Below are 140,520 nucleotides of genomic sequence, written 5' to 3'. Positions count from 1 at the left end.
CTGAATTTCTAGTTAAAATCGAGTATACATCTTCTATTAATTTCTGTCCATGTAAATAAGAATTAAATCCAAAGATGTACGTTAAATCACCACTTGTTTTTTTAACTACTGGAGAAATTGTTGCTAAATCGACATAAGGTTGTGATGTACACATAAATAGATCTACACTTATATATGCTCTTACTAATGCATGAACAAGATTTGCATAGTTATCATTTTCCGGCTTTAAAAGTTCCACTTCGCGGTCTGAAGTTGAATTTTTAGAATCTTTACCAGATGATCTTGAATTTACAGTAGTTTGTTCTCTATTTAACTTTATTGTGTTGTCACCAACAGTAGGAGCATTTGATGCAAATAACAAAACCTTTCCACCAATATGTCTAATTGCCATATAAGCTACTTTTATAGCAGAACCCATACAATTCTCTGAATTTCTATTATTTCTCCACAAATTTGGTAGATTATCCAAAAGTGTTATTATTTGCTATAATGGTAATAATAAGTAAATCGGTAAAGTTAGTAAATTTTACATGTAATAATAAATCAGACTTACCTCTGTTGAGTCAGCAACATTAACTAAAACCCCTTCTGATAAGGGAAGAAATAGATCATTAAGATCAGTTACAACAAACATATGGGGTTGAGAAAGATTGCTATTTAAGTCATAAAAGTGTATATGAACATCATATGTTATAATTCCAATCATGGCTCTTCCGCCTCCCGGGATGTTATCTGAAAGTATTGCTGTTTTAATTGCAGTACACACTGTCTCTACAAGTCCAGAGGAAACTGAAGGCATTGAAACATCTAATACAATAAAATAAACAGGTGGTTGTGGAGGTCTAACCATATATTCACCTGAAGCAATAAATTCAACACTCCCCACTGAGAGTTCTGGCCTTTCAAATCTATCTGTTCTTCTTCCTTGTTCATCTAGCCCACAATAATAAAAAGAACATGTTTCGTTTGAATAACCACACATATTACAAATCCAGCGTCTTCCACCTGCCTCCCACTTAACAAAAGGATTCATGTATGTTCTGCATGGTTTACAACGCACCAACACACCACTTGAACCAAAAGAAACAGTTGGTACTTCTGGATAACCTGGAGGGGGACTTGCCAGCGGTTGAAATACCAATCCTATAGGTATATGAGCCTTTTGCTTTAAGCTTGCTGAACTTGGTACTTTTGAAACAGATGGACGAACAAAGTATGAGGGAGCGTTTATTTGTTGTATTTCAGAAATACTTAAACCTCCCGGATGCACTGTTTGTTGCTGCTGATGAAATTGGGTAGATAATGACGAAACAGGATTAGATCCATAGTAATCCCCAGGAGCCACACTTTGATTCTGATTTTGGTATGAAGATACTGATAGAGGAGGTGGAGGTGTTATTCCAGTTCCCATTGAGACCCCTCCATTACTTTGCATTCCAAATGGGGATGTCATTGGCCTTCCATCTGTTCCAATACCACCAACATTTCCAGGAACCTGTTGAAATGGCGATGGAATCATACCTACAGCCTGTCTTTGCTGCATTTGTGGAGGATATTGTTGCATTCCAACACTTCCAGTATCCATACCACTATTCACTTGGTTATGATAATTAGACATACTGGTGCAAATATATTTACTTTGTTTTATTTTTATGTATTATTGTTCTTGATTTATAACTGATTAATGCTTATTCACCAATAATATTGAATATTTATCCTTGTTATACACAGAAACAGTATCTATTATTTATACTCTAACGATTACTTTAATTTATCAACTATATTAAAAGAAATGAAAAAAAAATCACAGCTTTATCAAATATTCACTATCCACTCTCCAGTAAGTGTAATATACTAATTGTTATTGAACTTTAGTTGTACATACAAATATATATATGCATTCATATAAATACAAATGCCTATCTACAAACATATATAGATAAATAAATACATGAAATACATATATTTATATATTGTATGCGTACATATATAACCTATTAAAGTCTTATCTATATTTATAATTGCGCCTTTACTCCTCTTTAACTTAAAATTTTCATATTAAAAAAAAAGTTAAAATTTACTTTTCTTCTTCGATCTAATTCGTTTTTAATAGTTCCCCCAACATAACAACAATTTACTGTACCGCCAAGAGGAGCTTTTATAACCGCCCTTTTGTGCATAATTATGCTGTTGTATGTCGGAATATTACAGTTGAATATTAACATCAACAAATTAAAACGAGCTTTATCAAACCCAATAATTTAGTTTTCAAATTCAAATGAGATATATCATATTTAAACAACATATATTTATATAACAATGACACAATATTTGCTTTGAACGAAATGGTGCAAACATTCATTATTGAATGTTATATAGTCACCTTCATGAGAAAAATTGATTCATTAAGCTTATTTCACTAAATATCCAACCAATTTTCATTAATAATAAATTAAATCAAAGTAACAGCATTGATTTAAAGACTATAAAGAACGAATAAAACTAAAGGTAAAATAATTAAATAATAATATAGTGACCATCTATTTTTAGTTATGGATATAAATTATTAATATATATATGAAAAAAACCCTTTTATTAGGAATTCAAAACAAAATATAAATAGTAGATGTAAACATTGTTTAAATTTGCAATACATAGAAATAAATATTGGTAAATAATATTTAGAATAAATTCCCTTTGTGTAGATTCTGACCCATCATTAGTTTACTATTGGTTGTTATTTTTTATTTCTTTTTATATATCTTACATATACAAGATATAAATCTAACAAATATTTGCATATAATTGGTGTAACCATTTTGTAGTTACAACATCGTCGTGAAAAATCAATTTAAAGTTGGATGTAAGAATAATCGGTGGAATCGTTTGTTTAAGTGGCTCCCTTACTTTTTGGTTTTCTGATAATCTAAGATAACAACGAATAATATGTTTTAACAACCTTGGAGAGGGAGCTTCATTATGTTGCGTAATAACATTTCCAAGTACCTGACAAACAGTAAAGAATCTTTCTGGAGTAGCACAGATATAAGAAAGACCCATATCATCCAATAAAATTTTTTGAATAATAAATGTCGAAACTGTTTTACTCAATTCACTTCCTGTTTCCATCACACGTAAACATAATGGAATGATTTCAGTTTGTAGCAGAAAACTAACAATTTCTGGGTCGTCAACCTTAACCAACGCTCCTATAACTCCAAGTGAAGTTAAGCGTAAATATTCAAATGGACGCGACTTTGTAACTGTATTTAAGAACGGATATAGGTATAATGGAATTTGAGCCGATAAAAAATGCCCTCTCGTTTCTGGATGACTAGCTATACATTGCAATAATGCCAAACAATTGCAGGTTCTGTTGCTGGCCTGATTAGACAAACTAGGAGGAGATAACAATGGATAAATTGATATTATTTCCTGCAATAATGCAGCTATGCAACCAAAACTATGCCACATTAATGGAGCTAGATCTGGAAATGTTTCTCTATATTTTGATAACTTAGATAGTGCCATCTCCCTTTTCGAAGAATTAGTTAAATCAACTAAGTACTGATACACTTTTTCTTTTTGTGCCATCATTTCACTCATTTTATCATTGTTATTAATAATTACATTTCCACCTGTTCCTGCCACAATACCTGTTCCTTCTACCGATCCAATTACATTTGATCCACTTCCCTGTATTGTTATTGGTACAGATATAGGTACTGCTCCTTGCATTTGTCCTTGTATCAATCCTTGTATTTGTCCTTGCATCGGTCCTTGTATTGATCCTTGTGTTTGCCCTTGTATTGACCCTTGCATTGGCTCTTGTATTGATCCTTGAATAGGTCCTTGCATAGTTCCTTGTATTGATCCATGCAATGCTCCTTGCATAGGTCCTTGTATCGAACCTTGTATTGTTCCTGGATTCACTATTTCAACAGTCCCAGTCCTAGCTGCCACCGAAGTCGCACTTTCTCCAATAACAATTCCAGCTCCTGCTTCGTTTATTCCAACAGCACTAGTTACCATTCCTATTGCACCGCCAACTCCAGTTAAATTTATATTCCCACCATTTCCTTCACCAATTACATTAACGTAATCTTCAGAGCTACCAATTGCTATTTCACTCTGAATATTGTTTCCATTAGAGGAAGATGATGAAGATGATACAGAAGAACCCGGTATAGGATGCTCAGTTAATGATGAGCTGGGTACTTCTGAAACACCATTACCCACCTCTCCCTGTGACATAATTCAATATTACTTTATAGTTAAATTATTAGTGTTTTTCTCTTTATATTATTTTAAAAAGGAGAAAAAATGCTCAAATTTTATCAATACTCAATATATATTCCTCAACAATTCAGAAATATAGGAAGTAATACTAATAAAAAGTAAAGAATAATGACTAATGATAGTAAATTAACAATAATTGCTGTTATGAAATATAAATTAAAATGTTACTTCATTATATTTCCCATACTTCTCATTTATACACAAAGATCGTAATTATTAATTATTCACCTTTTTGGTTATTTATCGCACTCAATATAATTGAATTAACTCCAAAAAATACAAATATAACTAAATCTTTCTATAAGCAAATAGTCACAATATTTAATTATTCACAAAATAAAAGTTAATTTTTTCATCATACTAAACAAGCCGCTTTAAATTACAACATAAGCAACGGCGCCTTTTACTCTCGTCTACTGTGTGGGTCATATTTGGAAGTAATGCAGATTTACCATAAAACTAAGAATTCATTGTTGTGTTACACTTATTTACACATTTAACAATTTTATAAGGCTTACTGTAAATTGTTCTTTTCACACTAATTGTTCCTGCTCTATCTTTGTCAAAAAATATCTGCAATTAACCATTATAAGTTCATTGTGACAACCTTACCGCCAATTTAATGCATTTGCTAGCTATTAACTATAATTTGGCCGGAGAAAAAAAAGTCATTTGAGTTAAAAGCAAATATAATAACATGGTTCTAAATGTGTTACACACAATATAAAAAAACAGGAGTTTTAGCCCATGCACAACATAAATTAGTTTATTTTAGATTCGTAACTTTTTCTCTTATTCCACCGAACTAATAGGTAATTTAATTTATTTAGTTCTTGTTAACACAATATTGAGTAAATATTACAAAGCCGCTTATAATTGTTATATAAATTGAATTTCACTCGAACAAATATAATACATTAGTTGCTCTTTGTATTTCTAGTTTAACACTGTAGAAATGCCTCTATTGATACTTAAAGTACAGTTTATAAGATAAAAAGGAACGTGTTAATGTATTGTTATATAATTAATTAAAATTCAAGATAAACATAATTAAAACATTTGGTAACGCATTCTTGATTTCGTATTAAATGCTTATTTTAGTTAAAGCATATTCATTAAATGAAGTAAATTTCAAGTTAAGTTATTAAAAAACAAGGTAATACCAATAATTATGGAAGCTTGATAATAATTTATTTAGTAAATACAGTAAGGAGAATAACACATCAAAAGGACAAATTATAACTATTCAAGTCGCGGCATGGCGCCATGTGGGGAACAACAATGCAAATAATTGATGTAAAAGATTACAAACGGCACAAACACTTTGAAACCTGGAAAACATTTGTCTTATTTATTTGTTTGTTTATTTATTTGAAAAATATTGACAAATTATAAAGTATATGTAAAGGTGTTTGTTTGTTTTTTATATAACATTTTTTTTGTATAAGGACATAATCAAACAAAATTTTTTTTAAATAAAATATTTGAAGAACTCGGAAATAGTAGTTTTTTATTCATAAAAAAGAAAACATAATTAAATATCATTGACATTATGTTTTTAGATTGAACTTCAGATTATTTCACTTATTAAATATAATTTATTGTTAATGCGTGAGACCGCATACTTACATGCATACATGCAAAAATTTTATTTTTCGGTGCCACAAATAAATGATAGAAAAGAGGAAGAGCGGTACATTTGGGTGTATATAAAAAAATAAGAGGACAGTAGAATAATAAAATAATAAAAAAAAGGTAGTAGGGAAATAGGTAAATTGAATAAGAAAGAAAAAGGATCGTAGTTTTACAAATAGACTTTTGATGGAGAATAGTCTAAATCTGAAGACGGAAAGGAAAAATGTGGGTGATAAACGTAATTGCAATCGTTTAAATTATTTAGATTGGCTAAAGGCCTTGGCAGTATGGTTAGTAGTATTTGTACATGTAATATATTACACAAATTTACTGGATATAGGTATAACTAAGAATGAGAAAGCAATGATTAAGAGGATGATCATATTTTTTTCAGAATTTGGGATGCCTATTTTCTTTTTTGTTTCAGGTAAAGCAAGTTTTCTATCAAGTACATCGAGTTTTCGCATATTTATAAAAAAGAAGATGTTAAGATTATTCGTACCCCTCATTTCTGGTTACTTTGTTCTACTTCCAATTACGCATTTTTTATCAAGTGGTAGAAGACCTTGTACATATGTTTCAGAAAATGGTGATTCACTGGATTTTTTCAGGTACTACTTTAAATATATAGAAGACTTTTCATGTCATGGATTTGAATGGCTTTGGTTTCTTGCCCTATTAATAGTTATATCAACGTTAATATTTCCATTTTTTAGACTGCTGAAAAGCTTTAATCTAAATAATGAAATGAGTAACACATCTGGAAACGAGAATTCAAACAGTAGTAATAGGGTAGATGAGAATAAATTACCGTATATAATCGGATGCATATTAGTTATGGTTTTAATTGGACCGTTTGTAATATATAGTTATGATTTTCATCCCATGGCATTTTTTGGTCTCTCATTTCCATTATTGATTATGTTTTTAACTTCATTTTCAATTAAAAATAACAATAAATATATTAGCAAAAGAACTAAAATTTTAAATGTTACAATGATATATCTTTCAGCAATTTCTTTTATACTAGCAAATGTGATATTAGCATATTACAGCAATATTGATAATTTGCCTTATTCAGAAGTAACTGGTCCTTTATTTAAAAAAAATAATGGAGTTACTAATGGAAATAATAATAGTGCTTTGAGAGCAAATCAGAATAAAAAATCTGTTGTGATGAATGATGGTATTATTAGTGTACAGGAAAATAACGATGGGAAAGTAATGTTCCCAAGTAGAGGGTTTTTAAAGCCAATAGACAATAGAAGAATGTTATTGGCTATACTATTTTACATATCATTTTATGCAGTTGGATTTATAGATCAACTTTTATCTCATTATATGTCCAGATACAACTCTATTTTAAAAGACAATCATGATTCTAACCAAACTCGAACACTCATATATAATAACACAGGCGTTGCTTCAAATACAAGTTTAATTCAAAATGAAAGCCAAATAAATGATATACAAAACTTAAGTGGAGATTATAAACAAGCTGAAAAATACGGTATTTTATACAATATACCAGGTTTAATGAAACCTGTAATTGTATTTGTATCTTTAATTTTTTTCTCCATAAGTTTCTCACTTAATAATAATGGTATAGGTTATATGTGGGCTTTTCCTATGTACAGAATTCCGTCTAGTTCAGTGTTTTATGTAATTGGGTCATGGATTATTGTTCTTATAATAGATAATATATGCCACTCACTTTTAAACAGTATGTTTCAGCCGCATATTTACTTTCATTTTACAGCTTCCTCAATCATATTCTATATTTTTCACATGCTTTGGTTGGAGATTGCAAGCACATATATTATCATTCCTCATCAAATACCATATTACCAATCGGTAGCTATTTCATTCTTGTTTACTGTTGTATTAAGTGCTATATGTTACATACTCGCCTTAAAGGTTAAATTTATTGGTTTCTTAACAGGAATGTCTACAAGCCTTGCTTTTACTAATATGAAGAAAAGTACAGGAAAACTTAAATCCAGGCCAGTCCAAGAACCACAAGAGCCATGAACATTATATTTGAATAATGTATTTGGCACTATAGAGTAATTATTTACTATTCAAAAACTAAATCTAAATTCATTTATATAAATAAAGATGAATTTATCAAAAAAGAAGCGAAATACGATGTTAAAATAGCATCTGCTTCTTTTTACTATATATTACCACCATTATACCATTTTTACTTATTTTATTAAGCTACAATAAATATCATTATATATACATATGATATGCAGCTTTAATTTTAGAGGCAGGTTTTACTAGTACCTTTTCACTCTAATAATCTAATTAAGTAGATGTCGCACTTATCCTTTATCTGATATATCTTATTTTCATTCCTACACTAACGTTTGTTCTGTTAGTTTGCAAAGAAGTCAACCCATCGGGGGGGGGGGGTTCTCCGTTAGCTTCAAAAAAAGTGGAGAACACCGGCATCGATCCGATCACCTCTCGCATGCTAAGCGAGCGCTCTACCATCTGAGCTAGTTCCCCTTTACAGCCGGGCCACGGTGCGTGTGTAGTGATAACATTTTAGTCACGGCTGGATAAAATTAGAGTAATCGGCCAGTAAATTATTGTAAATTTCAGTAAAATGAGTAACTTATTTCTTGAATTATAAAAAAGCAAACATTTGATCAATATTTATTAAATTAATTATGGAGAAGATGAATTAAGCGGAAATTTATCATTATTTTCGCGATTTTAATAAATCTATACGTTATATAACTTTAGGAGAAAAAATTGTTAAAATATTTAAAAATTAAAGGTTGAAATTGGTAATTCCAAATAAGAACAAAATCTAAATTAACAATTTCTGATCAACTTATTTAATTATTTTCTGTTTAAAATGTAGAAAATCTTCAACATGTTTAGAATAAGTTTTGGCGGGAATATTTGTTAGAATTTAAATTGTCTCCTTAAAAAATTGCGAGAAAAAGGCGATAAAAGAAAAAGCCTGCGAAGTTTAAAGGGTAGTAATAAAGGATACTGAGAAATGTCAGAGAAGGAATTAGTGGAGGGCGTCCAGAAAATGGACATTGGTTATGATTTTGGTGAGAAAAAGAAGAAGAAGAAGAGCAAGGAACAAAAGGCAGGTATTAGCGAAGTTGAAACAAGTTACATAGATGGTTCAGGAAATTTATTTGTTAAGGGTGCAATTTATCCATATGAAGAGCTGCTTGAAAGAGTAAGAAGATTGATATTAGAACACAATCCAGATCTTTGGGGGGCAAAGAGATACACGCTTAAGCCTCCGCAGGTTGTTAGGGTCGGAAGCAAAAAAGTTGCATGGATAAACTTCCAAGAGATTTGCAATATTATGCAGAGAAACGCTGACCATGTATTTCAATTTGTTCTCAGCGAGCTAGGAACTGATGGTTCTATTGCTGGAGATGGTCAGCTTGTTTTAAAAGGTAAATATGGTCCTAAGCATATTGAAGTTTTATTGAGAAAATATATCATGGAATATGTTGCCTGTTCTATGTGCAAATCACCAAATACGAGACTTGAAAGAGATAGCAGAACAAGACTTTATACTATTGTTTGTGCTGCATGTGGTGCAAATAGAAGTGTACAGAACATAAAAACCGGTTTCCATGCTGTTTCTAGGGCGGACAGGAAAAAGGCAAAAGCTATATAAATTCAGCAAACCGGAGGTTCTATTGTTATTTATTCTTTTTATTATTGGATGTCTACTGGAATATTAAATATAGCTTAGTTTGATGCAAAAAGTAAATTAATATGATCTACTCTAGTAATTATTATGTCATTTAAATTTAAGTAATATTTCAAATGACCTTATTTCACTTACAAATTATTAATTTAGTTACATTTATCAAATATTAACCGTTAAATTTAAATCCACTTTTTTAGTGTATAAATTAAAAGGAAAAACAATGTTACTAAGTATAAATTTATTTTCTTCATGTTCGCTATAGTTTTAAAGCTAATTGTCTATTTGAAATTGATCTATAAGGTCCCGTTACATCTACAATTACAATTAGGCATTGGGCAATGGGATCCCATTGTTTCAAACCAATTTTTAATATGTTTTATGTGTCCACCATGTTTACATATTGAACAAGATGTATAGAGTCCATAAACATATTGGTAACACACATAACAAATTAAAAATGAACCATTACTTTGTGGATTATGTTGTTTTTTATTACATTTATTTACTTCAAATTCGTTAATCGCATATTCTGTATTTGATGCAGAAAAGTCACATTTTTTATAATTTTTCAAATAACTTAGTAATTTCTTAATTGAAACAACCATAATTCTAGAATTATAGTTATTTTCAATTTCTAAATAAAGTTTTTTTAAAATTGATATTAGATACTGCTTATCAATTTTGTTGTTTTTAAATAATGTATCTGAGTAAATTATACTGTTGTTTTCACTGTCTGAATAACTTTTAGTTACTTTTGAATGAATATCCCGATTTCTGTTTACTAGAGATATAAATTTATCATTCAGCAGGGAATGAATAAGCGTAGGACCTAACAAAAGTAATTCAGATGAAATCGTTTTCTTTTTCACAAATTTTCCATTCAAAATGTTATTATTTTTATGGAAAATCAACTTCTCATCTAAACAAAAGCCTTTTTTAGATTGATTCTTCTCACTATTACTTATATCTAAACAATGAGTCTGAATATTAATAACCTGTCTATTCTTATTTTCATTATATATAGCCTTAGTTAACCAATTAAAAAGTATATAAGCACAACCAAAGTAGCTATCATCTTTACTTTTTAATACACTACTCATCCTACAGTCCATTCCAATTTGACCAGTTAACACTTGATCTATTTCATAAATAAGATTTTTAACAATATCATTTCCACCTTTTTTAAGTTTATTATCACTTAATCTAAGAAAAAATAATTTTTTATCTTTAACTATAAACATTCTATCAACATTTTTAAATACAAAAGAGAATTTTGTACTTAATTTTGGGGAATCATTTATTGTAACACTACCTGAATGAAAATAACTGTCTATTAATTTACTTTTAACAGATAAAAAGTCCAAATCACCTACATTGGTGTTGTTATCCACTTTCCAAATTATGTCTTCGAATCTTTCACTTATGTCTTCATCAACACAACTATCATCTATAGTCAATATGTCAGGCCAATTTGAAAAAATTGCTGTCCAATCAAGCAAACAATCACTACTTGCCGATAACTTTTCTTCATTTATTTTTATTTCAAAAAATCCGTATAAATACCCTAATTCTTTTTTTTCAAAAAATGTTCCATCTATGAATATTCTCATTGGTATTACATTCATGCATGCATGCATGTCTTCTTGTGGAAAAATATCCGACACAGAATTACATGAATAAATAGAAATTGTGTGTGCTAACATATTTATTAGTTGAACCGTGTTTTCTGTAATATAGTATTTTACAGTCACAAAACTGTTTTTAACTCTTGATATATTTAATGAAATACTAAATTCAAATGAGTTAATATCATCAATTAAACCTGGAATATGGGTATTATCTTCAAAAACAAATTTACCTTGTGAAATTAAATGTCTTGATATTTTCATTATAATCTTTTCATTCGATTCAATGATTATATGCGAAATATTATTTGTAATTACATAATTATTTTTAATTTTATCATGAATAAAATTTACATCTTTCACAAACCATTCCAAAAGTATATTTTTTAAATTAAAAAATTGTCTTTTTGCACTATCTTGCTTTGGGAACTTTATGTTTGTTTTAAACCATAGGTCAACTTGACTTGTATCGCTCTCTAGTTCATCATTATATTGAAGTTCTCTATTGTGACCTGTAAAGGCTAATAAATTATTCTCTCTAACAAATATCTTAAATGTATTATTTGGTACCTTTATATCGGTTTTTTCAAATTTAAATCTATTGTTGTCACTATTTCCTGTTGTTATATCCTTTAAATCGCAATAATAAAGTTCGTTATTAAATTCATTATGTGCCATTAAACTTGTTGTTTCGGGTATAAAATTAAATGTGTTGATTCTAATTTTATCCCTTTTGAAATTTTCTGAATTTAATTTTTCATCAGTGGTTTTTTTCCCACAATCTGATATATCATTCATATTATTATTCTTATAGTATGTATATGGCAATTTACTATCAGATTCAACAAAACTAATAGTTTGACATAAATTATTGCTCAAACAATTCTCTACCATTTTAAAGTTACCTAATGAAGAAGATATGTCTATAACACTCAGAAATTCTATCTGATTTATAATTATTTTATTTGAAGTAAAAGGAAGCCATTCAAAATCAATTATATTTGTATCATTTTTTGTATAAGTGTTATCGTTATTCCAAGCTGTTTTTGGTATTATTCCTATTGACCTTAAAGTTCTTAAATCATAAATACTCATAAAATTACAGTTCTCATGTAATGTTGCGATCATACAAGAATTTAAACTGCTCCACTTAACATGCGTTGTATTGTAAAATGATAAAAATGAATAGTCAATATCTTTTGTTCTCAAATCTGATATTCTTATTAGTGCATCTTCACTACTAGTTACAAACGTCCCTGTAGAAAAATGGGGGCTCCAGTCAAAAGAAGTTATGTTCACCATCTGATTAGATATATACTCTATTCCAATACCTTCTATATGACCATAAAGTACTGTTCCTCCTCTTGTGCAAATAAAATTGTCGCAGATTCGTGGATGTACCCCAAATTTTGCAATATTTAGACCGTCAAAAGAACATTCGTCAATTTCGCCCATAAATACTGCATTTAAACGACTATTGTCCCCCAGACTTGCTTTCCCACTCATAGTTGTCCTGTTTGATGTCCCTACATATTCGCCACCACCTTCAAAACAAGACACCACTCTGCCTTTATCCCTTCCTAAATTAAATATTGTCACATCACTGTTAAATAAGATACCATGAGCTCCATATTTGTCAACATCAACTGAGTTTATCATCATACACAAACAAATACTTATAATCCTCCTTCTCGCCAACTTTCTTAAATTGCATCCCTGTTTTTAAAATAGATTGTTCCCGCCAACTCAATAAACAAATATTCACTTTTGTTACATAGTTTTCGCATATATTCCAGATAATCAGCAAATTCAATGAGAAACTTAAACAAGTGGTTTAGCCAAAGAATCGGTTTTCCCTTATAACATCTTATAATATTGTGTTTTATTTTATTGAAATGATTATTTTTCACTTACATGGTAAAAAACTGTCAAAATAATTGTGGTGCCTCCACAATAATTGGCGGCGTTTTTTAGTTAGTTAAACAATTACAAAAAAAATACAAAAAAGGTAAATAAAAGGTGGTTTTTTAGGATATTAGTCTTATGTGGTGTTTTGAATAGTGCCTGAACACGTCCTCGTAAATTAGTTCGGGTTTTTAATTGGTTGAAATACATGTGAAACTATGACTTTTCAGTCGTGAGTAATTTATAAATAATTGTGCTCATTATTTATATAACATAAATAAGTACAAGAAGAGAGATTTGCTGTGTGGGATATATCAACTAATGGCTTTTTTTAATACAAACAAGCGATTTTCCTGTTAATCTTTATCTGTCTTTTTTAATTTATTGTATTAAAACTTCAATTACATTAAAAATGAACTCAATTACCAAATTATTGACAGGCATTCGTGATTTTGTATTGCCAGGTACTTTCGGAAAAGGAAAAAGGGCCTCCTTTACGGGAGTTGTTGCAACAATTTATCAATTAATTATATACGGGATTGTAACTGCAAGTATATATAACTCTTTTATGTTATATCTTCGTTATGGGAGAATAAACAGTTTTCTTACTATATATTCTGATTTAAATGGGATAGAAACTCCCTCACTAATATATTGCAAAAATAGATTAAGTTCCGGAAAAAAATCGAGCGTGGCTAATTTGAAAGTACTCATGAGAATTCAACATAGGAACAAATACTACTACAGTGATAGCAGAAATATAAGAGTATGTAATTATGAGGACGCGAATTGTTTGTGCATTGACACCTGGAAGCAAACATATTATAATTTTGACAAAACAACAAACAATAGAAGGTTTTCCTCTAATTCTACTCCAACACCCAGGGATTTTAAAAAGACACTGAATGAAATAAGAAACATCAACTTAGACAACATATCCATCTTTCCTCCTGGAGAATTTCCTATTCACAGCTTCATGAAGAACGAATTGGATTACAGTTTAGGTTCTACTATTTCTATGGGAGTTGGTGAGAATGAGAATATAAAGTATAAACCACATTTAATTAATTGGTGCGATCTCAATTTACCTGATGTTGATCCTAACACAGATAATACAACTAAGGTTATCTACAGTCCATATGATTCAAATTCTACCGGAAAGAGAAACTTAAAGACTAAGAGCAATTACTCAATTAAATATATAAATAGTAAAGATCAATCGAAATTACATCCAAATAACAATATATACTGCGAGAAAAAGGATATGGTAGAGTTTCTCCTTATTTCTGAAAATGAATTAGACCAAGGAATAATTGGATTTTATACTTCTAGACAGGATATGTCTACAGAACCTATGTGGGTTAAAACCAGTTTCCCTGGTGTGATATTTGCATTTCTTCAGCTTGAAAAGAATTGGATTATCGATTTTTATATATTTAAACTATTTTTTTACCATAAATTAAATCCGTTTAATTATTTAATAAAGTTCTTTAGCAGAAAAAATAGTAACATTAATATTAGTAATAACAATAAAAATAACAATGAAAGTGCTAGTATTTATAACTATAATGATAATGATATTAGTGGAAATAAATATCCATCTCCACCCGCAAATAATAAAACAAACGTTAATAGTAGAATTGAATCGAAACAAAATGCATACTTTGTTTCTGAATCGCATCAACTTGTTGCAGATATCGCCCAAATTCACAATAAAGTCTTACCAGAGAACTGGTTAGAGTGGATGTTTCTACACAACATATTGCCATCATTAAATGGCAATGTCACCAGTTCAGAATCAATATCTCAATTTACGGAAAACTATCTAAAAAACACTGATTACATAAATAATGTTGAAAATAACTACTCCACTCTTTGGGTAAGAGCTGAGTACCAATTATTCTTTACTCCAAATACCGTTAGAGTTGCAAATAAACACTTCCTACTAAAAACATTTGGACTTATTATGTCAATCATTTTCTCGCTCAACTACTTAAATCTTTTCTACTCAGTCTTTCCATTTTACAGAGGTGAAACTCCAAAGTTGACAGTATCACCTTTAATGAAATTTTTATCTTGCAATCTTTTAAATTCATATCATGAATAGGACACTGAGACAGCAATGCAAACTTTTAATAGCTTTAATCACAAAGTACCTTCTACTACTATATTTTGTTAGATATTAGCACAGATTTCCAGTTTTAGGTATTAAATAAATTTAATTAAATAACAAATCTTTTTTCCTTAATGTACAGGCTTTTACTCTTCCTGTATAATTTTATATAAGCAAATATATATACTTCGTTTAAATAGATTATGAATATTCAAGTATTTTGATTTCGCATTCACATTTAATGCTGACCTTTTTCACGGAATATATTGTGGGTTTCTAGGTAAATTTAAAATCAACAAATATTCAGTTTGTCTAATCTAAGAAATAATTATACAAAAAAGATTGACTGATTTTAAAACCTCCAGCGATTGTTGCAATTTAAGCATCGTACGAATGTTGTCATGGGTTCGTCTGCAGACCTAGTCTGCATTTGATAATAAGTCGTTTTATTAGTCTTACATTTTCCACATGTAAATTGTCCCTCTTTTTGTACTAAATTCCTTAAATCCCAATCTGATTGGCACGCTTCTAAACTTTCCTTTTTGTGTTTTTCCCTTTCTTTTTGTTTAGCATCAGAAGCCATATCTTTACTTTCCATTCTTGCTATTTCCTCTGGTGTAATTTTACCAACATATAATTTTGAATTCAATTCAGGATTTTTTAAGTCACTCAAATTCCATTTAATTGTTTTCAATTGCAAATTGTAATCTCTTACAGAATTTTCACCTTTAATGATATATTCATTATATAATACAGTTTCTATTTCTGCCGCTAATTCACAAACTTGATCTTCCTTCATAAGTCTTGCTTGGGAAGATGGAACGCCTGTGACAATTGCTTTCCACAAGAATGTTCTTGCTTTATCTCTATGTGTGTCTCCTGTAAATGGTCCCTTGTATTCCTTATGTATATTTTCCAGTTTAATGTTATCATCAGTTTCATCGCTCTCTGATTTTCTTTTCATAGATTTAACTGTCGATCCTTGATTACTAGAATTCACTTCATTTGAAATGGATTCTGATTCATCTTTTTTTTTTCCAGATATTGCTAATCCCTGTTTCCACTTTTTAATTAATTCATCTGCTCTTGTCACTACCGCTATATTATTTACCTTACAAAAACACTTTTTTATCGATGTCATTACTACACCTATTTTAGTTGATTTTAATATTTCTCTATCTATATTAAACTCGTCTAAATCGTTCAAAAGTTTTAATACATCTTCAGAAGTAGATTCACATTCTGTTTTAGATGATAAATTTTCCAACTGTTGCCTAATTAACCTTATTTTTTCGATTACAACATTATGTTCATCCATACTCGCTTTAATCATCTCCAAACTGTGTAATTATCGTACAAGTGTTTGATCTTTTGCTACAATTATTTTGGTAAAGTTTTAAAGAATATACATATAATAGTATAGGCGTATACATATACTTTTATTTACTTTCCAACTCTCCTCTTTAAGTTACATAATGCCACTTCTGTGGCATTAATAATAAATCGCCTAAAATATGAAAATACCGAAATACATATATGTTTCACTGACTTATTTCTTCCCTCATATGAACACCACTCTTTAAAATAAGCCTAACATTTTCTTTACCAGTTTCTATGTATAAATTGATAAAAGAAAAAATGAATATATATATATATATATATATGTATATATATATATACATATATATATATATACATATACCGCCAAACTTGTCTTGAATCACCATAACATTAAATCAAAAAACGGTACGGACAATTTTTTTCATAGTCAAAGGTTTACTTTGCCATCAAAATTTCAATTTATGAGTCAATTACACAACAAAACTAATATTTTTATATTTTTTGTCAGCTTATTAAGCTGTTCCTACTGATGGTTTACTTGAATAGCAAAACAATCAATAATAAATTATACTTAAAACCACACATTAATTTCCGTTAATAACATATAATATTCATTAATTTAAACTTAAGAATAACATATACTTTAAAATTTTGTTTTTAATCCTTAGCTTTTTAAATAAAGTTTGATTTCAAACAAACAGTAACACACTAATAATTTTTAGGAAAACCACAAGTTATTAAAAATTAAATTTCTATAACCCTTCTAATATTTTTGACATTAATCATGAATTCATACTTACTACTTTAACTACATTTGAGTCATCGGCCATTTCAGTTTTAAAATATTATGTTTATTATCACCTTTTTCCCCCCCTTTTTTTAATAAGTAACTACTGCCATGATTTGTTACTCTTTTTACTCCTTTATTCACATTGAAATAAGTAATTGTACTTGATTTTATTAATGGCCACATGCGAATTGTCAAAAAGATAATATTTGGCATGCATGCATACATGCATGCACAAGGAAAGTACAATCCACATTAAATTAATGCAAAAAAGCAAAAAATGGTGCAAGAAAAACACAAAATGAAAGTGAGTGAATATAAAATCGCATGCAAAACATTTTAAAAAAATTTTAACATCGATTTGAATGTTTATTATTTCAGTCAACTTCAATTTAAAAGCAAATAACCAAATTAATATTAATTAAAACAAATAGAATATTTTTAATTAAAAAAATATTCCATAGGTTGAGACAAATATATAAGTAGTTGAATATATTTACCTATTTAATAAAAACATTATATAAAACATAAAGAATAATTTCAGATTATAGAAATTAATAAACAAGAAAAAATGACATACGCAGAAACAATCAAAGCTCAAAGTGAATCGTTATTATCGTCAGCCCAACAAGGAATTGATAAGGCACGTGAATATGCGGACTATGAAAAGGCATCTGGCTTTTTATTTCCGCATCCTTTGGGAAAAGTCGGCCCTCTTTCACTAAGAAGAGTTGTAACAATAATAGCATCTGCCTCATTATTATTTTCTATATTCCAAATATTCACAGCAATGAGTTTTGTAGGATTGGTTGTAGCTATCTCAAGATTTGGTGTAGGTGTTACTGGTCTTCTTGCAGCATACCAAAAACAAGAGTCTATATCAAAGATATTTGCCTATTTACAAGCTCTTTTATTGATTATTAGTTCCTTATTATTGGTATCTGCAGGATTCTTTGCAATAATTCGCATTGGTTTTTCAATTTTTTCCTTCGTGGTCTTCGTTATATCGGCAATAACCGTTGGATTCGATTACTTTGCTGCCTGGGTTGCAAGCTCATACTATGAAGCATTGAGAAGGGGTGTTAGTGTTGAATCACAAGCTTAAATGAAGATATATATATATATATATATATATATATATAATACGTACACAGTATGCGATTTTCACATCATTATATGTAAACTATAGTTTAAAACAAGGGTACTCTGTTGAAGCAATACATAAAATAGGAAAAAATACAGAATGATAATACAAATTAAAAGATTAGTCTTTAAATAGCGGATGTATTCTTTATGAAATAATATATTTATATATATGTATATGTTATATTCCAAATTCATAACAGATTAAACAAATTGTGTAATAATATTCGCTACTGCTCTTATTGTTTTAATTATGAATTATTCCTTTTATTATTTGTTTTGCTTTCATTGCTTACAGAATCAATCAATCTATCCAAACCAAATGGATCGTCTTCATCCTTTTCAAATAGAACAGGTCTGGAACGTCCTTGATTGTTTGAAGATGGTAACCCTTGAGCCCCCGAGAATGAGGGAACATGCACTCTTCCACCAATATTACCTTCAACTCTACTTTCTTCAAATGTATACAAACCACTTGGTTTTTTCACTCTATTAAACAAAGGCCTATCATATTCATCCAAAGTCTCATTTCCAAAACCCGAGTCTAATCCTGAAGTTTTGTTGAAAAGCCTTGCATCATATTCTACTTCATTTGATACATATGGATTAGATTGTCCCAAAGCAATATGTTCTGATATATCCCTATCTTCATCCCTCAATGTTTTCGATTTTTTACCTGCTCTCTCTTTTCTAAACTCCCTCTCTATTTCCCTTCTCTTATCAATTTCAATTTTTTTTATATAATCAATATTATCCACTATATTGCCATCTATTATATCATCATCTTTCCTAGATGATGATTTCGTACCAATAATGTTATTCCTCTCATATCTAGATGCTTCCGCTAATTTTCTAAGTTTTTCCTCCCTTTCAATCTCCTCCCTGATTTTCTTCTGTTTAAGTAACTCATTTCTTAGTTTAATTTGTTCTCTTGCATTACATTCCGCCAAATATAATGTTTCACTTAAAGATGAAAAGCGTTCATTCACAGTATAGTTAATTAAATCACGTGTATCTGCTTGAACTCTCATATTGATAGGAATTGTATACCCCATTGGATTCTTCCAGTTAGAAACACTCGGTGGGATATTCCATTCTTTTATCTCTTCCTGTGTGAGCTTCTTTGGAGCCGATCTTAATATAGGTACCATTTCCGTTTTTTTTACACTTGCTAAATTTCTATTTTTAAATTTTGGCAGTTCCAGTGGATCCTTGGGTTTTTCTACTATTTTAATTATTCTCTCTGAAAACCTCGGATCGTAGCCTATTGTATCTTCTTTTGATTTATATCTTATATATTCTGTTTTCCCTCCATTAGATATCTCTTTAAAAGGCAAAAGACTATTTTGTTTTCTATTTAATTCAGTATCTAAGGCTTTTTTTGTTTTCTCATATATATTAAATTCTTCCTCTTTACTTGGTCTCAATAGTTGTTTCTCACCATTTTTCGTAACAAGCGACCTTTCAGAACATATTAGATTTGTATCTCTGTTGTTATTTAAAAAAACTATACTGTCACTTTTGTCACTTTTCCCAATCTCATTATTTCTCTCTTTATAAAGTTCTAACGATGACATTATATTCCACAAGCCCCTAACCTACTAGTTTTATCCTCAAATTTTATACTTCTTTTATATTGATGCTAAATTAATAATATAATTAGTAAACATTTTTTTTAAATTGCGATCTCTTGTGTATATTCCAGCGTTATCAAGACCATGTACCACAGTAAAATGGAGTTAATGCTCGTCTAAAAGACTAGATAGAAAACAATATTTTACCTTCTTCTAATTCATAATCTATATCTACAAGTTTAAATGAAAAAAAATTATTCACGAAACTATTTTAAATGCCGGTAAAAAAGCAAAAAAAATCGGTACCTTCTTTTATATCTATATACCGGTGCTTTTTTTAATATATTTTCAGAAAAAAAACTAGGCAAATATGTATACATTTATAGCCTCATCACGCTAAAATTTGATTTGAAAATAAACATACTAATAAAAAAGGTGTAAATTATAAAATGTTAACAATGTATTAGGAAAGCATACAGCTAATGCACCATTCCGGTTTCTGTTTTATTGCCACCCATTCTTCTATTTTCCTTCTTTTTCTTTTTGTTAGACCTGTAAGACTCGACTGAAGTGTCCATAGTACCTCCAGTTGTTTTCATTCTTTTGTACTCTGCTTGATCGTCTTGCAACATTTTCATGAAAGAATTATATTTAGCATCTCTAATTGTCGTCTTTGCTAATTTATTCTCTCTAGAGATGGAAGCCAAAACTTGGGAATCTCTTCTAATTTGCCTATTAGCTTGTCTTCTTGCAGTGTTAACCTCCTTCTTTAACTTAGATAGATACAATCTCTTTTCAAAGTCATACTGAGATTCCTTAGGATTGTGTTTTGATTTTAACATTGCTTTGGCAGCAAAAGGAACAGATGGGTCATCCAGTTTTGGGGTTAGAGATCTAATCGTCGGTGTTTGTCTTGGACATAAAGCTACTGGTTTAAGCCGTTTATTAGAAATACAAATAGAGACATTTAAAATATTTGAAATAAGTGATGTTACCTCATTATAGTGTTTATCACCTAATTTTTTCTTAATGTCCGGATTGCAATGTATAAAATTTTTAATCTCACTAACGTTTGGAATAACCAAATGTATTAAGGGAACATGAAATCCTTGAATATCTTTAAATCTATCTATTACTGTATTAAGAGAGTTCAATATACCAATAGAAACACAAACATTTCTTAAATTAAGATCTTTTTCACTAGTAATAATCCACTTTAAACAACTTAATGAAAGCGAGAAATAACCTATGCTAAACCTTTCCAGATTATCCGAAGTATTAGCATTCACTTTATTATAGTATCCAATACTTGCTATTTCAAGTAAATTGATTAAGCCAATCATACAGTCTAAATTTGGTTTATTCACAAGTCTTATTTGATCGTACTTCGAATGATTATTGTCAAGCTCAACCGGATTTAAGAATGATTTGCCTATTTGACTCCATCTATATGCCCACTGCTCTAAACAAGATATAACAGGTGTTAATATAGGATGTTGAGCATCTGTAATAGGGAATATTAAAAACATCATTCTACATATCAAAATTTGCTCTAGGTTAGGCTCATATATGTCATTGCTATCTTCATATAAGGAGTGGCAATCTTCTAGAATTTCAGTATAATAATTCTCACTATTTACATCTAAAAGCTGCTCATTCAAAAACTTTTCAACTCTTCGTGATTTTTTTATATCTGGAAAAGTTGTACAACAAATGTCTAGCGTAAAATAAGTAAAAACAATCAAACACTCTTTGGGATCTGCTTCTGTCATAAATAATAAATGTCCTGTCATAAGTTTTAGGTATTTTATGATGAATTTGAATATAATCCTATCTGTACCACTATTATCTGGATTATTCTGTGTATAATTTATACATTTAAGTGGATATTTTATTAAAAAACCAAAAAGCAGCTTTAAATCGTTTAGCATTCCAGTTTCACTACTACTAAAACAAGCTCTAAATCTACTTATGAATTTCCATTGAGAAATTGGAGAAAAATTTCCAAGAAAGCTAATTAATTCGTTCAGATTGTAGTTTCTTAGTATCTTCCTCAAATTACAGCTAAAAGGAAGATCGTCCTCATTATCTTCATTTTTTAGCCAATTTATTGGAATATTATCATCAAATTCCAAAAACTCCGTTATATATTTTGGATTTATGCCCTTAAATTGATACTCCAAATGAAGTTCTTTCTCTGTTTCATCATTTTCGCTATCATTTCTTTCAATATGTTCTTCGTTTTCACTTAAATCCTCATTTATGTAGATCTTATCTTCACTACAATCACTTGACTCACTTTCATTTGATGTAGTTTCAGATTGATAATTGGTTGTGCACTCTTCTTCACTTTCTAATTCAAAGTTTGTGTTCATATTCATCCTATTCCTTCTATCTATTTCTAGTTTCTCAAGTTTCTCCAAATTAATTTTAGCTATTTCCTCTTTCGTTTTGATTCTATCAGAGACACCTGACCTAGTATCAAATTTTAATTCGCTGCGAATTCTTTCGTAATCATCATTCTCTTGGCTATCATTTGTATTTTCTTTTAGAATTTCTTTTTCTGATCCATTAACGTTACCGTCTTTATTCAAAATTTCTGATGCTAATGACTTTATTCTCTCTTTTTTAGATTGTTTAAATGTTAGTAGTGATTGAACGTCCTTAAATGAATTATCTAAATCTAGAAGCTCTTCTTCCAATGCTTCCTTATTACGTTTCATCTCAATCTTTGAAAGCTTGCTTTTATGCATAATTTCTCTAAAAACTTCCTGCCTTGACTTCGGAGCAACATCTATATCCGAAGCAGAAATACCTGAATCATTTCCCTGTCCAAAAAAAAATCCTGGAATTGCTTTATCATCCAAAATACCATCAAATTTACCCTTAGAAGTATAGTCGCCACCAAATTCATCGTCATTATCGTCAAAATCAGAGTAATTTCTAATTTCTGCATCGTTTATAGAAAATAATGACGTGCCTTTATGGGTAAAATCCAAACCATCGTTATTATAATCTACCTCATTCTCCTCTTCTAAATTAAAATTTGACTTCCTCTTTTTATTTTTTGAGCTGTATAATTTCTTTAGCAGTTTGGTAGCTATTATGCTTTTTACACTTTGATCAGAAGGTAACTCTTTATTCGTGCTAAACCTCTCTCTTTCATCATTAAACTCCCCACAACGACCTTCCTTGTAGAGTTCTTTGAGTAAGAGTCTTTTTCTCTCGCCAAAGTCTCGCTTATTATTTAAATCAAAAGTGGAAAAAACATCCTTTCTCTTATTACCTTTTATTACCTTTATGCGAGAATTTTTTTTTTGGTGTCTAACTGAATCAAAAAACGAACTCAAATCAACTTCTTTTTCACCTTTAAGCTTCATTTTACCTGTTTCACGTAGGTCTACCTTTATTCATCGACTCATGCAAGTGAGATCTCTATGCAACATTTAAGGGAGGTAGTTTGAAATTATAAAATATATTTACTATAAATATTTAGTTCGATACTCAACTTATTTACATCAATTTAATTCAAAATAAATCATGCCAAGTATTCCATATATCAATACCACCAAAAAAACAACAAGATGTGAGACTATAGTCTTTGTTTATTAACAAACAAACTCTATGTCATACAATACACAAATATATTCATCAGCCGCAATTTTTGACTATTATTCTCCTTGGCGCTAATAATACCTTATAATACAAAATCTGTTGATACTCGTTACCTATTTATAGATTAGGGCGGGTCGGCGGCGGGCTATCTGAGTGACTTTTGGGCGACGGCGTCTCTAAAGTAATTATTTACAAAAGGACACCTAAAAATAGTTAAAGCAAAAAGGCTATATTAAGTTATTTGTAAATAAGTAGTATTCGTGATTATATTTTTTTTAATGAGTTAAAAATGATAATTAAGACATTAACTAATAATAATTAATCAGTAAAATAAAAAGGTCGAGGCGGGGTCAATTTTACTATATTTAAATAAAGACAATTAACAGATAAGTTTAAGGAATAGTTTGTTTGAGAAAAAAATATATTAAACGAGAAAGCTACAAAAAAATATTTTTCTCCCATTCGTTGAAATAAACCGTGAAAATATACATATATATATATACATATATATATATAAATTTAAGGGAATATATATATTTAAGTATATAAATTTGCAATATATTCCATTTAGAGTGGTTGTTTCATTTAATAGGCGATAATTACCAAATAAACTGCCTATCAGAAATAGAGAAAGTGACTGCGAAGTAACTGAAAATTTAAGAAATTATTTGCACTTTGGTATTAAATAAAATTAAGGATGGTTCGCGTTTCAGTTTTAAGTGATTGTTTAAAGGCTATTTTAAATGCAGAGAAGATGGGACGTCGTCAAGTATTGATTCGTCCATCATCGAAAGTTATCATAAAGTTTTTACAATGTATGCAAAGACGTGGTTATATCGGTGAATTTGAAGTTATTGACGACCATAGATCAGGTAAAATTTGCATTGAATTGCTTGGACGTCTAAATAAATGTGGTGTCATTTCACCACGTTACGACGTTCCTCTTTCTGATATTGAGCAGATCAGTACAAACTTACTTCCATCTAGACAATTTGGTTACATTGTACTTTCAACTTCATACGGAATTATGGATCAGGAAGAGGCAAGAAGGAAACACACAGGTGGAAAGATTTTAGGATTTTTTTTTTAAAAATCTAGACAATTGCAATTGGAATGAAAAAAACAAGCATAAATGGAAAAAAAGTGTTCTTTTCTTCTGGGATTCCCGAGAGAAATAGATTGACAATCGGTTGATTTCATTGTTTATTTTTTTCCCATTTTAAATATATGATAATCCTGTTATTGTTAATTATCATCATAAATAAATGATAATCAAACTCCTTTTACGGATAAACAGTTCCACTGATATTATTTGGTAGGATGATCTACTTATAGAGAAGGATAAATGGTACCTATTTAAAGTCTTATTTCTTTTTAATTTCATTGTTTTTTAGTTCCGGATGTTCTTAATCTAAAATAGAGGCTCATGTACATCTTCACTGCTTGTTTGCGGTCTATTCTAAAACGTTATGTATATTCACGCTGTTTTCACATGTAACCCTGCAGATATTCGTTGTCCACCTAGTTCCCATCGGCGTGGGTCATAGAGGAGCGATTTTAGTCGGGTTAGTTTGGAGAAAATAGGAGATTCACATTAGTAAACGGGACATGTAAGACCCAATGTATCGATACACACTTTCCCGCTCGTATTTATTTTTTCATAGGCTTGGTTGCTTTCACATCAATGAGACAAAAAATATATTCCCGCCTATTTGAGACAATCATTTAATATACCGATATATACATTAATAATGCCAGAAAAAATAAAATAATATATTATTTAAGGTAATAATGGTAAATTAATGTTGAAAAATGCCTAATTAATACTTGAATGTATTTATATACAAATAATAGTATAAACAGTGTCTAATATAATAGTACTATTTAAATATCAATTTAACATATAAAGTATCAATATAATTAATAGTAAAAAGTCGCAAAAGAGGAAAAAACAGAAAGGAATAATAACAAGCCTAAATTTGGGACGGTAAGAGCTGAAGGTAATCAAGCGAGAAAAATCCGAATAAAGTAGTTATTTTATTCCTAACTTTATAATAAGGAATATTTTTAGGGATAAAATAATCCACAACTAATCATTTTGTTTCGAATAGATCCAAGTGTAAATACAGACCGATTGAAAACAAAAAATGTCTTCAAGATTTGTAGTTAAGAAAGTTCCTCCAAGCGAGTCTAAAAAACTTAAGGAGGAACGCAACAAGGAGATGATGAGTAAATTTATTTCTGAAATGAAAACAAAACGCACTGAAATGCGTAGACTTCGTAAAGAAGCAAAGGTTGAATCTTTAAAGTTACAAAAACAATATAAAGAACATGTACGTTCAATTATTGACTTGAAAAGACAAGCAAAGCAAAATAGAGGTCTTTATCGCGACCCAGAGGCTAAGGTCGTCTTTGTTATACGTCTAAAAGGTATAAATAAACTTTGCCCAAAAGTAAGGAAAATTTTGCAGCTATTTAGATTGAGACAGATAAATAATGGTGTATTTTTACCAGTAAACAAAGCAACAACGGAAATGCTTAAAGTTATTGATCCGTATGTAGCTTATGGTTACCCTTCTATCTCAATGATTAGAAAATTGTTGTATAAAAGAGGCTACTTCAAGGTTGGAAAAAAGGGATGTTACCAGAGAATTAAAATCCAAGACAATAGAATGATCCAAGAAAAACTCTCGTCAAAGGGTGTTTTTGGAATTGAAGGAATGGTTCGTGAATTGTTTTTTTGTGGTGAACAATTTAAAGCTGTCTCATCTTCACTTTGGCCATTTAAGCTCTCCTCTCCAAGAGGTGGTTTTGTTCACAAAACAACTAGATTCACAGAAGCAAGAGGTGGTGACTGTGGCAACAGAGAACATCTTATCAATAAATTGATTGATAGAATGTGCTAAGTTTCCAATTTTTGACTGTTATCTCCCCTTGCTACTATAGATTTATTATATACAGTATGTAATGTTGCTGCAATATTTACCACAGACAACGAACATACTTGTCCTTTGTAAATTGTTAATATAGGTTAGAAGCGAGGGAGTCGCAGATGAATTGGAGTTAACATCAATACTGGTGATGTTAATGTCGGTATTTTAATTTATTCTCTTATTTTTCAAATTCATCCAAATGAATCACTTAAGTTTTAAAATTGCCCCTTTCTGATTGTGAGTTATCCGGGAAATCCAAATTCTTACATTGAACTTGTATCTTAATGTTTATTGGGATTGCATACTGTTTATTCTCTTACAGTTCTTTTTACGCTCGAATTTGCCTACTCCGGTACTGCTTCATACGTCCGTGCATGTATATGCGACAATCAGGTTTAGACGGGTCACACACCAGCAAGATTTCTCTATGGAACACTTCAACCAAAGAACAGTAATAATGGCAAATAAATAGGAAGGTTGTAACAACAAAAGGAAATTAATAAGTCAAATATAATCTATGAACGATAAAACTGAAGAGATTGTGAGAATAAATATTTGCGAATAAGCAACTATTGTCGTTCCGTCTCATGTTTGATACTTAACTACACACAATAATACTCTTAAATATTATTCTAATATATCTACTAAGCCCAAACTTAAACTTTTACCTTAATAAATTTTTTTTTATTTATATTTTTAAGGGGTCCTGAGCTGTGACGACTTTTGTTTTTTTGAACAAGATCAAATAACTCTCTATTAGTAATATCGCTTTTCGAATCATTTGTGCTTTTATCATTGACTTGTCTTAAAACTTGTCTAAGGGGTTTTTTTACTTTTCCTTTGTCATATTCCCTGTCATAGTCAGATCTGATATTAGTTTTCGGAAGAATGGATTTTCGAGCAGCTTCTATCATGTTCTCATCATTTAGTGTAAGTTCTAAGTCATCCCACTTTTCAACAATATTTTTCTGTAATGATTCTGATTTTATTGAGTTTACATCACCACATAAAACGCTCGATTTGCCACACTCATTGTTTAAAATAGGATATTTTGAGAATACTGATGAATCTGTTCCATTTTGTTTTTCTTGACAAAGAAGATCCATGAACTTCTTAAAACAAATAATATTTTTCAAATTTCTCCTAGTTTTTGAAATAATACTCAAGTCACCAAAAAGTAATACCTTCAATTTATTCAGCATTCTCTTATTTTTAAGTCTAAGCCTTTGAGACCTACAGCTTGATGTTTGTGACTTTGGAGACGCAAATTGAGAATCATTTTCTCTGTTGTTATTTGGAGTTACTAATAAATTATCAATAGAAGAAGTGGAAGTCGGAGCAGTGGAAATGGATGATGAACTTGAATATAATGAATTATGTGTTAATACAAGTCTCAATCCATCTTCAGTATTCATAAAGGCTTCATCATCATTAACATTAGTAATTTCATCATTCAATAATTTATTCTCAGCACATTTGCTTTTTTGTTGTCTTTCAAGTTTATCTAGAAAATCGGATAAATTTTCATCTTTCTCTGCATCTTTTGTTTTGAATACATTGTTATTATTATCATAACTACCATTAATATTTTTCTTATCTCTAGTCGCGATTTTCTTCTCAAAATTAATAAAAGAAACCTCTGGGGCAAGGTAGTAGTTATTTGAGTTGAATGTTGAGTTATATCTATATTCATAATCGTTAAAAATGCTTGTTTTATAGTAAAAAAGGAGATAAGCCCTATTATTCTCAGAAAGAACATTCTCCAATGTTGTTGGCCTTACTTGCTCATCATTTAAGCAATACCATTTATCATCAATACTCTTGGCATGGGTATAATAGTGTCCACAAGAAAGAGTATTTCCTGCATGACAAACTACTGCCCATAATTTATATTTAAAAGATGGTTCATCAAAATTATTAAAATTCTGGTCAACAAATGAAGAATTGCAATGTTTATATGCCATAAAAGGTTTCATGTCAATGGTTTCAGAGAAATGAATAGGTTTTGTTGGCTTTTTACTTCCAAAACCAAAAAAACTAAACCTTTTAAGTTGTATTGTTAATAATGGAGGTGATCTTTCTATTAAAAGTTGTTTAGAAGCATCAGATTTTACCTTACAATTAGGACACATATACCTATTTTCCCCTTTTAAATACTCAGTTTTAGTAAATAATTTAAGAGCATTTTCCAAAGTTGATACTCCCATAATATCCAAGGGAACATCCATAAAAGGATCATAAGTATTTGAAATATAATCGCAATTGGAACATATTATTCTTGATCTAAAGAAACCACAGAACAACTGACCGACATAAGTAGTTGAAGCAGTAATTGGATTTAATTTTCTAAAAACTTGATCATCTTGAAGATTTTTCGGTAAGCATGCCTTATGAAGGGCTTCTAAAAAGAATCTTAAAAATTCCTGAGCATCCTGCATAATTCCAATCCTAAATTTTTTCCATATTAATCTCTGAGCACATTTAATGAATTGAGGAACTACTGCTTTATCCTTTAGTTCGCTCTTAAATGAACCAGAGGAAGAAAAGTTTCCAGTATTACCAAACATTTGGTTAACGTGATCTTCAAATATGCACATCAAACATACAAGACCATCTGATTTGTGTTTACAAATACTTTGATGATTTCTTCTCAAACAATCTGATGATAAATAAGGGGCGTAGGTAAGGGCTTGCAATATTGAATTAAAGTAACAAGTATTCCATCCAGGATTTGAGAGTCCCCTTCCTACATTCCCAAATCTCTCAATCTCATCTTTGGTAAGTTTAAAAGAGTATCTTTCACCAAAAATAAGCTCTGGAGGAAAGTAGTAGTATTCAGGTTTTCCCAAAGGAGCGTCATTTTCCAATTTTTCTTTATTATCTTTTTCACGTCTCTCTGTACTTTCTAATGGATGTATATTAATATTCATCTCACAATCACGCATCTGATCTAGATAACCGTCTGGAATGTACTTTACAACGCGATTTAAAAGTTGCAGCGTCTCACTAGTTTTACTTATATGTTTAATCTCAATTTCAGTCTCCTCTAGAGACATAATTTCTTTATTATTTATAATTAATAAATTACCAAATATTTCTGTTTATGCTCAAAAAATTCTAATATTTTCTACACAAAGAAACATCTTTCACTTTTCTCAGTTTCAAATCACAACCATTTATCTATTTTTCCTCTTACTGTATTATGACCATAAAATCTAAATTTACTCCTACAATAATCATCATAGATTCACTATTTACCGCCTAAACAACAGTATCTTATGTAATACAGAAACTCCAATGAGAGGGAAAAAATATTATGAAAATGATCTATGACAATTTTTCACTTAACGAATCTACAGACTCCCCTTATTGAGCTTTTTTTACAGAAAAAGCCATACATAAAACAAAAGAAACTTTGGGGCACGTAATTCAATACTTTATTTAAAACGGCTTCTTTTCGACAGGCGCCAACTAAAATCTTAAAAGTGACAGTCACGAGAATAAATTATAGAACAAAAAAGGAGTAATCAGAAAAGGAGTGAGAAACAGTGAGAACAGATCTTATTTTCTTGAATTCCACTTAAAAGGAAACATTTTTAGTTTGGATTGTCTATTAATCTGCTATTACTTAAGAGACTGTTAATAATATAATACACGGAGACAGCCATATACCGCCAAACCGAAGTCTGTTGCCGCTTATTTGTGGTCAATAAATATAATAAAGGGTTCGTGAAGTCAGGACTTGACAGAGTAATAGAATAAATAAGAAAAAAGTGACAGAAAGGGGTATATTATTTTGTGAAATTAGCTCTTTTTGAGAACTAAGAAAAAGAGTAATATAAATAACTATGAGCTCTAGAGGAAGTCCGTTTGGAGGTAGAGGAAGAGGAGGTGGAGGAAGGAGCCCAGGTGGAGGTGGAAGGAGCCCAGGTGGAGGTAGAGGTGGAGGAAGGAGCCCAGGAGGAAGAGGTGGAAGAGGAGGAAGAGGAGGTAAAGGAGGTAAAGGAGTAGGGATGAAGGGTGGTTCCAAGGTAGTAATAGTTCCTCATAGACACGAGGGCGTATTTATGGCAAAAGGAAAGAGCGATGCTCTTGTAACAAAAAATATGGTGCCTGGGGTTTCTGTCTATGGTGAAAAAAGAATAGAATCGGTTAACTCAGAGACTAATGAAAAGATAGAGTATAGAGTATGGAATCCTTTTAGATCAAAATTAGGAGCTACTATTATTGGTGGTGTTGCTAATATGCCGATTAAACCTGGTGCTAAAGTCTTATATTTGGGAGCTGCCAATGGCACCACAGTTTCCCATGTCTCTGATATGGTTGGCCCAGAAGGAAGTGTTTATGCAGTAGAATTTAGTCACAGATCTGGTAGAGACTTAACAGATATGGCAAAAAGACGACAAAATATTGTTCCTATCGTTGAGGACGCTAGGACGCCTCAAAAATATAGAATGCTTGTTCCCATGGTAGATGTCATCTTCTCTGACGTTGCTCAACCAGATCAAGCTCGTATTGTTGCCTTGAATGCAGGCCTTTTCTTAAAGAATAATGGCTATTTTATTATATCAATTAAGGCTAGTTGCGTAGATTCAACTGCTAAGCCTGAAGCTGTATTTGCTTCTGAAGTTGATAAATTGAGAGCTGAAAAATGTAAACCTAAAGAGCAACTAACTTTAGAGCCTTATCACAGAGACCATGCTGTTGTAATTGGCGTTTACCGTCCGATTAAAAAGAAAGAGTAATATTATATCCACTATAATGAAACAGTTATAACAATATAACAAATAAATAGATTATATAAAGTTATACAAAACAAAGATGGACAAGTGTAAAAAAAAAAAACTAAATAGACAATACCAAATTGACAAGTTAACACGTTCATTTATTCTTATGAGACTGCTGTAAATTTGACTGGAGTCAAAATGAGAAATTAAATTTATAAAGTTTATATAGAAAAGTAAAAATAAATGTACATAGTGACAGTGGGACAATAAAATACATTTTATTATTTTATTTTCAGTTTTTCATGTAAAAGTACGTACCACATCACAAATTTTCAAGTGATTAAAAGTCAAATAATAGTTATTTTGGCTCATTGATAGTCAATGTCGCAATAGGAAATAGAAAAGCCAAGCATTTCAGCGAGTTACTGAAATATTAATAATCATATCTCGATAATTTTTTGAATGAGCACGAATATTGACTTTTTTTCAAGGTATTAAGCGGCTTCTTTTCTCCTTGACCTTTTCTATTTAAAAGACGTGCATTTAGAATTAGGCGCCTTGCTTGTTGCTCTGTTTTGTTTGTCAGCGGTACCTGCTATGCGTATTGTGGTTATTTGAGAACCATCATAGAAATGTGTTAAGTTACCTAGTTGTAATTCCGGTTGGTTAGACACGCCGTCGACTGTACTCGAACGGGATCATTTCTATAGTGAATCCGAAACGTATTGGGCTACAGCTCTTGACAACACCTCTGTCCGTGAAGATGAGTTATCCATCTCACCGGAAACGGGAAGCTTGGCCTGTCACACCCAGTCTTATGTGCAGTTGTAGATTCGCGTCCTCGGGCTGCGTGTCTCTCTGTCATAACGATTATGTGTTGTTTCACGGTATTGATGACCCTACAGAGATCCTCGGGTTGGACTCTGATCGGTGTGGATGATTCTGAACGGCTATCTTAACCCCTTTTGGTTTTGTTGTTTGATTTTGTACTGTCTTGGCGCGTTTGTTGTAGATATCTGGTGCGGGCGCCGGCGCCGCTTGGGATACCGAAATGACTTGTGCTGGTACCCTGGCTACCTGTGGCGCGGTGTTCGGTCGGATTCGAGGCTTTTGATAGTGATTCGATTACTGAAGGTGTTGCGTGTGAGCACGGTATTATTGAAGTGCGACAGCTCAGAGGTGGTGTTTTGCTGCTAATCACTGTTTCTTGAACAAAGAAAAGGTTAAGTGGCAAGTGAAAATCCGTGAAGCTGTTGAATGCATTGAAAGGCAGAAATACTGTACTGAATTCGTCACTTTTTTTTCTACATGTTTTTGAATAAGTGATTTGTAGATACAGTTAAAAGTTAGTTTGTATTAATTGTGTAATAATAGATATAAATCAACGTAAATGAATAATGGTAAAGATGTACCTTTAGAGGAGAGTAGATTTGTAAACGATTCCTCTAGAACGGCTTCTCTTTCTTCTGGTGATGAATTATCGGAAAAATTGGCACCTTTTAAAGCCAACATTGAATTCGATGAATCAGAACTTCCTGAGGAAACAAGACAAATAATCCACCAAAACACAGGATCGTTGCTTAGATCTTTGACATTTAGTAATTCGGGTGGTTTAAAAGGGGCAATAGAGCGTTCTTATTTAATTAGACAACAATCACTATCACACTCGAAGGAAGAAGTTGTTGATGCTTACAAACAAAGAGCTCGTTTAGCTGCTATGGTATCTAGAAGGAGAGTTACGCTGCAACATATAAGAGCTCAGCTTTCTGCCGTATCCAAATTTAGGAAGGGAGTTAAACAGGAAAATGATTTAACGAGTTATGATGAAAGTGGAAGTATAACACTTGAAAGGAAATCTAAAACAGATATTACTAATCATAGAGGTAACCCCGAAACAAGTTACGATTTTTCTGATTCATATAGAAGGCAAGGATCTAGTTCAATAACTCCTGTGAGATTTGGCAGTATGTCCATTTCGGATGCGATTGCTTTACAACAATTAGCAAATATGAAAATAGGAACTGATGAAAGTGAATAGTATATATTTTATAATAATTATGCAGTGAAACTGTTATATTTATATTTTGGTAGTAGCAATTCAGGTATTGTAAATGATACATACATATTATTTGTATTCACATATACATTTATAATTAAAACACAATGAAAGTAAATTGGCACATTATTCTGTTTAACCTTTATATTAGCCTTAATTGATGACTCGTATGCAAAAAAATCGATAATATTGTTGCACTCTTTGTTTAAATTATACGAGAATTTAACTACAATTAAATAGTGATTATTATATTTCCTTAAAAATTCTCTATTTTATAATCATCATCACTACATTTACTTCAAAATTTTTCATTGTGATTATACGAATCACAATTATTTAAGGTAAAATATTGTCTAAAGTACTTAATTCTGTGTTATTTTTGGTTTGCCATCCTCCAACTCGACAGTAAAGGTTTTTACTGATGATCTCGTATATCTTGTTGGTTTTTTATTTTCTGTACTCTTCGCTTCTTTCTTCTCATCCTCACTATTCTCATTTTCCTCGTCTTCATTATCATCATCCTCTTCATCATCCCCTTCCTTATTTTCTTCGGTTTTTTCTTTATCTACAAAATCAATTAAAAATTTGATTACTCGCACCTATTTTTTAATCGATAGACTTACCTTGAGACTTATTAGTAGTTGGTAATGTTCCTGCAAGACCTAAATTTCTACAAAACCATGCTTCAGTAATTGCATTGATCCAGGCAGATTGACTGTCCTTTCCTGATGCACAAATCACCTGTTCAGTACCATGATACTTGAATGCGAAACACCCCGGAGCTGCATCTACATTGTAAACTGGCATTTCAATGCTTTCTAATGAAAATGACTCTTTTGGAATCTGAAATAATGGTTATTTGAAACGTTCATATTAAAATAACAAACTTACTGAATTGTAGTAAATAGATAACATATTTCCGTTTAATAAACCTAAAGAACCGTCCATTATATCTGTTATCTCTTCACTATTTGGTGCGAAAGCAAGAGGACCAATTTTAAGAATATCACATTTAAAACTTTCATTGTTTCCACTCCTTTCTGCGGCCAATTGCATTCTTTTGGCTTCCTCTAAAATGATTCAATTTAAAGATTTGTTTGTAATTGTTTGAAAAAAGAGGTATATTCATATATGTGATACTTACCTTCTAGTATATACGCCTGAGCCAATAGAACTTTCGCTCTTTTCATATTTGTTATAGCAGCTTCCTTTTCAGGACTCTTATTTGCATCAACTTCAACTTTTGTAAGCTCACTCTCAGTCATTCCACTTTGCTCTTGTAAATACTTGGCTACTTTTCTTTTATTTTCAGCTTGGGAGAAAAGAGTGTTACTTTGCAATTTAAATGCCTCTTGTGAAAGGGGGGTAGTCTTGAAGTTAACACCGGTAACTGAACTTAGGCCATCTATTGCTTCACTAGCACTATTTTTTTTTGAAGAATATCCCTTCACTTTTTTTTGAATAAATGCTAAAGTTCTATGAGAAACAGGTTTTCCTTTTAAATCCAAATTCTCATGACTTAAGCCTTGCAACATGTCATAAGGGTTAGTTAAGTGAAATACAGTCAAGGCGTTGCTTAGACCTATGCAGCCAATAACAAATAGTGCTTTTTTCATATTTAACATTTTAACCATATTTATTGATTTTTATTCTGATTTTCTTTATAAATAGTAATAAAAATTAAATGATAGACGAAAATAAAAAAGATATTTATTTAATTTAAAAAAGAGGAAAATCACGATTTAATGAGTTAATTTAAACCAATTTTAAAATTAAAAAGCAATTCACATGCACATACATGTATTTCCATATTAAAAGTAATCTATACCGGTATTTATTGTGCATGCAAATTGTTTTATTTATGTGGGCATGTATCAGAAAAATGCATGCATAAACATCCGTATTTGATATTTTTGTCATAAAAGTGCATGTAAATTATAAAATAGGAATAAAAAGAAGGAATAACATAGATAAAAGGGGAAGTAAACTGTTATTCTCTATTTGTAAGAAATAATTTGAGAGTATAATAACATTCTATTTTGGATTAGCAGCTAATATTTAAAAAATGAGAAAACTAATATTTCTTAAATTATTGTCTTTGATAGCAACAAGTGGATTGGTTTATGGAAGATTAACCAGATCTACATCAGGTCTTGCATTGGTTGAACCCCAATTTCTCCCAGGAACAATATCAACATTAATACAAACTGCAAGAAAAATTATAGGTTCAAATGTAGAACCAGAATCAGTAATAGGTGAAGGAATATCACAAATAAATGCGAGTGACTCTGAAAAGTTATACGAGGAAGCGGTTTCATCAGCAATGTCAGTTTATCAAAAGGGAATGAATGATGCTGCTCATAACAGACTTAAGCAAAAAGAAGCAGTTAGTAGTATGCCTGTTGTAGCGAATACAAGAGAACCTGCATGCTCAGTTATGATTTCTGGAGAATTATCATTGGCATTAGATCCAAAGAACATTTTCGATGTTGATTTATTAGGCTTTAAAATAACGAAGAATGATTTATTATTTATGACAGACATTAAAAATCCAGAAACTCTCATTAGAAATTATTCTTTAGATAAAATTGAGGCACCACTGGAGTCTGTTCAAAATAGCAGAAAGTGTTTCAGAATGTATTATGAAGGTAATCCCATTGTAATGTGTGCTAAATCGGACGAAAGTAGGAACGAAATGATGAATAAAATAACTGAAGCTGTAAGTTTGATATTTAATTATATATATCAGTTTGATTCTCTCAACTCAAATTTAAACAAAATAGGTATTTTGCAAGAATAGTGGTATTTCATTCTCAAAGTTGACAAAAGACATTGAAAATACTGGCATGACTGATTCTTCTTTGGGCATTCCAGCCTTGACCACAAAAGACCTAAGGTAAGTTTAAGATTGAATTAAGTGGTGTGCAAAAGAGAAACGAAAGATAAAGAGAGAAACAAATATTACCACAAATATGATGTGCCTGAACTTTTTTTTACTAACTCTTAATTTAGATGGGTTGAGCAAATAGCAAAAAGGCAACTGCAAATGTCCAATAAGGTCCAGTCTAACGTGATTAACTGGTTACAGTCAAGAGGAACACAACATGTTGTTGTTAAGGATTCACTTGGTTTTAATCCAAAAATTACAGTTAATGGTGAAAACGTTATTTAATTAAAATGGCAATATTTAGATAACACTAATAATGACATTAATTAAACAAGAGTAGATAAATACAACAAATTTGAATCAAGTGTGACCCTCATCAATGTAAAATTATATAGTAAAACAATACAGTGATAATAGGAAATGTAATATTAATACACATTTAAAATTATGGAGCAAAGAAAAAAGAACATTAACAATACTAATAATAACGGTAACAATAAAAATTATATAGTAACAATAATGAATTATAGTACGAGTAATATAATAGAATTAATAGTAAGCCTCGAGACGATGCTTGTTTATTTGATCTCCAGAATTTTGTTTATCGCTTTTTCTCTTGCTATTTTTATTTAGTATTTTTGAAAAACTCTTATTTTTATTTAAACTTCTATTTCTTATATATTTTAATTTTACCTTATCGGTTCTATATGGTGCTAATTTCTTCAAGGATACGTGTTGATTTAATTCTTTATCATCCATTGAAAGAATGTCTTCGACTTTAAGACCGTAGTCCTCTTTATCTACATTTGTATACTTGAATCTAACCTGAAGTTTACCACTATCAAGTATATCCTCAAAATCTAGACCGTAATATTCATCCAACAATTTGTTTATATCCTCGTTATTACCATATTTAAAATTAAATGCACCATTATTTACATTATTATTACATGCTCTCTCGGGGACCCTACCTTTAGCTAAAGGATGCTCATGCTCAACATTTCTACAACAAGATTTACAAAGAGTATAGTTTTCACATACAGTACAATCAAATTTTTTCTTATTTGGTTGTATTTCTTTTAAACATACATCACACTGCCACCATTCTTCGTGATCTTCATGAGTATCTTCTTCAAGCTTTCCACTGCATAAAGAATCCAGTTCATCCTTTGTTTCATCAAGTATTTCATTTAAAGTAAGATTCTCACTATCGTTATTATATTCATCGTTAAATATATTTTCCATATATTTATCGTGTTTTTCAGAGTCAAATTCTCCTTCCAAATCAATACTCTCACTTGTGATTTTATTATTACCGGATATTTTCTGGATTTTAGCAAGTTTTTCCATTATTTCCTTCTTTTTTAAACTCTTTAACATTTTTACTTCCTCTTTTAATCTAAGCTTTTCTTCCGCTTTCCTTTCTTTTTTCTCTTTTCTTTTCAGTTTTCTACGGTCATCTTGTCTTCTTAATGATGATATGTTTCTGGAGTAACCCTGAATCTGTTGACCTATATTCGGTTCTTCATATCTAAAATTGTATATACTCTCAAATTCATTTGAAAGTTCCAAATGCTGTTCGTCTTCCTCCTCATTTATTTCATCTAAATCTAATTGAACACTAAGTGAATCACCTTCGGCATCATTAATCCTCGTATGGATTTTATTTTCCTTCCACTCTTGATTTAGTATATAGTTTCTTAAAAATTTTTCATTCTCATCCAATTCCTCCTCCGGGCCCCAATATCTATTTAATGATTCCATTGGATTTTCATTTGTATTATTTAACAAGAACGTTCTGAAACTTTTCTCTTCTTCCTCTAATTCCTCCTTTGTTTTGTCCTTTTTAACAAATGTTTCCGAACCATCGTCATCATTATCATCATATTTGTTTGATGCTTCTATAAATGCTCTTCTTAATTCTTCTTGTTCCTTGTCATAGCCTATTTTTTTTGATCTACCATTTTTACTACCCTTTAGTTCGTTTTCTTTCTCACTTTCACTCATTTTATCATCGTTCATCTGTGAATCTAACAGCACTTTTCTCTCATAATCTCTGTATGTCATTGGTTTTATTTTCTTGCTCTTTTCTTCGCTCTCATCTTCTTCATTATCTTCATCAGATTCTGGGAAAATTATATGAGATTTATCGTATATAGATGGGTTTTTCTCCTTGATCAAACTGAGAGTATTGAGTATCTTGCTTTGTGTTTTAAAATCAAGTAACTCAGCGTCTGAATCTTCATCTTCAGATGAACTACTGCTTGTATTGTCTGATGAAACATCTAGATTTTCATTATTCTTTAAGAGCTCTTTTGCCCTTGAAAGAGCCTCCTTCCTCTTTCTTTCATCGTACTTCCTCTTGTATTCTTGATTTATTGTTAATGAATCTTTATTGCAGTCATCAACATAATCCGACTCATCTTCAGAATTTAATAAATCCTTCATCCTCCGAAAAAACAAACAATTTCTTGCTTATTTCCTATTTATTTTATAAATATGCGCTTATTCCTGTTTCTTTTCCCTTTATTATCCTTACTTTACTCTCAATTTGATTTATTGTTTTTACTGTTTATATTTTCTTAATAAAAATTCCTGATTTGACATGGCGCCAAAACTACTAATTATTCTTTCATGGCCTTTAAAGATTAATTATATAAAGTGAAAATAACGAATGTATGAGAGAGTGATCTGCATTTAGATGAGTTAATTAAACCATCCCAGGACTTTAATAGAATATAAGCAAAGTTAAATAGGAAGTCAACCTGAGTTACACGGTGTAAAAGTTTTTTAAAGTAATTGATCCATTATACTCTTTTTGGATTAATTAGACATTCAGAGTATTACGTCATTTTATTGATATTAAGAAAACAATTTAATTTTTAATCAATTTAAATACCCAAAATAGGGGGATTTAATACCTGATATAAATTGGTAACGAGTTTCCCAACCTATCTTTGGCTTTAGAATTGCGTAAATATGGAGGAAAAGGAAATTATTAAAGATGAGAACCAAAAATTTTATGACAGTGATGTTGGTGAGTGCACCTACTTATCTTACAAATTAATCGTTAATATTTCATTTGTAAATAATTTTAGCTAAAAAATTTGAATTAACAAAAGAAATGATACAGGAATCACAGAAGATCGTAGATTCTGACAAAGACACAATCCCAAAATTTTGGAAAGGTATGTTTATCGTTTTTAGCGGACTTATTTCTTCTGAACTCTAATTAATATATTAAATATTAACTAACTAATTGATTGATAATCATCTTCATTATCTAAATACCAAATTAACATAGAAAAGTACATAAACGAATCCGTTAAAAATTGGGATAAATTTTATAAGAGAAATAACATAAACTTCTTTTTAGATAGACACTGGATAGAAAAAGAGTTTGAGGAATTACTTCATTCTGGAAATAGAGCAAACAATAACGAACTTCTAATAGAATTTGGATGTGGAGTTGGCAATTCTATATTGCCTTTGCTTCAGATATCAGGTTCATTGCATTTTATAGGATTTGACTGTTCTGTTAGAGCAGTTAACCTTTTTGAAGAAAGATGGAACAAATTACTATTAAGTTTGGGCGAAAATGGAACTCAAGTACCAGAAATGTGCGAAAATTATAGTTTTTGTTTAGGTAATGAAAAATTAAACTGTCAATATTTAACTGGTTCATTATGTCCCTTTAACTACTGTTTTAACACAATTAATAACAAATTTGATAAAAACCCCATTAATTGTGAGAACACCAATGATGAGAGTAAAAACACATTAATATGTAAGAACAACACAAAATGCAATAGACTGAGAACATTTGTATTCGATATCGTTCAAGCGGACATTCCAGACTATATATGTTATCCTAATATGGCAAATTACGGCTTACTTATTTTTGTTTTATCAGCAATACACCCAAAATATCATCAAGACGTTGTAAATAGATGCTCTAAGGTACTAAAACCCGGCGCACTTTTACTTTTTAGAGACTACGGAAGATATGACTTGGCTCAACTTAGATTTGCGAAGTCCAGCAAATCTAAAATTACAGATAATTTCTACGTTAGAAACGATGGAACATTTGCCTACTATTTCACCACAGATGAGATTAAAACTCTTTTTGAAAATGCAGGATTCAAAGTTATTTCTAATAATTATTGTTTAAGAGAAGTTACTAACAGGAAAACCAATGTTTCTATGAAAAGGGTGTGGATACAATCTAAATTCTCCAAACTCTAAAGCTGTTTATTATAAGCTGAGAAAGCTAGAATATTCACAAAAATAAGAAGATCAAAAACTTCTCACTCTATCTTATCAGTATGATCGTTTAAGTAATTTATGTGTACACTTAATTCTATTCTTTTCTTTCCCCAAATACTCACCACTTGTTTTATTTGCTCCTATGAGTGCATAGGCGCCAGTGCCGGCGCTAAAAGGCCAAATTATTGTTTAACTATTCAAGATGAGAAAAAAAGGGTAAATACAATTTAGGAATATCTTTTAGCCAAAATTAAATAAGACATAAGTACATTGTTGTATAATACAAATTTTCCTGCTGTTTAATTCGGTAATCAACAAAATGGAGTTTAGGGACACAGATAATCATGGATTTGAGGGCAGAAACAACGAGAATCAAATAGCAGAACAGAAACCAGTAATAGATCAACAAGAAGGAGCTCCTGATGAGAATCAGTATGTTACAGTTAAAGTTAGAAGCCCGGATGGAGAACAGGTTTTGTATAGAATTAAGAAGAAAACGAAGTTGCAAAAATTGATGAATTCATATTGTCAGAGGACGGGCCAAAATGAAAATTCAATCCGTTTCTTGTTTGAAGGAGAGCGTCTTAGACCTGAAATGACTGCTGAAGAAGCTGAGTTGCAAGAAGGAGATCTTATTGATGCTATGATCTCCCAGGTTGGTGGAACTTATGTATTCATATAGTACGTAATATATAGAATGAGAGGTTAAATTAGCTTTGAGAACTAATTATTATATCGTTAAAATAAATCTAATAGACATTTAGTTTCATTTCATTTACCATTAAATATTTCAATTCGCTTTTTATGTCGTTTTTATTTCAAATTTTTAATAATAATGTGAAAAGCAATGATAGTAGCTAAAACCACTATGACCTTTATTTCATGAGCATAACACTGGTGTATTACCATCAATAATGGGAATATATAGCATTACTTGGCCTTTTTGATTGTTAAATCTAAATTTTTCGTATTCTATTGCGGAGGGTATATAAGATGATATGATAATTCCCCAATTTGGTTTTATGCTGAGAGTCAATTTACCATTTTCACTATTGAAGGAGTTTTCGGGATCTAGAATATCCCTCCATCTGCCGTTTGGGCCGTTCCAATTTATAGTAATGTCATTAATATATTCAGAGTCAATATTAATACCAACTAGAATGAATTCTTCCTTTAATTGTCTTTTATAAATGAAAAGTTTATTTGTATTAAATACATGATTATATTCACCGAAATTCAGTATTTCACCTATTAGAGGATATATTCTTATGCAGGATAAAAATCTAATAAGATTATACAATCCATCACATTTGCACTTGTTTTTGTATCTTATTAAATCGTCTATTGATATTTTTGGTCTTAATGGAAAATCTGCTTCCTTTCCACAACCTTTAATGCCTTTAAAATTAAACTCGCTTCCATAGTATATCGAGGGTGAACCTTGAATTGTAAATAGTATCATATATATAGTATAAAGATATTCTTCCCTGTCTACTTGACTTGATATTCTGCTTACATCATGATTGTCGACAAAATTGTACATCCAACCATAATTCAGCAATTCGTTTTGTTGAATTATTGCATCAACTATAATCTCTACATTCATATTGTTGTGACTTGTCCATATTGCACTCCATAATTGGTAATTTGTTATTCCATCGAATGGCTGATTCGCGTCTATATAACTTTTTATGTTTGAATATATGCTTGGTTTTACCCACAATTTACCATCTCCATGCACAATCTCACCAATGAGAACAAATTTTTCACCAAAATTGTTCTTGCAATACTGTCTAAATTGTTTCCAAAAATCAATACTTAAACAATCTGCGGCGTCTAACCTAAGACCATCAATGTTGAATTCATTATACCAATATTTCACAGCATCGTATAAATACTTTTTAACATTATAGTTATCGTGATCTAATGTTACCAATTCATAGTAACCATGCCATGGCGTATAGTTAAAATTGTCCCCTTTCGGTGAACTTTCATTGAAATCTATATTTTTAAACCAAGTATAGTATTCAGAGATTTCACCTTTAATTTGTAGATCCTTGAAGGCAAAAAAATTCCTTCCTACGTGATTAAACACTGTATCAATTACTACTTTTATACCAAATGAATGATAAACCCTCACTAATTTCTTAAAATGATCATTGCTACCTAATCTTTTATCTATTTTATATAGGTCACTTGTATCATAACCATGGGAATACGACTCAAATACAGGCCCGATGTAAACCCCTCCTATCTTTAAACTCTTTAAATGATATACCCATTCTAAACTATACAACTCCTCAATTCTATTTTCAACATGCCCATCTTCCAAGTTATATCTTGGTGCCCCACACAATCCTATTGGATAAATGTGATACCAATTACAATATTTGTACCATTCATTTTCTAAATTTATTTTTGCCATTTTAACTAGTATTTATTCGCACTGTTTGTTATACTATTTCTCATTATTCCATTAATAAATATTTTTGATTTTTGTTCTACATTAGTTATATTTAAGTTTAATACGTACAATATGGAATTCAATAATAAAAGGAAGGCCATTATTAACCGGTGTAACACTAAATTTGTGCATGCATACATGCATCTGCTAATATTAATGTTGATAGGCAAATATAAAGGAAAAAACGCAATATAGTAAAATAGATAATAAATAAAATTAATTATGAGGTTCTAATTATTCTTTTGAGATTCAGAACCTGCATCACTGTATTTAAATGGAATAAATTTAACGCCATTTAAGTATGGCTGCAGTACCTCTGGTACTATTAAACCATCGGTAGTTTGATAATTCTCAACAATGCAACACAGAGTCCTTTGAACAGCACATAGCGTACCATTAAGGAAATGACAATACTTTTTCTCTCTTTCTCCTTTACTGAATCCAAGACGACATTCTAGAGCTCTGGATTGGTAGTCCGTACAATTTGAACAAGATACAAGCTCCCTATAGGCATTATATCCTGGGAACCATGCTTCTAGGTCGTATTTTTTAGAAGCAGCATCATTAAGTGCGGAAGAAACTATGGAAACCACTCTGTATGGTAATTTCAATGATTGATAAAATTCCTCAGATAAGTTTATCATCTCTTCGTGTATTTCATTAGATTTCTCAGGTACAGTTACACAGAATTGTTCAACCTTTTCAAATTGGTGAACTCTAAAAATACCCCATGTGTCTTTGCCATGAGCTCCTGCCTCTTTCCTGAAACATGTTGAAATACCAGCATATTTTATTGGTAAATCCTTCTCTTCTAAAGTAACATTGTAGTGCATTGCTGCAATTGGCTGTTCAGAAGTAGCAATCAAAAACAGACTATTTGAATCAACTTCGCCCTTACTGTTATTCGGGATGTGATAAAGAGTTTCCTCAAAATCCTGTAATTCCGCTGACCTACTCATTAAATCTCTTTTCATAAAATAAGGTGGTTGAATTGCTTGGTATCCCCTACTAACCAAAAAGTTGATTCCATAATTAACAAGAGCCATGCTCATTAACACACCATATTCTTTCAAAAAGTAGCCTCTATGTCCTGCTAACTCTGCTCCTTTATTTAAATCAAAAAAACCAAGTCTAGCCATAACCTCATTATGATGCATTTTACCAGGAGTTCCATCCACCTTAATATCTGGGATATTTCCCCAGGTTCTTAATACCAAATTGTCATCTTCTGTACTTGATATAGGTACGTCCGGTTGTAATACATTACCTATTTTGCTCCAAAATTCATTCCTCAAATCCTCCGTTGTAGCTGCTTCCCTCTCAATGCTCGGGATGCTTTTTTTAAGTTCCGCACTCTTCTCCATAAGGTCCTTACAATCAGCTTTTGGATCTTTCTTTTTTATAAGTGCTACTTCTTTAGATATAGAATTTAACTCCTTTTTAGCCTGTTCAAGTTTGAAAACGTCCTCACGCCATTTTTTGTCTAACTTAACTAATTCCTCCAAATTTTCTAAACTTCTAAATCTACTAGTTTCAGACTCAGCTATTTTGCAGTAGTCACCTCCTTTTTCTACTCTAATTCTATTTATATCAATTGGCATCTTTCTAACTGTTTGTCAACTCTAAATGGTTATTAATAATACAAAATAACACACCGTTCTCTTATTTAAATAATGACTTTAATAAATATCTTAAAAACAAGAATTCGCTATACCTTTAACAACTGTTATTCAACTAACAATGAAATATAACTTTGCTAATATTATTTATTTAATTGTTATTGCACCTAAATTGACGACTGCATCTTATATGTCATAATTACAGAAAATTATATGAAAAAAATAGTTTAGTTAATATTAGTCTAATTAATATATTTGAGCGCCTGATGTATGTATATTTATACACCACTATTAATGATAAATTACATATCTAGGTTTTGTTTTCCTTGTTTTACAATAAAAATGGAACTTAAATAAGGTGTGACCTTTATACATCACAAACCATAAGTATATATATGTAAATAGAAAGATACAACGAAAAATAAAATTCCCTCACAACCGCTTTAGACTAGAGCTTGGCGGTATGAGAGAAACAAAGTGGCATAAAACTATGTTTATATAAAAATTGTTAAATCAAATTATAGTGAATATAAAGAACACAATATACATGATTCATAGCCGATCCACTGTAATTTGTATATTTTTAGTAATAGGTTTATCAAAAATTTAAAGTAATGCAAAATTAAAGTGTAATTAATAAAATTGGTATCGTAAATATAGCGCCAAATACTTAATAGATGTTAGGGATTTATAAGTTAATGCACAAAAGCATAAAATAAGAGAAAACTGATATTCGAGTTAGAGTGAATTCATAGTTGGCAAGATTCACAGATGCATTTAAAAAAATATTGTTTACTGTATAGCAAGACAAATAATAATTTTTAATACTATGAATAGGGATAGAAATGACAGAAAGAGAACAATGAATAATAGTAAACATTATAACAATTCGGGAACAAAAACAAGCAGAAACCTCAACAACAATGATCTTAATAGTAGAATTTGGAAGTCTAGAGGAGGATCCAGACACAAACGTTATTATCATGTGAATTCTAATGATGAAAGGGACCACTATACAAGCAATCATTGGGCAAGGAGAGGAGCTGGATTTAGGGGTAGATATAGTAAGAGAGGTGGTAACGCGTGTCATAGGAGAAACTACTCAGATCATAGTTGGATGAAGTCTTATGAAGATATGATTTGGGATAACTACGATAATGAAGATGTTGCAATTGATTTGCCTAAAGTACTTCAAAAATTAAGGGCAGATAGTTTGAATACAAGGTATTTTAGCAATCCGTTATCTATACGCGGAAGTTTTGGAGTGAGAAAGCATTTGAATGATAATGAGAAACGTCCAAGTTGCATTTCAGAAGACAAGCTATGTTCGAGGTGCTTTAGAGTTCATCCATATCACTATTGCATATTAAGAAGGTGTTTTATTTGTTCAAGTAGATACCATTCTCCATTTGTTTGTCCATGGAGACCTATAGAAGGCGAACCAGTGAAGTCTTGTAAATATTGTGATGGTATATCTTACAATTTAAATAACTCATTCGATTACTCTATTTCAGGAAAACATGTTTGCAATAACTTTAATAATGAGTCAATAGATGGGGACTTCGATGATATTTATAATGACGATAGTCTTAACATCATAGATGTGAATGATTGCATAGAATATAATGAGAGAATGTATAATAGTATTGGAGATTATTCGCACAATGGTGCGGATAAAAGTGTAAGATACAATAAGAATAGTAGAGTTAATAATAGTGACAGAACTAATGCTAACAATAGCAACATCGTTAATAGTTACATTCAAACTAGGAATATTTTAAATAGTGTAAATACTAGACCCGCAACTGATAGTGGTATTGTTAGTAGTACTAGTACTAGTAATAATGTTACAGGTGACACTGCTAGAATCGCTAGTATTCATAACAATAGTGATAATGATAGTAATAAGAGCAAGGGAAAAACTCCTTTTACTATAAACTTTAGAGGTAGAACAGATGTTCCGGAAGACTTTAACTCTTGTATTAGGAAGGGATATGAAGAGAGCATACTTTTTATGGCAGATGAGAGTACCGTTGATATTAGAGAAGAGCTTGAAATTGTGTGTTATTCCTGTTCAAAAAGGGGTCACATCATATGCAACAGTGTCCCTCCATTTCAAAACAGTATTAAAAAGGCATATTGTGCATTATGTGGTGAAGTCGGGCATAACTATGAATTATGTAATAAATATAAAAGAAGGGACCATGAGTATTATTTTGAAGAGGAATTTGAGTATTTATTGTCATTAGAGGAGAGGAGATACAAGAGGGAGCAACTTAAAATTGAAAATGAAAGATTGGAGCAAATCAGGAGAAACAACAGAACAAAACTCAAAATTTATGATAATTCTAATTTAGATAGCGAAGCAAATGTAAGAGAAAGTAATCATAATGACAAATGTCCTGAAAACAAAGATCTTGAAAAAGATAATAATGTGTGTGATAATGAATACGAATATGGAACTTATGATGAAAGTCGTGAAAGTGATAGTGATAGCAATAGCAATAATGATGACAATAATAAGGGTAATAATAATAATTGGAGTTATAGTTATTACCATAATATAAAAGATAGTAATGATGTAATATGTGATGCAGATGAAGATTGTTACAGAGAAGAAGGAAGTGATCAAAAAAAGGTGAAAAAGGAGAATGAATTCCAACCAAGTTGCAATAAAAATCCCTCAATTAATGAGAACTTATTAGATGATTCTAATTCCAATAATAAGCTGATAAGAAGAAGTAAAAATGGTATGAAGTGGTTATCTGGGATGAAATCTTTTAGCAGAAGTGAATTAATATCAATAAATAGCATATCTACAATAGAAACAAGTGAATACAATAAATATAAGATTAAAAGAGATAACTCAATGAGAGATTGCAACGGAGACAGAATGAACTATTTTGACGTACCTGACGAATCATCTGAAATCTCAGAGAAAGGGTATAATTCTTTAGATATGAAATTTAATGTTAATGAGGAATCAATTAACAATAAATCGGATTCTCCAGAATGTACTTCGAAGGGGAAAATTTACAAGAAAAACACTCACATATAGGAGAAATCAAAGATAGCATGTAACTTTGTTAGTAAATTTACTCCCGTTTTACTCTTTGTTTACAATAAAAGTTAAGGCTATAGAAATACAAATGTTCATTTAGTGTCCCAATATTAGACGATAAACTGGCGCTGAAGGCCCTTTTTCCATTGTACTTGTAAATTTCATATTTGTTATTTTTTACACTTATTTCCCGTATATATTGTCTATTTTTAAATAACTCGACTGCGGTATGTCATGGTTGTTTGTGTATATTTTCTCCAGCCCCAACTATCATGGATGCATTTGTAAAGAAATACTATAATAGCGAGAAAGAAGTTACAGGAATTGAAATAAATAGAGATATATGTAAATTGCTGTTTCAAGGTGCAGAAGCTGTAAGTCTGAATATTGAACCAAATTAAGCATTACATCATATGACTATTTTGTCCATATTTGTTGTTTTAGAAAATATTTGAAGCTAATTTATTAGGGAAGAGAATAATAATCAAGCACAGGTTTGAGAAAAAATACAGACAAGTACATTTAGATAGGAACTTAAGAAATAGCCGAATAACGAAAGAGTCAAGAAACCTTGTAAAGTGTTTTATTAATGGAATAAACTGTCCAAATGTTCACTTTGTTGATGTTAATAACGGAATTATTATTATGGATTATATTCATGGCGTTACACTAAATAATTATTTAAACAAAATTTGTTGCGAATCTGAGAAAATTGACCATAATCTAAGAGGTAAGTTATTGAAAAGCAAGAATAGTGAATTTTTAGGTTAAATAATCTCAATTATACATGTATTTGTATGCGTAACTAGAAATATCATATGAAATAGGCCGTGCAATCTCAAACTTGCATAATTATGTAATACATGGGGATTTAACAGCTTCAAATATAATTATAAACGAAGAAAAAGATGAATATGGATATTATAAAAACTTAATTAACTTCATTGACTTTGGTCTTAGCTACTGTGACTCTCTTACTATTGAGGATAAAGCAGTTGATCTTTATGTTTTAGAAAGATCCTTAGAAGTCACTCATCCAAATATTAACATTGTAAGTCAACTATTGTTATCTTTAAGTCACAAATAATTAATACATTCATATTTAAAAGATGTGTTTAATTTTGGAAAAATATTCGGAAACCCAGATAAACAGTAAACAAATAATTAATAAATATAAGCAAGGTGAGTTAACTCCCTGATTTTACTCGTTGTATTAATTCACGTTTTTTATGCCAAATATCACTCATTGTTTTTATAGTTAAATCAAGAGGAAGAAAAAAAGACTAGTTATTAATAAGTACTATGTTTAAATATATTAATTGTAGGCATTATTCTTCTATTTTATTAAATACTCAAATGAGTTTAATTAATAGTCATTTATGTTTCTATTTTGTTTCGTAAATCAATTATTATTTTCCACATGTGATATTGCATGCATTTAAATTAAATAGTTACGGTATAATTAGAGAAAGACGTTAGTCCATTTCTTTATTTTCCACAAATCTATGATTTACAGATTAGCTATATGAATTTAAGAGTAAATAGGGAACGAAATTAATGTTTCTATCAAATACTAAATTGTAATAAGTCAGTTTTATTCATTAAATTTGTTTGCTTAAAAGAATCAGATTGTGGGGATGGGAATTGTAATAGTAGGTAATCATTGTAGACATTACGGGCAAATTCATGTGTGAGTGTCTGTAAAAAGCCTTCAAATTGTCAAAATTTGATTTAAAATAAAAATAATTAAAAGTGAATATTTTAACAAATAATATAATATTATGAATAGTTACCTTTAGAAAAAGTGAGAAAAAAGTATAAATATTCAGTGATATTTTAAAGGGAGGTACACCAAAAATAGATGAATTAAAGAGTAATGGTGAAAATACTTGGGTTGCTACTATTGCTTGTGGTTATATTAAAAACAACTAAATCCTATACAACAATAGAAACCAGTTTAGTGGATGAATATATAAATGGGTACTATAATAATATCTATATAGATGAAGAACTATTGGTACATCTTAAAAATAATGAAAATGATGAATATATTAAAAATTTACTAGTTAATAGTCACCGCAAAGACGTAATAAATGAACTTGGAGGAAGTGAAAAAATATTAGAGTTAATAAAACTACTTAAAGATAGCAAAAATGAAGAGGAGGAGGAGGAGGAAAAAGTTGGATCAATTTACGGTTACAGTTATGAGCTGAGAGATAATCTTGATAAGATAATATTAACATCAAGATTAGATGGCAATTACCATAATTATTTAAATAGTAAAGGTGAAATAAATCGTAACAGCAAAGAAATTCAAGTAACAAGTATAAAAATAAAGTTTAAAATTGATTTAAGAAATATTTTTGATATTAAAAACCAGAGAAAGTACGAATTTGAAGCAATAGTAAGTAAATTATTAAAAGACCCCAGTGATGGTTTAATACAAGAAAGAGTGAATGTTAAGGACAAAATTGTAGAGTTTTCAAATGGTTTTTATATAAATAATGGTGTTGAAAACCTGTTGAAAATTGAGTCGCCAATGGAGATGATAACTTTTAAAGAATTAGTGTTAATAGATAAAATAAATATGCTAATTGATAGTACAAATATAAAAAAGTCAAATAATGATTTATTAAAAGGCTATCCTGTATGTGAAATAAAGTGTGTAATAAAGGAATTACAAAATAAGATACAGTGGAGTGAGAGTATAAGCAGACTAAGTAGTGAAAATATCAGTTATATTAAAAGTTATAACTGGTGCAATAAATTAATATTTCATAATTGTGTTGATTTGGGAATAAAATCGTTTGAATTAAGTATAATAAGTGATAAGATGAAAAAAGAGATAGAACAAATAAGAACTAGTATAGATCATAAAATAAAAAGTCAAATAGAGAATTATTTTTTAAGTAATCTAGAAATGTTATCCATACCGTTTGATTTTAATATAATTATTGAGAGCATTATATTAAATGTTTTACTTGAAAAGAATAGTTTTGTAATAAAAAAAAACATGAACAATGATTTGATAATTAAATATGAAAAAATATCAGAGCATTCAAAGAGTATTGTTTGTCTAGAACAAATTTTAAATAATGTCGATTTAAAGTTGGAATTAGGCAACAAAAAAAATAATTATTCTAGTTATGAAAACAGACAACATAGAGTACTGTCTTCAAACGAATATATAGACAGTAATCATGAAATTTCAAGATTAAGTCCAGTAAAAAAGAGTAAATTAATTTTAAATATAGAACACGTGACTATTTTTATACAGAATATATTGCTAATACTAAAAACCAAGAGTAAAGCTAATTATTACTTACCATGGTATGTAAATAGATCGGGTATAATAAATATTAAAAGGAAGCAAGACGAGTTTGTCGGTCTTCTCTTTAGAGAATATGAGTTGTTGTTAAGACTATTTATGAAAAATAAATATATTGGTAAAGACATGTTCTACAGAATGGGTTTATTTAACATTTATTCACTGATATCTCACTTTAAATCTTATAATACTAATAACACAAATAATAGTGTAGATAATATATATAATCGCAAAAAAAGTCATGATATTAATGAAAATGGGTATATTATTGTAAATACAAGACTAAATTATGAAGATCAAATATTTATAACTAATATATATTCTCAAAATCTAATGTTTCACAAATTCAATATTAATAATAAAGGAAATATTAGATTAGAAAAATATAAAAAAATAGAATACTTCAAACCGATAAATGAATATTATACGCAGAATTCAGAGAATGATTTTTCAATTAATTTTAACGATGTTGAAGAATACTTTGATGGTATTGATTATTTATTAGATATCAATTATTACGAGCGTAATTTAATTAATAAAACTATAGAGGTATCAAGACCAATAAAAATAGTTGATTATATAAAAGGTAATTTAGACTTTTATTCAGAAAATACATTATTCCAAAATAATATAGGTAATTACGGGTTTAACATCGCATTTTTGAATTATATGTACTATTATACATTGAATTTGGATGATAATGTAATAGATTCAACACCATGGTGGATGGCATGGCAATCACAATTCTACCCACCCGTGTACTTTGGATTAGACAGTAAAATTGTGGACGAATTAGGTTTAAATGAAAAATACACAGAGGAAGATGGATATGATTACAATGAAGGAAATGAAAAGAGTTATTTTTCAAATTTAAGTAAGAAGATATTTAACTCAACATTAATTGAAATACCGATTAATTCGGACTTTCCTATTTCATTTTTTGATTTAGGTTCATATTTACCAAAAGACATAATATCAAAAGGAATGTTAGAATCAATAATAATGGAGGAAGTTGAGTTTATAAATCCAACTTTTAAGGGAATAGACTCACTACTAGATGGAAAGAATCGAAAATTTGACCTAATTCAGTTAACTAAAGAAAGACAACAAATATTAATCAATTCATGGAAAAGGTCAGACTTAATAAATGATCCAAATAATATGTTGTTTTATAATCATAATAAGTTGAGTCCAAAGACAGAATTCACCTTCAATCCCTGTATGCTAAATACTTTTTTTGATAATGATAGCTCTGAGTGGTTTTCAGCATGTGTAAAAAAATGGGAAATATATACCACCTTATTCGACCACTTTTCCTTAAAATCAAATCGCCATTTTAAGATATCCACTTTTTTTGATGTGATAAAAGAAGTTAAAATGATATTATATATTCAAAAGGAAATATACAAATAATATATTCGTTAATTGTATATATTTAAGTAAATATATTTATTTGTATCACACTTAAACTAACAAATCGTACATAAAAAGAAGGTAAACTAGAATTAGCATGATAAAAATAGAAAAAAGTAGTCAACAAAAGTTTTGATTAAGTAAATTGTGCAAGTATATTTCAATATAAAATTTACAAGGCCGATTAAATGCCATAAATATGATTAGGCGGGCCTATATATTACAGATAACTAAAAGTTTATATTTGACAATATGAGAAGTAAATAAATAGAACCATAGAGATAAAAGAAAATTTAACGAGTAAATAGAGTAAAATAATTCATAATTAATGGAGTTTTGTTTATTAGTTTCGAAAATATAAGATTACGTGAAGCGAGAAAGGTTTCCCTTTTTCTTTGGATCTACAAAGAGTAATTATTCAAATACATTCTGGCAAGTTACACTGTTGCTCGTTGATTGGAAATAGGATATAATACTTGAAAGCAATATTGGTTATTTGCTTCAGGGGTACCCAGGGTAAATTCATTTCTATTTTTTTCAAAGCAAAATCAACCATATAGTAATTATAATTGATAGTAATGAGTAGAAATACTAATAATTCAGGTAAAATAAAAGGTTCAAAAAAGAATAAGGTAATAAAAAGAGAAAGCAACGTAAATGAGGAAACAAAAAGGAGATTGATAATAAAAGGATCTAAATGTAAAGAGAATATACAACTGCTATTAAAAGATCTAGTTAAACTATTTCCAAAAACATATACAAAAATAGTAACAGGTATTTCAAAAGGTGAATTAATAGTAACACCATGGGAAGACCAAATAAAAATGGAAAGATTAGCTTATAAACATGGTGCTGCAATTAGTGTTTTCGCAAATAGTTCAAAAAAGCATCCATTTAGACTAATATTTACTAGATATTATGATAGTAATATAATGGAGATGTACGAGTTTAACGTATTAAGCTATAGGGGTATATTTACAAATATTGATTTACCAAACTATGGTTCAAAGCCAATTGTTATATGTCAAGGATCCCCCTTTGAATCTAATGAGGTCTATAAAAGTTTGAGAAATGTGTTTTTAGATTTATTTTCAGGTCCAATATTAAGAGGATCTAAAGTATCTTTAAAAGGATTTGATCATTTAGTACTTATAACAGCTTACGAATTAAATGAAGAGAAAAGAAAAAGTGATAGTATTGTTTCAAATAGAAATGAATCAAATATAGTAATAGACATAAGAAATTATGTCATTAATCTTGGTAAGAAAGAAAGTAGTGATTTAACTTACTTTTATTCCGATGAAAAATTAATACAAAATGGTTCACCTAGAGCATCAATAACACAAATAGGACTTAAAATAAAAATGGAATTAATTAGACACAAAACTCCAGAAAAATCAATGCTGAAATCAGCATTAGCAATTCCAAATGAAATTAAGGTAAAGAAAATAAAAAATATTAAAACAAATGTAATGGGTGAAACAGTTGGAAAGATTCATATTGGGAAACAAGATTTGTCAATGTTAAATACTCCTCATGCAAATGTACTTTCGAGAATAAACAAGGGTAATAACGGGCAACATTAAAATGAAAAAAGTTATATAGTGAGTTTTAGCTAATTAGAGTTATCAATAATATAGTTAAAACTAGCATTACCATGTAATTTTAACTTATTAAATCCAACAATACTTGTCTCTTTGTTTCTTTGCTCTTATGTCAAGTACATCCTCTCTTGACAAATTAAGATCTATTGATTTTACAACGGTCTTGTACTTGAACAGCCCTTGTTTCTCTCTGTATGAAATTGTATTGTTCTTGTCTTTATATTCATTCACGCTGTTTCCTGAAACTATATAATATTCTGTCGTAGAAACAAAATCTGAAGAGAATTCCCTATCTATAATTAGAGTTCTATCGCTTGCAATATTAATTACTTTTCTTCTCTCAGTAATTAAGGTATTTGGATGTTCAACTTCAATCATATCGCCTATATTTAACTCTTGTTGAAACTTTGTATGAAACCCCTTTACAGTTGTGTTTGAAGATATAATTCTACCTTGCCCCTTTTTAATAATTAATTTGTTATTATCAAATTCAGTTTGTTTTTCAGTAGAAACTGAGTCGTCTAAACCTAACTTATTTTCTTCTATGTTTATGCTATTTGAACTCGTTTTTTTTGTCTCTAGATCAGTTACATTTGTTATTTCCCTATTTGGTTTCTTAATAATGTTCTTATATTTCAATTTCCTTACTCTACTATATGGATCATTTTCTGCCATAATATGTGAGGAAAATTTTGACAAAAATATGGAAGTAAAGAGGATTATTACAGAGTTGAATAATAATTTGACAGTTTTGCTAAGTACTTATGTCTGGGAACTAAAGTAAATTGAACCAGTCGAGAAAATTATTTTAAGTAATAATCAGGTGTGAAAAATATGTCCTCTTTTCCTAAATAAATAAACCAAACAATACTTAACAGCTTGGATGTTTCCTTTTCACCCTTTTCAAGTTTTTAATTTTAATAAAATTAATCTAAAAAAAGTGGCGCCATATTTGTCGCGATACCGGGGTTATTATTGGAAATTGCATGTTTAAATATGAAAATCATATAAAATAGAGAATACAATCAGGATTTAAAACATATGTAAAGTTAAGGAAAGTGTTATATACTAGGCACATATTTTGAAGTTGATTTAACTTAATCCTATTATTTGATTGTTATTTTCCTCATAATCTTTTTATTTACATTTTAAAGTTTTATAATATATTTTAAATACTGGATCTTTTAAAAAAGGAATAAAAATATAAAAAATCTTGAGATAAACATTAAATTAACATTTTCTTTTATTCCTTCAAAAAGGAACTATTTACGTTTATTGAAGTCTCACTCTTTAATTCTGTCTGCATAGAAACTAGTTAAATATACTATATTTGAGATAAGTTATTTAAAAAGAAGCAATTAAATATTATAAAAAAATAAACAAAAAAATCAATACAACAATTAATAAAATAAAAGCAAATCAAAAAGAGTCTTAAATTTTTTTTATTATAAATAAATAATAATGAGTAAAGGTAAGAATTTGGGATTTAAGTTGTCTATTTGTTCAATATTTATTTTAGTTGCTAGTTTGGTCAATTCAATTATATTCGACCAGGCCAAAATGGAATGGATTTTTAGCAGGCAAGCAGACTCATGGATTTCTAAAGTAAGATCATATACTACCTTGTATGAATATTATCCAATTAGCTCGAATTCAATATCTATAAATTCATTGATTCTTGGGTCAGATTCAGTTGTTTCAAATTTGTATATGAACTATAAAGAGGCAACAGGTGAATCAATTAATATATTTAAAGAGAATGCAGATGCTATATTTGACTATTTTTTTTATGGTTTTGGTGTTGAAATAAAAGAATTTTCTACAAACAGTAATAATACAATAGATGATAATGAATATAAACATAAAAGAATAAATAGAAAAAAGATAATGGACAAATTAAGGCAAAAAACACAGCCTAGAAGTAATGTCAGAACATTAAAAGAAGAATACGATATTGAATTCCCAAATGGGACTTTTTATTGGCCAAATGATGTAGAAAAATGGGCTAAAATAAGATTTTTAGAATCGGGTTCTTTAGTAAATACGAATATTACAATGAGTACATATAATGTAAATAATAGTATGTTTAATAATACAAAAGAAATAGCACTTGTTTTCGAGGTGTTAGAGGATAACTTGTTTAGATGGGGAGGTAATTATATATGTGATGAACTTGTTCAAGAGCAACTTTCAAAAGAGAGTGCTACTGCAGGAAATTTTGTCTCCTCCCACGTACCAAATGAATTACAAAAAGCAAATCTTTTAGCCAAAAAAGGGCAAACTCTTTGGTATGGTTATCTAATTGGGTATCCAGATGGTAAATTAACAAAAATTGGTACTTTTGCTAGTTATATACCAGAAAAAGCTGATGATAGATTATTAATGCATATGTTTTCTAGACCATTTGCTTTTAATGAACCATTTTTGAAATTAGGAAAATATCCTGATTTAGGTCAGTATGATGCAGTATTATCAATTATAAATACTGAAGGTGAAAATGAAACTCCTTTTTATTTAAAAACTGGAACAATATCTTCACCTGGTAATCCTGGATTAGTTATTCCACCAAAGATGACCGGAAACTATGAAAGATATCCTTCAAAACATGATCCATATGATTACCAAGACCCTCTTGGTCCTTTATTTGTTCCTGGAAAGCATTGCAGTGAATTTCTTTTGAAACATTAATATAAATCACGTATTTTATACAACTTTTAGATAAAAAAAACTTATCAAGTTTATTATTTAGTATAAAAGTCGGCAAAAAGAAGACAAAAAAGCAATGAAAGATAATAGTAAAGAAAAAAAGATAACATGAAAACAATATTTTTGTTCTCAATACTACTGTTAAAATAGATATTTACGAGTTATTAATATATATCATATATTTTTTAAGAGTATTAATTTATACATACATACTTGAAGAATATAAATAATCCACTACTATTTTTAATTACTGTTAGTATTTGATTTTATTAGTGTATAAGATTTTCTTTATTAACTTTGCTAAAAAATTACACTATTTTTTCGAGTAGTAAATGAAATGAGAGAGAATTAGGTGCAACTTACTTATTTAATTTCCTGTTTTTTTGTTTTATTCTTATCATTATCATTGCAATTATTATTTATATAAATTGATGATAAAGTACTTAGAGAATTTATTTTTATCTTCTTTCTTCTATAAGTAACCTATATTTTTGTTAGCAGGGAGAGGATGGAAGTAAAAGTAATATCTTATTTTTCCTTTAGAGATTTAATATTAAGTTAGAGTATAAGGCGATTTTTTATTCAAATGAAAAAGTTAATTATATTATAATTGTGTGTATGTGTGCAAACAAAATGAAATGCATTTTAAATATTGAGATTTACTTATGCATCAAAAAAACTAGTGTTTACATATAAACCTACGCTATTTACTTAAAAATGAACGTAGGTGCTGGTAAAAGCAAAAAGAGACAGCGAGGTAAATCTGGGAATACTGATGATATTGATAATCAGGGAATATTAGAGGGATTTAAATTATCATATACCAAGGTTTCAAGAAATTTATCAGACAAACACAAAAATAAGCTACAAAAAGAAAATAATAATATAACCATCAATGATATCTCATCTGAATTAGATAAAAATGCTACTATTGAACCAAATATCCTAACTCGATTTGATTTAGATTACGCCTTTGGTCCATGTAGCGAGATTTCCAGAAAAGAGAGATTAGAAAGAGCAAAATTGTTTGGAGTCAAGATAAATAAAGATCTAGAAAATATAATAATAAGTGGAAAATTTGGATCCGAATCCATAATTGATAAACTTATGAACAACAGATCATCTTGAGATAATTAAGGAAATTATCTAGCAAATAACATAATATGATACTTTACACGCACATCTTCTAGATAAGGAATTAAAAGTAATAGGCAATTAATTAACAAAATATAGTCACATGAAAGAAATATTTCATTCCGAAATTTCTTCATTTAATTCCCTATATAAAATAGCTCAAGCCCCACATCAATTAATGGCGCCGAAAACTCGAATATTATAGCAATTAGTGGGCGGTTATTTAAATTAATTTGAGTATTTGCTTTAAATAATAATACATGTGAAATTAGATTAAAGAAATAAAAGGCAGTTAATTTTGATGTAGAACTAATATATTATTAGGTACAACACCAGCGTTAGAAACGATACTGAGAAATATATTGAGAGTAGTGTGTTATTATTACTGTGTAAATTTGTTTAATCCGTAGAATATATTTTTAGTATCCAAATATTTATTTTAGATAGTATATCTGTCTTATGAGTTTGCTAAAGATTTAGGAGTTTAGGAGTTCAGTAGTTTGCTTATTGCAGATAATTTTTGTTCCTTTAATAATTAATAACTAGTACTTGGTTATTGTGTATTATAAAGCAGAATAGATTTATTTGCCAAAAAAGGGTAAACATGGCGGTAAAGCAATTATTTAGGTAAAATAGGTTTTTTAAAGACAAAAAGATTATTAGTGCACAAACTAATTAGGTGAGAGTAAATAAACAATTAAATAATTTGTTTGAATGAATAATCAATCAGGTTAACAGGTTATACATGGAATGAACGAATAAGTGCTTTTTTTTTTCTTTACTATGATGTTGGTGAACGTTTTAAAGAATAGAATATCAGCACCAGAGACTTCATTGCCTATTTTTAATAGAAGTCATTCGTATTTACACAACTGTTTGGGTCATCAATCTGTAATAAAAATAGCAAGACAGCATGACATGGAAAGAAGGGACAAAATATGTGGCATAGATTGGACATGTGATGGCGATAAGTTAGTTTACTGTACAAGAAGTGAAATATATGTAATAGATCCAAATAAATTCATACCATTTACAACATTACCTGGAAAGTGGCTTAAGGGAATACCATCAAAAGTAAATAACTATCAATTGATATGTGCATCACTGAACAAGCCTGCAATAGAATTTTATGATACAAGAGCATCACTAACTAAATTTGAAATAGATATACCTTGTGAAATGTTATTAAACGTAGCATGGTCCAGTGACAATAGAAGAATAATAACAGGGGACAAAACAGATAATTTATTTTTAATAGATTTAAGATTTCCAAGGCCCTTTAATCTTCACTTACCACTTGAAAAAAAGAAGGAAGACTATAGTATTAACAAAAGTAGTGAATATAAGCAGAGTTTATTTATACAAGAGGGACTTGAAAATGATAACAGTAGCAATGATAAAGAATACATTGATATTGATGCAAATAAACAGGACAAAGGGATAAATATTGTAGATATATTATTTGAGGATATACTTAAAGAATCCCCATATTCAATAGTCGGCAATAAAAAATCAACGGAGGAAATAAATGATATAATTATAAGTAGTGACAATAAAAATATAATAATGGCTAGACACGATGGTAAGATAGAAGTGATAAGTATGGACATAAATAATAGCAACATAATAAATAATGATTTCATTAGTACATATAATACCAATGATAATGATCAATTTTATAGCAGAAACAACGCTAGTTCAAATATAAATTCATGTCTAGTGGATGATGTGAGTGGTTCAAAATCATGTATTGGTGGAGTTGATCCTTTAAACGACAATAATAGTAATATATTGAACGATAAAATAAACTCGAATTTGACTGGTACATTATTTAGCATGCATTTATATGGTTCAACATCAGTAGTAGAATCTTCTAATATTATTGCTAGTTTTGGATATGACCAAACGATTTCCTTATTCAACTTGGACAGAAAAACTGTAACTTCAACATTAAATAACATAGATGGTTGCATATCTACAATGAAATTTAACAATAAGAATAATGAATTATTTTCTGTTGGAATAACATCAGAGAAAAGAAGAAATAATGATGATCCAAATGACACATTAATGCTTTGCAATAGTGAGTTAAAAGCACTCGGTAGATTTGATATTCCAGGAAGGATTACCTCTTCTTCATGGCATCCAAATAGAAATATTCTTACCTTTTCATGCAATTCATTAGATAATAATAGTACTAATAATACAAGTAGTTCTAATAGTGGTGTCAATACATCATCTATACATTATAATAAGATTATATCTAGTGGACTTAACGGTCCAAATATACCTTTCGTTGGTTTTTTAACTATAGAATAATGAAACTTAGTGATTAAATGTAAGTTAAAGACTTCTTACAGGTTATTTATGTTTGCTTTTTTTCAACTGTAAATTTTTTTTCACTTCCTGTTAAATAAGAATTTAATTAAATTTTAAAGGCATTTTTGAATATAACACATTATGGCAGGGCTTAGGCAATACTAGTGAGAGGCAAAAAGAAAAGGTCGTTTATTGAGATCCAAGTTGTGTCTTTAAAGTGAAACAAATAGATATTTGGGGGGTTAATTGAAATAAAGTTAGCAGTCATGCGAACAGTAATATATATACAAAATGCAAAGTTTGTATGACAAAAATAACATTAATGTCTAGAAATTAGTGCAGAATATCGCAACAGTAGTAAGCATAAAAATAAACATTTTATTAATTAGTGGCATAAAACATTATTGATTTTTCTTTACCGATTTAGATTTACCACTATTATTGCCACCAGATGAAATCCATTGCGCAATAGGAACACCTTTGGTTAGATATCTTTTTATAAAGAAATCGAAAAACAAAGCAAAGTAAGAAATGTACATAAGGCACGCAAATACACCATTTGTTCTAATAAAATGACACCCAACTTGCAGTGGTTGTTGAACATATTCAACTGGGAATACATTAGAAAAAGGATGTTTGAATGAGAAATACATTCCGAATATAGTAAGTAAAGTGCCAATGATCATTTGAGTAATTTGAAGAATTGTGATAATAATTCCCCATTTTGGTTTAATACCACAACTGCTTAAATAATAATAAAAATACATAATTGAATGTACAAAATAATTAATGGCACAAAAGTAAGTTCCAATAGTTTGACAAGATACATAGGCATCCCATGTGTAAAGCAATACAGTTAAATGGTGAAACCAGTGTAAAAATGAAAGTGGTTTTTTTCTTGCAACAATAAAAAATGTATCAATCAATTCAAAATATTTAGAGTAAATAAATAAAGACAACCAAAGAGAGGCAGGACCCTTTGTAAGTGGTACAATTGGTGGAGAACAAACCGACGATATAAATCCATATTTAACTACATTTGTAATTATATATGGAAATAACCTAGATGTTCCAATTAGTGAAAAAATCGCTAAAAACAAATTCCAGTATTTAAGTGATTTATCTAACTTCATTGGTTTTCTTTTTTCCATTATTTTGGGTCCAAAATATACAAACAGAGCGTACAATATACATATGATATGTGCCAAATAATAGTTCTCATTTGTCCATATAAATAAACTTATCCCATTCCATCTTTCCTCTATAGGTAATATAAAATATCTAAACCAGGGTATTTCCTTAAGTAAATTCATAAATTCGTTATCCATTGGGATCTCCCATACTCCTGTTTTATTGTTTATTATATATTTACTATCATTATTTTTAATTATCATCTTTATTTATCTTGATATATTATTTATTTAATTAATTCACCGAACTTGTTTACTTGAGTATGTACAGTAAAAGCGATAAAATTACAATTAAAATGTAAATTCAATTTCTATTTATGATGTATATATTTTAATATACAATTATCTATATTAATGCAAATTATAATGACCACTAAAGATTAAATGACTTTATACATAAGATTGAAATGTTAACTTATGATAGGTTTTGCAAGTGCCACATAAATCAGCCTTAAACATGTAGTTAATTAAAGTATTATTGTTACTTACAATTTTCTTGTTTCCAGTTAATTAAATTAACACTATATACTACCTTAATTCATATAATGAATATTTATTAGTGAGAAATATACAATTGATTATTACCTTGTTTTACTGCAGATATTACTATAATTCAAAAGTATCCTCAAGTTAAAACAAATATAAATGCTTACTCTTTTATTAAATTGTGATATTTAAAAAGAAAAATATGAAATTTAAGTCTGTCTTTACTGATTCTATTTTGGAATTAAAACATTACTTGAAAAAAAATTGTCACTGGTTTTTTTTACTTGTAATTTTGTTTTGGCACCACACGAATTTTTATAATGGAACCGGGTTAATGAATATAATATATTTTTTAAAGGTCTGAATTAAATTAAAATACAACAATTAACGTTAATCACAACTTTTGCTTTCAATTTATACTAAATTGTTATCTTAAATTTCTCTGTTTTGCATATGTCAGATTATTTAATGTAACTTGTTGCATTACTGTTCTCAATTGAATACCAATCAAAGACAGGAAAAAAAAGATTCCCCACATATGTTTGCCATTAATAGTTTTGCATACCGGGAATCTGCCTAGTTCCCAACTTTTATTCCCACTTTCAAAAATTGCATTGATCCTATAAAACAAAACCATTACTTGGAGTTTTCATGAAGTCGTTTTATTATCTTTCTCAACGCAAGAGAAGCAGGTACACATAAAATATTATAGGATATAGTAATTTACTTATATATTAATTCCTTGCTATTTGCTTTACCTATATTTTTCTACTCTATTTGTATATTGTTTGCGGGTTTACAATTTAGAAGGCGCCAATACTTGTTTTATTCTAAACATGAAACAGTGGTAATAGATCAAGCCAGAAAAAAATAAAAACATGATTTTGTAGTTCATTAAGGACTTATCACACTTTTTGTCGGTTTCTTCATAATTCACATAATCATGGATTGAAGTCGTAAAATTACTACTTACTATAGTTATATTTGAAAAAGTTTGTTTACCTCCAAGGTCTTTTAGTTTAACTTTAATCATTTTATTTAATGTTAAACCATGTATTTGCTCGTTGTTCTCGCCTTTTAGTTTTGTTGTGAATTTGACATATACAGGTCTCGCTTCTTAATATAAATAACACGAGAATTCTAATTATGAGAATAAAATATTTCGACCTTTAATAACTTAAAGGTGCTCTATGAAAGAAAAATCAGTCAAGTTTATGTATACTGTGTAAATAGGTGGTAAGCCTATTTGTTTATGAATATAGTGGCACATAAACTTACTTATTAGCGATCTTTATGATACAAGTGTACATTTGTGTTAGTACATGTTGACCCCGAATTTTTAGAGATAAATTCCCGATCATGTATATAAATCACAGTCAAGTTGTGTCACTATTTCTATGCATACACCTGCATTTAATGCAATTTGTATTTCGAGAGAAGCGACAGGGAGAATAAACACGATCTACGAGGACAATAAATATAAACTAGAGAAAGGAAAGTAGTATATTTCGATTCTCAGTTCGACTTCTTTCTCTAGAATTGTATATAAAAAGAAGGTAGGGGACCACTGTAAATATCCAGTCAGCAAAAATACCACTAAATTGTTAGATACAAATATATAGCTTATTAAGTGAAGTTTTCTTGTACAAATAGATGGACTAAATCACTAGCTTTCGGTGTGACACAATCATCAAATAAGTGTCTTTTCCATTACTGTTTCTATTGAGTAGTGAATAGCAAGTAAGCAAGGGGATACAATTCAAATAAAGAAATGCAACTATATGTGTTAAATTAAACATTAATAAGTATTTTCACCTTTATATTTCTGTCAAGCTATATTTCCTGTATTACTCAACATCAATTCTGTAATAACAGGAAAAAACCAAGTAATTTTTTTAATTTTTTACAAAGTTAATTATGTGTCTCAATAATAAATACGTAATAAATAAATATATTTTAAATCGACTTGATTTATATATTTGGCGTTAAATTAAATAAACCAATTCTATAATATATTTATATCAAGTCAATAAAAAGTAGTTTGTTAAATTAAAATTAGTTATAATTTATATATTAACAAAAGGAAAAAAAAAGAAAATACTATATAAATGGTATCACATAGCTACATTATATATATTAGTAAATAGGCATTTTTAGAAAAGCATATAGAGGATAAGGTGCAGACAGCCGCGTGATTAATAGCAAGTAACTACACATAATTATTGGACTGATAATACGTATGTACGTCTGTATGTCTGCTATATAAGTAGATAGTGTTTGCACAAGAAAATTATTTAAATTTTTTTTCAAAAATAATAATTTAAAATTGAAAATGCTGGTTTGGTTTTTTTCCTTGCAAAAAATATAATAGAACTCCAGTGAAAATCAAGGAACATAAATACAGCATAATAGGGAAAAAAAGCAGATCAAGACTTTATATAGTTACAAAGGGTTTATAGAGGAAGGACTCGCTCTTCCTGCGGGACTTTCCTCAATAAGTATATTAATTAAAGATTAAAGCTTGAGTAAATAAAGGTTAAACAAGTATCGTATATAAGTTACCATATATAATAATCGTTGCCTTGTTACTGTAATACTTTACTCATAGTATTTAGATCTACAGTATAATCAATTTTCCATACTTATTGCATCATATATAAATTCCAAGCAATTAACTTAAAAGAGAAAAAGCGAATTTTTTTCCAAAACTGTCTATTTATTTACACCAAATTTTTGGATATAGGGAAGTGGCTTTAATTTTTATAAGTGAATACCTTAATTACTCATATTCCACCACACAATTTAAATAAAGCATAATACAAGCAGTTTTTCAGTTTGATATATGAAAATATAACATTAATAAGCGGAATTTTATTTTTGCAGTACATTCAAGGAGACAATTCCACTAGAGCCATTCTTAGAATACGCATTAAAGTTGATACTTTGTTGCACCATTCAATAAGAAACGGTTTATTTATATAGTGATTGTATTATGATTTTGTTTTATACATTGGAGAGAAAAATTGAATTAAACTGAAGTGAAGAGGAACAAACTAATAAAAGTTTTGAATATATATACAAATAACGCCTTTATAAACAATAATTAAAATTTTAAAAAAGGTACTGTATAATAATAATATTAGTGTATTAAATTAAATGTGTTGATATTAGTAATAAGTTAGATAAACACATATAAATAATAGTTTGTATATTTAGTTTAATATAATTAAGTCGATTTACTATTATTTATATGAAAAATATGGCAAGACAAGGTAAAAATTTGAGAAAATATTGCGATATATGTCGTGATGGTGATACAGATTTAAGATGTAGTCAGTGTAATAAAGTCTTTCACATCGATTGTCTAAGAAACTGTAACTTGCTTGAAGGGAATACAAGTTTGGAAAGCATAATAAACAGTAATGATGAGAACAATTTTTGTTGTCCAGATTGCAAAAATAATGAAGACTTTTGTTTTATATGCAGAGAAAATGAGACGGGAGATACAATGCTTTACTGTGACGGATGCCCTAAGTCGGCACATTTAGGTTGTTTGGGGTTAAATGAAGAACCAGACACACCTACTTGGTATTGCCCTAATTGTGATAATGATGAAACAGGGAATTGCAAGAATAAGAATAAACAAATAGGCGATGTTAGGACATTAGGTGGTACCAAAAAGATTAATGATGAGACAGATATAAATAGTGATACATGTTATGTTTGTCAGAAAAGTGGTAAACTGTTAGGTTGCGACTTCTGTACATATTCCTACCATCCAAAATGCATTGAAACAGAAGTTTTTGCTTTTGATGGGGATAAGTGGAGATGCCCTGTATGCAGGGGCGAAGATCCACTAAAAAATATGAGGCACAAAAGAATGAATAAAACTGAGAGACTTAAATTATCGCAACAGTGGCAGGCTTGTATCAAAAAACAAATTAAACAGTCAAGCATAAACAGAGACTTATTTTTATGGGAGAACAGGGAGGCAATTGCTCCATTTGTTTCTAGAAAAGTTTTGGAAAGACTCAAAAGAAATGCTGAAAGCTATAGAAAAAATAATGCATTTTCTCTGCCATCTTCTTCATCATCATCCAGTAAAAACATGTCCAAGAGAGGGAGGAAACAAAAAAAATCAAGAATAAGAAAGATCCAAGACGATAATTCAGAGATTGATTCTGAATCAGAGTCAAACCCCTATGGTAGAAAAATGAAAAGAATGTGTTTTTCAGAAAGTTCTAGTTCTGAGTCTGGTGGAGAATCGGATTCCATTAGAAACAAATCAAACAAAATGAGGGGAAAATGTAAAACAAAGTATTATGATAATGAAAAAGAAGACGATGATGAAAATAACTATAATGACGATGATAGCAATGAAAATGAAAGTGAGGAGGGTGATATTGAATATAAAGAGTTTGTAGATGCACCTAAATATAGAGAAGCTCACATTAAAGCCAAAGAACAATCAATGCAAATATTGAATGAGGGAATTGAGCTAAAGGACTATCAAAGATATGGTGTGCATTGGTTATTAACTGCTTTTTCGATAAAAGGAGGTGCAATACTAGCAGATGAGATGGGATTGGGAAAAACGATACAGACACTCACATTTTTAGCGTGTTTGAAGGCACTTGGAATAACTGGACCGCATTTAATCGTAGTTCCTTTGTCAACAGTAGGTAACTGGGCCAGAGAAGCAAGAAGATTTACATCTAGTTTAACGCTAACTAAAATATGTGGAAGTAGATGGGAGAGAGAGCATGCAATGATGGATCCTGTTGCTTCTGATGGACTCTATGATTTATACGTGACTACATATGAAACTGTTGTTACAGAGGAATCTTTTTTCGTTGACAATTTTAGATGGCAATGCATTATCCTGGATGAAGCTCATCGAATAAAGAATGAAGGTGGGAGAATAAGACATTCAATGGATAGAGTAAGTGGTTCAATGCGTGTATTATTGACAGGAACTCCTTTGCAAAATTCACTTAAGGAATTATTTACGTTACTAAACTTTTTATATCCTGATATTCTTCAAGATTCTGAGATATTTGAGAAAATATTTCAGATGAAAGACATAACAAAGAGTGCATCTGGAGGTGGTAGCGGCAATGCTACATCAGAAGGTTGCAACAACTCCGATATGGAAGAAAATATAGATGATCTTGATTCATTGGGAATTAAAGTCGATTCTAAACGCATAAAACTCTTTCACTGTTTACTTCAAAAACTTTTATTAAGAAGAACTAAAGATCTTGTAATTAAATTGCCCGACAAAATCATAAAGGACATTTGGCTTCCTTTATCTCCCTCAAGTTGGCTGTGGTACAAAAGATTACTTGATGTTGGTAATATCCACGGTGATGTTTCATTCAGAAAATTACTTGGACTTGTTATTAAAATGAGAATATGTTGCTCTCATCCTAGAGGTCTTGTTGCCAGATCTTCTCAATTAGACAAATTATTCAGTGTATTTGCAGAAGCATCTCCTGAATTGCTTAATGAGGTTACTGACGATGCTCACAAATTAAAAGGTTCATTTGGATGGGAGCATGTTAAGGGATCATCAAAGTTGTTCTTTCTAGACAAACTTTTAATGCAACTTCACAGAGAAAATTGTAAATACATACCTAATTACAAAGAAAGTCACGAGAAATATACTAGAGAGCAGATAAGATCAATTAAATCCAGAATAAATGAACTTAGAAACAAGGGAGGAGCAGTTTCTTCTAGTAGCACAAACACAAATTCCAATAATACATATTCAAGTGGCTCTGGAGGTGGAAGGAGCAAAGATAAGGAAAATGGCAACAATAGTGATGTAAATGATGAGATACTTTCCTTTGAAGATAAGTACCAAGTTAGTGATGAGCACGAGGAGAGTTTTAAGAAATCGGAGTTTAAAGACATATACTCCCAGTATATGTACGATAAGTGCCCTAAAAAAATGCAGGAAAAGATTAAGATAGAAATTGAAACTGATGATAATGGTGGTGATATTGACTTACTAAAAAATCAAAACGGCGATCACTCTGCTATTAAAAAGGAGGTTAAAAAAGAAAAGGTTAATGGTGATAATTTAAAATTAGTTTCTGATGCCAGTTCCACATCTGAATTTTTATCAGCTAAAATAGACAAAAAATGTAGAATGCACAAAATACTTATATTCACACAATTTCAGCTTATTTTGGATGAATTGGAAAACTACTGTTTATGGAGAGGATGGCAGTACATGAGACTAGATGGAAGTACGAACAAACTCATTAGGGAATTAGATATTAGGGAATTTGGACTGCCAGACAACTATGTATTGGTATATTTAATATGTACAAGGGCAGGTGGACTGGGAATCAATTTAGTAAGTGCTAATCACGTAGTTATGTACGATGAAGACTGGAATCCTTTCGTTGATTTACAGGCTGTAGACAGAGCTCACAGAATAGGTCAAACAAGAGATGTCTGTATATGGAAACTTGTTACTGAATGGAGCGTTGAGGAAAGAATGGTTTTTGGGCGTGAACAAAAACTTAAATTGGACAAGATGATTATAAAAGGTTCTTCTAGGGATAATGATGATTCTAATGATATTGTAGATAACAACCAAAACAAAGTGTTTGAAAATGACCACTTTGTTGCTGAAGAAAAATTATCCGCTGAAGAAGTTACCAAATTAATTAGATATGGCAGAAGAGCACTATTACATTTGGGCGACACATCTGATATTTTTAAACTGAATTTAGAAGAACTTATGGAAAGAAAACGCGTGCCTATTCCTGATGAGGATGTTTTAATGCAAAAAGAAGAAGAAAAGTGTGGCGAGCAGCAACATGTCGTTATTGAAGGAGCTACTGATACCAAAGCAGACGAAGAAGTTGACATTACAGACATACTTTGTGATGAAATCGGTGAAACTACTGATGGTGTAAATGTTTCAAGTGGAAAAACACAACCACTAAGTAGTAATGTATCTACTATTAACACCTCTCCTTGCGAAGATGCTTCAGATACTACTACTGGCGCTGCTATTGTTTCTGCTGGATCTTCATCAAACACCTCATCTCAAACAACTGGCAATAATAATAATGTTACTGGTACTGTTGGTGATGACGATATTTTGTGGAGATCTAAAAGAACTAGGAAGCCACCACCTCCTGTTTACAATCCTCACCATTGGGATATCAAAACGAAAAGCAATGATGACAAAAAGCCAACCTTAAAGCATGAGAGAAGTTGCTTCCGTTGTGGCCAAAGCAAGATTGACACTGTAAGTAAGGAAAGCAATACTAATCAGACATCTAACAATGAAGGTGATTATAACAATAACACGGGTGGTACCACTAATAGCAATACTGGAGGAAACAGTGGTGTGACAGCTAGTACTAATGACAACTCCTCTTCAACTAATAGTGCTGCAAGTGGTGGCAATAATATTAATAACAGCAAACCTAGTGGTTCAGTAGCACAGATGGACGAGTATATGAGGAAAATGGGGCTTATAAATTGCAATCGTTGCCCTAAATCATATCACTGGTCTCAATGTCTTGGTTTAGACAAAGTTCCACCGAGGACATGGATATGTCCATGGCATGAATGCTGTCTTTGTTTCAGGAGAGCAACACAAGCTGGAGGACTCTTAATACATTGCAGTGAGTGCCCAACAACTTTTTGCATTGATTGCTTTCCACCGGAATATCAAAGACATCAAGTATTAGATAGCTTTTTCGAGAATTTGAACAAAAGAGGTTGGAATGTATCTAGGGATTCTATGATTTTGTTTTTATGCTCAAAATGCAAAGCTTTGCAACAACAAGAAGTTAGAAAGAAGTTGTCTAGACAACAGCTATTAGAAGAGCAGCAAAGAAGAAGAAAAATGAATGAACAACTTAAGTCTGATGTCCTTAAATCAGGACAAAAATCTTTTGACCAATTTTCTGCACTTGGTTCAGGTACTAGTGGTAAGAATAGTCTATATATCTCAGGTAGAAGAAGAAATATAGAGGCTGCTTGGAAACACACAGAATCCTCAATTAGAAAAGGATTTGAGCGTTTATTTCCACCATTATTGTACAAACTTCAACAAGAATATATAAAGGAGAATGCAAAACACGAGGCTGCTATATTAGCTGCTGCAAGTAATAATGGGAGTACTGCGGATAATGATACTGATCTGGAGAAACAAATTGGTGGACTCAGAAAGAGTCCATGGATGAGACCTCCTGGAGAATGGCTTAGACTTTGTGATAACTGCATTCTTCCCTTTCATGATGTTTCTGGATGTCCGTATCCTTTGGAGGTTGTTAAAGTTTCGGTCCCTTCTGGTGTCACTCAGATAGATGTGCAAACAGGACAACCATTGCAATTGGCGGATGGGACTAAGATTAAATCAATGGAAGAGTTTTCAATCCTCACAAAAAATGGTGGAGTTGACTCAAAGTTTCAAACGCGTTCGTACTGTTCCCTTTGTGGCCTTTCTGGAAGAATGCACACTAGAAGAAGTTGTCCACTTCTACCGGATGAAGCCGAACAGGAGTATGAACAAAGGCAGCTAGTGTTAGAAAATTTTATCAAAGTTTTAAATTCTTATCCTGTAGAATACCCACTAGAACTCATTGATGAAGACAAAGTTGTTGGTGGTTGGGAAAGTTATAGGAAAACGGCACAAAAAATTGCTGAAGAGTTTCTAAAAGACTGTTTTCTTGCATGTAATCTTCATCATATAATTACTCCATCTGGTACTGCCTATATTGGGCGTCAAAACGTTGCTAGAAATACTAATAATCAAAATACTACAATTATAACAGGTATTGGAAATTCTGTGACGGGTATTTCTGGCAGTAACTCATCATCAAATCAAATAATTATGCAAGGTGAACATGGTCTGGGGGGAATGCCAGCCATGTCTGGCATTAATTCGGAAATTGGTGGTGTATCTGTTTCTGGACATCTTTCCAGGACTTCTTGTGGAGGATTTAAAAAACCGGGCTCACGTGAGCAGGGAATTCCTTTTTCCGGATGTACGATACCAACATCGTCCTCCATGAGCTCAGCAGCTGCAGCAATTCAGCAAAGGATGAACGATGCTGCCATATCACTTGCAAGAGCAAGATATGCTGCAGCTGCAGCTGCCGCAACTGTTGTTGGGTTTAGGCATCCACAACCTATACTCCCATTTCCAATTGTTCAAACCCATCCCTATGGAATGATTGCTTCTGCAAATCCGCTATTTTTTGGTGTTCCTAATCCAACAATTGCTGCTGCTGCTTCAGCAGCTGCTGTTGCAGCAGCAACAGCTACTGCAAGAGCAAGGACCAATATTGTTTCAGGAAATAATATTTTTTCTAATAATGACATAAATCAATTAAGTGGTGATGAAATTGCAAGAAAAAGAAGAGTCATCGATTCATTTATTACTGAGAATATCGATTCAAACTACGATTTGTCCTCATCTCATATTAAATCGCCTCCTGGCAAAATTAAAATTATTGACAATACAAGTAATTTAAATTTGATGCAAAATTCTACAGTGCCATCTGCGAATGTCGAAAATATTAAAAGTGAAGATAATTTTGGTGAAGCAACTGCTAATTTAGATAAATTAATTAAAAACATTAAACGCCAGAGTAATTAAAGTTTTATCTATATTTCATTGCTATTCACTTTTTTATAAATTTACTTGGTAAACAGTCATTAATTAAACCATTATAATTTAATTAATCTGGTGTTTATATTGAGTAATGGTAAATCGAGTGTATATATTTTCTTTCAATTAGAGTAAATAGTTAATATATTAGTAAATTCTATTCATTTGTTTATTCTCATGTATTATTTGATGTTTCATTTTATTTGTATTTGTTATCTAACAGTCCCTGTATATTTTTTTATTTCTGTTCATCATTACTCATATTTCTCTCGGCCTTTTCCTTGCCTTATTTCTTTCCCCGTGGATCTGTCAGTCCTTGCGATGGTGGAGGACTGAAGTTCATCCTTACTATTATTAATATATGACAAATAACATTCAAAAGCTTTTGAGCAAATTCCTTTGCTGTGATTTTTGATCATTACGGGTATTTTTTCGTACTTATTCTCAAATAAGAAAGATTTGTGTTCATTTGATAGCTTTAGGTAAAATTCTACATCTCCTGAACATTTGGCTAATACTCCCGTCATTAAAAAAATATAATTATAAACTTTGATATAACAATTATTATATATTCTGTTAATTAAATTCCAGTCCCATTTATAATTGTAGTTTGAGCAAGTGTCTAACAACAAATTATCTTGGTTAGATATTTTTAATAAAAAAAAATTAAATTTAGCCGAATAATTGAAATTTAATCTTTCAAATTTATCTAGTTTTCTTCTGTAGTCTAGTCCTGTTTCCTCATATAATTCTCTAGCTGCACATGATTTAAATACTATTTCTTCTATATTAATTAAATTTGTACTAGGTAAATTCGATTTTTTAAGTGATTCATTAATAATATTAAAATCTGATATGTCAAGTCTTCCACCTGGCAATTGATAATGTTCACCTTTTTTTAATTTATTTTCGTGTTTATTTGACTCCAACAACAAAAATCCGTATTCAACATGGAGCACTAATGCAAATGATCTATATTTCCTTATATTTTCCGCTGAAATATAAATATTCATCGTTATTTTCAATTTTAAATAATAATCCCGGATTTAATTCAAGACACTTATTCACATCGATGTAAAAATCCCTATAGTCAAAAGAAATCTTAAATTCAATAAACAATTACAGTTTCAGTTTCAATCCTTGTAGTTACAACTGCTATTACTGAAATATATAAAAAATGGCACGAAACAAATCCATAATCCTGTTTGGTATTTTAAATGTTAATTTAAACAATGCTCAAAATCTGACATGATATAAATATTTACTACCGCGTTACAAAAAAAGAGTAATATGTTTTCTACAGAGTAATTAAAGGAAATAAGTAAATTCCAATCTGAAAATATATTAATTTTTACATGCATGCGGATCCAAGTAAAAACAAATAAAAAAGTAAATTTAAAATACAACAGATTATATTGCAGCGAATTACATAGTAAATTTACATCACACTGATTAATTTGTACATAGTGTTCGAAATAATCATAAAAAACAAATTGTCATACTTTCGCTCCTTTTTGTTCTTCCATAGAATATTTAGCCTCTGATACAATTAATTATTAGTACATAATTTTCTCTTGTATTTTATTTGTTGTTTACTGATATTCGTATTACATTGAGTTCGCATTACAAACACGAGCAAAATTGTCACGAAATTAGAGTCTGGTTTAGATACATTTGCTCTTTTATTGCAGTCAATTCTGGTTTTCCATTATCCATTTTTATAACAAAACATTATAAATAGGGAAATTAAATTTGAAGGGTCATAAAAAATACATGCAATGTAACGACTCAGAATTTAATGCCGGCAATAAAAAACCTAGTGGGTAAAAATGAACAAAAAAAAGGCATAAAATTATTTAATTAAATATCAAATGAGATAGATGAATGAAAAAAGGTGTAAATAAAAATACTATCTATTTATGTAAATTTATATGTGTTCATATTTGGGTGGAATCGCCTATATAATAAATAGGAATGAGCATATCTTCATTTAAGATAAAAAGAAGGAAGAAGGAACACGAATTGGAAAATGAGGAACAAAGTACGTGCATATCGGAATGCATTCTGGAAGGAATTTCTCCAATACAAAAGTACAAAAGCAAACCTGCAATAGGTGTAACCACCTTTTCAAGACAAATGTGGTGTGAACAGAGCCTAGAAATATGTCTTGAGAGGAACATTAAAATTACGAGCAAAGCAATAGAAGAGGGTTTGAAACATCACGAAGAATTAGAACTTGAAGATCACAATGTATTAGATGTACTTGTAGAAAATGAATATGAAGGAATAGCCGTCGATATGTTAAGCACAGTCAATCTTTTGAATGCAGTATTAGAAAGAGGATACGTTAGAGAACTTCCAATAACAGGTTTTTTTAACGGAATAATGTTGAGAGGAATAATAGACTCAATAAAGTTAAAACCAAAATTTGGCAACGACTTGATTAGATATAATTATGAAAATGTAGATAAATACAAAATACTAATAACCGACACAAAAACAAGGAGAAACAATACACTTCCAAGCAATTTACAACAAAAAACAACAGTAATACAATTAGGTTTATATAAGAAGATACTTGGTGAGATGATAAATTTTGGAAGAGATTGGGCTGAGAATCATAGTGATATTACAAATTATGACTTAATGATAGATAAATGCCATTTATATAGCAAGGATACACATAATTTAGAAAACTGTTGTTTGGGTTGCAATTACCTACATAAAATATTTAATATTTATGGCATAGATCCATACATTAAATTTAAAGAATATAGAGAAATAAATGAAAAGAATTTGGAATTAGAAATGAACAGTGATAAAAAAGAGGTTGTTCTTGAATCTGTTCAAAATAGTGAAAATAATGATAATTTAAATGGTGAATCGGATGATAAAATAGACAGGGCCGAAGTAGGTATTGACGGTTTGGAGGCTCTTGGATCATATGAGAACGCTCTTCAGATTGGATTTCATATGTTGTACAATCTCTCTAAACTTCCTGAGATACAAACAGAAATGAAAGTCGAGTATGACTGTCAGGGAAAAACATTTGCAACTAAATGGTACAGATCACCAGATGAGACTATTGATACAGAATTAGAGTACTTATTAAACTGGTGGCTGGGCTATAGAGACACTGAAACCATTAGAGTTTCAGAGTCCTGGAAATGTAAATTTTGCAATGTAATAGAATACTGCAATTCCTGCCCTTTACCGGAGGATGAGAAGGAAAAATACATACAACAGAACAGACAAAACGAGCTTGATTTAATTTTGCTTAAAGGTTTGGAGGCTGAAACGTGAAAATAATAATATATTATTGAATTGTGTTTTTATTAGTGTGTGTACAGGGGGCTTTTTTTTGTTTTATACACACAAGGTTGAATTATTATTTGAAATAATTAAAGTAATAACATTAGATTAACAAGTTGTATTATAAATGAAAACAACTTTAAAAATAATGTTTTTCTAGGAGAAAAAGGGTAAAACTAGAAGAAAAGAAAATGGATAAAAGAAGCAGCTTGATATTGTCCAAAAAATGCAGTGAAATAATAAGTGAATACGAAATCCAAATAAATAGTAAAATAAAGGATTTAAATATTGATGGTAATGGCAAAAAAAATTGTATAATTGAATCTAGTTCTCCCTATAGACGTGATTCAAGTTTAATATGGCCTTCAAACAATGAGACAGACAAAAGTGGGATAATTAACTCATTAAGACCTTTTATAGACGACAATAACATTAATATAATTCCAAATCTATGTGAAAAATATGTTTTGGTTGATTCATATACAAATGTTTTGGCATCGGATAGACCACAATTGTGTTATATTTCACTATTAAATCCATTACCACAAGATACCGTAGTTGGGGTGAAATTTGGTGATCAACTTTGTATGGGAAAATTAAATGACACGATAATAGAATATGTTTCACCTTGTCTTAAAGTCGGAAGAAGATATGCAAGACTTTACCTAAACAGTATTAAAGTTGGTGTTAAGTTTGGAAATGGCAGTACTAAATCAGAAGTAAGGGATTACATTCCAATAGATGTAATAGTTCAGGATAATAAGACGAGGAAAAGTGAAATTAAGATAAACAAATCGTCTGTTCCAGTTGGTGTCATGGGTAGAGATCCAGTTCCAGAAGTTGATATAGAAAATGAGATTGAGGATTTGTTGGTTTTGCATAAACCTAGATCAACAATATCTTATATATCCAGAAAACATGCTTTGGAAAGGTATTTTAAAAACACACACTCTAAAGTCGTGAATGCTCCTAGAAGAGAGACAGGCGACTTTAACAACTTAGATCCTGCATTTAAAGCTGCTGTAAATCGTGACTTTATAAGAAGATTATCAAATATTAACCTAGAACCCGATTGCAAAAGAGTTATTAAAATGTTGGAAGAATTTATCTCAAAATTAGATGTTGGTGCTATTAATTCTGTTATCCCTTTTCACGTTAAGTTATCTTACTGGAATTCTGTTCTATCTGATGGAACTCAAGAAGTGGTTGACCATTATCACAGTTATATTCAACAAGAAAAAACTAATGAAAAGTCTGTATACATTTTTACAAAAAACTCACCTGAATCTATACATCCATATCATATATTTATGTTCTCATGCATACTGGAAGAAAATGGCGACCAAATAGTGCCCTTATTGAGAAGGTTTTCATGTATGCCCAAAATGATAGGTGATTCTAGACTTTGGTATTGCGTTGGAGATTGCGAACTTGAGAAAAATGAAATGGCGAATCAGTTTAGAAAAATTCAGCTTCCTTGCCCCATACCTTTAGCAATGAGATCAAACAATTCGTCTTTCATTAGAAATAATAAAGAAAAACTTAAAAATAAAACCAGCACTAAAGAAAATGAGGCTGATGATGTTGGAATTTACAATAATGATAAATGCATACAAATATCGGATAATGTTTCATTATTTTTCGAAATGTGGCCGTCAAGACTACTACCTGCTACGGGAAACACCTCTGATTCATACTCCTTAACAATATGCATTAATGATTATAAGTATCACTCTGTTACAGGAGTCTCTCAACCTGTTCTAAACTTTATCATTCAAAGGTGGCTTGTTAAGGTCCCACTTGGAATGAAAAAAAAGTAATCTGTATTTAGAAGCCTTTGTTCTCGGTTCAAAAACGATAAGACCACCCCCTACTCTGCCATTTAGGAGCGAGACACACTTATTCCCAGTACAAAATCAACTTACCATCACCACCTAGTCTCTAGAAACATGGAGGAATAACTACCGTAGAAGGACTAGGAGATTAAACGGAAAAGTATAGCTAGACTAAAAAAGAGAATTAAACGGTTGAAGCTAAATTTAACCTAACGTCTTTTTACCTATTGCTAAAAGAAAGGTATACTCTTTTCTTTAGAATCTCTATTTAATCTAATCTATAATAGATAAAAGTCTTACTACTAATTCAACAATAATTTATACTTAAATGTATGATGCACATAATTGTCCACTTGGTTTAGTTGTGCCCATAATGATACCAATAATGACACCATAAATAGCCAAAGCTTCGCCAAAAACAAGAATTAAAATCATACCGGTAAGTAACCTCGGTTGTTGAGCTGCAGCTCTTACACCTGCATCACCAACAATACCAATTGAGAGACCGGCAGCTAAACTGCTAAGACCAATTACCAAACCGGCACTCATTTGAGCATAAGCAACGTAAGCGGAGTAAAGGTTTGGCTCACCCATTTGGAAGAAAATAACTAGAGAACCTATTAAACCGTAAATACCCAAAATACCTGCCATAACTGCTGGAATAATAGATCTCATAATTAAATCTGGTCTCATAACAGCCATTGATGAAATACCAACACCTGACTTAGCAATCCCATAGGCTGCTCCTAAATTTGCGAATATTAAGCATCCTGCAATTCCCATAAAGCCAAAAAACAAACTATTTGGGTCACAAGTAATCATCTTCTCCTGTAAATTATAATAAACACTTATGTCTAACTACAATATTAAATACAATTGTCCAATGCAATTTATAAACGATTCAAATATAGATGGAAGTGAAATCTCCCTCTATCGAAAAGTTACAAAAAAAATAAAATAATTTATCTCAATTTAGTAAACACAATATATATATTTGTCTCTTTGGGGAACAGAATAGATAATATTACCGCCAATGATTGGCGGTATTAATAATATTTTTTGAGCATATTGTAAACATACATGGGGCGGATAATTTTGGTGCAAGAGGCAAATTTCATTAGTAATGATAACAATAGTAACTTGGACAAAAAAAAAGAAACACGAAAAATGATATTCTAATTGAAAATTATTTTGCTGTACATTCTGCATCATCTTTGCACATAGCATCTCTACCCATTTTAATATTATAACACTGCATTTTTATCTCTAGAAGATATTAAGCCCTAACTTTAGAAGTAGTTTATCCATGTATTGAAAAAAAACAAAAGATATGATCACAAAGTTAAGAAAAATTAACAGAAAATAATACAGAGTAAAAACGATAATATCAAAACTTTTGGGGGTTATTGTCCCCTTTTTATTTAAATCTTTTATTTCCCTTGAAAATGGCCTTTACTAGAATGTTTAAAGTATCTAGAGGCGCCAATATTGTCTTTAATTCGGCGGTATATTCTTTTTTGTGTAGAAACAATTTGTAAGAAAAAATTAAATCGAGAGTAAATAAAGAATTCAAATATATTAGTTTCAGGTAGCTATGTTGCTACGTTATTATAAGAACGAAAAAGGTGAGAGAGTTTATACGTTATCTGTAAGTTTATTTGATATCATATATATGTTTTTTCTCCTCTTTTCAGGGACTAGACAAATTACTAGTAAACCTGGAAATGTACAATAACTCATGCCACAATTGCGGATTATTTAAACTGGGTGTTTCATTTTTTAAATATTAGGGTACTAATAATGAAGGTGAAGCAACATTATCTGCTCATCCTGCGAAGTTCTCACCAGATGATCTTTACTCTTCTCAAAGAATAGCATGCAAGAAGAGATTTGGTTTGTTACCTACTCAGCGAAAAAATAACTGAAGCAATGTCAAATTATGGAGAATAAATCATTTTACTTGATGTAAGGTATTAAATAAAGATAAAAAGGTCTAAATTTAACTGTACATTAACTTTTTAACATTACGTCGTTCAATGGGATAAATATGCAAACGAAAATATCCATAATAAGTTTGATATTAATAGATAGGGTACAGGTAGGAATCTTCAATTAGGTTTCGTAATTATTATAAATTAAGCGTTAGTTTCTCCTTTTCTTCGTGATTACTGAAATACATTGGTTTAACGACCGTACAATCAAAGACAATCTTCATACATAAATGTTTGAGGTAGTCAATGTAAGTGGAACAAAATTTAAAGAGAAAAGACTAATGTAAAATTATATTATCTATCCTAATATTAATAACAATGATTCATTTAATATTATTATTGAATAGGAATGCAAAGATTTGCACCGTTTGGACTTGAAATAAGAACTAAAGAAACAATAATACCATAAATGGCAAGAGCCTCGCCAAAAATTAACACGAGCATGGATGCAACAAATAACTTGGATTGTTGAGCAGTACCACGAATTCCTGCATCACCTGCAACTCCTATAGTAAATCCACTTGCAGCACAGCTGAATCCAGAAATAATACCTGCCGCGAGATGGCAATAACCTTGATATAGTGAGTAATCAGTCCTTAGTTGAGAACATATTATTACACCAACTATCAAACCATATACACCCAATATACCTGCCATAACAGCTGGGATGATAGATCTCATAACTAAATCTGGCCTCATTACACCACTAGAGGCAATAGCTAAACCTGATTTTGCCGTTCCGTAAGCTGCACCTAAATTAGCTAGTGCTGTGGCAAGTGTTGAACCCAACATTCCAAATAAAGTTGCCGTTGGAGTGCATAATGGTGCCATTTTTATTAGAATATAAACTTAATGTATATTTCAATTTTTTCAAAACTTATGGTTACCTTTTCTCAAAAATAAGAAGTTGTTTTGCCTTCGAATGACTAATACGTATATATTATGATAGTAAAATCGTATTGTTTTATCTTCTATTCTCTTCAGATAAAAATCCCTAAATTATTTTTTTCTATTTTACGTTTTCTCTCACTTTCCACCTTATTTTTGCAGGAAAAAAATACCAACATACAATTTATTATCTTTATCCGCCATGAGACAATCTTTTTACCGCCAAGACTTCTTTTAGCCTTGAGGATGAACAGGTGAAATTAAAATAAACATTTATGAAAGGACTTGGGATGGTGTAGTGGCAGTACTTTTGTACAACATTCAAATATTATTTGTTTCGATAAAGAAAGGGTATCTGTGTTTTGTTTCAAATGGCCCTCCACACTTTTTGGTTGCAATATCTTTTCTATTTTTGACTTTATCACGCGTTTATTTTCATTGTTTAGTTTATATAATCATTAAATAATTGCTAACCACATCAAACGCAATCAAATGTCCGAATATAGACATTCTTTGATTCTTTTTTGATTCGTTGCATAAATACATTTAGTTTTTTTTAAATTGCATTCAAACCCAATACCAGTGAATTAAAACAATAGAATTGAGCAATACGTTACGAGCATTAAACATTTATTTTATGCCTCCTTGTTATTTTATGTGATAGAATCATAGTTTAGTATAGGAATTAGAATTAAAAGTGACACAAGGTTTAGAAAGTAAACGAAAATATAAATTAAAAAATATACTGGGTAAAATGTGTTTATATTTTAACTAAAAAGACAAATGTACTAGCTTTTAATTAATACGTACATAATATTTTAAGATATTTATTATATAATGTAATGTATATACATTAAAAATTAGAAATAGTTTGATACTCCTTTTCGAATTGGCATATTTATCTAATTTTGAAACTTATGCAATTCACATTGTCATTTCTGCTGCCAACATTGCATGGTTCTCAGTCCAAGCCTCCTCAGTCTTAATTCTGTTCAGGCTTTAGATTTGAAAAAATAGCATTAATTATAGTATGTGAATTTAACTGAAAACTTACAGCCTTTTATGATCTTTACTCTTGTTATGTGAAAGCAGTGACGAGGAATTTATGAAGTATCTTGCACAAGTAATACAGTAAAATTGTCCTAAAAGGGTGTAAATAACAATAAATTTGCGGAATAAGAATGAGCGGATAAAAATTCCACTTACCATTTCCAGGCAAATCAGGATCAAATGGCAATTCAACACCTTTATAGTAGTCTTTTTGAACTAAGTAGTGTATAATTTAAAAAGTCTTAAAAAATATCTACAAACGCACCTGTTTCGAAATCTTTTGTCCTTCTTTTTGTTTTAACGTATTTACCCAAAGCCTTTTTACTTGACTTTCCAGTTTTTCTTGATCTCCTCTGTCCAAGACCCATTGTTTAGGTATTTTTTTATATCAAGAAATATTATCAACAGTTTAGAATCAAGTCTTTTGTGACATTACCGCCAATACCAGCGCGCCAGGAATATGCTCTTCCTGAAAGGCCTTTAAAGGTACTGAGTGGAAAAAAAGTGTATTAAATAAACATCTTAAAAGTTGTGTGAAATACATGTGTGGTATATAGCATTATGGAAGTTTGATGTTCTATATATATATACCAAAAAATAAACACTGGATGAACGACAATCTTTTAAAATAAGTAAGAATAATGAATGTAATAAAATTTTTAATTACAATTTTATTATTAATATGTTCAATTATATTTATTTTGGGTGTATTAATAAACAAGGCACTAAAGAAAAAAGGTTTGAATGTGTTGTTTTCAGCCTCTGGTCTTTTCTCGCTTAAATATTTAAAAATAAATATAGACAATAGATATTTGCAGAACTACAGCATTAGTGACTTAGAGATACTTCTTACAGATGTTTCATTAAAAATTAGATCATGGAAGCTTAAATTAGTTCTCAGTAGCTGCAAATTGAAATTTTATATAAATAACAATGAGTTTGGAAATAATATTGGTGTTAATGTAAAAAATATTGGGAATCAAAAATCAAGTAATTATGTTGAGGATAAAAACGATATCATAAACAATGACATTGGAATAATTAGAAATTTAATATTAATTGTAATAATACAAATAATATCAAGAACATTTCAAATCGAATTTCACAATATTGAATTTAATTCAATGCTCACAGATTGCAGTTGCAATGATCAACAGAAAATAAGTGATAATATATGTAGACGTTGTGAAAGAAGCATAAGGTATGGTGTCGTACTTAAATTAGTTATTAATTCACTTTTTATGAGTGCTAAAACACATATTGGCGGAGTGATGTTTAATTTAAAATTAAATAACGCCTATTTTATTGTATATCCAACCGAAAATACTATTTCATATAAAAGGTGTTACGCAGATTACATGAACTCTAAAGGGGAAATTGATTATAATGAAGTAAAAAGCAATGATAGCGTATTAAAGTACATAATTAATCAATTTAAATCAGGTATCTGCGATGATATTCCTAACACTAGTTTTGGATTCCCACCTTTACTATACATTAAAGATGAATTAAATGTGGATATAAAATTAATGCACTCAATTTATTGTTCTAATATAAACATTTTTAAGCTTGAGAATCTGAATATTCACACAAACAGGCTTTGGTTTACACTAGTTGTAGAAGTAATTTGTGAGCTTATATATATATATCACATATATATTAAAAATAACAGGAATCGCACTAAAATTCATAAAAGAGAAGAAAATTCAATGAATATTAATGATTTTTCTCCAGATACTCAAATAACGAATTCAAATAGATTTGATGTCAATAGTGATAATAATTATAACTATAATTTTCATGAGCAAATAAAGGTTAACTGTAATATACTGAACCCAGTTATAATATTTTGTGATAATACAAAAACAAGCTCTGGATTTGAGCTAATATTTGATGAATTTGAGTCAAACTTGATGATTCAATACTACAAAGAATATTTTGTGAAGAATGAAATTACTGGTGGTTACTCGGATATATTTGATGATGATTCTTCTGGGGAATTCGAAAATTTTTCCTATAATGAGTTAGATTTTAAGAAAAAAAGCAGCAAGTATAGGGCCGAAAGTAAAAAATCAGAAAGAATTATTAAAAGCTTTAAGTTATTGTCGTTAAGTAGAATGGTAACAGGTAATTCTATCATATACTCAAACCCGGATAAAAATAGTGGTTTCTCAGTTTTTACAAAAACTTCGGATTTAAATGAAATAAAAGATGGGCATATTATTTTCGATAGAATGTTTATAGTTGATAGGTACAAGTCACTATTTGAGTCATCAAGTAATAATTCAATTAAATTGTACTTCCGCAATAGTATACAAAAGGTATTTGGATTTTGGAAGGAAAATGGATTTTATCAAAATTTGTCCTTATTTTTACAGTTAATTAGATTTAGAAAGTATTTATTGAAAATCGATAGTGAAAACTCTTCAACATACATAGACAATTACAGGGTTGAGTTCACAAATGAAATTTTAAATATACCTCTGAGGACAGAACCTGATGAGAATGATATTATAAATAGTTATTTCACAATTGAAAATAATAGTAAACTATTAGAAATAAAAAACAATCCAAATATCGATACTAATTTATTGTTTTACTTTGACATTAAAGATTTGATTATTCAAACAAGAAATATTAGTCTCTCAAATAATGAGTTATTTGACTTAAAAAATAAACATGATACTACAAATAATCATTGTGAAAGCTGTTTTATTGATTCTTTTGGCCCAAATGAAAGGTATGACTGGAGAATAATTGTTGAAAACTGTTGTGACTATAATTTAAATAATGATAATAGATATTTTACATTAATTGTAAAACATTTAAAATTGTGTAATACTTCATTAAATCGAAATTGTTCAATGCTGTTTAAAGACTTGAAATTGTTCTCTATGAAAGACTTTGTTGATTTGGAGGATATATCATTTAATTATTTAATTAGATCAGGTGACATTAATGACAAACATGATTCTGATACCACTTGCATTCATAAATATGGTTGTTTTAATCAACAAATTAAATCCTTTAGATACCAAAAAGTTGATTTCATTAAAGAGTCCAAACTATTTTTAGTTAAGGGAAAGGAAGTATTAATAAATATTCCTTGGGATTATAAAAAAATTTCATTGAGAGTATCCAAAGTAGATGGAGATTTGAGTTTGAGTTATATTCCGATATATTTATATTTGTTTTCATGTTTTACGGTTGATTCAATTTCACTGAAAAATAGTAGTCTGCATAAAATATATTATGGTGTAAATAATAAATTTGAGGGAAATATCGATTATTATATTGAAAAGAGAACCAATTACTACAATGAGTTTAGTATTTTGAAGAATAAACTAACAAAGTTAGTAACAGACATTAGTCCTTTAGAGGTATTAAATAGGAATATTGAAAATTGGACTATTCCTGATATAATAATATCAAAATCTGGGAAAAAGTACACTTGGTATTTCAACTTTGAGGACATAAATGTTAATTTCTATAATAATTTTAAGCTAATCATAAAATATTTAAGTTTATATAGATGTAATGAATATGGTAATTATGACATTGTTATCAATAATATGGATGTTATTGATTCTAAAAGCAATAACATCATTAGCTCAAATAAAATTAGACTAAGATCTGACATTCCATTTAAATCAATTAAAATTGAGTCACCGATATGTTTAAAAAAGCAACTAAGAAGATTACTAGATTTATCTATAAATGGTGATTTATTGTTGTTACATATATTAGGTGATCAAAATAATGTAAAAAATAATTTAGAAAATATTAACAATGGCCTGATATACTTTGATTCAAAAAGATTTATTTTAGAAGTTGATTGTTTGAAAATGTTAATACTCAATAATATTCATTACATGGAATCACTTTTTGAATATATATATAAATACGTTTATATATCATATTATCAGTTATTTCACCCACCGATAACCATTCGTTTAGGAAAATTATTGTCTTATTCTAGAAAACATCCAATAGTGTTTTCATGTAACAATATATTTGATTTCGACATCAGGAACTGTTCAATACATTTTTACGAATTAAATAATATACTACTAAACGACAAAAACACTGTTTCAACTCAAAACAATTGTATCTTATTTTCAAAAGATGATTCCTATATACACAGTTTCAAAGTGAGTAGTAATAATGATGTATCACCTAGTGAGGATATGAATTGGAAAAGGATAATAGATGTAAATAATAAATTTAATGTACCAATTATTGATATTAATTTTGATTTATTGAGAATACACATACGTACAAAACATATAAGTAATGTAAAGTCAAATTGTGACGATAAAGAATGTTATAATTTGCCGAATTATTTACTTTATAGGTTTGATAATTCTAAACTACTAATAAATCCAGATTATAATCCATTTAACATATTTGGATATACTCATAATTTTGCGTTAAATATGCATAATTCAGTGAATAATATTTATAATAATGTAATATATTCAAGAAATGAACTAATTATGGATATTAAATGTCTGTTTTTTGATGTAAGAAGAATATATAATAATATAAATAGAACTATTGAAGGAAACAAAACAATTAATAGTGATTTAAGTATATCAATATATTCAAATAATAAGTTAGAAATGAAAATAAGCAATATTAATTCATATGAATCATATAAAAAATTACTACCATTAATGGAAATAATAAAAAGAGGGAGCAGATTTAAGTATAGGAACAATAAAAGGAATGAATACGGTAATAATAGCATTAACAATAATACTTTTATAAATGAAAAAGTAGTTAAAATATCACTCAATGTTGATAATAAGATGAAAATATCAATATCGCCATACACAAAAGGTAGTAATGATAAGAATAGATATATTTATGATAATCAATCAATAGACATTATACTTGGAAAAATAGATTATCTATTAAATATCGAATATGGAGATAAATCAAATATTAAAAAAATAAAGGGTGCATTAAATATTCAAGATGGTCTTAATATTAATTTAAACTCGGTAATTTTTAATAATATACACGGTAAATTCGACAAAAAATATTCAATTATACACAATCTAGTTAACACATCAAAGCTAGCTTTAAAATATAACAATCATGTTAACTCTGAAATCAATATAGATTTATTGTTAAATGGAATAGAAAGGGATTTATATATTAATAGGAATTTAAAAACGAAGATGCATATGAGTAATAATATATTGACTGTAAATATAAATAATGAGAAAGCAAACACAATAACACAAATAATGGAATTATTTTTTGATTATGACAATTTTCATAATATTAAAATGTATTATTGTGTAACTTGTATGGAATATAAATATAAAAATGAAATAAAACAAGTGAAAAAAGGAGAGAATGGAATAATGGATATATTATTTGGTAAGTTACACTATAAATTGAATGCAACACTCAGTGATATACACATCAAATATGAATTTTTTGGATTAATAATAAACAAAGCAATGTTAAATCTACAAAACAGTAATAATCATCATCATGTAACTAGAAAATTTAAGTTTAATATTAATGACATGTTTTTATTTGTCGAAGCATATCCATTGAAATACAATACTTTGATATTGATAAATGAAGCTAAAAAAAGTGGTAACACTGTAAATAACATCAAATTAATTTCTAGTTTCAATAGTAAAACAAAAATAATAAATTTTCTACATATTGGAAAGGCACTGTTTAATATTAATTTAACTAAAAACACAAAGGAAGATGATGATATAATAGTAATAGATTCAATAAAATTATCGTTAAATATGCTATTACTAATATATTTTGAAGCCTTTTTAAAAATAATTAAATATAATAATAATTGCAATAATAGCAGCAATAGTAGCAACTTGAATATACAAATACTCAATAATCTAAAATTAAACGTACAAATAAATAATCTGTTTGTTAATACATATATTATCAATAGTAGAGATATACATTCAAGACAAACAAATAATAATATTTATGAGGATTGTAATAATTTGAATTTAACGTCGAATATTAACGATATTGATGATTTATTGTCGACAATACTAAATAAAAATCCAATTTATAATACAATAAAAGTGGTTGATGAATACAATAATTGCAATGAAACAATGAAAATATTTAATATAGATAAAATGGATTGCATTGAATGTAAATACAGAGTCAACGGCGTTTTATTATATTCGTCATACATAAAAATAGATCACTGCAAGAATAATTCAATATATATAAATAACTATATGAGAAAATACACTAACAACCGTAATAAATCCACATTTAGTATATATAATGAATATAAAAAGATTAACATATACAATGAAACTCATAACAATAATCTAATAGAATATGGTATATTCACGGAAAGTTTGTTTGAAGATAATAATAGCGATAATCATTGTTACCATAATTATCATTATGACCAGGAGAATTTTATGAATACATTTAAACAGATAATATTAAATGTAAATAATATCGATTTAATATTACTGTTTAAAGAAAATAATAAACTAGAATTGTTATTAAAAATGTTACCTTTATCAATACATATAGCCATATCAAACAATTTATTATGGAACTTATCTGAGCATGAGATTATAAACAGTGATAATAAAATTCATTTAATAGAATATAATGAAGACTATTATTTAAATAATATTAGCAATAAAAATATGGAGGAAAAATCAACGGAGTATTATTTAGATAATAAAAATGCATTTATAGTTAGTGAAACTGACGAATACGAGGATAAGCTAATAATTAATGATTTTTACGAAAACGAAAATAATGATAACACATATGAATTATTAAAAACGACACCAATTTTCATTAACTTCTGCATGAATGTGCTAAAATACAACCAAAATATAAGAATGTATTGTAATTCGTTATTTTTGTCAATAGATTCGAATAGAGTACAAACAATAAACGAAGTTTTAAATTCATTCGATTATAGAACAACATTATTAAAACAAAGTAACGTTTCTGTTATAAGTAATTGCAATAATTCTAATTTATTGTCTTCAATAGCAAGCTCGAATGTTACATTTTCAAACAATAATCTAACACCTGTTGCATTTTCTAATTTAAATGGAATAAACAATACATCACTTCCTCCATCAATATATTATTCCAATAACAATTCGACAAATACCATTATTCATCATGACAATACTAATTGTTACAATATTGGCAATACCAATAACTTAGATAACAATAGCGACATATATTATGTGAATAATAATATACATTCTACCTTTAGAACTCCATCTTCAATTTCATTTTCAAGTTACTTTAACGAGAACATTAAGACAAATAACAGTATTAATAATGATGACATTTGCAATAACTACAATGACTTTAATAATTGTAATAATAATAATAATATTGCTATTAATAACTATCATAGACTAAGCATATTGAATATGTTAAGTATTGACTTTGAGAAGCAGAATGATAACATAAGTAAACACAACAAAAGAATGAGCATAAATAATAATAAATCACAAAACATTGAGGATTTAAATAATAAAAATATCAACAATATATTAAAGTACGAGATAGACAAATATCTGATGAATAATCCGTTATCATATACAATGATAGATAATATACAAAATCAACAAAGTTTTGATGGTGACAATATGCAAGTAATAAATAATAATATACAAGTAGAGTTTATAATTGATAAATTAAATATAGATATGTTTATTGATAGAAGAATGTTTTCTAACTTCCGATCAACAGAAATAAACATTGTTTTATTATCAAATAAACAAAAAGACAAATCAACTATAATAGAGTTCGATGCTTCATCTATCAATTTGGTTGCAAATAAAGATTTTTTTTACAATGAAGGTCACAATTCAATGCAAAATAATTGTAATGTAAACACTAATTTACATAATAATATTAATAGTGATAATGTGAGTATTGAAGAAAAAGTTCCAATAATATGTCCAATGTATATTGATGGTCATACAAGTCAAGGTCATGGCCATGTTTTGTCAGTAAGAATAAATATGAGGCAAATTAAATTGTTGGAATTATTTAACATAAGAATATTGGAAAGTGTAATAATAAGAGTAAATCCGATCAAAGTTAATATAACGCAATACCTAACATCATGTTATTATGACATATTTTTTAAAACTCAGACTAATGTAACAAATACTAGCATTGCATTAAATAATATTAGTAATACAAATGTGAATAACCCAAATAATAATAATGGTTGTAATATCGAATTTTACACCGACAATAATAATTATGTTAGCAACTGCAATGTTGGTAATAATTATGATAATATTTATATTGAAACAAACAATAACAGTGATAATAACGATAATAATACCAATTTTAACAATGCTAACACCAACAACGGTAATTATAATATTAATCATGTTTTAATTGGTGATATAAATAATGGTTCAACATCTTTGTTTATGAATAATGACATAACAGAAAAAAAGATATTATATTTTAATTATTTAAGAATATCGTCAATACTAGCTGAAGTAACATATAGAGGTTCTGTATCTTTAAACAAGGTATTGTTCGAATTAAGTTCATTTACACAAAGAAGAAAATGTAGAACATTTAAAGGAATGATAGATAAATATTTGTCTTTTTTAAGACGTCAAGCAGCAAGACCTGTTATTTCATACACATTTAAGCAAATAAAACAATCATTATTACCAAAACATTTTAAATCACTCAAAAGAAATAGCAATTATAACACGCACTATAATTATCTTTATAACGACAATCAAAGTGGTTACAGCAGTAGTAATATTCATTCGTTTTCAATGAACTACAATGCTTCGCAGAATGATTTAATTGATTTAAATTATGGAAATGAAGCAAATAGTAAATATGAAAAATACTATAATAATAATTACAATGACTTGTATAACAATAATAACAGTAGCAGTAGTAACAATACTCATAATAATGATAACAGAAACATTACTAGTATTCACAATAACACTAATCCAAGAAATAGTAATTTCAATAGAAGTAATTTCAATAGCAACTCTAGAGTTGATTCAGAGTATAGTAAATTTAGATTACTATTTGGAAATCAACTTTTATTTTAGTTTCTAATAGAAGCAATAATCGTTTTTTATTGTAAACATGTAAGAGAAAAGTAAAAATTTAGTGTTATTTTAAATATCAATTTATGTAAAGCCTTATTAAATAAAAAAGAGGTGATCACATTAAATTATGTTTTAGGGGTGTTATCCTCGTAAAAACGTGAATAAATCTCAAAATATTAATTTGGCTTAAAAAGATTAAAAGGAATAATAGTAACGATAGAAATTACAAACAAGCAATTGGAGTAAATTTGTTTTTTCTTTTTTCATTAAAATATATTTAAATTTCATTTTGTTCAAATATATAACCTTGATCAAATAATATAAAGTAGCGATAATATAATTTATAGATGAAATATATTGATGATAAAGTTAAAATATGTAAATGAATAAGAAATTAACATTAAATAGTAAAAGAAATGGCAATAAAAAAAAGAAAGGGAAGAGAATATTATTTTTTTGCAATATTATTTAAGAGTAACCTAATATACACCTCATTATTATCACTGATATTGTTATTTGGGTTAATAGAAGGGGGGAATAAGAAAAGTGCAATAATAAGTTCATCAGGTTTAGTATGTGAAGATAATCCATCAGTATCAGAAAGTGGGTATTCATGCTCATTCTTAGCGAGAAGATTCGGAGGGCTTTTAGGTTGTGAGAAATTACTAAAAGACTTATCACAAGATAGTTTACCTCCAGGTATACCGGGTAATACAAGAGTAGTGGATGCTTGTCCCTCCTCATGTAACATGTGTAGAGAATGTTCATCAGGATGCGCATTTTGGTTTATTGGTAACGGAGTTTGTGATCCAGAATGTGACAATGTATATTGTCAGTTTGACGGTGGTGATTGTTGGAAGGTTGATTGTAAATTATCAAATTGGTCTTCCTGGTCAAGTTGTTCGGTTACATGTGGCCCAGGCGGAAGAATAACAAGAACAAGGCAAATAATAGTAAATCCTAGAAATGGTGGCGATCCATGTGGTGCATTGATAGCAGAGGAAACAGGTTGTAATTCACACATAACTTGCCCATTAAGTTGTAATGTTTCAGAATGGGGCTCTTGGTCAGCATGTTCATCATCATGTGGTATTGGTCATCAAATGAGAGAAAGATCAATAATTAAAGCCCCAAAAGATCAGAACTTATTTCAATGTCCGGAAACAAGACAAATAAGAGAGTGTTTTAAAGATTCATGCACAAATAAATGCACACTTGGTGAATACAAATTTAAGTCTGTTATATCAAGAAATCCATGTAAAAGTAATGCCTTAAGTAGTAATGGTTGTATTGAAAGAAAAGAAATACTAACACCTTCATATAAACCCAATGATGCTGATGAATTATGTCAAGTAGAAGAAAGAGAAATAAGTTGTTTTGGTTTTTATGAGGAATGTCCAAATCAATGTGAATACTCAGAATGGTCTAATTGGTCCAGTTGCTCATATTATCCAGAAAAAATAGAAAACGATGGAGATGACAACAATAAAATCATTAGTTTAAGTAACAAATTGATATATAAATTATTAAAAAAAAGAACGAAAGTGTCAAAAAGAAAATTGGAATATAGTAAATGTAAAGATGAGATTGAATATAAAGAATGTGATCATAATGAAAGACTTGAAGTAGAAGCACTAGTTAAATGTAATATGGGTGATTGGTCTTCTTGGTCTTCTTGTTCAACAAGTTGCGGAATTGGTTCAAGATTAAGAGCAAGATGGTTATTAAGTGGCCCAGAAAAAGATAACGATTTGCTATTGTCAGATAACTTAATAAACAATACGGAAAATGTATGTGGACCGTTATTCCAGACAAAAGAATGTAATGACAGATCATGTATAAGTGATATGTGTAAAGTATCAGAATGGAGCCAATGGTCAGAGTGTTCTTCCAAAGAGTGTAACTTACCTGGTTTATCTAAAAGATACAGAAATATAATATCACTCCCCAAAACTGGATATTGTCCCATACTAGAAGAAAGTAAAGATTGCAGAGGGAAATGTGGGTCTGGTGAGATAAGAGGTAGCAACAATGATAATTGTGTATTAGGTGAATGGTCAGCTTGGACCAGTTGCTTAGATGATTGTTACACGAATAAATCAGAAAACATTTCACCATTATCTTCAGCTACAAACAATGGAAAGTTGAAACCAAAAAAACACAGACATAGAATGATATTATCAAATTCAAAGGGAATAACTAACAATGGGATAACAGATTGTTCTAAAGAAAGAGAATATATGGAAAGTGAAAATTGCAGTGAAGAATGTGATGAATCACAATTAAATGAATATTGTCAAGTAACGGAATGGGGTTCATGGAGTGATTGCAGTGCTAGTTGTGATGGTGGAACTAGAAGAAGAATAAGAGAGAGAATAAATTCATATTCCTATTCATCATCGTACTATTCATTGAATAATCAGTCTTTAAAAACAATGGCATCATCATTATATAATAATAACACATCTTCACCATTGTCATCACAATATTCTTCTACGTCTGGTATGCCACTGCATTTAAATAAGAACATAGGAAGACCATTGTTGTCAAGAGGAATTGGTGTTAGTAATAATAGTAATGGAAATAATTATTGTCCATCCTTATTAGAAGTAGAGAAATGTAATACAATACCATGCTCAATAAAATGTGAATTGGGACCATGGAAAAATAAAAAAGCGATAAAATCATCTTTATATTCAAATAATGAGGATAACATTGGATATGGTGGTGATATTGTACAAGGTTGTTCAAAAAAATGTGGCATAGGTATTGTAGAAAGAGTGAGAGAAATCATAACAGAAGAGGAAGGGAAAGATTTTAATTATTTGTCCAGTACTGAAAAAGATAAAATAATAAAGACATGTGGTCCATTATCTGACACGCTAAAGTGTGTTAGAATATTGGACGAGGAATGTAGTTTTGGATGCCAAGTTGGGCAATGGAGTAATTGGTCTAATTGCAGTGCAACATGCGGAGACGGATATCAAAGTAGAAATAGAATATTACAAGTTCCGTCTTACGGTAAAAAATGTGAATTAGCTACTGAAGAGATAAGAAAATGCAATGAATCGGTATGTCCGAGCTCATGCATAGTGTCACCATGGTCAGAATGGAGTGGTTGTTTGGGTGGATGCGATGAAAAACCGTTTAGAAGAAGAGAAAGAATGATATTGGAACCACCAACTTTAAATCAAGAATGCCCAAATTTAGTAGAAATAAAGAACAACGATGAAATAATGTTAGCTGTCAATTTAAGTGATGACAACAATAGTGATTTATTATGTCCAAAAATTGAAAATTGTCCAATAGATTGTGAAGCAGGACCATGGAGTGGCTGGTCAGAATGTGACGTAAACTGTGGCATAGGTATACAAAGAAGAAGGAGAAATATAAAAAATAGAGGAACTGAGGGAGGTGCTTCATGTCCACCATTAGAAGACTTTAGACCATGTGCAAGAAAGTCATGTAAATCAGATTGCATATTAAGTGAATGGTCAGAATGGGAACAATGCAGCAAATCATGTGGTGGTGGTTCAAGAACAAGAAGTAGGAATATTGTATCGGCACCAAATGAAGGTGCTGAATGTGGTATATTAAAAGAATTTGAGCCATGTAATGAATTTCAATGCATTGCTACAAGAGACTGTGAGGTTGGGCAATGGTCAGCTTGGTCACCTTGTACAGCAACATGTGGTGGTGGTGTAAAAAGAAGAGAAAGAGAAATACAAGTACCTGCCACAGGAGGTGGTAGATGTGAATACGATCTTAAACAAAAAGTTGGCTGTAATGGCTTTAGATGCCCAGATGAGCCATGTATAGATCGACCGGAAGCTCAGGAAGTTGTGCCATGCTCTATATTGAAAGCGATGTTTGGTTGCCAAAAGAGATTAATAGATGTTGCAAAAGCAAATGGTGTATCATACCCTGATGATAAGCCTACGGAAGCTAGAATAATGGATGGTTGTCCTTCAACATGTGGTATGTGTACAGAATGTTCGCCTGGATGTCAGCTTAGAGATATTGGTAATTTATATTGCGATCAAGCATGTAATAATTCAGAATGTAGATTTGATGATGGTGATTGCGAAGAAAATATTGTTTTTAAAGTCTCATGTACTCTCCCCAAGCCATCTAATGATATCATATATCAAAAAATAATTCCTTCTGAAAGTAATACTATTAATACCAATGTTGGTAATTTAGACAATAATCAGAGCCAAAATAGTGAGAATGAATATAATAAAGGTGACGTTATTAGTATTAGTTGCAAAGAAGGTATGAGATTTAGAAAATATACAGGTATACCTTATTTTAAATATCAATGTAACGAAGGTGGGTTTATACAAAAAATAGAACCTAAAGGAGCACCATTATTACATGTAGATGGTGATGGAGTACCTAGAATTCCAAATTGCGAAGAAGATGAATGTCCATATGTAATGATACAGGAAGCACCACAATTAATTGGATCCGTAAATACACTATATAAAAGAGATAATAGACATTCATATACATATATTATGTATAGAGATATAGGTGAGCCTATATATATCACAGGTGATCAGCAAAGAGTAATATTAGGTCCTGTTGGTACATTATACCTAATATCTATAGAATCATTTTATCCAGAATACAATGATCCATTATTTGAAAAATATACCTTATGGAGTCTCGTTGATATAGCAGAACAGAAAATATTACAAGAATTTGTCGAATTAAAACTAGTTTGTTTAAAAAATCCAAATGTTATTAACAAAAACGAATCAAATCCCAAACAAGATAATGAAAATAACAATTTACTAGGCTCTAATATTACATCAGAAAACAGTAATAATTTTGTAAATTCATTGCCAAATGCAAAAAGTAATACCAATAATAATTTAAAAAGATCATTTAGATTTCTCTCACAAATAATTGAAAATAATAATAAAGTTAATATTAATAAAAACGGTGAGATAGAAATGTTAAGAAACTTGGATGAATATAATTATGACAATCCATTAAATAAACCTTATACTTTTGTAATGGGTAAAAAGAGATATTGCGAAGATCAGTCAGAAGTTAAGGAACAAGGTATATCATGTGATACACTATCAAATATGTGTGATTTAAATATACCGAGTCCTCAAAATTATGGATTGCCAGAAAACAGTTTTGTCTGGCAGGTTTGTCCAAAAACATGTAACAAATGCAATGAATGTTCCAAAGGATGTCCAGAATGGTTCTTAGGTAACACTGTTTGTGATGAATCATGCAACAACAAGGAGTGCGAATATGATCATGGTGATTGCATAAATAATGGTGAAGATGAAGGAGATATTGACGATGATGATTATAACAATGGCAATGATAGTAGTGACAATCATATTAATGAATATATAAATGGTGGTCACGAAAAAAAGGTTAATGATTTCGAGAACAAAATAAACGACAGTATTTCCCAAGGACCAATAACGTTCTTCGCAGGAAAATTTAGAAATTGTACAGATATACCGGAATTAATAGATTCATTGGCAAGTTGCAAAGCATTGAAGCAAGCATGCAAATTAAAATTACCTCTTTCATCATCATCACTAGAGGCAGGATTATCTAATTCTGCTACAATAAGCCAAGTATGCCCACAAACATGTGGAATATGTGAAGAATGTTCTCCTGGTTGTCCTAAATGGTTCGTAAATAATGGTTATTGCGATATTAATTGTCAAAATCCAGAATGTAATTATGATGGAAACGATTGTAACGCAGATAATAACATTAATATTATCAATACAGACAGTAATATGTGTAAAGATGACACTAAATTGGTCGAAGACATTTTTGACAGAGGTTGTGATGAACTAAAAGATTTATACGATTGTAATATAAAACTTGATAAAATCAGAAATAACTACAATATTAATAAGAAATCATTTAAACTATTAGAAAACGTTAATATTGGAACTAGATTGAAGGATGTATGTAAATTGACGTGTAATAATTGTGTTAATAATGCATTAATGAATGATAGAATTGATGACAATAAAAATAATGTTAAACATACTGACAATACTAGCAATATTAATAATTATAGTAAAGATAATATTGATAATAAAGCTAGTGACGATAATTCTAACTATTATGGGAAGCCATTTACATTTTTAATGGGTGAAAAAAGATATTGTGAAGACCAACCAGAAGTATCCCAAAAAGGAATGAGTTGTAAAACGCTTTCATCGATCTGTAATGTTAGTATCCCAGGTGCCAAATCATATGGACTTCCTGATTCAACACCTATTTGGAGAGTTTGTCCAAAAACGTGCAATAAATGCAATGAATGTTCCAAAGGATGTCCAGAATGGTTCTTAGGTAACACTGTTTGTGATGAATCATGCAACAACAAGGAGTGCGAATATGATCATGGTGATTGCATAAATAATAACTTAAATGAGGAGAATCTTAATATAAATAATAGCGACAATAATAATGAAAATGAGGTGGAGGACAATAATAAAATAGAGAAAAATAAGTATTTGGATGATAATAAGTATTTTGAATTATTAAAAGAAAAAGGTGAAAAATGTAAGGATGATCCAAAAGTAGAAGAGTTATCTGGTTTTAGTTGTGAACAAATAACATCAGTATTTGATTGCCTAACACCATTAAAAGATCTTCCAGGTTCAAGAATACCACATAGTGTACCAAAAAATGCATTACTAAAACATGCATGTGCATATTCATGTGGATTATGTAGTTCAATGATAAAAGATAATAGTAATAATAATATCAGCAAAGAAATAGATGTGAAAATGTGTAAAGACGACGTATATATTTCATATGTAAATGGTAGATGTAGAGACATAATGAATTTTTCAGTGAATATAAATGAAGTATGTAATGAACCATTATTTGAAAGAACGAGTTTAAAGAATAGTAAAAAAACTGCAAATAGTATAAAATTTAATATGAACAAAAAAGTGTATGATCATTGTCCAAGATCATGTGGTAGATGTACAAGTGAATGTGATGATGATTCTAGAATGCTTCCTGGTGAATGTAGAGTTGCAATCGAAACAGCAAATTTACAAGGATTTGGATGTGATTTTCCACTCGTTCAAGTAAGTCCCTCGTTATTAGATAGATTTGATGGATTGGAAGAGGATAGTGAATATTTACTACTAAGTGATGTATGTACAAGATCCTGTAATTATTGCAATCCAGATTTTAGCGATGTTAAAATCAATGAAAATAAGATGAAGAATAATTCACAATGCTCAATTAAGTCCACAAAACATTGGGGTCTAGGATATCAACTGGAATATAAACCAGTGACAAATAATAATAATAATGATAATCAATATTCATCATCTTTCCCTAATGGCATAGAAAAAAGAATGAATTTAGTAGATAAAAAATTATATGTATCATGTAGTCCAGGTTACTCACCTTCAAATTTATCATATGAAACTGATAATAATAATGATTATAGAGAAAATAATGCAGTAGAAGTTGTATGTGACGCAAAAAGCAACATTTATTTATTGCCAGAAACATTGAAATGTCAAGAGTCGCATATAAATGTAATGAAGGTAATACTAAAAATAGAAGAAGCATCAGATTTGGATTTTACAAGTGTATCGTCAATATACATTGCATTATATTCTTCATTACCAATATATCAGCCAAATGGTTTGAAAATAGAAGCAATAGATACGAGAGATTTCGAACATTTATTAGTAAGTGAAAATCAGTCAAGTAATAATGGTAAGATTAATAATAATGCAATGAATGAATGTATTGATCAGAATCATCAATTAAAATCATTTGGAATAAATTGTTCAATGCTCAAGCCATTTTGTAATATGAAATTGGAACAACTAGCTAAACAATTTAATAGAGAAATACCAGAAGGAGTATCCGCAGATATTAAGGTATCATTGGCATGTCCAATAACATGTGATAATTGTAAAGAGTTTTTAGCGGTAGTGGATCATTTAAAAAAACAGGATGAACAAATAAACGAAGATATAGATATTGAAGATAACAACAAAAATGATAATAAAGATAAAATAGGACCATTATTTGTATTATTTAATGTTGGATTCTTTTTATCATCATCAAAAGGTAGAGAAAAAGATTTTGAGAATGCCTTAAAGGATCCAATGACGTCAAAAAGATTTATAACTAATTTAAAAACACAATTTATAACGAAAGGAATTAGATTAGCTCCAAAGGAATTCGAACAGAGCAGATGGGATTCACAAAAATTAACGATATCAAATTCAAAATTAGCTTCTGAGGATATAGAAGGAAGAGAAATGAAAAGTAAATTTAAATCATATAAGATTGTAAAGATAAGAAAGTCAGAATGGGATCGTTTTTATAATGGCCAAAAGAACAACATTGATGAAGATGCTAGAAATTTATTTTATACAAGTGGTATATCTATGCCATTTATAAAAAATTCACGTTTTGGTATTAAAGAATCAATTTTTTTAAAAAGACCATTGCAATATTTACAAAATTCATATTTAAAATGCAATATAAATAATAGAAGTATTAATAGTAATAAATTTACGAAAGAGATAAATGAACATGATGATGTTACATATATATATAATGAAAGAAAGAGTGAGTTAAACAATAATTGCTGTAATTTTCCACATGAATTTAGATATATATTATTAAAAGGTGGTTGTGGTTCACTTATATATGATAGAGAGCCGAATGGAATACAGATGGATTTATTTTGTAGAGGGACAAGTGTATCTAGGCGTTCATGTTATCAATTATTTAATGATTTAATAGTGAAATACGAACATAGAAAGGGTGCATTGTGTAATACAATAAAGTACGCAAAACAATTAATAGATTCATGGTGTTATATATCGCCAGAATCATATATATTGGATGAAAATCCAAAAAATGATGAAAGGTATTGTTTCAGTAGTATTAAGGAGACTATTAATATAGGAATGGATTCACAAGAATTTGTATCGGCACCATTTAAATTATTTCAATCAAGATGCAAGTATAGTAGTTGTTTCAGATCACATTTGAAATATTTTGATTCGGTTACACAGTTACATGCTTCATGGGGGTTCCCTTTACCTAGTTCACCATTAAATAAGATAAAGTTAAATAATAGAATTAACAGTATTAATCCCAATAATGGTTACATAAACACTGATAATAATTTAGGTGGCAGTATTTTAGAAATAATACTGGAAGAGACAAATGAAAGATGGATAAATTTAATGTGTACATCAACATCGTCCGGAACACATTGCCAAGAATCACTTTCTATATTGTTAGAGAGAAATCCAATTAAAAGCAGAACATTATTATTAAATCCATGCCATTCTAAATGTTTCCTTAAGGTTGCAGGCAAACTTGGTTCTTCATTACAAAAATTTGGTGAAATAGCCAATGATCCTCAATCGGAATCACTTGGGTTATTACTAAGGCATTATTCAAGACATTTCTGTATGAAAAATTCTAAAGGTCAATTATGTGGTCCACTATTATTTGCAGGTGCTTCATTAGCCTTGGAAGCTTCCATGATGCATAAATATAGCAATAAAAGTAACAATAATAATGGTAATAACAAGAATAATGATGTTGGTACAGAATTTAGCTTAAACAAAGGGTCAAAATTAAATTTAAACAGTAATGAATACTCAATTAAAGGATTTCAATCACATAGTAAAAGCGGTAGTAATTATTGTAGCCCCGGATGTTTTTATCAATATATTGGAGATGGGATGTGTGATTTACAATGCTTCACTGAATCGTGTAACTGGGACGAAGGAGATTGCTTGACGTCATCTATGTATCCAGAAATATATTCACCACTGGAGGATCTTTTTAAAGAGTGCATATTAGATCCACCACAATTGTCATCTTTAAGTGACAATATCAAAAAAAGAGGAAAAATGTCAGGTGGTAGAATAAGTAATGGTTGTTCATCAACATGTAGAGCAAGATATTCAATACTAACAGAAGCACTGGGATGTTGTAATTCAGTAGCAATAGATTTATATCAATCATTAACATATTTAGATGAAAAAATATTATCTAAGCATAAAAATAATTCATTATTTTCACTATCATCTTCAATAATAAACTACAATCAATGGTCTATTTCAAGATTAGAACAAATATGTGGCATGAGTTTAGATAGAACATGCTCGAATGGTAATATGAGAACTCAAACAAGAATATTGATGGGTTTAAATTTTCCTGAAGACGGATTATCAAATGATTCCTATTTTGGGCAATTCATTTCAAGAATAATAAGCAAAAGCTTTAATATATTGGAATCAGATGTTAAAAAAGTATTTATATCGAATAATAATAGCAATAATTATAATTATTTAGTTGACATTTTAATAGATACTGGCAATGATGATAATTCAGTTGAAATACTAACGAAATTAAAATTTATAGATAATATACTAAAAAGTATCGAATATGAAGACAAGTTAAATAATAATGGTATTATTGAATTGGAAAATAATAAAAAAAGAGAATCAACGATAAGTAGTTTAGAAGATATTTGGAGTGATGAGTTATGTATGTTATATGAATTAAATAAATACATAAGAATAGATGATAATGAAAAATTAGCAAAAAAAATATTATCTAGTAAGAATAATAAATGTAATATTAATATATTGGATATAACATTTGAAAAAATAACAACATTAGGTGTAACAAATTCAACTGCACCAAATGTACCTTGGATGAATACATTAGGTTTTCCGTTATCAAATAAAGATTTACAGCCGGAACCGTGCTCTGAAAACAACTCCTATATTAAGGACACAGAAAGATATAAAATTGTATTGAAGTCTAATACAAAACATTTACCACCTAAATTCGAAACCGAGTACAATAATATAGATTTATCATCAAATATAATCTCTAGTAAGACATATAGCCATGGTACAAGATTTTCAATATCTTGTTCTAATGGTTACTTATATACGGCTACAAGTGGAAATTCACCGGATACATTAATATGCAATAACGGAAGATGGGAAACATTAACTAATTTAAAATGCAATAAGAAATGTAATAGAATTAACTTTATGCCAAATGGAATTAAACTAATAGATCCATATAATTTTAATGAAAATCAATACATCTTACATGGAACAAAAATAGCTGTAGAATGTATGGATGAATATAAAAGCACAACTCCACTATTCAATGATTACTATGAATGTATAGATGGTAAATGGAAAAAGCCTTATTTAAAGTGTATGAAGTATTGTTCAAATATAAATACGGATAGTTTGGGAACTAGTCATATAGTTACTGGAAGTGAGTATAGGCACCAAGATTATAGAAAAGTTTATTGCAATAAGAATCATTACCTATCACCAAAATCAGGTATTAATTCAATAAATAATAAGCATTCTGAATATAAATCATCATTTATATCTGTATATGACATGAAAGGAATTGATGATTCCATAAAAAAAGGATATTTAATATTAAATTGCAATAATGGAACATGGGAATCGGAACCACTAGTTTGTGTAAAAGGCACATTGACTGATTATAGTAATATGAAAAGAGGTATTGAAGTTACTATTACTCATATATTCTCAATTAAGACATTAATTGCTTGTATTATTATAGTTTCTATTATATTATTTATTATTATTGGTATTTGGTGTGCATGGGTAATTAGGTATAAAAAACTTACTGACATGTATGACTATGACCAATATCAAAGAGTAGATAATGCAAGAAGAATATTATTACAAATATCTGGTGTTGAGTATTCAAATAATGATACTTTTGAGAGAACTACATTGAATTCCGATATGAATAATAATAGTAGCAATAATAGTAACAGCAATATTAACAATGATTACTATTCAAATTCAAGAATAATCTCTAGTGGTAATAATAACACTAGTGGCAATTTATAATCCTCATAAGATTCAAATAACAGTAATATTGCTACAGCAAATCAAATTAATTCATAAAAATAACTATATTAAATTTATCTTTTAAATTAATCTGAACGCATCCACTATAATACATTTTGTAATTGCAATCAATTATTTCGAGTAAATTGGAATTGAAATATTCATCAAAATTATTTTTTTTGATAACTTCTTAACGATTTACATATAATTTAACATGAACGTAATAACAAACGTAAAATACTGGTAATAAGTGTTGTCACACACTCTAATAGCTAATTAAGCAGTCATAAATGTGAAAATTTATTAGTTATCATGTTTTCGTATGTAATGAGTCTTAAACACAATTCAACGTAATTAATTAGACAAGAAATGAATAAAAAGAGTAAATCACTTATGTCTTTTTCCATTTACGTTAATATCTATCTAAAGAAATGCAATACTTAGCTATATAATATAAATAATGTTTCCAATACTAAATTATAGGGTGAAATGAATAATGAATATATAGTATTATATTTTAATTATCCTCTCATTGTCTGCTTATAAATTGAGGGATAGTTATCTATAAGCCATTTTAGTTTATCACAATTTGGCTTCTTTCTCTTTTGAATTTCCTCAAGTTTACTTCTGCTTTGGTAATATTTTGCGTAAGCGATATCTTGAAGTATTTTTCTTTCTTCAAATCCACATTCTCTGGTAAAATGTAACATTTCAATTTGTACTTCCAATTCTTGTAATTTCGTCGAATTTGGAGGAAATAAACTATCAAATTTTCCTTTAGGGTTGATATAAAAAGGTACATTGTGTATTCCAGTCCATTTTTCTCCACTATATTCACTAGTTCTATTTAGACTAAATATTGGACTTTCATCGTGAAAAAAAGATGGTATAAAATTACCAAATAAGGCAAATATAATCATAAGCAATACAGGAAATGCTTGAATTAGACCAGCAATTCTACCCAATGGTGTTCCCTCTCTAATGTTATTGGAATTAGATGAGGAAGATGAATAGGATGCATAGTTAGAAGCTCTAGTTCTGTTACCATTACCTCTTGTATTAGCCCTATGCCTTTGAAAACTAACATCGACTGGAACACCACCAAAGAACATTCTAAATAAATCTTCTGGAGTTAAGAACCCGTCACCACTTGCTCCGTATTGATAATATCTAACATTTTCTGACGAAGAGTAAGATAAAGGAGGGCCGTCTTCGCCAAATGCATCGTAATTTTCTCTTTTTTCAGAGTCAGAAAGTGTTTGAAATGCAAGAGCTATTTTTTTAAAGGCTTCTTCAGCACTTGGAGCCTTACACTTGTCTGGATGTAATTGAAGTGCTAGTTTTTTATATGCCTTTTTGATTGTCGAGTCATCGGCATTTTTTGTTATTCCCAACGTGTCGTAATAATTTTTTGCTTTTAATATTTTCTTGCAAAGTCTTTCAGATTCATCAGACCCTGTATCTGTTCTACTATTTCTTAGTCCTCCATCATTATCCTTTTTACCACTATCAGTCAAGTCATTCCTGGATTTGAATGACTCAGTACTATTATTTTTACTGTTAAAATTATTATCATTACTATTACTATAACTTTCACTTTCCAAACTATTTAATAACTTAGTTACAGAATCACTTGGGAACATTCTATTTGCCTTCTCTAAAAGTCTTCTTGCTTTGTGTAAATCCCCATTTTGAATTGCTTTTTTTGCCAATTTTTGACATCTGTCGGCTTCTTCCTTATTGCTATCCATTTTACTATAAATACTCCTTTACCAGTACCTAATTACTAGTTTTTGTTTGTGTGCATTAACCTAAACAAAATATAAGAAGACATAAATACACATGTTTTTCAAAATAGTAATTGTTTATTTAAATATTAAACCGTATTTATACCTACTCTCACACTATACCACCTTCATGCATATAACTTTCAATTATTCAATGTGAACAAACTGTAATTTTATATATTGCGTAAAGAAACTACAATATAACTAAAATTAAAAAGTCCGCACTATTTTCTCAAATAGCTTTGCTGTCCCACTTGTATAGACATCAATATGTGTTGTTAACTTTTAATAGAAATGGTATCTGCTTTTTTTTGTATTTCCTTATTTAGAACCAAAAAATAGTATTTGCTCAAACAAAACCAATGAAGTGGGTACACACTGCCTATTTCCCTACCTTAATGATATCTTATTAATACTTTTTCACGTCTCTTATCGTAATTTTATTTTCAGCCTTTGAAATAATCCTTTTGCGGGAAATCCCCAAAGTTCTTTTTGTACCTTTTACAACCGTTATTTTCGGCCATATAAATCAATAATATAGCGCCTATTTTAATTTTGATTTACAATATACCGCCTAATTATTAATATATTTCCATGATCATAATGGTACCAATATATTTGAGGCGAGTCATTATTTAAAGATTAATTATAAATAATAACTTTGAGTATTAAGACACATAAAAAACGTAAACAAATCAAGGGTCAAATAGAGAAACAGTTACTAAAGTCCAAGTCAAGACACGGTATATAAAGGCAAAATAAAAATAGAACAAAAAATATATTGTTACTATTGTTAGTAAAAATAGTATTATAATTAATAGGTAACGGGAGAGTAAGGTGAATATATTTACTCTATCTATATTAAGGGTCTATAATAAGCAAACTATAATTGTTTTGTACATTTCTTTTCTGTGCTTAAACGTCTCTTTAAAACAATTACTAAACCTAACATAACGAGACAAAAACATCACATATCGTTTTTTTCAACCTAAATTTACCTTTCTTGGTGTATTCGTGAAAAAAGAGTAAGATATACTGTTAAGTATAAGTTTGACTAAAGATTGTTCGTCTTGAATACAATATACTTTAAATAACAATGGCAGGTGACAACGAACCAAAAATAGTTGAAGTACAAGATCAGGATCAAATAAGCAGTGCAGGAGTGTCTTCGGAAGATGAGGAAGTAACGGGAAACGAAGTTGAAGGTGGAACAGTTCGTCATAGAAATAACAAGGGTGAGAGGAAGAACAGGAAGCTTATTCAAAAACTTGGTCTAAAACCAATGACTGACTTTGAGAAAATTGTTATTAGGGGAGCAAGAGGACTTTCTTTCCAAATAGTTAATCCAGAAGTGTATGTAGTTCCTGGAAATAGAAACTATATCATTTTCGGAGATGCTAAACTCGAAGACCGTAATGCGACATCACAAGCTGCAGCTCTGGCAAATGCAACGTCTCAACTTGAACAAAAGTTGGCTGCAATGAAAACATCGCAGGAGAACAATAAACAATCATCTTCATCTTCCCACACAGCCTCTATCCACAATGAACATACTGATCATACAGCTTCAATATTTCCATCAGGCAATAAAGATGAATCTCATGAGGACATTGATGAGTCGGATGTTGATCCGGCAAATATTGATTTGGTAGTTAGTCAAACGGGATGTTCAAGGTCGAAAGCAGTTCAGGCTTTGAAACTCAATAACCACGATGTAGTTGAAGCTATTTTATACCTTTCACCATAGTTTAATTATTTAATTATTTCTTACTATCGTTTTTTCTTTCTTTAATTCCATAAAAGTGAGTTATTGTTGTAAATCACTCCAGATTTGAAATTTTCCGCTATTTTCAAGTTATTTTTTGTTCCGCCCCTGTTAACGTCTAACTTATGAATACCAAATATAACCTGTTTCACATTTTATATATCTAGATATACTGCAGATGTCTTCCTTTTTTCATGGTTACCTTTTAAAGTTTATCTAAAAGAGGACTCCGAATAGTGTGACATGTCAGTGCATAATTCACATTCCTAAACAAAAAAAACTACATTAAGCTTAATTTATGACTTTACACACGTGTATCTATGTGAATTATAATTAAATTTAAACACATAAAACAGGATCGACAAATAATTCACAAGTTTAGAAAGCTTTCCCTTTAATATTTGTATTGTTTTTTGGTCATTTTTATATTATTCTAGATCTTAAATTAGTATTTTATTAAATGCAACTTTGGCGCCTTTGTGATATTTATTAGCAACTAGAGCCACATTAAAACTCAAAGCTGTGAATACCCAAACAAATCTGTGAATAGAAATATTATTAGACTTTATTATAAATTTTGGATTAAAATTTACTCTCACTTTTAACCATAGGGAGTTAGTTCATATTAAAAGAGTGAATAGATATGGAGGTGTAAACAAAAGTTAGGTGTATGGTGAATTTTTGATGTTAAGTTGAGTCAAAAAACTATTTTTCATAGAATAAAGGTTGTGGGACAAACAAATAATAATAAAATCTAAGGGTTTAGATATAAAGATAATAGAAAAATAAAAACCAAGTTGGGACAAGACATAATATTGAATAATTCTAAACATAAATATAAATACAAATACATATGTATATAACCATATATTCAAGGTAACAATACGATATAATACATAAAATATTGGCAAGTCAGTATATAGTTAATTGTTGTGGTAAATATAGATAATATATATTCATACTTTACAGAAGTTATTGTTTTTTTATTGGGTGTAAACAAAAAGTAAAATGGGAGACAAAGATCCACTTTCACCTTTGACTCATTCCGATTCAATGGCATCTTCAGATGAAAGAGAAAAAAATAATGGGTTGTCTCCAAATTATGATTTAAATAATAGTAATCGTCTTAGAGAGACATATGTAAAATTCAATACAATGATAGGAGAAGGAACACCAAACAGGGTTCAGAAATGTAAGTCAATTGGGCTTACAGGAGAAACATTTTATGATTATGACTCACCATTTGGTCCGGAGGACGATATATGTATATTGCACTTTAATGATGTATATAATATAGAAGAAGACAGTGATGGGTGTGGTGGAGTATCTAGATTTGTAGAAGCACTCAAGTCGTTTCATTCTGCAAATCCGTTATTGTTATTTTCTGGTGATGTTTTTAACCCATCGATAATGTCGGTTACAACAAAAGGACGTCATATGGTACCTTTTTTAAATATGATGAGAGTACATACGGCTTGTTTCGGAAATCATGATTTTGATTTTGGTATTGATCATTTAGAATACTTAACTGGTTCATGCAATTTTCAATGGATATTATCAAATGTCTATGACGCATATACAGGTGAACCACTTGCTAATGCTAGAACATATAGACTATTTGAGTGGCAAGGAAGAAAAATAGGTATAATGGGTTTGGTTGAAAAAGAATGGCTTAAAACATTACCTACGATTACAGAAGAAGATGTTGTATATAAGGACTTTGTGGAAGAGGCTAATCGAATATCAAAATTGTTGAGAGAAAAAGACGCGGAACTTATAATAGCACTAACTCACATGAGAGCTCCTAATGACGAATTACTTGCAATAGGTGCTGAAGATATAGATCTTATATTAGGTGGTCATGATCATGAATATTATGGGGTTAAAAAAATAGGTGGTACAATAGTAGCTAAAAGTGGTACAGATTTTAGAGACTTAACAATGATTGTAATTAAACCTGGTTTACATTGCTTAAAATGTCCTAAATCAGAAAGTAAATTACATTTAAGTGATTGTAAATACTATAATAATGATAAATTATATAATGAACTAGTTCTTTCTTCAAATTCTAAAAACAATAAACTTATTCCAAATAACAAAGGGAGAGGTGAATTATATTTAAAGAATTTTTCTGGTGGTTCTATAATATCGTGGGCTTATATAGATGTTGGAATGTTTCGACCAAATAAACATGTAAATAAAATGGTTGAAAAGTATTTGAGAGACCTTCAATCTCAAATGGACAAAGTAATAGGTGAATCTGCAGTTAAACTAGAAACTAGATTTGCAATTATAAGAGTATCAGAATCCAATTTAGGTAATTGGTTAACAGATATAATGAGATCGGCCGCTAAGACAGATATTGCTTTATTAAATTCAGGCACAATTAGATCTGATTGCGTATTTAATATCGGACCTATTAAGAATAAAGATATACTTCTCATGCTTCCAATGGTTGACAATATTGTCAAATTAGCTGTTCCAGGTAATTTATTGTTAGAAATACTTGAAAATGGCGTTAGTAAATGGCCAAGTAAGGAGGGGAGATTTTTGCAGGTTTCCGGTATTAAATTTCAATTTAATGGAGATCTTGAACCTGGAAATAGAATTGTTCCTGGATCAGTTTATGTTAAAGATATAAATAATTCAAACGAATATACTCCTTTAGACTTAAATAGAGTATATACCGTAGCGACCAAAGAATTTTTATATACTGGAAAAGATGGATTTGACAGTTTTACAAAATGCGAATTATTAAGTAATCCAGAAGACATGCCTCCTCTCCCTACTCTTGTAAGAAACGTCTTCTCTTTAGCTGCAATGGCAAATGGCTACAGAAAACCTCACAATCTCTCTACTGCAAAAAAACTAAAAACGTTCTTATTAAATCCACAATTAACAATGACTGGATTAAGTAAAATTACTTCAAGAAATAATAATTTTGCTCTCAAACATTCTGATACACTGTTATATAATCAAGAAAATCACAATGAATCGTATGAACCCGAATCTGATTCATGTTCAACGTTCATGGTTCAAGTTGAAAGGGAAGGTAGAATCATTAGAGTCGGAAATTCTCCTGATCCAGTCGTCGAATCTGGGCTTGAAAGGGTAGACTAATCTTTTTATGAACAAGTTACATTTATCTTTGAAATCTTTTTTTGTTTCTCTCGTTAAGTATGTCTCTCAAATACTCCCTCTTACATTGTGAAATTACATTTATTATTAATACATTTAATGACTCGTCAAGTAAATTAGAAATAATCTCGAAATTTTTGTAATTAAATTTGTTTTCTATAAGATCTTTATTATATTTTTCACTAATAGCATTTCCTATTAGTTCAATATAATTACCTATGTCAATTAACAACAAAGATGCAGCTTCAATTGTAGATATATTACTTTCTTTATTTTGTTTTCTTAAGGGGCCAAAATCTGATATTTTTTTGCTTCTTATAACTACACGTGGAATATTCGCAGGAAGAAATTTATTTATAGTTTTTGCTTGTGACCACGTCCCATCTATTAATATTACTTTTAAACATAAATTACTATAATATTCATGTTTATTTACAAAATTTGACTCTTTGCTATCCTTTGGTAACTCGTTCTCATTAATATCGAGTCCTTTGCTGATAAGTTTTAGATGATTCAAATAAAAACCATCCAAACAAGCATGCAGGCTTACAGATGATTTATTGTCTGGGAAAAGTATTATTGTTTCATTGTATTTTTCTAAATTACTTGAAACTCTTTCAAAAAGTCTATCATTGTCTTCTGGAATTCCATGTATAAATATTTCAGAGTCCGGAATTAACATTTTTATTAGTTTACCAGTATTTGAAGATTTAAATAGTTCCCTGTCATTCATCAATATTAAAAACTTTATTTTTGGAAGTATTTCGATTTTATTTGCTTTCTCTGATAAATTCAGCAGATCAGAACATATACAATATGGATCCTTTACCAAAAAGCAGTTTTTGCACTTTACAAATTTACTAGCTTTTAACTCCTTCTGCTGTAACTCATTCATAGATCTTGCAAGTCTGTTCTTGACCACTAACGAGTACCGCTCTCCTGGACTCACATCTTCAAGTGATATGGAACTTAATTTCTCATTAATGTTTAAGAAATCAATGAGACCTTCCATTCCCTCTATTTTCCTTTAATCTTACAAAAAAACACTGCAATCTCTATTTTCACTATATATAACACTTTGATGTTATATAACCCTAAATATGCGTATTCAAAGCTTTTCTTTTTTATTTAATATATTGAATCAGCAACTTATTCTACTTTTTGCAATACTATTCCCACTTCAGTATTCAGTTTCTGCGTCAATTGTTATCCATTTATTAAATACTAATTCATTAAGCTGTAATATATTGTATTAAACTGTTTGTCTATCTTAAGTTAGCATAATAGTCTTAATGGCCAAAACAAAAAAAAATTGATTCGAAATGTTATATATCAATCCACCCATATATTTATCTATTCTTTTGTTACCTTTTTCACACTCTTACACTCATTTTTATCTAATATATACCTACATTTGTCAATATTATATATACTAATTAGAAGTTTCCCGCCATGTAAGTACCAAACGCCGGTAAATTTATGTTATGTTACTCCATATCCCAGTTATTTATGTTTGATTTGAAACGTTTAATTAAATAATTATGTTCATTCTTAAACAATTTGTATAGATCTCAAGGTTCACTATAATTTTTACTTCTCTCCATTTATAGAGGTAGATTTATTGCAAACAAAATGTATAAGTGATAAAAAACGCTGAATTAATTTTAACATTTTCAGAAAAATCTGATGCTTCAATTTCATTAATACCGAAATTTCTGATACATTTGCACACAATAATTGCGTATTACTAATTTACTTCTTCGAAAAAAAACCTTCATTCCTCAATTTTTTTATTAGTTGATTTTATTATAACTTCATTAGACGGTGTCTCGATGTAAAGTAATATAGTCATTGGAATTAACATGATTAACGTTTTGAAAAGGAAAATTGAGTTTTGTGATATACTGTATATATAATGTGATTTAAGGATAAAAAATAAATTATTCTATATATTTCTTCTCTGGTCTACATTTTTTTATTCTTTTAAAAATAGAAATTATAGTATTTATCGGCAAGTTGTTGCGACTGAAAAAATTAGTAAATTCCGTTAATGGAATATTGTTAATAGCGATAAAATATAAGTAAATTCAATTTTAGATTAGCTATTAAGTTTTTTGTTGAGATAAAATGGAAAAAAATATCATGGAACTTGGTGGAAACTTAAGTAACCAAAGTACGATTTCTACATCTTTAGATTCAATTGATTTAGATGGTTTAAATGTTGAGCTTGCTGCAAATGTTGAATGGTTGAGCAAGATCGTTAATGATGATAATACTCAAGATATAAGTGAAAAAATACTATCAATTACAAATATTGGGAGTAAATTAATAAGTACATTTTACAAAAGTAAATGTATTCTATCGAATAAATTCTATTTGTCTAAAGATAAGAATAATATTCCAGAACTTTTATCAGTTATAAATTTGGGATCTAATATTGAAAGCCACCCCAATGTTGTTCATGGTGGATTTTCTGCAACTATTGTTGATAATTGTTTTGGAATACTTGCCCATCAAATTTTTAAATTTCCTGTAACTAAAACATTGAACTTATCATACAAAAAGCCAATTCAACCAAGCTCAACTATTATTGTTATTTCAAAACTTAAGGACACAGAAAATGGCGAAAGTCCTATTAGAGGAAACAGAGCAACGCTTGTTTCAGAAATATATGATATTAACCGTGAACTACTTATTTCATCCGAAGCTATTTTTGTTGATATTTCAGATAGAATGAAGTGACTTGAATTGTTTAATTTTTCCTCTTAATTTCATTATGTAGGAAAAGGGAAGATAGAATGATTATATAAATAAGTACAGAACGTACTTTCACTTATTCTTTCGAGTAAAAACAAAATATCTCTTTAATCTTAGACGATACTAAGCAAATATTGTTTTATCATACTGTTGTTAGTGTAGCTTATTTTTTTATGAGAATTTGAATTAGTTTATTGCATTCCTGATTATTTCAATTAATTTCTTGTTTTAAGCACAAAAATTAATCCTTAGAATGCCCAATACTGTGTGTGAGATCCCGTCTAATGGTTGATTGGTGCGAAAAAAAATTAAAGGTATCTAGTAACTTGCCTCGAAATTTTAACAATGTTATTGGTGTTTAGAGATCATTGTTTAATCCCAATTGAATAATCCGAAATAACACCTAGTTCAAATACACAATAATGTGCGAAAAACACTGCAATTCACTAAATATTAAAACACCATGTGTTTTTAAATGCCTCTACTAATTCCTCATTGTCTCCACATCACCGCACTTTGTAGATAAAACCCTATTTAAATAATACTTACGCAATTAACAGAAAGGTGTAGAACTCAGAATAAGTTGGCGGAGTAACAATTAATACTTTGAATATTAGTACTAAGACAAAACTACCAAAATAAGTACACAAAAGCTTTTACAGACGAAATTCCATATTACAGTGAGAATTGAGAATGTAAAAAAAATAGTGAATTAAAACTAGAGGATCCCAAGTACATTCCACTTATATTCCTACCCTTATCGCAACACACAAATATATCAGTATTCTATAAAAAAAATATTACCAATGTACAATTTTAATCGTTAGTTAATTCTTAACACACTTATTCTATTCACTATTTAAATTTTGACTCGATTTAAATTAAAGTGTATAAAAATAATCCACCTTTTACTATTTTACTATCATATGTTTATTTACAGTTACTTCTTTTGACTAACTAGTTACCATTACATATACATAGGCGGTATAACGCCATGTTAGTAGTATTTTCTTTTTATATTAAATAATAAACATTATTACTATATAAATTTTAATTATTGGCTTCCAACCCCTCACTACCTTTTTTATTTGTTTATTTTAATTAGAAAACAATAGTAATTAATGTATATTTTTGGTATATTTTATCTTTGCCTCACCCTTTAATTTAGTTCTGAAGATTTGTTTGCAAATCCACTTCACCGTTTTCCAGTGAAATTTGTTTTTTCAATCATCGATAACATCTTATTTAAAGATATACAAGCTTTTATTTATTAGTTATTGTTTTTAGACAGAGAAAGATGAGGTTTTTATATTTAGTTTTATCACTTGCACTATTATTCTTTGTTTCGTCTGCAGATGAATTAGGTCAACGACAACTTAGACGTGGTTCAGCACCATCTGCTGATATTCCAAAGATCGATAAAGTAGGTCTTTTTGTTGAAGGATTTACAGCTGAATCCATCAAAAGAACAAAAACGATCATTTCTGTTGGACTTGAAGGTGCCGAAATTCTTGAACTTTTATTAAGTGATTTGCAATCTGGCCAGCTTGATGATGTCAAATTATTTGCTGCTCCCTCAGACCCAGCTCCAGGTGCCTCTCATATTGTTGGACAAGGTATGGCTATCCTTGCAGGTTTTGTTGAGAAGGGTTCACTCCTCTTCTCTCAAATGAGTTCTTCTTCAATTCTCTGCGAAGAATTCATTTACAATGGTGAAACTACGACGAACTCACCTTTTATCTATGAAGGTCAATGCATTGGTCCACTCACAGAAACTGGTCCATTCCACAAAGACTCCAGAGCCGCAACTATCAAAATTTCCGGCAGGGAGGAAACGAACAATGTGTTTGTTTATGGTGGTTTCTACTTCAAGGAAGCAAGTCAAAAGGAAAACTGTATTGTATTGGCAACAATTACCCCAAATCCTGATTCTGAAGTTACTATTGAATTCAATGAATCTGCAGACCCAGAGGCAGTTATAGTTGCATGTAAACATGGAAATGGTGCAGCAATTTTGTCAGGTGTTTACATTGACCAGAACAAGTCGTTTATTGGTGCATTATTGGATGAGATTCAAGAGTCTGAACATCTCAGAAATGTTCATGATGCCCTCTCAGAAATGCCCATTTACAAATCCTCTATTTACGGTTTCCTCCTTGGACTCATCTTAATGGCCAATAAGTAAGGAATATCAGCATTTTTTAAAATTCGGCATCTACATTCTTGAGTTTGGTAATATTCATTTTAGCTATTGACTGGAGTTTCCTACTATTGAAGAATTGATAGTAGGTTATTACTGAGGGACAAAAACGGTAAAGTCTGCTTCAAAATATGACTGAAACAAGTATGGCTTTTGAAATAAACCTTTTTTGGACTTGAATGGAGGTATTGTTTTAGAGAAGTTTTGTTATCTCAGACAATGCATCTGAATTTACGCAACATACAACAGTGTATGATCTTCCCTTTAAGTTCTTAAATTATTTATTTTCAAAGATTTGTGCATGTACTGTCACGCATCGTTGGTCACTGATCTTTCTTTTAAAGTGTCTGAACGAGCTCAGTACGTGTGTTTTGATATGCCGTACCTACATGAGGTTTTGATTTTGAAAACAGAATTAGAAGCAATTCGAGAACTCTTTAAGTTCGTTGTTGGCGTTTGCGTTCCTTTAAGGGACTCGTGATTCAGCTCTTATTTTTCAGATTATCTTTTGAGACTTTTCGATATATAAAGGAAAGAAGTTTTCATGTTCTGTTATTGCGGTTCCGGTTGGCCAAACTTCTTCACTCAAATAAACGGGGTTACATGCGGTGTTTCGTTTATCTGAGAAATAGCGTATCACAATGGGCTCGGTGTTGGTTATGAATACAGGGGTCCAACGGAATGAGTTTTACGTCCACTTTAATTGCTGCATTTTTGACACAATTTTATGTTTGAAGTTATCCCCAGTGTTTTCATGTATGAAATTTTCACTACGAGATGAACAAGTAGTGATTTGTTCCACTCAAGTTACTTTGTTTCTCTCATTATTGAAGCTCTTTTTTCCAGGGAAATTGAGGTTTGATTCGATGTCTTGAAATTACGAGGGCATTTGCATATTGCAATATTTGGCCTCCTAAACTTGTACTTGTTTAATGCTAGTAGGTTTCGAGTTCTCTACATACAGGTCATTAATTACAGGCTTAAATGAAAAGAAAGAAAAACGGAATTGGTAGAGTGCAGTGGCTTACACGAGTTAATACACAATGGTGATGTCAACAAATTCAGGTATTTGAAAAAAAAAAAACAATTGGAATAGAAGACAACAATTTCCTCCATAAATGGAAAGTGAAGTTAAACTTATATTCCCTCTTTATCTTAGATATTCCTTCAAATAATTAAAAAGATAAAAATGAAAAAACTGACAAATAAATAAGTAATCTAACAAGTACTTTTCCCTAATGAGTATTAAAAATTCCACCAACAGAGACCCAGTCAAAACGAGAAAAAATACACATACAAGCACTTCACATACCAATTTTTTTAATCAGTTTTATGGAATAATTATTTTCTATTTTATCCATATTGACCTTTATTGTTCTGTACTATCTATACACTTTCCTCTGACATTTAGGTTGAAAAAAATTATTGCAAATATGATAAAAAGTTGTCCATTTACTGCATAAAATCAATATAACCCACTCCGAGAAACCCAAAAATTTCTCAGTAATCCCCACTATTATTATTAAAAAAATCTGCCAAATTCAAACCCCTTATTAAATATCAATTTTATATATATTAGTGAATAATCACCAAAACAAAAACTAATATTTGCGACCAAAAAAATAGTAAATAATATTCAGAACAGCGATAACATGGATTCTTCAATATTCAATGCTGTTTACTAATATTATTATAACGTTTTCTTATATAAAAAAACTATTGCCAACATATATATTCCTTTAAAACTGTAATTCAAAAATCTAATGTTTACAAAAGAAAAAAACCAATACAGAACTTTAGTATATGTTTTTTATCCTTATTTTACTTTACTAGTCCCCCAGTTGTCTTCTTTTATTTATTTATCTCGTAGAGAGCAAACTTAAAATCAGAAAATAGAGATGAAATGAAATGGAATGACGTATTTGTGCGACATGTAATAATACAAAAATGAATTGTACATATTGAGTGTGTAATATTAATATAACAAGTATATTATTATTATATTTTTAAATTCACCCACTCATACAACAGTTTGATCATTAATCTCTTTTGATTTATTTTTTCTATTATTTTTCTCAAAAGAGTACAAAAATTTAACGTAGGTCACACTTACAATAATTGCTGGAAAAACAAGCATCGTATTTACATCTCTAAATGACCATCCCTTATCACTTACAAGAGATACCAAGGTTTTCGTAAGGTAACCAACAGGGAATGATTGTAGAATTAAATTAATACCAACAAAAGTACATATAACTTTAGTTGGAATTGCAACAGCAAATAGTGAATAAGCTGCGCTAAAGAATGCTTCTTGGCTCGTTGTATATGCAATGAAAGTTAATACTTGATACGGTACAGCAGGCACTAATTTAAGTAGCGCACAAGAAATGAGTAGGGCACTTGGAACTAATGCTGATTTCCAAAGTCCAAAATTATCTACCAAGAAACCCTCTAATATTCCCAATATTGAACCGAACGGAGCTATGAATGTAAATATAGTTGACCAGAAATGCCCAACACTTTTCCTTTCTTTTTCAATAATTAAACCAGATATTTCTTCTATTTGTAAGGATAGTGTAGATACGTAGAAATTAACTGATACAACAAGGAACAATTCGAGTAAAAATTGGACAACAAATAATTTTGAGAAAATTTTATTATATAATGGAATAATCTTTGATGTTAACATTGATTTTGAATCAGAATTATCAACTTCGTAAGTGGGAACATTTAAGTTATTTTCGATTTTTTCACTAGGATTATTTCTTTGAATAATGTAAAAACCAAATTTTTTAAGTGAAAAACTACACTTATCACCAATTTGTATCGTATTGTTTGGCAATAGGAAGCTATAAATTATAAACAATCCTTGAATTATTCCCAACGGTAATAACACATTACTCATTGAAACTGACAAATTGTCATAGGCAATTTGAACAACTAAGAATGTTAATGACGAAAAACCATACAATGTTGATAGTGTTGATGCAACTACTGCCCTTCTATTTGGGAATAAATTTGCTAAATGAATAAATGACGGAATATATACACAACCACATATATTTTGCAATAAAGCACCATACCAAACATAATCTATATTCCCTTGTGGATTACCGTAGGCTATCATAAATGTTCCTAATGCTGAAAATGTTTGGCAAATACCCACAAATTTTGGTCCAAACAAATCCATTAATATTCCCAAAAATATAACTAAAAACATTTGTATTGAAATCACTGTTGACATCAAATTTGCTAAATAAACCTCTTCCTTCATACAAGGTAGTGATGGATCCTCACATAAAAATCTGTATGTACCTGATGACTTTATTACATTCGCTAAGGATTGCCAACCTAACATTATGCCTGAACTAACAAGCATTTGAAAGGACGCCATTATTATCATTACAATAGCTGTCTTTGATGTGTTGTCCTTTTCTAAAATCAATGGTTTTGATTCCAAATCTTTTTTAACATTCCCCATTTTAAAAAGAATTTCACTGGAATAACTTTAATTACTGTTATTGTTAAATTAAATCAATATGTATTTTTGTGTACAAGCAATCAATAATAATAAAAAAAGTACTTCCTCCTTTATTTTGTTTCGATAATAAACTTGAAGTTCGATAAAAATAATTTATATTTAAATTAAAAGTATAAATTTTAAGTGTATAATGTCTTTTTTTACTATAATATTATTTTTTATCTATATTGCTTTTTTTCAGTTGGCAATTTTCCCTCCTGTTTTTTTCTTTTTTTGCAATTTATTCAGGTCTTAATTTAACTTTTCTTATTAATAGATTTTTATGGCAATTTACTATATTATTATATTTTCAATACTATTTATTTAGGCGGGTCACTTTTAGATTTAATTTACCAACTTGAGAATATCAAAATGACTAAAATAGGGTATTACCATTGTTAACTTGTTCATAAATATGTTCTTTTTGCTTTGTATTTCAGCCCATCAGGAATGTTTTGTATATATTTAACCTAGTTGTCTCATCCTTATGAAATATTTGGAAGCATTCGTATTTGATGATGTAGCGCATATGGAATAAACGAAAAGTGTATTATATAATATCTACAAAAGTGTAATGGACTCTTTATATCTATTTTGCTACTACAAAATAGGTTGAAATATATAGTTTCTGTTTTCTACTCTCGTTAAGATATTGTGTAAACGTGAAATTCTTTTATTGTAACCGTATAAGCATAACATTAGTCTCTTGTGGCAATTTACTATAATAACTTACGATAGGTGTGATTCTTTAAGCGGAAAATTTGGTACCTATTTAAGTGTTATGTCTATATTAACATAAACGTAGATAATATCAACTCGAATTAGAATGACAAGTTATGAGTAAAAAAATGCCTTTTGATTTGCTTCATACACTGCTAAGAGCAATATTGCCCAAAATTTAATATTTTAGGTAAGTTTTATTATTGAAAATAAATATACAAAAAACATGTAAAAGCTATCTCCTATTTATTAAAAGAAGAAATTTATTCACTGCTTAAATGTCTTTGCCTAAGAAGGAACAGTAGTAAACTACTAAGTTAGAATTAAACAAATCCTATACAGTTTCTGAATCGGGTGAAGGTTTCATGTAAAAATGTATTAAATAATGTGAAATAATATTGTATATTGATTTAAAGCAAGAGTGATTTTAGCATACTAAGATATTTTGAATAATGTACAATATAAATCTTCGTATTTTTTTTTGTTGTTTATAACTACAATTAATCAACCATTGAAAAATAATCAACATATCACACTTTTCCCATCAGTATTAAATATCAATGATTTGCAAGAAACGAACAATAAGTAATATAATTTGTTACAGTCAAACCTTCATAACGAATCACTAATACCAAAAGAAGTTTCAAATGAATTTTTTTATATGTCAAGATCTAACTTTAAATAGGAATAATAACCTGAACACAAAACAAGTTTAAATATAAATTGCATAAATGCATTCATATTATTATCATTTTACATATTCCACTTCTATCCTCTCAAATAATCACACCATCCATACTTTCATTTTACTTGAACTTATCACAAAGAATTACATTAAATGCAATATTGGCGCCAAACGTATTGTAAAATATAGTAAACACGAAAATGGTATATTATTCATAAGTAATTTATCTTTGATATCTTTTAAATACCATATAATTTGAAAACTTAAGGCTCTTCAAACTTTTTCACAATTCTTTAATTCTGATTTGTGTGATTTTTAAACTACATTAGCACATTCATAATATTTATATAAGGTGAATAACACCGAAATACAATTAAGCATGTATTTATTTAAGGGGATTGAAATGGTTTTAGCGAGAGACTATCCTGTATTTAGAGGAATAACTCACAGCTTTCTTTTACCAGTTGGTGAGAAAGTACTTTTTAGAAACTTAGCAAGCAGAGGAGCGTCAAATCATTTCTTATTAAGAAACATTTTCTTTATAAAATATAAATATAAAAATCGAGTGAATTATTACAGTGGAAAAGAATTCAAAAACGGCATATCTGATTTAGAAGACTGTGAGGATAAATTCTCTAAAATATCGTTATTACAAGAGAGAATAAAGGTTCTGGAGGATGATGTCGAAAAGTATATAAACCAGGTTGAAGAGTGCAAGGGAAAGTATATTCGTTCTCTTGCAGAAAATGAAAATTTAAGACAAAGACATAAAAAGGATGTTGAATCGGCTAAGTTATATGCAATAAGCAACTTTGCTAAAGGACTTTTGGAAGTAGCAGACAATCTTTCTAAAGCTCTTTCTTTAATTGAAATTGACAAGGTAGATAAAAATTCACAACTTGCTAGCCTTTATAATGGAATAAGTATAACATCGCTCACTTTAAATAAGGTTTTAGAGGCAAATGGCGTAGTTAAATTTAGCTCCCTAGGGAAGCAATTCAATCCTAAGGAACATGAAGCTATTTTTGAAGTAATAGATTCGTCAAGACCTAGGGGACTTATATGTGAGGAACTTCAACCTGGATATAAAATTAAGGATCGAGTTTTAAGGGCTGCAAAAGTCGGCACCGTAAAGAATAAATAGTATTAATGGTATCGTTGTCAGATTATCCGGCATATTACATCTATTTATGTATTTTAGTCTAATAATTTCTCAACATTAAGTCATTTTAATCTACATATTTCTCATCATACAACTAAAAATTGGAAATAATAATATACTTACATATTTTACTGAACAAAATCCTGCCCTAATAAAACAAATGAAATTCCAGCGGAACAAAATAATTTTTTGGCAATGTTAAAATCACGTGTTCAAATTAAACTTTAAATTCAGATTAATTGAGTAATTATACAGAAAAAATAATTGACTGTTTTCAAACACAAATATTTACCGCGGATAATATTAACCTGTAAATTCAAACTAGCCGTAAAGTCGTTTATAGACAAAAAGAAGCGAAATGTATTGTGTCATTCATTTTGAAAGGAAGCAATATATTATTATTAGTTATTAAATAAACATTTCAATTATAATCTGCTTTGTTGGAACACTTATTAAGTTTAGAAATGAAAATAAATGATCTGGCCATTAACTATTTTTTTGACAACTAGTGTTACTGGTTTTCTAGTACTTGGACAGGCATCAAGATTCCTTCTTAACAATGAAAAGCTCGCAACCTCCGTTTCTTTGAATAAAATTTTGAGGAGAAGAATAAAAAACAAACTGCTATTTAAAACTAAAGGATTTGAGAACCCTATGACAATATTAGAGGCATATAAAATATTAAATGTTACTCCTATTTCATCGATTTCGAAAATAAGGGAATCACATAGGCAGCTTATGCTAAGAAACCATCCAGATAATGGTGGTTCTAATTATATTGCTTCAAAAGTAAATGAAGCAAAAGAATTAATTTGCAATGAAAAAAGGGATTATTACTGAATACAGTAACCAATTAATTGCATACACTATTTGAATGAAAAAAATGAAAATAAAAGTCAATTAATTAATTAACTAAAAATATATATATTTACCTATTTTATTTGAAATGGCCAATAGTAACGCTTTTTCATCTTTTTTTCTCAAAGCATAACTAATATAAATTTACTTTCATATATTTGTCGTTCCATGATCTTTATAATGTAAATTATGTGGTTTTTTCTTTTTTTTCAAATTGAATGTTAATGCTCTCACTTTCCGGAGTATAAAGAACAGTTTTATTTCTGTTTCTTTATTAATATAACATTGATATCACTTATTCTCCCTTATTTCACTTTTTTTTACAAACCAAGTGATAAAGTAGGAAGGTCACGAATTTAGACTTTATTTTAGAGATCCAACGAACTAATTAAATACAATAACAAGTTCAGAAAACACATGTAAACTAATTAGCTTTATTTCAAATCTTGTAATTATCTATTTTAAGCTTCTTAAGTATATAATCATTTTTGTAGCTCTGAACCGCATCATATTTAAGTTTTGGATCATTTAAAATGTCATTTAAAGTGATTTCAGCTACTACCTGTTGGATACTTTGACAACATTGAATCTTAGAGTAACATTATATATAATACCAGATTTAATAAAACAAGTAAAGAAGTAATATTAATTGTAACAAATTAAAACTATAAAACTTACTATCTTGTTAATTTGAATTTTCATTGAAAAAGAAGACAAAAATGAGTCATACGCAGTTCCTTCTAAAGTAGAGATTTGACTATGTTCAATGATCCTATTCATATTCTCCGTCATCTTATTGATACAGTCTCTAACTGTTTTTCTGCAATGTGCTTTCCCACTCATTATTCGTTGGAATGAAACAAGTAAACAATAAATAAGTAGTTAAAAATACAGTTGTTACTGTTAGTAAAGTTCCTTGTAGTAGATAGTCCAATAGTTTAGGCGGGAGCGGTTTGGTCTGCATAATTGATAATCTGATGTTGAATCAGAATAAGAGGATAGCTAGAGAAGTTGAGGAAAAAAATAATAATATTGAAAAAAAATATTAAAAGAAATTAACTTATATATTCTCCTCTACATAGAAGGTATATCTAGCTTTTCTTGAATTTATTTGAAACATACGCCTATGTAACCCAAAGGTATTAAATTCATCTAAAGATTTAAGCGCTAGTGAAAGATGAGTCAGAGAACATGTCCTCAGTGTTCGAGCACTAGTATTGAAGTTCATGAAGGAAGGGGTGAGACAATATGTACTAACTGTGGGACTGTTTTGGAGGAGAGCACGATGGTGGAGGGACTTCAGTTCAGTGAATGTTCAAATGGTTCAATGCAAATGGTTGGGCACTTTGTACCATCATCAGGGGTGAGAGGTTTTGCCCTTGTATATGGTAGCAGAGAAAGTAGAGAACATGTATTACAAAGAGGATACCATAATTTACAGAGAATAGCTGACCAACTTAGATTGTCAAGTAGTCACATTGAATCTGCACAAAGAGTATTTTTAATGGCAGTTCAAAGAAGTTTTACAATTGGAAGAAACAATTTACATGTTGCTTCCGCTTGTTTATACGCAATATGCAGAAGAGAAAAGACTCCACATATGTTAATTGATTTCAGCGATGTCCTACAAACTCCTGTTAAAGTTCTAGGACAGGTTTTTATGAAATTATTAAGACTTCTCAGATTGCATGTTCCAAATATAGATCCTTCCATGTTTATGGAAAGATTTGCAGCTCAAATGAATCTTGGTGATAAAACACATATGGTTGCTGCAACTGGAGTTAGAATAGTGCAGGCATTAACAAGAAATTGGATTACAACAGGAAGAAGACCTACAGGTCTTTGTGGAGCGGCACTGTTAATTTCAGCCAGATACCATGGAATACCAGTTAGTTCTACAGAAATTTCCCAGATAGTTAGGATATCATCTCCTACTCTTCTAAAACGTTTGGCTGAGTTCAAACACACATCAACAGCTCAACTAACTGCAGATGAATTTGAAAATGTTGATCTTCTTTCGCTTCCTATAATGAGAGGTCCTCCTTGTTTTGAAAAACACCGTCTCAAGAACAAAAATAAGTTACAGGCTATTTCTGAAGAAGAAAAATTGGCTATTACTGAAGAAAAGAACGAACGCGGAGAAAAAGCAGTTGAAAACGAACTTGTAGATGATATTTTCCGAAAGCAAAATGGTAGTGATTTCGCAAATATTGATAATACGAGCTTTGAATATCCCCAATATGATGATGAAAATCTTGATGAAATTGATAAAGAAGGAAAAGTTGGATATGTAAGGGATGGTTCTGATGGTCATGCAATTGAGGGTGGATTTGAGGAATTTTCTAAAGAAAAACTTTCCTTTCCAAAATTTTTAGGAGGAATTGAACTAGACATTAATCAAGATAAATTATGTGAAGATGAACCAACATCTCGAGATATTACAGTTATTGCTTCAAAATTAATAAACGCTTTTGACAAGGCAAAGGAAAGCGCTACTAAATCCACTTTAAACACGAAGAACAAAATAAGCAATGGTAATGAATATGACAATGAGTTCAAATGTACTAATAATAATGAAAAACAGGATAGTTGTAAAAACAGAAATTCAGATGAAGATGTTGAGGACAATCTTATTATTGACCCTTTGCATTTTTTATTCAAAGATTTAAGTGAATATAAATTATCAAGTAACGGATCTGAAGATTACTCTTCTCAAAAGAGTTTTATTTTCGCTGAAAATAATTCACGAGATATCTTTTCAGTATCAGATGTTTCTACAACCATTTCGTCAACTAGCAATGGAAACAGAGATGATATGGATGAGCTAGATAAAGATTGTGATAATGATGGTGGCTATGGTGATATTGAAGATAATTTGAACAAATATGTCGATTTCAGAAAGTCACTAAATTTAGATGATGGTTATTGTAACCCCCAAGAAAGCTTATCTAGTTCTGATGATTTAAGTGAAATAAGCGACTCGGAAATTAATGATTTATTACTAGATGAAGATGAGAAGGAGGCAAAAAGGCTTCTTTGGGACGAAATAACCATGGAAACCTTACCTCCTTCCTGGCTTAGAAAAATTAGCAAAGGAGATAGTGTAAAAGAAAACACTAACAAGAATGAAATAATCAAAACTTTAAATAATATGAAAACAGATTTGGCTATTGATATTAAGGTGAATACCGAACCTATGGTTGGAAATAGTAATCAAGATGAAACTAGCATTACTAGAATATCTATGTCTGATTTTTCAGATGATGAAAAAGATAAAACAAACCTACCTGTATCTAAGAAACGAAAGAAAGACACTCAAAGTAAGGAATCATCTAAGATGCAAAAATTGCAACCTGGTAATGCCATTGAAAGTGTCCTGATGGCTTTGAAAAAAACAAGTCCGGGTGCAACTAAACATGTAAATTCAGATACATTATCAAAACTTTTTACCGTTTTTTAAATATTAAAAGTTTAATATTAATCTTGTTTAAGCTCTACCGTCACATCCACAACGTTTGTTTAATTTCCTTTATTAGACCGACTGCTCATGAAAAAAATCAAAACCACTTAAGTTCGTATAATTATATTCATTATTTAATTAAAGTATAACATTTTATTATTTCATTTCTTAATTATTATTACTTTTGCATGCGAATATAAATTCGCAATGTTTCAATCCCAAGGACAACCCGCCGAAGGCGGGAATGACCTTTCAAACCTAATTTATTTTACGAATCTAAAAAGGACATGAGGGAACACTGTTCTATATAGCTAGTAATCGTTTAATTTTGGAAGTAACGTAATTCTATTGTTAGAATTTTCCTCGAAAAATTGTTTATTTAGTGAGATAAAAGTTAGCGTAGACAAATAGCAATTAAGATGACCGAGTATTCGGATGCATTTAAAGATGCAATACCTTCACACTTGAAAGAAATTAATTGCAAAAAGGGACAATTTGACAGGGATAATAGTAGCTGTAACACTATAAGTGCTATATCTGAACACTTTAAGAACTCATATTTAATTCGATATGATATAAAGAACAGTTCGGTACCTATAACTATTCCATTATTTGAGGAATTTTGTATCAGTGCAATACAACTTTCAAATTTGTACCACGTAGTACTTGGAAAGAATTTCATATGTACAATTTTAAAGAATGATATACTGAACAACACTAGGGACTCTCTCAATGTTTGGACGAATGAATCAAGCGGTGCTAAAACAGTGGAAGAATTTTTAAGATCTCAAATTGAAATTCATACACTAAATGGAATTGAATCAAATAATGGCAATGGAGTTGTTAAATTCCTGTGGGTAGTAAGGTCTATCAACTTCATCTTTAATTTTATTGAAAATATTATTTTTGTATCGGGGGAAGATCTCTATGAATCAATTTTAGATGCCTATAACCGTTCTCTTAGGCCTTATCATGGATTTACAAAGTACACAATTGCGATGATGGCAATTAAATTAGTTCCCAACAAAACAGAGTTAATTAATAATCTTGGATTTTCAGATATAGAAACAGGAATTAACGCTCTTAAAGAATTAATATATATCTCAAGACCTTGTATCTCCCATATAGATTTTCTTTTGGACAAATATAATTGCAACATTAAACATGTTGTTTAAAAAATGAAAAGCAGAATGAAGTACCTACTATCTACGTATTTCTACCAAATTCATATCTTTTAGTGTATATTATTCAATCGAATTATAATAATAATTATCCTACAAAGATTGTTGTTTATATTAATAACCTAGATTAATTATGTAACGAACAAGTAACCTATATTTTTAACTAGTCCGGATTTGTAATTTTTGTTTTACTTGCTCATCTTTTTGTGTATGTTTTCAATATGGAACTTAACGCAGTATCTCAAGAATTTGTCTAAAAGCAATTCAACGTGATGACGACCTACATGAGCAGGGAGAAATATTGGTCGTAATGAGCCCGCAAAAGAGTTGTGAGATGATTTAGCTTTTTCCTCTTTCTCCCCTTTAACATTCATATCCAAATTCAGACGAATTATTATCGAGCCTGGATGATCAAATATCCCCTTTAAATCAGGAAACTCGTTCTCATTTAGCATGTGTCTTGGAATTCTAAACGGGTGAAATTCTTTCCCCTCTTCTAAATCAGAAGGTCTTTCCAATGATTGAAGCAGCATGCATACCGTCTTTATGGAAAACTCTCTACATCTTATAGTATCGTTCAATGGTAATTTATGTAGCAAGTAAAGATAATTACTGTAAGCACAATTAAATCTATATATTGGTGGAAAATTCTCATCTATAACCTCATTATCCAAGATTATTGGACCCTTTCTATAGCGAGAAAGCTCAACTCCGGGGAATCCCGCATGAATAACTCTCAAAGGGTTCCTAGATCTTACTGAAAAAAGAAAATCTTTAACGCTGTTCGAAATTTGCCACATTTTCCTTGGAAATCTAATTTCATCTTCCATGTTGTTTACCTCTGTATATTCCACATATTCCTCTCCATTATTAACAGTTTCCAAGTCTTCTCCAACTTTTTTCTTTCCCCTGGCTGCTCTATTAAAATCACCTTTTGGGTTTCTATATAAAAGGGTATTAGTAATTTTATTTTCATCATATCCACAAATTCCATATGAGTTAAACAATGTCTTCATTATACTATCCTTGTTTGGATTCACTGATAAAGTTAAATAATCATCCTGAACCTTCATTTTTGTATAATCTTGATAACTAACTGTCTTGATATCAACATCAGATTTGTTTATTCTTGTTGTCTTCATTGCACAAATAAAAAAACCACCGGTGTTCTCTTGATGAGGAGATATTCTTAAACACTTCCTAAGTTCAGTTTTTATTTGTTCACATTTTGGTGGAAACATAGAAGGAAATATCGTTTCCCTAGAATGAAAAGGCACTTGCTCATAATCATCAAAAAATTCTTTTGTTGTATCTGAATTATCCTCATCACTTTTCAAGTAATTAGAATTATCACTTTGTGCTTCTTTTCTATTCTTTTTCTGTTTATATTTTTCCTTTTTAATCTGTTTTTTTGGTACAGGCACCTTCCACATAGATAAACCTCTTCCAAATCTTGTTTTTAAAATAACGTCTCTTGAAACTTCAGAAATTTTCTCCGGATCTAGTATCTCAACCTTGATCTTCCCTTCCAAAGAACTAATTGCAGAAGCAACTACTGCCTCGTTTTCCAATGGATTTAAAGAACATGTACAATAAACCAAGATACCGTCTTCGGGCTTAAGTAAACTAAGAGCTCTTAAAAGTATATTTCTTTGAAGCCTATGCAAACCAATCGAAAAACTAGCCGACCACTTTGGGAACAAATTAGGATTTTTTCTCAGGGTACCATCACTGCTACAGGGAACGTCACAAAGTATTCTATCGAAATAAAACTTTTTTAAAACTTTTACTTGACTTTCTTCACTTGTGCTTTCTTCTAAGTTACCAAGCTCACTACTCATAGGTTTGTCATCTAAATACAAATCTGGGAAATGATCTGCAGAATGTGTTGTTACAATTAAGGAAGGTGAATTCAAGTGTCTCGTATGATGAATAAGCATATGTGCTCGTCTCGTATCTAAGTCGTTTGCAATAATAATACCCTTAGGAAATTTATTTTCATTATAACAATTCTCTGTCTGAAATATTTCAATTATTTGAGAAGTTTTACTCCCTGGAGCTGAACACATGTCCAAAACGGTATGTATTGGCTTTATATCTAAAAACAAAACCGGAAGCATGCTAACTGCTTCTTGACGTAAAATACTTCCTCCATCGCTCATTAAAACCAACTTAGAGTGAAATTCCTTCGAAATACCTGAAGATCTCCTCAATTTATCCCTGGATTTAACTATTTGATAAGCCAAACTTTTTGGATACCAATGTATTTTTTTCAATAAAAACTCTTTCTCGTTATCGGCAGATTTCTCTCCATTATCATTGATATCAACTTTTTCCATCTCCTTCATAAGCTCTTTAACAGATTCTGAATAGGGACTTGCATCCACTATTCTGAATGTTGAAGGAAGATCTGTCTTGAGGCATTCAATAAATTCACTCCATTCTTCATCAAGAACTATTTTTTGTGTTCGATAATAGTTCTCAAAAGCTTTACTTTCTCTGACCAAATTTGAATATCCACATACAGTCATGTTCTCTGGTGACAAAATTTACAAATAGATTATTAATTATTAAATTATTAGGATCTGCCTTTTAAATGGCCTCTTTGACAATTATTACTGGCGCCAGTCTTGTGGTTCAACAATATTGACTGAATTATAAAAACATATGTATTAATAATGAATATGAATAATTATTAAACACACTCAAAAAACTATTTGCACCTCTTTGTAATCCTACTCTAAGTTTACTTACTCATTCGTAAACTAATGTTCTATAGTTCAACCGCTATAAGAACGTTTCAACCAAATTGTTTCCAGGGTCTTTTTTTACTTAGGTTTAGACAAACACTCTCTATCAGCTTTTTGGCTATTTCTTGAAATTAAGCTTCGTTTTAGACAAAATAAAAACAAAACACTAATAAGGACTCGTTATTTTTAAAAATATATATATTTGACAAAACATCATACGAATTTTAATTTGAACTTCTTTGGAATTGTATTTAAGATTTATAAAGGTTAGATATATAAATTTTTAATTTTAAAATCTTACAAATCATTTTTAGATCACAATTTATTCTCTAAAAATGAGTGTGGAACAGTAACAATGATATTATAAAAGTTCCACACCTATATTATTATTATTGTCCCACACTCATTTTTACAAAACTTTTTGTTTACATTCTTCCACAAACAATATGGAAAATGGGTTGTTAAATATTGATGAAAATATTTGTTCACGCTGGAAAAAGTTTTTTTTAATTTAACTGCTATCTAAGTCACTAGTTCTCAATGAAATTAGTCAAGTATAACAAAACTCAAGGGTAGTTGATCTCATGTAACTATATTTGTATATTATAAATCAAATTTCGATTTATTAGTATAATAAGCGAAGCGAATAAATACTTTTATCTAACATTAAGGGATATAAAATTTGGTAATCCAGTAGAAATGAAATTTTTAATACTAATTATTGCATTTAAAAGAATAATAGAATGTCTTTCACAAACACAACCTGCAGAATATTCGACCCATGACTATACCAATCAGTTTGCTTCCCATTTTAGACAACCATACAGTACTGTAGTTGTTACGGGAAAACAAGGACCTGATTACTTCAGCTCTTTATATGCATATCCTCAGTATCCCCAACTTTTGACACCGTGTAGCCATATGTATCCGTTAAGTATTTTAATAGGGAATACAAAAAGCACAAGTGGGTTTTCGGTGGAATTTTCATGCAATACCGATTTTTTAAAAGATTCAGTGGTTTTGAGAGGTAGTTACTCTGATTTAAAAATTAATTCAACTGCAATACTTGAAGGAGCGTGTACATACTTTGCTTCCTATTTGAATATGGCAACTTCTTCAGTTTTCCAAACTAATTCGTTTGTGAACATTACATATTTAATTCCAGCCTCAATAGTCTCACATACTCTTTCACTAGTTCCAACTTCAAATGCAATTTTAGGGACAATACCAAAAATAAATTGGATAAACGGCCACCTTTATGGAAGAAGGACATATGATCTTCCAGCATATTTGAATTTAGCAGCTGATTTTGACGGAACTTTTACTCTCCCAATAAATTATAAAATCTTTCTCCCTGATGATGTATTACCTGGAGTAACAGTAAGGGGTGATAATATTTCTAGATTATTTTTAGATCAATTTAATATAACCCTCACTCATGGAAACTATACAACACAAAATGAAGTGTTAAACGACATTATTGAACCTGAAACTCACTTAAGTTCACATTTATCTGGCTATCTTCCTATAGTTGTTCCAACAGTGGCAATTTTACCTATTACAATTTATCAGGATTGGAAAAAGGATGAAAATAGAATTGTTCCATGGTGGGGAGCAAGCAATATACCAATTGGATTCTCTCCACTCAGAATTTTACCACCATCAAATCTTCCAAAGTCAAGTTCAAATTACAATGGAAACAATAGTGATTGTAGAAGCAATTTTGAGTTTTACTATCCTAAACCATTTGGTTCGAATTACAACCAATCTAATTTCAGGGAATCTCTCGAACTTATTAAAAATACTTCCGAAACAAATAGATACTTCTTAAATACTTTACAAGGCACTTTCTTCTTTAACAAAGTACCATACTCTCTCGGTGAAAATGTAAATGATCAGCTCGCTAATGTAATTCCTCCATATAAATTTCTAGAAACAAATTTTATTGGTGGTTGTTTCTATAACGGGACGTTTCCTTTAGTTTCAAATGAGCTCGGGATAGGATTCAAAGCTGGATCTCTCTGCCATGTAGATTCTACAGAAACTTATCCTACCTCTAATAGTCCTTTTTATCCACCTCCTCTAAAATACTCCGGATCCCTAACACAGCCAGAGCATATGGTTGGAACAATTACGTCTATAAGTCAATTTATAAGGTACTCAGTTAATGGTAAATTATCGCAAAATTCACCAACTAGTCTTAAACCATATAATTTGAAATATCCAGGTATTGGAATTTCTCAATCAATAATTTACAATATATATCATGCAGGACCAAGATTTTTAGTAACTGCTCCATTTAATGTGTATGAAAATTCAGATATTAATATATCGTTTAACTATTTTTCATTAGGTGAACCCTATGTTCTCAGAATGTTTGGGCAATATGGAAATTCTGGAACAGCAATGAGTTGTAGATCACCAAGATTCGTTCCGAGAAGTCAAGATGTTGAAGGAATTAAGGTTAATTGGCTTTGTTTTAAACCAAAAAAAACCGTAACCCAACAGCAGGCAGCAACGGAAATAAAAAATGCAGTCACTGGAAGCTGTAAAATTGATGATACTAAGATAGAAGCTTGTAATAGTAATCCAATAACAAGTGAAACATGGTCCCTTAACCTACCAAACACAGCCTATGATAAAACAAAAATAGCAATGATTGTGCAAAATGTTACAGATATTAATTTCCCCAAAGCATTTAAATCATATTCAGATGCTGGATCCTGGTTCAGAATTACTGTTTTAAACGACAATCCATACAACGAAACATGGTATCCATATAGTTTTTGTAATGTTATTCCAATACTACCAATTGTACCAATATCAATTCCACAAATTATCAAGTTGTCATCAACTATTCAACCTTGGGATCATTTTCAAGATTCTATTTATTCAAGATACATATCTACAAATGGGAATACTTCTATATCAGTTGAAATGTCATTGGAATCAGATACTTCACTTTCTACTTCAACACAAATATACCTGACCGCATTTGCTCTCTGTCAGAATCTACAAACTATACAGCTAAAGGTATTTCCAGATAAAGTCGCTCTATCAAACATAAATATGTATGGCTCAATACCTGTTACAGCTGAAGTTCCTCCAATAGGAATCAATCTAAGAAGTAATGTTGACTGCTATGTTAATTTTTATGCCAGTTTTAATCAGCCATATAATTCAAAAATAGGAACATTCAGCAGTTTTGGTGGGGCTGCTCCTGCTTCGCCTGTAAGTGGTGTTACTATGTTTTCTTATTATGTGGTAGTTGATACACCTCCTTATATTGGTACTATTAACACTTTTCCACCAGATCCTTCAAAGTCAGTTCTCACTGATGCCATATTCTTTTCAATAGAAAAGATTTTATATCAATCTGAATCTCAGTCTGGAGTTTTTCCAACAGTAGGAATAATAGCCTCCTCTTCAATTATTTTGGATACAAATTCAACCGTTCTGCTATTGGGAGACTCTCTCCAATCTCTACCTCAAGTTATAAGACTTCCATCAACATCTAAAATGTGGTACATTTACTTCAGAGCACAGACATTTTCAAATAGTGGTTGTAGTATTCCGTGTAGTTCAGAAATGAAACTTAAACCATCATTTTTTGCACATTGGTGTACTAATGGGTCGATAGAAGCACAAATTTGCCCTAAACAAGTTATAAATATGTCAGACGGTGATAGTGAGGATGTTATAATGGATGCAATTGCCACCGTCCTTAATAATATAACATACTATTCATTAAATGAAGCTTTTCAGCTTATAACTGGTTTATTTTATCAACCCGTCACCCAAAAACTCGTTTGGAACGACTATTTCAAATTACTTTACGAAAAAATCCTTGATCCACAACTTCAAGTTCCATATTCCTTGGATTTTTCCGCATCCAGGCTACAACAATTGTTCATTTTAAAAAGAATTCTGCAAGTTGCTAATGAAACACCATCTTTGGAAATTGACACATTGTCACCCATAGATATACTCCCAAATTCCACTTTAAATGCAGAATGCTCTAATAACATAGGCACAAAGTATCTTCTCCTTGATATAATTGATCTTCTTTTATCTACTAATAGCGAAATAGGCTCCACACTAAATCCAAGTAATGAACTTATGTCCACTTTACTAAGGGGAATAGAAGCTGTAGCAAATAGATTCTCTTTTTGGAACAATGGGCAAAATGAGTCTCTTTCTTATATTGGAGAACATTCTAAGATTGAGGTTAATATAAAATCAACCTCATTCTTCTCAGCTTATTCCGGAATCGATTTGGGATCCTTTAAATTTAAGTATTTGACAAAATTGGATTTTAGAGAACTGCATTTAATTGATTCTTATTATATGAAATTAAATCGAAAGTATTATTACAACACACAAGAGGTTATTTCAAATTGTTCAAATTCTGTTTTTACTCTCTCTTCTACATTAATTGGATCAGAGAAATTGTATTCCTCATTATATGCTATTGCTCAAATGGATCTTAGCTCATTACTCTTAGAACCAGGAGTTTACGTTGGTTCTTCAGCTTTAATGTGGTGTTCAGTTGATTATCGTGCCTACAACATGCTTCAGCAGGTCGAATTTTCTTTTGAAATACCTACAAAAGATGAGCTTGACCTTACTCAAATGCTTTGTGCTGCAAATATAAATAAATCATGGGAAACAAGCTCATGTAGAACAACATATGCAATTTCGGGGCAGAATTCAAAAGAAGTAACAAAGTTCCAATGTTCCTGTAATGCCATTTCAGATTATGCTCTTATTGGAATCCCAAAACTAGTCAAATACAATAACTCAGATGGAGCATATGATCCATTTTCACCTTCTATTAATAAACCTTGGGGAGGTTTTGATAATTCTCTCGAAAGCCTTGGAAGTAATGTGACACTTATATTTGATATAGTTAACTCTTCTTACTCTGGATTTGTATCAATATTTGATGAAGCAGATGGAATAAGTGCTGATAAAGTTGACTTCTCTATTCTTGGAAACAATAAGGGACTCAGGGGAACATATACCCAAGAGGGAAGAGAAGAAAAAAATTCATTCGGGATTGAATGGGGTATTAATGAGACTCAGAAACTATACGATATATCAAACACTAAGAAACTATATTCTATTAACAGCAATTACTTAGTTTGGGGACCTACAAAAAATTCAACAAACAGTCAGAATAATACAATTATCAGCAACACTTTCCTCTAAAATGTTTTGACTAAAAATGTATCAAAACAATAAATATTAACTATTTATCTAAAATAGGCGTTTGTTTTATCAATGTTTATTATTATTTTTTAATATTTAATCAAAATCACATTTATTTGTTTTTTTCACGATTTTATTTATGCTTCAATCTTGTCTTCCCAATATAAACAGGATTTAAATATGTAATCCAAACTAAAAGTTACAATACTGTACTCCAAAATATATCAATTAAGAAACAAATGCCTACTCGAATTAATATTTTACGGTCTTCAGATAATTCTCAATATTTGTATAATAAACATCTTCTCGTTTCCTCACTAATTTTTGAATAGAACAAGAAAGTATGTCATTTGGTTATTAATATTGAAGACGCAAATTATATTACGCTTACAGGGTACATTATATTTTTACAAATACGAGACAAAAAAAATTCCATGTTAAACTGACAAATTCTGAATGAAATTTAGATGAATTCATCTTGAACAGAAACAGAAATTTTGGTTAATTTACTTTTATTCTTGGGCCTCTAGTAGGGCTTCAGAGTTGCAGCATTCGGTTAAATAAGCCTCAAATCCATCTAACCTTTGTTTAACTGACAAAAGCTCAATTAAATTGCTCCATTGATCTCTAATATAACTTAAAATTCTTAGGAAATGCGAAACAACTTCTGTTATACCCGTAAATCTTCCATAACCCATATTTCCATCAAGATATCCAGGTATAACTAAGAAATCAATGAGATAGTAACTGAAATAGCGAGTTACACTTGAAATTGAATCGACAAACATAATATGTTTGTACATTCTGAAACTGTTTTCTCTTACATTAATAAAAAGTTTCCTTATTGTAAGTAAATCTTCATTGCTTACACTCGTACTTTCCGAGTAAATTAATCTCTTCCTATAAGATGCCTCTAAAACTTGGTTCTCATACTCTATACTTGGGAGTTTAATACCTGCAATCAACAGTGGAATGTAACATAATAATTCAAAACTTATTGATGCAAATAAAAGTGAGAAAGTGTGAGAACCAAAAAAAGGAACATATGGTAATTCTCTTCCATAAATAATAATCAAACGGGAAAAGGCAATTGCTCTGCAAAGCCAGTAAAATGCTTCAAGAGCTATTGATTCTAATATTACAGTGAATCTTTGACAATCTTCTTGTACACGTTGCGAAGCACCTTCTATTCTCCTCAAATATTCCCACTTTGAAACGTAATGATTATTTAAAGCCGTTCTCCATTTAAATGCAATAAAGTTACCCAATAAAGATCTTACTGAATTACAAAGAGATACACCTGCTATTTCGATAAAGAAAAAGTAATATAAAAAATTCATAAAGTCTTCTCTGGTCGCCTTTTTTATTCCTGGCTTTGGATTTAATAAGCTTTGCATACTATCAGTGAAGTATTGATACAAGTAGTTTGAGTATGTATCAAAGAAACACTCAGCAAATGCAAATACAAATATTAAAAACCATCCGAGATATGCCCATAATGCATACCTTCTGTCTGCAAAGAATTGGCTAAACATCTTCTCTTTCTATTTACAGATAATAAAAACTTTAAGACACTCAAAAATAAAATATTAAAATAATTTCCTCTTAAATTAAGTTTGAACTGATTCCATTTTATTCTAAATTTCTATTTTATTGTAATGAGTGGTTTTCTGGGAAAAAAATTAATTTAAACATGCCGGGAACGGGTCTAAATATAATATTGGGTAAATTGTGGATTGCATCTATTTTCAGAAGCAATCCCGCCGGGTATCAAAAGTGTGCAAAACATTGTCAAAATAAATCAGTTAAAAACAAGAAAAGAATAATCTTCTCGTTATTTGTATTAATTTAAAGTATTGTTACATTATTGTTCAATTAAAGAAGCTGTAGTACTATAGTTTCAGTCATTGATTAAAATAGAAAGTAAACCCATATCGGTAATTGAAATTTGAAGTACTTTATAATCAAACAAAGAGATAAAATAATAAATAAATTCGAACATTTGTATTTAGAACAGAAATAAAATAAGATGATTGGACCATTTTTCTGGAATAAGAAATATTTTCTTAGGTGTTACCCACCATTAATAGTGATCACTGTATTGTTATGGTATGAAACGGACATAGGAATTAAATTACTAAAAGTTCTTGGAGAAATTCAGCAAATGGTTTCTGATTGTGAATATGGTAGTCATAAATATAAATTGGATGATTTTATTAATTTTGCAGTATCAAGACTACTTCCAAGTTTTTTCATTATCACAGGAATGAGATGTTTCTCGAGTTATTTAGTTAATGTGTTTGTATTTTACTGGAGACAAGCATTAACTGAGTATTACATTAAGAGTTGGAATTATATTTGCGAAGTTGAGGGAGCATCTCAGAGAATTCAAGAGGACACTGCTAAGTGGGCAAAAGAACTTCGTCTTTGTTCATTCGAAATTTTAAATGCCCTGTTAACATTTTTTAAGATCATACCTGAGTTGATTGCGATGTCAACTTCTATTCCAGAAATTTTAATAATTGGAAAGGTAAAAAATGGAATAATTTACCCACCGTTCATTATTCTTGCAGTTGAATTGTTAATTATCGCAGCTTCAAGTTACAAACTTCCATATTTGCATTTCGAAAATCAAAAACTTGAAGCAAGGTACAGGAAAGTGCTTGCATTAAATGAGGATGAAGAAGGTGCAGTTGAGAGGGAAGAATTAGAGAAAGTTTACGGTGAATTAACGAGAAATTATTACCGTACATTCAAGTTTACATTCCCATTTCTGTATTTGAGTGTCATGACAAACGATTTTGGTTACTTTTCGGGACCCGTTTTTCTATGGCCATCTTTCTTTCACGAATCAATGACTGTTGAAGATTATTCGACGGTTTCGAGATTTTTAAGCAGAATGTTTAGGATATTTCTTATTATTCAAGCAAGATGGAGGGGATTCACCGAACTCATTTCTGTTTACAGAAGGCTTTCTGACTTTGAAGAACGCATTAATATAGCCAAAAAGGATGGAGTACAACCGACTGAAATAGATCTGGACTAAATCCGTTTCCTTTGATTTTGCTATAAGAGCATAAATCAAGAATGTTATTTGATTAAACTGGACGAAAATAAAACATTTGTAAATCTTTTATTCATGATGAATATAAATTTGTTTCCTTATTCTTGAGGAGTATAAATTATTATTTACATATTTAACGGAGGTTAAAAATTGAATTTACTTTCACTATTTGAAACAAAATTTCAGAGGCAGAAAAGTATCCCGGTAAACAGACAAAAGATAGATAACTATGTATACTTTTATTAACATTACATCTAAAGGATATTAGTACTGGATATTAACACCACTTTTAGGTATAATTTGTTATTTTAAGTCTCAAATAGTGTGTTAGAAAGTTTTTGTTTTAATGTAATATAATTAACACCCGAGTCCTAGCGCCACGTTTTTCTTGAAATTTGTAAAAAATTCGATAACAGTATTTTAGTGAGTCAAAACAAAGTTAGCTTCGTTTTTCACTTAGAATTATAATATTTATGCGTCGAAGATGGGCATTTAACCTACAGAATGTTATTTTTTTGTTGGTTTGTAATGTTTAATGTGCAACAGTAACATTTTATTTTCTGTTGAAATCTGAAGTATTTCCATATTTGATAAATTTAGGTTTGAAGTAAAAAATAAAATAATGATACGGTTGAAATAATATCAAATAAATAATAAATTATCTCTTATTACTGTGAGTATTGGGGCGATCTTGAAGTTTATATAAATGTCCTATTATTAGAAATAATACGAACATCTTAATACTATTCTACTCTATTGATTTCCGTTCTCTCGTTAATGTTAGATTCAAATTTGTTAGTATTAAATTGACTTTAAATCGATCTATGTAAGAAAATAATAAATTATTACTTGATATATATTTTACGTGTTTATTTTTACATCATTGAAGAGTAAGCACATTTTTTTAATTAAACAGGTGATTTCTAACTAGTGAACAAAGTTTCAAACTGAACATACGTTCTAAATAACTTACGAACTACTTGAATTTTGCGTGCCAACTATCCAATATAGGTGTTTAGATAGATACATATAGTGAAATAATTTAGATATGACATAAAACTCGTATTACTATTAAGACAAGACAGATTAATAAAATATTCAGACATGATCAAAATAACTTAAGAATTATATTAACGCACTACACTGTTCACACTACCACATCCTAATTAAATACCCCAATTATTTCTAAAAAAATTTGACTTTACTGTCTTTATCTAAACCAATACTATTCCCCATGAATATGACATATATTACAACCAGTAAATTCAGTCGAATAGATTCAAATTTATGAAATAAAACGCCATTAATGCATCATACATTTGTACTTGCATCAAAATGGATATTGGATTAAATATATTTCGCAGGTAAATCAAACTTCCCGATAAAATAAACACACAAAATCATACAAGTTAGCCCAAATTTTTTGTTTAAATACAGTTTTCTCTTTTAAAAAAACAAACACAACATAGCCAAGAATTTTAATTACACAAATAGAATATCATTTATGGTTTTTTGCGATCAGTTCCAGGGAACTCATCAGATATCCTTGATAAGGCAATATCAACGATTTCATCGACATTACCTGAAATAATTATCCTAAGACCAAGAACATTTGTAGTGAATGCCTTCATTTCATCAATTCCCATTAAGCCATCAAAAATAGAATATGAAAAATCTACTTCTTCACCTTTGCAATTAATTAACCCATTTCTCATTCCAATAGTACATCTTGTATTAATCTTTATTGGAATACCATAGTAAAAATTTTCAGAGTTAAATATTAAATATGTTCTCTCAAATGTAAACAATTCCATTGACTGTTGGTCATCAGCTACTTTATGAGGCTCTAGTTTTGGATTTGAAATTTTTACAGTCCCAACAAATTGTATATAACTAGATCCTGGATAAGTGTAAACTTGATCTCTGTTATAATCAAAATTGCCTGGTATTAAATAAGTATATTTTTTACTTAGATATGTCGGTATATTTGGAATTCCACTCAGTTTATAGTGTTTCACTGTCAATGTAGTCTGCCCTCTAGTAATTGTGCCATCTCCTCCAACTTCACAATGGCTTATAGGGTGTTTATCTAAAGGTGCTCCTCCACTAGTTAACGATGAATCCTGACCAATTGTGAAACTACCGAATGTTTTTGAAGCAATTTTTATTCCAGAACTCTCTTCTTGAGTACCTTTCTCAATCACTTTGCATTTATTTAAATATAGGCTAAACTCTTCAAATATTATGGTAAAGTGACCATCTTTATTTGATATGGCTATTTTGTCATTAGAACTTATGTCTAAAACCAAAAATATATCACTTTTTTTCTCATATAATATTAGTCCAGACATTTGTTTCGGAGAATACTCAAGATATACTGACAACAGGAATGGTATTTTTGTACCAGGGCCAGATTCTTTGACAAAAACAAGAAACAATTCATTATAAATAGTTTCACCTTCGATTTCAAAGGAATCAGGAAGCCTTTGAGCAGAAATGCTTTTAATTTCTTTTTTAAAATTTGAATTTGAAGACATTTCAATAAGCGAAAAAAGGAAAAACAGAATCAATAATTTGAATATATTACTTATATTTAAACAACAATTTCGCATTTCGCCAGACAAAATAAGTAGTATATGTAACTTATTATTTTAAATAAAGAATTATTTAAAATAAAACTCCAGAATTGTAAACAATTTTCGACTCGTGAAAAATATCTAGTTACCAGTACAGAAGGCGGGGTTTTCTACTTCACAACTTTTGGGGCTTAAATATTACATTAACTATAATGTCCAATATATTCATTAGATTTTGCGGTAACTATAAAGTAATATTTTGATCTGTATCTACAGATAATTCAATTGCAATACAAACAAATATTTCTAACCTTGATTTTTTTTTGAATAATGTTTATATGCTGAACTAAGAATTTAAAGGAAATTTAGACACTTGTTTGTTTAATAATAACGAGTATTTCAGAATATATAAAATTTAAGTATCAACTTCTCTAATATTTTGTTCAGCTTGCCATAAATATCATTCAGACATAGTGATTATATTTTTTTATTAGAAACATTCATATGGGCTCAGATTTAACCGCCTGTTCTTAAGACTAGTTTTTTCACTTAAGTAAGATCAATATATAACTTTTTCTATTCTATTAGCATAGTATAAAATCCCATCACTGGAATAAATTGGCAATTGTGTGTAATTATAAACAGTTAATTCACTACACAACAATTTAACAAGGGTATTATTACTATGAAGTTTGATTAATTAGTGTCCCCCAACTCATAAATTCAGTCCAAAAAAAATAAATTATATTTTCAGATTGTCAAGTATGGAAATTTAATTAAATTTAAATAGTTGTTTAACAGTGAAGACGGAAGAATTTTGTTGACAATTAAATATGTCAATATAAGTGACTAAGTTGTTATATATATACATGTGATAATGAGGTATGAAAATTATAATCTTTGTTTAAATTAATATGAAACAGTTAATATTATAGCAAATTAATCAATAAATGATGTTTCAAATTTTTAATTTGGTTCATTAATGCATTTGTGTAGGTATTATTACTCTTATTATTTCAGATCATACAAAAAAAAATCACATTCGCCGTTTTAGTTTTATTCTATTTTCTAACTTGGGCTTTAACACAAAAATAGCAGGTCTGCAACTATAGTATAAATCAAAATAAGAAAGTAACAAATATATAATTACACAAATTCATCTCGAAGTAGAATTTTGATTTTTAATAGGAAGTTGATTATTCTCTTCTAAAGTTGAAAAAAATTGATTCTAATTTAAGTAGATTTCTTTTTTTTAATTGTAAATACTATTCAGGATTTTTAGCTTGTGGTTTATATATTCTCTTAATTAGAATTGCTCGGTTCGTTCTCATCATTCTGGGTGGTAGCATTATTTTCATTTTGATTTCAATTATGATTTGGACAACCGGGATTATTTGATTCATTTTTTTCATTTATAAATGTTATCTGCATTAGGTTCATCCCATTTACTAATATTGTCAGGTGGTTTTGGTTCATTTTTATTTTTTAAGCGGAAAAATTCTGAAAAACCCCTTTGAAATTTATAAAATCTAGATTTGTCTTCTTTTTGGAGAGTTATTCACCAGTCCCACTTTTATCAGAACTAGCTGATATATGTATATTTTTGTTTTTGACAGTGTTTACATTCACGCTAGATTTTTCATCACCAGTAATTTAACTAAAATTGTTAGACTTTTTCTTTCTAAAAACTACTCTATACTTAAGTAAAATGAGCAACTTTATCTTTACGCTTCTTCCACTTTAAATGAGTGAAGGCATGTAAATAGTTTGCTAAATCCACGACTTACGGATCTCTTCTTTTTGGTAAAGACAATTTCACCATCCTCATCAAAACTTGTGTTTTACCTCTTCTTTTGATGGATCACTGGTTGGTTGGTTGTTACCAGATCCGGATCATTCTTGACTATGATCGTCACTATCATATTTTTGATTATTTGTCCGGGTTGTTTGTGTGATCGATACTTTTCTTCTTCTGTTTCCCCTTCATTGTAGATCATTTATAATAATTAATTTTT

General features: G+C 29.8%; 58 protein-coding genes across 58 annotated transcripts in view; 34 read left to right on the top strand and 24 right to left on the bottom strand.

Moving 5' to 3' along the window:
* The window catches only part of FG379_000813 (uncharacterized protein), a gene marked incomplete at both ends in the record, with an annotated part of 2,688 nt that extends 1,070 nt beyond the window's left edge, over window positions 1-1,618 (bottom strand). The window contains 2 exons of the mRNA XM_067326223.1: window positions 1-484; window positions 554-1,618. The exon at window positions 1-484 is cut by the window's left edge and continues 1,070 nt beyond it. Coding sequence (XP_067182908.1) covers window positions 1-484; window positions 554-1,618 — 1,549 coding nt within the window. The remainder of the gene's footprint in view (window positions 485-553) is intronic.
* Window positions 1,619-2,784: 1,166 nt separating this feature from the next.
* On the bottom strand, window positions 2,785-4,254 carry FG379_000812 (cell differentiation rcd1; the record flags this gene model as incomplete). The annotated part of the gene is made up of 1 exon (XM_067326222.1): window positions 2,785-4,254. One exon carries the CDS (start codon window positions 4,252-4,254, stop codon window positions 2,785-2,787), a length of 1,470 nt encoding a protein of 489 aa, XP_067182907.1.
* Window positions 4,255-6,120: 1,866 nt separating this feature from the next.
* On the top strand, window positions 6,121-7,965 carry FG379_000811 (uncharacterized protein; the record flags this gene model as incomplete). Its single annotated transcript, XM_067326221.1, has 1 exon — window positions 6,121-7,965. One exon carries the CDS (start codon window positions 6,121-6,123, stop codon window positions 7,963-7,965), a length of 1,845 nt encoding a protein of 614 aa, XP_067182906.1.
* Window positions 7,966-8,950: 985 nt separating this feature from the next.
* On the top strand, window positions 8,951-9,595 carry FG379_000810 (translation initiation factor if betam beta subunit; the record flags this gene model as incomplete). Its single annotated transcript, XM_067326220.1, has 1 exon — window positions 8,951-9,595. The coding sequence occupies one exon, from the start codon at window positions 8,951-8,953 to the stop codon at window positions 9,593-9,595; it is 645 nt and encodes a 214-aa protein (XP_067182905.1).
* A 329-nt stretch (window positions 9,596-9,924) lies between these two features.
* FG379_000809 (uncharacterized protein) lies at window positions 9,925-12,915 on the bottom strand (the record flags this gene model as incomplete). Its single annotated transcript, XM_067326219.1, has 1 exon — window positions 9,925-12,915. One exon carries the CDS (start codon window positions 12,913-12,915, stop codon window positions 9,925-9,927), a length of 2,991 nt encoding a protein of 996 aa, XP_067182904.1.
* A 658-nt stretch (window positions 12,916-13,573) lies between these two features.
* FG379_000808 (uncharacterized protein) lies at window positions 13,574-15,268 on the top strand (the record flags this gene model as incomplete). The annotated part of the gene is made up of 1 exon (XM_067326218.1): window positions 13,574-15,268. The coding sequence occupies one exon, from the start codon at window positions 13,574-13,576 to the stop codon at window positions 15,266-15,268; it is 1,695 nt and encodes a 564-aa protein (XP_067182903.1).
* A 358-nt stretch (window positions 15,269-15,626) lies between these two features.
* FG379_000807 (transcription elongation factor TFIIS) lies at window positions 15,627-16,607 on the bottom strand (the record flags this gene model as incomplete). The annotated part of the gene is made up of 1 exon (XM_067326217.1): window positions 15,627-16,607. The coding sequence occupies one exon, from the start codon at window positions 16,605-16,607 to the stop codon at window positions 15,627-15,629; it is 981 nt and encodes a 326-aa protein (XP_067182902.1).
* A 1,366-nt stretch (window positions 16,608-17,973) lies between these two features.
* FG379_000806 (uncharacterized protein) lies at window positions 17,974-18,507 on the top strand (the record flags this gene model as incomplete). The annotated part of the gene is made up of 1 exon (XM_067326216.1): window positions 17,974-18,507. The coding sequence occupies one exon, from the start codon at window positions 17,974-17,976 to the stop codon at window positions 18,505-18,507; it is 534 nt and encodes a 177-aa protein (XP_067182901.1).
* Window positions 18,508-18,796: 289 nt separating this feature from the next.
* On the bottom strand, window positions 18,797-20,122 carry FG379_000805 (uncharacterized protein; the record flags this gene model as incomplete). Its single annotated transcript, XM_067326215.1, has 1 exon — window positions 18,797-20,122. The coding sequence occupies one exon, from the start codon at window positions 20,120-20,122 to the stop codon at window positions 18,797-18,799; it is 1,326 nt and encodes a 441-aa protein (XP_067182900.1).
* A 476-nt stretch (window positions 20,123-20,598) lies between these two features.
* On the bottom strand, window positions 20,599-23,499 carry FG379_000803 (uncharacterized protein; the record flags this gene model as incomplete). Its single annotated transcript, XM_067326213.1, has 1 exon — window positions 20,599-23,499. One exon carries the CDS (start codon window positions 23,497-23,499, stop codon window positions 20,599-20,601), a length of 2,901 nt encoding a protein of 966 aa, XP_067182898.1.
* A 932-nt stretch (window positions 23,500-24,431) lies between these two features.
* FG379_000802 (40S ribosomal S15A) lies at window positions 24,432-24,824 on the top strand (the record flags this gene model as incomplete). The annotated part of the gene is made up of 1 exon (XM_067326212.1): window positions 24,432-24,824. The coding sequence occupies one exon, from the start codon at window positions 24,432-24,434 to the stop codon at window positions 24,822-24,824; it is 393 nt and encodes a 130-aa protein (XP_067182897.1).
* Window positions 24,825-25,881: 1,057 nt separating this feature from the next.
* On the top strand, window positions 25,882-26,640 carry FG379_000801 (60S ribosomal L7; the record flags this gene model as incomplete). The annotated part of the gene is made up of 1 exon (XM_067326211.1): window positions 25,882-26,640. The coding sequence occupies one exon, from the start codon at window positions 25,882-25,884 to the stop codon at window positions 26,638-26,640; it is 759 nt and encodes a 252-aa protein (XP_067182896.1).
* Window positions 26,641-27,323: 683 nt separating this feature from the next.
* On the bottom strand, window positions 27,324-29,723 carry FG379_000800 (uncharacterized protein; the record flags this gene model as incomplete). Its single annotated transcript, XM_067326210.1, has 1 exon — window positions 27,324-29,723. The coding sequence occupies one exon, from the start codon at window positions 29,721-29,723 to the stop codon at window positions 27,324-27,326; it is 2,400 nt and encodes a 799-aa protein (XP_067182895.1).
* A 792-nt stretch (window positions 29,724-30,515) lies between these two features.
* FG379_000799 (fibrillarin) lies at window positions 30,516-31,412 on the top strand (the record flags this gene model as incomplete). Its single annotated transcript, XM_067326209.1, has 1 exon — window positions 30,516-31,412. The coding sequence occupies one exon, from the start codon at window positions 30,516-30,518 to the stop codon at window positions 31,410-31,412; it is 897 nt and encodes a 298-aa protein (XP_067182894.1).
* A 1,372-nt stretch (window positions 31,413-32,784) lies between these two features.
* FG379_000798 (uncharacterized protein) lies at window positions 32,785-33,432 on the top strand (the record flags this gene model as incomplete). The annotated part of the gene is made up of 1 exon (XM_067326208.1): window positions 32,785-33,432. The coding sequence occupies one exon, from the start codon at window positions 32,785-32,787 to the stop codon at window positions 33,430-33,432; it is 648 nt and encodes a 215-aa protein (XP_067182893.1).
* Window positions 33,433-33,812: 380 nt separating this feature from the next.
* Window positions 33,813-35,084, bottom strand: FG379_000797 (uncharacterized protein; the record flags this gene model as incomplete). The annotated part of the gene is made up of 4 exons (XM_067326207.1): window positions 33,813-34,015; window positions 34,074-34,293; window positions 34,342-34,520; window positions 34,595-35,084. The coding sequence occupies 4 exons, from the start codon at window positions 35,082-35,084 to the stop codon at window positions 33,813-33,815; spliced, it is 1,092 nt and encodes a 363-aa protein (XP_067182892.1).
* A 431-nt stretch (window positions 35,085-35,515) lies between these two features.
* FG379_000796 (uncharacterized protein) lies at window positions 35,516-36,250 on the top strand (the record flags this gene model as incomplete). The annotated part of the gene is made up of 1 exon (XM_067326206.1): window positions 35,516-36,250. The coding sequence occupies one exon, from the start codon at window positions 35,516-35,518 to the stop codon at window positions 36,248-36,250; it is 735 nt and encodes a 244-aa protein (XP_067182891.1).
* Window positions 36,251-36,886: 636 nt separating this feature from the next.
* Window positions 36,887-38,785, bottom strand: FG379_000795 (uncharacterized protein; the record flags this gene model as incomplete). The annotated part of the gene is made up of 1 exon (XM_067326205.1): window positions 36,887-38,785. The coding sequence occupies one exon, from the start codon at window positions 38,783-38,785 to the stop codon at window positions 36,887-36,889; it is 1,899 nt and encodes a 632-aa protein (XP_067182890.1).
* Window positions 38,786-39,316: 531 nt separating this feature from the next.
* FG379_000794 (conserved methylase) lies at window positions 39,317-40,582 on the top strand (the record flags this gene model as incomplete). Its single annotated transcript, XM_067326204.1, has 3 exons — window positions 39,317-39,374; window positions 39,436-39,525; window positions 39,642-40,582. The coding sequence occupies 3 exons, from the start codon at window positions 39,317-39,319 to the stop codon at window positions 40,580-40,582; spliced, it is 1,089 nt and encodes a 362-aa protein (XP_067182889.1).
* A 340-nt stretch (window positions 40,583-40,922) lies between these two features.
* On the top strand, window positions 40,923-41,285 carry FG379_000792 (uncharacterized protein; the record flags this gene model as incomplete). The annotated part of the gene is made up of 1 exon (XM_067326202.1): window positions 40,923-41,285. One exon carries the CDS (start codon window positions 40,923-40,925, stop codon window positions 41,283-41,285), a length of 363 nt encoding a protein of 120 aa, XP_067182887.1.
* Window positions 41,286-41,483: 198 nt separating this feature from the next.
* On the bottom strand, window positions 41,484-43,028 carry FG379_000791 (alpha amylase; the record flags this gene model as incomplete). Its single annotated transcript, XM_067326201.1, has 1 exon — window positions 41,484-43,028. The coding sequence occupies one exon, from the start codon at window positions 43,026-43,028 to the stop codon at window positions 41,484-41,486; it is 1,545 nt and encodes a 514-aa protein (XP_067182886.1).
* Window positions 43,029-43,297: 269 nt separating this feature from the next.
* On the bottom strand, window positions 43,298-44,668 carry FG379_000790 (seryl-tRNA synthetase; the record flags this gene model as incomplete). Its single annotated transcript, XM_067326200.1, has 1 exon — window positions 43,298-44,668. The coding sequence occupies one exon, from the start codon at window positions 44,666-44,668 to the stop codon at window positions 43,298-43,300; it is 1,371 nt and encodes a 456-aa protein (XP_067182885.1).
* Window positions 44,669-45,515: 847 nt separating this feature from the next.
* On the top strand, window positions 45,516-47,744 carry FG379_000789 (uncharacterized protein; the record flags this gene model as incomplete). Its single annotated transcript, XM_067326199.1, has 1 exon — window positions 45,516-47,744. One exon carries the CDS (start codon window positions 45,516-45,518, stop codon window positions 47,742-47,744), a length of 2,229 nt encoding a protein of 742 aa, XP_067182884.1.
* A 275-nt stretch (window positions 47,745-48,019) lies between these two features.
* FG379_000788 (uncharacterized protein) lies at window positions 48,020-48,834 on the top strand (the record flags this gene model as incomplete). The annotated part of the gene is made up of 3 exons (XM_067326198.1): window positions 48,020-48,121; window positions 48,192-48,477; window positions 48,557-48,834. The coding sequence occupies 3 exons, from the start codon at window positions 48,020-48,022 to the stop codon at window positions 48,832-48,834; spliced, it is 666 nt and encodes a 221-aa protein (XP_067182883.1).
* A 789-nt stretch (window positions 48,835-49,623) lies between these two features.
* On the top strand, window positions 49,624-52,488 carry FG379_000787 (uncharacterized protein; the record flags this gene model as incomplete). Its single annotated transcript, XM_067326197.1, has 1 exon — window positions 49,624-52,488. One exon carries the CDS (start codon window positions 49,624-49,626, stop codon window positions 52,486-52,488), a length of 2,865 nt encoding a protein of 954 aa, XP_067182882.1.
* Window positions 52,489-53,066: 578 nt separating this feature from the next.
* On the top strand, window positions 53,067-54,074 carry FG379_000786 (uncharacterized protein; the record flags this gene model as incomplete). The annotated part of the gene is made up of 1 exon (XM_067326196.1): window positions 53,067-54,074. One exon carries the CDS (start codon window positions 53,067-53,069, stop codon window positions 54,072-54,074), a length of 1,008 nt encoding a protein of 335 aa, XP_067182881.1.
* An 87-nt stretch (window positions 54,075-54,161) lies between these two features.
* FG379_000785 (uncharacterized protein) lies at window positions 54,162-54,767 on the bottom strand (the record flags this gene model as incomplete). The annotated part of the gene is made up of 1 exon (XM_067326195.1): window positions 54,162-54,767. The coding sequence occupies one exon, from the start codon at window positions 54,765-54,767 to the stop codon at window positions 54,162-54,164; it is 606 nt and encodes a 201-aa protein (XP_067182880.1).
* A 786-nt stretch (window positions 54,768-55,553) lies between these two features.
* On the top strand, window positions 55,554-56,780 carry FG379_000784 (uncharacterized protein; the record flags this gene model as incomplete). Its single annotated transcript, XM_067326194.1, has 1 exon — window positions 55,554-56,780. The coding sequence occupies one exon, from the start codon at window positions 55,554-55,556 to the stop codon at window positions 56,778-56,780; it is 1,227 nt and encodes a 408-aa protein (XP_067182879.1).
* Window positions 56,781-57,515: 735 nt separating this feature from the next.
* On the top strand, window positions 57,516-57,926 carry FG379_000783 (uncharacterized protein; the record flags this gene model as incomplete). The annotated part of the gene is made up of 1 exon (XM_067326193.1): window positions 57,516-57,926. One exon carries the CDS (start codon window positions 57,516-57,518, stop codon window positions 57,924-57,926), a length of 411 nt encoding a protein of 136 aa, XP_067182878.1.
* A 792-nt stretch (window positions 57,927-58,718) lies between these two features.
* On the top strand, window positions 58,719-60,251 carry FG379_000781 (WD40 repeat; the record flags this gene model as incomplete). The annotated part of the gene is made up of 1 exon (XM_067326191.1): window positions 58,719-60,251. One exon carries the CDS (start codon window positions 58,719-58,721, stop codon window positions 60,249-60,251), a length of 1,533 nt encoding a protein of 510 aa, XP_067182876.1.
* A 401-nt stretch (window positions 60,252-60,652) lies between these two features.
* Window positions 60,653-61,645, bottom strand: FG379_000780 (7 pass integral membrane with FLHWFHH motif shared with fatty-acyl elongase; the record flags this gene model as incomplete). Its single annotated transcript, XM_067326190.1, has 1 exon — window positions 60,653-61,645. One exon carries the CDS (start codon window positions 61,643-61,645, stop codon window positions 60,653-60,655), a length of 993 nt encoding a protein of 330 aa, XP_067182875.1.
* A 3,541-nt stretch (window positions 61,646-65,186) lies between these two features.
* FG379_000779 (SNF2 family N-terminal domain) lies at window positions 65,187-71,561 on the top strand (the record flags this gene model as incomplete). Its single annotated transcript, XM_067326189.1, has 1 exon — window positions 65,187-71,561. The coding sequence occupies one exon, from the start codon at window positions 65,187-65,189 to the stop codon at window positions 71,559-71,561; it is 6,375 nt and encodes a 2,124-aa protein (XP_067182874.1).
* A 266-nt stretch (window positions 71,562-71,827) lies between these two features.
* Window positions 71,828-72,586, bottom strand: FG379_000778 (uncharacterized protein; the record flags this gene model as incomplete). The annotated part of the gene is made up of 1 exon (XM_067326188.1): window positions 71,828-72,586. One exon carries the CDS (start codon window positions 72,584-72,586, stop codon window positions 71,828-71,830), a length of 759 nt encoding a protein of 252 aa, XP_067182873.1.
* A 961-nt stretch (window positions 72,587-73,547) lies between these two features.
* Window positions 73,548-74,876, top strand: FG379_000777 (uncharacterized protein; the record flags this gene model as incomplete). Its single annotated transcript, XM_067326187.1, has 1 exon — window positions 73,548-74,876. The coding sequence occupies one exon, from the start codon at window positions 73,548-73,550 to the stop codon at window positions 74,874-74,876; it is 1,329 nt and encodes a 442-aa protein (XP_067182872.1).
* A 200-nt stretch (window positions 74,877-75,076) lies between these two features.
* On the top strand, window positions 75,077-76,705 carry FG379_000776 (uncharacterized protein; the record flags this gene model as incomplete). Its single annotated transcript, XM_067326186.1, has 1 exon — window positions 75,077-76,705. One exon carries the CDS (start codon window positions 75,077-75,079, stop codon window positions 76,703-76,705), a length of 1,629 nt encoding a protein of 542 aa, XP_067182871.1.
* A 339-nt stretch (window positions 76,706-77,044) lies between these two features.
* Window positions 77,045-77,542, bottom strand: FG379_000775 (vacuolar ATP synthetase subunit; the record flags this gene model as incomplete). The annotated part of the gene is made up of 1 exon (XM_067326185.1): window positions 77,045-77,542. The coding sequence occupies one exon, from the start codon at window positions 77,540-77,542 to the stop codon at window positions 77,045-77,047; it is 498 nt and encodes a 165-aa protein (XP_067182870.1).
* A 623-nt stretch (window positions 77,543-78,165) lies between these two features.
* On the top strand, window positions 78,166-78,645 carry FG379_000774 (uncharacterized protein; the record flags this gene model as incomplete). Its single annotated transcript, XM_067326184.1, has 3 exons — window positions 78,166-78,225; window positions 78,309-78,368; window positions 78,511-78,645. 3 exons carry the CDS (start codon window positions 78,166-78,168, stop codon window positions 78,643-78,645), a joined length of 255 nt encoding a protein of 84 aa, XP_067182869.1.
* Window positions 78,646-79,047: 402 nt separating this feature from the next.
* On the bottom strand, window positions 79,048-79,542 carry FG379_000773 (vacuolar ATP synthase subunit; the record flags this gene model as incomplete). The annotated part of the gene is made up of 1 exon (XM_067326183.1): window positions 79,048-79,542. One exon carries the CDS (start codon window positions 79,540-79,542, stop codon window positions 79,048-79,050), a length of 495 nt encoding a protein of 164 aa, XP_067182868.1.
* A 981-nt stretch (window positions 79,543-80,523) lies between these two features.
* FG379_000772 (uncharacterized protein) lies at window positions 80,524-81,017 on the bottom strand (the record flags this gene model as incomplete). The annotated part of the gene is made up of 4 exons (XM_067326182.1): window positions 80,524-80,587; window positions 80,654-80,741; window positions 80,806-80,865; window positions 80,915-81,017. The coding sequence occupies 4 exons, from the start codon at window positions 81,015-81,017 to the stop codon at window positions 80,524-80,526; spliced, it is 315 nt and encodes a 104-aa protein (XP_067182867.1).
* A 273-nt stretch (window positions 81,018-81,290) lies between these two features.
* FG379_000770 (uncharacterized protein) lies at window positions 81,291-89,750 on the top strand (the record flags this gene model as incomplete). Its single annotated transcript, XM_067326180.1, has 1 exon — window positions 81,291-89,750. One exon carries the CDS (start codon window positions 81,291-81,293, stop codon window positions 89,748-89,750), a length of 8,460 nt encoding a protein of 2,819 aa, XP_067182865.1.
* A 416-nt stretch (window positions 89,751-90,166) lies between these two features.
* Window positions 90,167-101,671, top strand: FG379_000769 (thrombospondin type 1 domain-containing; the record flags this gene model as incomplete). Its single annotated transcript, XM_067326179.1, has 1 exon — window positions 90,167-101,671. The coding sequence occupies one exon, from the start codon at window positions 90,167-90,169 to the stop codon at window positions 101,669-101,671; it is 11,505 nt and encodes a 3,834-aa protein (XP_067182864.1).
* A 521-nt stretch (window positions 101,672-102,192) lies between these two features.
* On the bottom strand, window positions 102,193-103,422 carry FG379_000768 (uncharacterized protein; the record flags this gene model as incomplete). Its single annotated transcript, XM_067326178.1, has 1 exon — window positions 102,193-103,422. The coding sequence occupies one exon, from the start codon at window positions 103,420-103,422 to the stop codon at window positions 102,193-102,195; it is 1,230 nt and encodes a 409-aa protein (XP_067182863.1).
* A 1,132-nt stretch (window positions 103,423-104,554) lies between these two features.
* Window positions 104,555-105,205, top strand: FG379_000767 (nascent polypeptide associated complex alpha chain with an NAC domain; the record flags this gene model as incomplete). The annotated part of the gene is made up of 1 exon (XM_067326177.1): window positions 104,555-105,205. The coding sequence occupies one exon, from the start codon at window positions 104,555-104,557 to the stop codon at window positions 105,203-105,205; it is 651 nt and encodes a 216-aa protein (XP_067182862.1).
* A 1,026-nt stretch (window positions 105,206-106,231) lies between these two features.
* Window positions 106,232-108,343, top strand: FG379_000766 (nucleotidase (5-nucleotidase 2-cyclic phosphodiesterase) of the calcineurin superfamily; the record flags this gene model as incomplete). The annotated part of the gene is made up of 1 exon (XM_067326176.1): window positions 106,232-108,343. One exon carries the CDS (start codon window positions 106,232-106,234, stop codon window positions 108,341-108,343), a length of 2,112 nt encoding a protein of 703 aa, XP_067182861.1.
* A 22-nt stretch (window positions 108,344-108,365) lies between these two features.
* FG379_000765 (uncharacterized protein) lies at window positions 108,366-109,373 on the bottom strand (the record flags this gene model as incomplete). Its single annotated transcript, XM_067326175.1, has 1 exon — window positions 108,366-109,373. The coding sequence occupies one exon, from the start codon at window positions 109,371-109,373 to the stop codon at window positions 108,366-108,368; it is 1,008 nt and encodes a 335-aa protein (XP_067182860.1).
* Window positions 109,374-110,488: 1,115 nt separating this feature from the next.
* FG379_000764 (uncharacterized protein) lies at window positions 110,489-111,103 on the top strand (the record flags this gene model as incomplete). Its single annotated transcript, XM_067326174.1, has 1 exon — window positions 110,489-111,103. The coding sequence occupies one exon, from the start codon at window positions 110,489-110,491 to the stop codon at window positions 111,101-111,103; it is 615 nt and encodes a 204-aa protein (XP_067182859.1).
* Window positions 111,104-112,415: 1,312 nt separating this feature from the next.
* Window positions 112,416-113,303, top strand: FG379_000762 (uncharacterized protein; the record flags this gene model as incomplete). The annotated part of the gene is made up of 1 exon (XM_067326172.1): window positions 112,416-113,303. The coding sequence occupies one exon, from the start codon at window positions 112,416-112,418 to the stop codon at window positions 113,301-113,303; it is 888 nt and encodes a 295-aa protein (XP_067182857.1).
* Window positions 113,304-115,338: 2,035 nt separating this feature from the next.
* On the bottom strand, window positions 115,339-116,799 carry FG379_000751 (uncharacterized protein; the record flags this gene model as incomplete). The annotated part of the gene is made up of 1 exon (XM_067326161.1): window positions 115,339-116,799. The coding sequence occupies one exon, from the start codon at window positions 116,797-116,799 to the stop codon at window positions 115,339-115,341; it is 1,461 nt and encodes a 486-aa protein (XP_067182846.1).
* Window positions 116,800-118,646: 1,847 nt separating this feature from the next.
* On the top strand, window positions 118,647-119,387 carry FG379_000740 (co-chaperone; the record flags this gene model as incomplete). Its single annotated transcript, XM_067326150.1, has 1 exon — window positions 118,647-119,387. One exon carries the CDS (start codon window positions 118,647-118,649, stop codon window positions 119,385-119,387), a length of 741 nt encoding a protein of 246 aa, XP_067182835.1.
* Window positions 119,388-119,879: 492 nt separating this feature from the next.
* Window positions 119,880-120,245, top strand: FG379_000848 (chaperone DNAj domain chaperone; the record flags this gene model as incomplete). The annotated part of the gene is made up of 1 exon (XM_067326258.1): window positions 119,880-120,245. One exon carries the CDS (start codon window positions 119,880-119,882, stop codon window positions 120,243-120,245), a length of 366 nt encoding a protein of 121 aa, XP_067182943.1.
* A 457-nt stretch (window positions 120,246-120,702) lies between these two features.
* On the bottom strand, window positions 120,703-121,106 carry FG379_000837 (uncharacterized protein; the record flags this gene model as incomplete). The annotated part of the gene is made up of 2 exons (XM_067326247.1): window positions 120,703-120,852; window positions 120,942-121,106. 2 exons carry the CDS (start codon window positions 121,104-121,106, stop codon window positions 120,703-120,705), a joined length of 315 nt encoding a protein of 104 aa, XP_067182932.1.
* A 334-nt stretch (window positions 121,107-121,440) lies between these two features.
* On the top strand, window positions 121,441-123,723 carry FG379_000826 (transcription factor IIIb subunit; the record flags this gene model as incomplete). The annotated part of the gene is made up of 1 exon (XM_067326236.1): window positions 121,441-123,723. One exon carries the CDS (start codon window positions 121,441-121,443, stop codon window positions 123,721-123,723), a length of 2,283 nt encoding a protein of 760 aa, XP_067182921.1.
* A 419-nt stretch (window positions 123,724-124,142) lies between these two features.
* On the top strand, window positions 124,143-124,898 carry FG379_000815 (glycolipid transfer; the record flags this gene model as incomplete). The annotated part of the gene is made up of 1 exon (XM_067326225.1): window positions 124,143-124,898. The coding sequence occupies one exon, from the start codon at window positions 124,143-124,145 to the stop codon at window positions 124,896-124,898; it is 756 nt and encodes a 251-aa protein (XP_067182910.1).
* A 194-nt stretch (window positions 124,899-125,092) lies between these two features.
* On the bottom strand, window positions 125,093-127,435 carry FG379_000804 (uncharacterized protein; the record flags this gene model as incomplete). The annotated part of the gene is made up of 1 exon (XM_067326214.1): window positions 125,093-127,435. The coding sequence occupies one exon, from the start codon at window positions 127,433-127,435 to the stop codon at window positions 125,093-125,095; it is 2,343 nt and encodes a 780-aa protein (XP_067182899.1).
* A 918-nt stretch (window positions 127,436-128,353) lies between these two features.
* Window positions 128,354-132,865, top strand: FG379_000793 (uncharacterized protein; the record flags this gene model as incomplete). The annotated part of the gene is made up of 1 exon (XM_067326203.1): window positions 128,354-132,865. The coding sequence occupies one exon, from the start codon at window positions 128,354-128,356 to the stop codon at window positions 132,863-132,865; it is 4,512 nt and encodes a 1,503-aa protein (XP_067182888.1).
* A 512-nt stretch (window positions 132,866-133,377) lies between these two features.
* FG379_000782 (sensitivity to microcin B17) lies at window positions 133,378-134,400 on the bottom strand (the record flags this gene model as incomplete). Its single annotated transcript, XM_067326192.1, has 1 exon — window positions 133,378-134,400. The coding sequence occupies one exon, from the start codon at window positions 134,398-134,400 to the stop codon at window positions 133,378-133,380; it is 1,023 nt and encodes a 340-aa protein (XP_067182877.1).
* Window positions 134,401-134,894: 494 nt separating this feature from the next.
* On the top strand, window positions 134,895-135,911 carry FG379_000771 (transport protein; the record flags this gene model as incomplete). The annotated part of the gene is made up of 1 exon (XM_067326181.1): window positions 134,895-135,911. One exon carries the CDS (start codon window positions 134,895-134,897, stop codon window positions 135,909-135,911), a length of 1,017 nt encoding a protein of 338 aa, XP_067182866.1.
* A 1,520-nt stretch (window positions 135,912-137,431) lies between these two features.
* On the bottom strand, window positions 137,432-138,466 carry FG379_000739 (uncharacterized protein; the record flags this gene model as incomplete). The annotated part of the gene is made up of 1 exon (XM_067326149.1): window positions 137,432-138,466. The coding sequence occupies one exon, from the start codon at window positions 138,464-138,466 to the stop codon at window positions 137,432-137,434; it is 1,035 nt and encodes a 344-aa protein (XP_067182834.1).
* Window positions 138,467-140,520: the final 2,054 nt, after the last annotated feature.

Source organism: Cryptosporidium bovis (genome assembly GCF_009768925.1).
Source record: "Cryptosporidium bovis isolate 45015 chromosome Unknown contig_16, whole genome shotgun sequence".
Taxonomy (NCBI): Eukaryota; Apicomplexa; class Conoidasida; order Eucoccidiorida; family Cryptosporidiidae; genus Cryptosporidium; species Cryptosporidium bovis.
Note: the sequence above shows the minus strand (reverse complement) of the source record. Positions and strands in the feature narration are given on the sequence as shown.